Here is a 144,179-nt window from a genome sequence, read left to right as displayed (position 1 = left end):
TTGGAGAAAAAAGCTCTAATTAAAAAAGCAAACAAAAGCCTAAAGCTTGTCAAAATGAAATATTTAATTTTTCTTATTTAAAAATATTTCCTTTCATATCAACAAAATATAAGCTGGAGAATGAAGTGTCAGTTGAAACATTCCTTTTAACATTAGTTAAGCAATATACTTTGAGCCGAACTTATTTAAAAAAAAATTCACAAGAATATTTAAAAACACATGTATTTTATATCATTCATGTTGGGAATGAGCATATACTTTGAAATTTCTGCAACAATCCCAGAGTAGAAATGGCAGTTTTTTCCCGTTTACTGGAGTTGGAATAATTGCAGTTCCAAGCTCAAACTGTAGATTCAAAGCCTCCCCTGGACCCAGCTATGTTTATTGACATACTTTGCATACTAGTGCCAAGCAGTTGAGTTCGTTTTGTCTCTCGGTGCTTTTACCACGATAGACTGCAGTAATAACCAAAATAAGCAATGTCAGGAAATGTGGCTCAGATTAATTGGCTCGGGGCTTTTCAGATGTGGCTCAAATATTTTTCAGTTAAATTCTGCAGAAACGTTGTTATCTTACGATCCAGCAGGAGGTAAGTGCTGGTAAATCTCAACAATACCATCTCAGTTGCTGTTTGTGTTGGCGAACTTGGCAAAGAGGCTAGACTCCGAGGCTTGGAAGCTTGAGCTACAGTGCATAGTTCAAGACTGGATGTAAAGATACATCTCTGTGACTGTGCAGTAATGCTCCCTATCACAGGGAGGACTGAGCCACTGGAGCCTACACCTGTGCTTCAGGAATGCAAGATGGGAGCTTCTCAGAATTTTACTTTCTCTTCAGCTGAATAAGAGGTGCGCTTTCTGAGGGAAACAGCACAAAAAGAAAGGAGAAGGAACAGAGAAAGCAAGCAATCCTCAGCCCTCTTTGTGTCCTTTTCACAAGGAAACTTTTGCGTCTTAGTTCCGTCAGTCCCTTCCTTTGATTCCAATTCACTTCTCATCCTTTTCACTTCCATGTCTAATGGGGATGACCTATGTTCTTCTACTCAGCACCTATAATTTTATCTTCTTAAAGAGCTGAATATCTCATTCAAACATTGTAATTCCTCTGAATCCCAAAAGCTGACCTCAAGTTCCCACTAATAGTTATTTAGTCGCACTGATTCCTTTGTACATGTAATATACAGGTACATACACAACCACAGCTTTTGCGTAAAATTGAATTCATCCTAGAATCAGGACTGGAATAACCCTAAGAGCTTGTAATGTAGTCCGTCTTCTCTCCTAAGTCTGGATCAGCAATACAGGAGTCATTCCTGACTGATTTTTGTCTACACTATTCTTAAACCTAGGAAATTAGGGCGCCACAACATATTCCAGTTCTAATGCTAGTATTTGGTTTTCCTGCTGAGGTACATTACTACTTTTGCTTCTTACCATCATCATGGATCTGGGGAAAAATAATTTCCTTAGTAGCAGCCTTTATTTCTCTCCTATCAGAAGTCTCTTCTATGGGACAAACACAATCCCAGATACTTCAGTTTTCCCTAATGGGACTCGCTTGCTGTAATGTTATGGTGTCTATGTTCTCTCTGGTTGACTTCCTCTGAACTTATCTCCATTTAATCTACATCTTCCTTCTCTGGCAAGATTACTTTGAATTCTGTTCTTGTCCTTGAGACTATTCATAATCCTTCCCACCTTGCAATAGATTTATAGGCATTCTGTCTTCCGTCCTTCAGGTCAGTAGTGAAAGTACTGATTATTACTGATGCAGGATCGAGCCATGCAGAACCCAATCTGACCACTTTCTGATCTGGCACTGGAACACCAGTAATCGCTCTCACGGGTGGTTTTCTACCTGTTTTTGAGTTCACACTCCAATGGGTATTTTTAATATCTCACTGATGAGAGTGCTGTAAGAGATGATGTATCTTATAAAGTCAAGACTTTGATAACCACTGCCTTTCCTCTACCTACAAGACTGATTATCTCTTTCCAGAAGGATGTTAGATTTGTGAAAAGCAAATCATGTCAAATTGGTATTACCATTACTCCACTATCTTCTGGCACTTATCTGTTGCCATATTTCTTCAGCAGTAAAGTGAGGTGCGCTGGTCTATAATTTGCAGGTCTGTCCTTTTTAATACAATAGCTGCATGTGCTCGGCCCTTCTCCTTTATCATAACTTTAGACTTTGATGAGGTAGTTTATAATGTTCCATTAACTTTTTTTTTTAATGATGTTTGCATTTAAAAACAAACAAAATTCAACAGTGATGCTAGCCATTGCCAGTAATTTAATGGAAAAACTGGGGACTGGGAATCATTAAATGGGTATAGCAATAGAGACAAAAGGTCTGTTAGGAAATTTCCCAAACTGAAAATAAACATTAGGTGGGCAACACTAGCTATAATAGGGAGGCAGTGAATGGAAATGAATGAATGGAGGCAGTTATGGTTGGACTCGATGATCTCTAAGGTCTTTTCCAACCTAGAAATCTATGAAACTAATGGTACGGTGTGGCAGCATAACTTGCAGAACAAGGGAAGTGAAAATATGCTTAAAATGCCAACACATCTGAAACAAAACAAGAAGTAAATTTAACCTTTCAGTAAGTTTGTTTTTAGTTTAATCTAGTGGGTATTATTTAATAGGGCTGATTTCCAGCTAGGTTTTCCCAGACAAACCCTGTTTTCCTTCCTGGAAATCTTATACTGGTAAGGAATTTGAATGTTTTATTTTAGGATTTCTAGATGTCTTTATATCCAGCTAGGACAACACTGTGATTCAGACTACGTTCTGCAATGTCCCGGACTGAACATCCAGCATGTATGCATAGGTCTGGTGTGTCCAGTGCATCAGATCCACCATATGAGCATTGCTTCATTCATGCCCTGTATTATACCTGCTGTAGTGGGGGACACAACACATCTTTCTGCCTTGGTGCAAATCATCTAAGTAGACGAGTGGGTCTGATGCATTTTGTAAGTCAGGTGCATCTGATTTTGCTGTATATACTCACACAATATATACATTCATGCACCTGCCTGAAAAAATCCTGGTCAAAGCATCGGAGGCCTGATGCCTCCCGTCATGTGCTGCCTGGTGGCTAACTTCTGAGGGAAGGGTCCCACTTGGGTAGTCATCTATGGGCCCTGCAATAACATCCTGTATTTCCTGTCTCTTGCTCTCCCCTCTCTCCCTGCCTCCTCCTGCTTCACTCCCTCTGCTCTTTCTGGAATCCTGATCTGAACAAGCTCTGCGTGGCTTGTGGAAATGTGGCTAAGAATCAAACCCTGTGTGCTGTTGCTACAGCTTGTGTGTGTAAAACTGCTGGTGATGTTCAGAGTAGTGCAGCTGGAGTTGTGCTTTTCTGACTGCCAGCATCAAATCCTACTTCAGTGTCCTGTGAACTTCAGCAAGATGCGTCAGCATGGGCCCTACATCTTTGGCCCTTACTCTGACACTTTGATCCTTAACCTGAGAACACTTCAGATGCCTTCTGTCCTGTATGCCAGACACTGTACTTTAGGGAGCATGAGTAGAGTGATGAAGAGATACTGCTTCTAGGAAAGGGGAGGAGGGAAGAGAGAAAGGAGGATGTCTCCTCACCTGCTGCATACAGTGACACCAAGTTACCTGAAAAAAGTCTCTTCAATTGCTGTTCCTCCTGCAAGCTGGGCCCACCAGTGTACTGCAGCACTTGGGCAGCTTCAGGTGATTGTTGCTCCAATGAGGTGTTTCATGCCTGAAATTATTTCTTTGATGGAAGAAATAGCGAGCAGGACCAGGAACAGATGGCTGATAACGACATCTTAATTCTAGAGAGAATGAAAGTGGTATTTCATTATGGAGTGGTATATTTAAATTGCCTTCAGGTGTTAGTTTAAGAGAGTAGAGAAAAAAGAAAAGTTAAAAAGATTTTTAAGATTTAGTAAAAGGGATAGAGTGGTAGAAATCAGACCTAGTAATAATGCCCTACAAACCTGTCAGATTGTAGTAATGTGACAAGCGCTAGCTAAAGGGAATCATTGCCCCATGTATGGTGATGGACTTGTTTCACTTTGATGAATCAATTGGTTTGAATTATTAGAAAAATGAAATGTTTGCCCTGGTTCAGAATTTCCAAATGCCCCTTCAGGATAAAAGGACATGCATTATGTCTTTTTAATAATTTGAGAATCAATTTTACGCTATGCAAAATGTTCTCTCTTTAAAGCACTAACATAAATTTTAAAACAAATTCATAGTGCAACTGAGTTTGGTGACTAATAAGCTTCATTTAAATAATTTCTTTTCTCTTGCTAAACTTTCCTACAAACTGGACTTCTTTTAATAAACATGTAATCCTAAAGGTTTATTATGACACTTCCAATAGGCAGAATCCTGGCTGATGTAAATGTTGATATAAATTAGGATTAATCAGGCAAATTCCTCTGTGAATTTATGGTATTTGTGTATGAGAGATGGGAAAACTACAATTTCAAAGACCTGTGTGACAGAAAACTACACACTGGTTATCTTTCTTTCTGTGAAAGATGCCGTTGCAGTGTTGTTATTTTTGTTATATACGTAATTTAAGTTCTGTAAAAGATGAGTAGAGATCCACACACAAACACTTTCAATCCGTTTGTATGCATTTGAGGAAAAGCTCTCGTAGATTTCTTAAAAACACACAAATTAATATTGCTTACTTTTCAGCAGGGGTAAATTAGGGTCTTGGAGACCTTCTTAGAATGGTCTGGAGTTAAATAATATTGCATGTTTTTCATTTTACTATGATGAATGCAAAGCTATTAAACAACCTTTTAAAGAGTTGGTGTAATTATCTGTAAACAGTAATGTTACAAAAAAAGGTCAAGTTGTCCTGCCATTAGAAGTTTATGGATATAAACTGGATTTATGTTCCCATAAAATGGGCACCGACTAACTAGATTAATTCTACACAACTAAACCAACTGTAGTAATATTTAGAAACAATAAAATGATACCAATTAAAGCAATTTTATTTTTTGTGTCATATTGATTAATGGTGCACTAAAATTAACCAAAGACCTTAAAATCAGAATGGTTACAGGAAAGCATCCACATCTCAGCATTATTACCAACAAGAAGGAGCAGTTAAGGGAGATGGCCCTGCAATAGTATGAATATTTAATTAATAATTAGTCATGTAATTTCTCCTCAGGAATTATTATCCCTCAAACTGGTTTGTGAATTTAATTATTAGCAGCCTTTTTGTTTCCATGTCCCCTCATTACTGTCAGGATTGATGTAACATAAACTTCATTAAAAATTAAAGCAAGAGTCTTAATTACAAGGCTACCCTGACTGAAGTCAGAATTAGCCAAGTCAGTGATGTGCAAATGAGTGCATTATTTAAGAAACATGCTGGAAGTAGTTATGCTAATGTGGAAGGTTCACAGTAGCAGACCTTTTCACTTGCAGTTGCATATTCATTAAATGCACTATGCAAATTTAATGTAGCAGCCTTAGTAATGCGTTGTTAATTTATTCAGATTTATTGAGTAGGACTTAAAAAAAAAAGTACAAATTTAATTACTCTATCTGCTAGGATGATATTAGGAGAGATAGTGGAGGTTTAAAATGTGTTGATCTGGATTACTGCGGTTTGATGGAGGATGTAGTATCAAAGGACACAATTTTGATAACTAGGCTTGAAAGAATATTTGATTTACTTATGGAATGATCTAAGAAATCACTAAAATTGCACATGCTACTTCCCAATAGGAAAGTAAAAAAAAAAGTCTCAGTTGTATTAACTTAAGAGCTAAAGCAGTGCTGAGTCCACAGTCTAATGGATGTAATGATCCTACCGAGACCAGTAAAGGTTATGTATGGAGATCTATGGGAAGCAAACTGTCTTTGTGGAAAGTTCACCGGTTGTTACGGGTTCCTTTGCGATGCTGCTGATCATCAAGTTTAACAACAGGAATCCTGTCACTTTGTAGCATTACTGGCAGCACCAGGTAATTCGTTAGCAGTGGCTGATGTGAAGTTTAAATTTCTGTTTTTCTTTATGGTTTGAGAAAAAAACCAAAACAAAACCACTGTAAATTCACCATTGTGGAATAATTCTTAACTGGCATGTTTTTTTTTCCCCTGTGAAGGCTGTACATATGGGGAAAAAACAACATGATTGTGTTGTCGTGTTTGCTTTGAAACCTGTTCAAAATAATTTGGACTGCTATGGAGAGACAGAGGTTTCAGAAAACGAATTGCTGCAAGCGTGTCTTGCGCTTTTTCAGTCATCAGCTTCGTAGCTGGGTGTCTGTAAAAGTTGAGATGATTTGTAGACATTGGTAAGGACTGGAGCCTGGCCTGCGTAGCTAGGCAATAAGAGCGTAAAGGACCCGCTCCTTCCTGGTGTGACTAATCCTTGCACGTTCTCTCCTATGTGGGATTGTGTGCTTTGCTCACTGCTAGACCGTGTAAGCACCACCAGGCTGTACGTTAGGCTACTAGCTTGATACTTGCTAAGTGACTTCCGTTCTCTTTAAAACGTATGATCCAGCCTTCCCTGTAAGAAAACAGCAAACGATTCACATGCTTATTTCATTTTAAAGACTTTAATAAGGTTTCTCTGGTCACAAGTACCTGAGTCTTCAGATGAAGATGTCAGTCTGTGGTAGGCACAGGCATTATGAAGCCTCTGGTAAAGCTACTCTGAGTTCTTGCTCTCCTACTGCCGCCTCTTGTTCCTGCTGTGGTGAGGCTGCTATCTCCCCTGTCCTCTCAACCACATTGCAGAAATTAACTTGACTGTTCACTTTTCTTTTAAATCACTTAAAATTAACTGTTGTTTGAAATATTAACAACAAAAATATTTTTTTAATGGTGTAGCTGCAACTTACAAGCAGTCAAATGGACAAAAATGAGCCTAGAATTTTGATTTGGGTTCTTAAGTCTGCATGGATATATCTTACAAAACAAAGAAACCAAATCAATCCCCAACACCTTCCTCATATTCATACCTTCCCTGTGCTTTACTGGTATAGGTGTTTCTGCAGACAAGACCAGGGACCTTTACTTTTGGGTGAGGGAGTTATTTTCAGCCAAACCTTCTCCTGATCCAGCTAACAAATGCTCTCCTGCTGGGATGTCAGCTGGCAACCAGGTTTAACGTTGAAATCACTGGATGAGGGAGACAAGGGCCTGCTCTTTCTGTCACACTGCCATCTTCAGTGTATGCTGTAGTGCAGTCTAAGAGGACAGTGGCCACTGGCATCAGGGATGGAAACAAGTGGTTGGAGGCAGAAAGTCAGCATGGTCCTTCTGTGGTGGCTGTCCTGTCGAGAACGGAAGTGCACCTACAGCTTCTCTGCCCATGTCTTAAGCATCTTTCACTGCTAAATATTATAATTCAGACTCTGTCCACGTTTTTTTAATCCATGCTGGGATCCATCCTGTTTTTGCCAGGTGGCTTGAGGAACCTGGAAAAATCTGTCTCTTTCCCCCTGCTCTCCCTGAAAACAATTGGATCTGTCACGTATGGGTAAAAAGCTGACTGCCTAACCTGTCAGTCTTTGTTTTCCCTTCATGCAGCAAAATCCTGTCAGATAAACTCTTTTGCTATCTTAAGATTCTTACACAAAAAGAATATATAGAAAAGTTTTTGCCTCCTCAAGTCAGGCATCTTGCTTTGAACATCTAAGAGTGTCTAGCACTGCAGGTAGGTTCATCTTGTGGATCTTTGAGTTGTTGACTGTACGTATGAACACACAGCTCAGGCTTTCTTAAAGAGTTCTAAGCAAAGTTTACCTTCTTTGCTCAAACAAGGATCTACACAATATCCTGCACATTACAGGAGTGTTGTCCGAAAGGCATACACAGTGTTATAAAGCCTTTCACAGTGTGGTCTCTGTATGTCAGAAAAAAGTAAGAGGTGTGGGTGTGTTGCAGGGCCGTTCCCTGCTCCGTACAGAGATTCTCATTTCACGCACGCTTTACTGGAAACAGCTCTCCTAACAAATTCACATGCACTCTTCTTTTACCTGCTTATCCAGTCATCAGCAAAATTCTTCTGTGAAAAGCATAGGCCAGCTGATCTGAAACAGTTTGATTGCAGCAAAGTCTTAGAGCTGTGCCTTCATCGTGTGGGTGGTGAGATTAAATGAGAGACAGTGTATGCTTGGAATAGTTGAATGATTAGGCACTTACATCTGTTTAATTAAACAATGAGCTTCAACCTCTGTTTAATTAAGGACTAGCTCATTTCAGTTGTGATCACATGCTGGGAGTTATAACACTTTTGTGATTCAAATCCAAGGATATAAGAGAAATAGGTTGGTCTCCTTACAATCCTTAATAGCCAGTGGTGCCCAGCACAGAGCAAATAAATGGTTTGCAGGTGGGCAATGTAAGAATTTAGGCAGTATCAGGGAGAAGGTATGTTTAAGATTTGGGTCAATGTGAAGAATGTGAAATCATATGGATTTGGTGATAGGGGAAGAGTGTGAAATCATATGGATTTGGTGATAGGGGAAGTGAAGGCTAACAAACATCATTCATCAACTAGCAGTACGTATTTTCTAGTTTTCCCCCCTGGAAGTCTTATTGCCTCAACTTTGTCTCTTAAGTACTTTGCCCACGTTGCTAAAGGATGAGGACCTTACACTCCTCACTGTAATCCTCAGAAAACCAACCCCACTACAGAAAAGGGAAAATGCTAAGTTTTTTAAAATAAAAAGGAGGAGCTGAGAACCAGAGGCTGGAGCTTAGATTTGGAGAATCTCGCTGTATCCAATTTACCAGAATCCATGAAAGAATCTGGGACTGATCTGGTTCCCCGTGCTTTGAGGTTGCATGCCAGCTAGTGAACTTTCCTTTCTCTTTGTTATGAATTTGAGGCACACAAACTTTGTTGTAGAAGGCTGCTCAAACCAGTATTAACTAACAGGGAAAGAAGCAGCGGATACAGTCCTGCGTAATGCTCTTTCAGTCCTGAACTGTGAAAAGTAAATAAGAAATTAGTAAGAAAATATAAGAAACATAGGAAGTTTTATAAATCTGCTGAAGGGGATTCAGAAAAGCAACTCTCGTGATCAGGCTTACAGATCTGAGTATTCAATTCAGGCTGGTTGGGAATTCCAGCTTCCTTGTGACTTGTTACCTTGGCTATCCCCAAGGAAAAAGTGCAAAAAGATGATGTTTCAGTGAGTAAACATGCCTGTTTCCACATTAATGGGCATGAGCCCGTACTGGAGTATTTAAGGAAATTGGATTAACTTTCAAACAAACACAGAATTTGTTAATCTCGCGTTTATCTTACACATGTCTAAAGACCTGATGAACCCAAAAACTGATCATCTTCAGTTTTCTTTCATATGGACACCTAGGTACCATATGAACAACACCAGAATTACACCATGCTTAAGACTTACTCTATCCCATGACTGGTCAGACTGAAGAAGCCCCTAAATTGGTAAAGTAAGTCTCAACCTGGGCACTCCAGGTTTCTAGGGGCTGTTGGGTTTTCAAGCTAACGCACAAGGCAGATAGGTCATTAGAAGCCTGCGTATGCCTGTCTCTCCGCAGCCACAATATACCTTGCGCAAAGCCAGTCTGTTCCCTGTGCTGTCGGGCTTTGAGTCTTGTGGCAGTGCTTGCTACTTCTGCCCTGAAGACAAGGCAGAATTTTGGTGGATGCTGGAGGGGGCCGTACAGTCTTGTCACAAACATGACAATATTTAGGCTTGCTGTAGCAATTCTCGTAAGTTTAGATTAAACAATATTCCTGCTATCCAGTTTTGAGTGCATATACCTTTGACATTTTTATTATCAACTCTCAAATTCAAGCAAAAGGAAGTAGGAATTTAGTTTACAGAAAAATCTATACATAATTTTGATTTTCACAACTGTCTGCTAATGCACTTGAATTTTGAAATAAGTAGGTAGTTTACAAGTAGCTGGGTTTTTACTAACATAAGGTACATTTAAAAAAACATTTTCAAAATAAGCAATTTAATATGCATTGGTTTGATTTTGGTAGATTGGTATGTGTGCATGTATATATCATCAAAACAATACTTTCTGGTTCGAAAACACCGATCAGCTTGATCTCAAATGTACATTGTAAGGATTTATAAAAATAAAAACTCCAAGAGTTTTGGCAGAGAGACAGACTCATGCTTCAGTATATGTGATGACTGTAACTAATATGGTATGGTGAAGTGTTGCTCTCTGGGTTTCTTTCATATCTACCTGCCGTTTCTTCAGTCTTCCTCTGTATCTATTGATGCATGGTTTCCGCTAATAGAGTTATGTCGCTTTAATGCGGGATGATGCTTTCTAAATTTTATATTTGCTGCAGTTGTAGAAGTAGCAGTTCAGTCAATGTATATGTGTGTAATTTGTCAGACTTCATTGCAGCTATACTAGACCATCCCTATGGTTTTAAAAAGATGATGTGTTGAGAAAATTACAGTTTTTGGGTTGTGACAGGAGCACGTTATTGTACTGAACCTTAAATAAAAAAAGACTTAAAAAGTACTATAAACGCGTGTGGCTTTCTTGTTAAACAACCTTGTGTTTTAGTTTCTTCCCGAAACTTTAAAAGGGCTAGGTTAGTCTGAATCCTGGGCAGGCAGAGCAGCTGAAGCCATCCTCTGTGTGAATATCGTATCCCAGTGAATAATGTGTCTGCTTTTATGAGTTGTATTCTTTGTTGCAGATTAAATTAGTTTAATCAAGTTCATGAGTTTGGGCAGCCTCTCATCTTCCTGCCTCTCCCTGCTCTCCATCCTCCACCTAGCACATTAACTGGAGGAAAAATTTATGATCTCGTTAGTTTTGCATATTGGTTCACTTAGGACAAATTGAAGCTTAAAAATGTCACTCAACTTTGACCTGTTATGAAAGCGTTTAACCCACTGAAGACTACTCAGGTGTTTCTGAGCCATTTGACAACTCTGGTGCCTGACATCCTGTAAAAGCTACGTAAAGAATGGACTCTGCACAGACACCTCTGATCACCAGGATCGCTGCAGGTTCTAAGCTGGGCTTCTGGAGGTATTTTCTTCACTGTGCCAAGCCTCGCTCAGAGTGTGTTCAGATGTGCTTCCCTGCCAATGCAAAAATTCCACAATAGTGGGCTGGCATTTGCATGAAGTGGGGCAGCTTCTTCCTTCACTGGCTTGTGACCTGCCTGTGCCAAGGAGATTGGTTCTTGTTGTTGTTCTCTCTGTACCCTACAGTACTTTCCTCGTCTGCAATGTCAGTCCGTATTTGAATCTGACCGAGATCATCTGAATTTTTGCTGCAGGGAGTTCCAGAGCTTGACTGTATCATGTGCTACTCTTGGCAATATCTTCCTGTGCAGCAGAAGTTTGCTTTCCATCGCACAGAGGGAGAGCTCTTTCAGTACTGGGCAGCTGGAGGTGCAGCTGCCCTGGTTCATGAGCTGCCTTGTATTGTGGGAATGAAGGACATGGGATTACTATGATTCTAGATGTTTCTGTTCATTAGCAGTTTTCACGGAATGGTACGTACCTCGCCCTCTCCCTGAAAACCTCTTCCGTACTTAACTTCTGTGAGGCCTATTTGAAAAGCTAGGGTCACTCCGGGGGCGCTACAGGCAGGACTTCAGCAAACAATTTGATAACAAAGGAACAGGAATATTTATTTTCTTTAAGCCACCATATCTTCTATCTTTAAAAAAAATCAAGTATGTGCTTTGTTTAGAAAAATCTTGGTTAAAATCTTTTTGGTTAAATCTCTTGAGTCCCCTTTTCTTCACCTTGTACCAAATGGATCCTGAAGGAGGATTCCGAGAGTTTTGCTGCAGCGATCAGCTGTGTTTTCCATTTCACTGTGAGCCTTTCCCCTCCGTACTGACTTGGCGTGTGAAATCTTAACTCAAGAGAAGGCCTTGCGTAGATGGAGATTAATCTCCTGATGCAGTTCTTGACAGCACTAACGGGCCGTGATGTTCCTGGATAATGCTGCACCTCATACTTCCTGCTGCTTGAAGCAATTATTTTTCATGTAAGGTATGTTGGTTCTACACAGGATTTTTACAGGTGTCTTTGTATCTCATGGCAAAGATTTGAGGCCTGGGTCTACTTTTTCTATGTCGCCATTGTAATTCCAACATAGATTAGCTATTTTGGGGGCCCCTTCTCTGTCAGGTCTTTGGAATTTACAGTCTGTCTCCCTTGCCCTCTTTGTCACACGCTAAGGCTCTCTTGCCTTAACTGAAGATGATTTGCCATATGGTAAAGTGGGTTTGCTCTCTATTAAATGTTTTTAATTGCAGTGTGTTTACAAAGGGCTCTGTAAATACTTACATATCTGATGCTACTAGAAATTAGTTTTATACTAGGTTTTCCTGGGCCTATTCCAAATGATGCTGTTCAGAGAAGTTAAATTGCATTTGCTGCCATTCAGAGCTTAATGATGGCATGCCCAGCATGAGGCCGTATGGCGGCGTGCTTTTCACGCATCCATAAATAAGCCTTCAAAAGGATTACTTCAAATGATATAGGTGAGTAAGCTCATAGTGAGGTCTGGCAGGAATGCCTACTCTACCAGTAGCACTGGTGAAATTACTCGTATGATTTAAAGCCAGAAACTCAGCTAGTGTAATTAATGTTAAACTCTGTTGTTTGCACTAGGATTTTACATTGTGGTTTTTTTTTTTTAGTTACCCCAGTATGACTTCTGCACATAAACAGTCTGATTCTGTCAGAGCTTTTTTCAAAAGAGTGCTTACTGCTCTCCATGAAAAGTGTAATTTGAGAGAGAGAATGTTTTCGGCTCTTGGGGACACCTGAAATATAAGCATCAGACTTGCAGAAACTTTCTATAAGACCTCAGTCACTGTAATACTGAATGTTGTGTACAGCTGGTGTGTAAAAGCCTACTGATATCTTAAATGTGTTATGGATGTGAAGCGTGTGTATGCTAAGTCAACACAAAGCACTCCAGACAGGAATTGTGGCACAAAGGAGCCCCATCAGGGAAACTATGTGTTATGGTGAAGTTCAAAGAATTCTCAGCTGAGTGAAATAAGAGATGGGCCAAATTATTGTTTGGACTACATATGTGTAATTATATAGCTGTCAAAATGTTTATTAATCATGCATGTATCCTTTGAAAACCTCCTTTGAATATTCTTGGAGGAAAAATGAAAAACTCAAGTTATCCAGGGCAACCTAATCTTTGTAAGAAACCAGGAGTATTTCACTCAAATTCGTACTCAGCAGGCTAAGTTCTATTTTGGCAGCCACTTTGTTTCTGTGTTGTTCAACCCAGCTGCAGGCATTTAGTATCATCTCTTTTGCAAGTATGATCATCTGTCCGCATCAAGACATGGAAGGAAAACTCGTCCTCAGCAACATCCGAGAGTAATACCTTCATTCCCTCTTTATCTTCACTGGCCTATTTTGAAATGCAGGGAAGACCAAATCCACTGGTACGTGTTCCAGCAGATAAAAGTTCTCTTCCCCTGGCGCAGTTTGATCATTTTTGTCTGGAGGCTCTGCCCATACTATTATCCTGTATACCTGATTTCCCGAGCGTGCTGGTTTAGCTAGAGACATAGAGCTACACTGGGCCACTTGACTGAGTGACCCGTGGTTTGACTCCTTTCAGATCTTTCAGAGAGCTTTCTTCTTTTCTCTGAATTCAGCTGGCTTCCTGCTTTGCCACCTATCCTATTACATCGGTGATACCGCTTTTCTGCGTGTATCACAATGCTCAGTGCAGTGCTGAAATCGTCTGGCTGTGGTACACCGCGCAGTCAGCAAGTGCCCTTTGTGCTGGGCAGTCAAAATGGTGGGTGTACAACACGGTGAAGGAATCGACTTTGACCTTGGTTTTCTGTTTTGCCTCCTCCTCACAGTCAGTTCTATGCATTTCTTGTTATTCTTTTTCTTCTTGGAGACTTGGTGCTTGATGATCCCTAGAAGAATGTATTCAGGGAGGGGAGAGAAGGACCTCTGTCTCCTGGTGCTGAGAAATTGGAGTGTTCATAAAAGCCCGGCTCTAGTACAGCAGAAGAAGGTGGGTGCTAGATAAATCCTTAGAGAAATTACTTTGGAAAGCAGTGGAAAGAAGGAAAAGCTTAAAGTGCTTATTATTAGCGTTCTACTTTACACCTACTGTCATAAAAACAATGCACCTGTAAAATGGAAACTCCCAGTTGAATCCTTCTGATACAGTTACTACGCATTAGGGAAAAATAAGAAGAAAATTACTACAGGCCCAGGGCCCGAGATCTAACAAGGATACTTCTGTCTTCATTGAAGTTCAGTCTCTCGGGAAATGCTGTCCTTGGTTTTAGCTAGCCAGTGCTAGCCTTCAAGCTGTCCTAAGCTTCTCCATGAATGTTCTTTAGACATTGCTGACATGAAAAATACTGTGGGCCTGTTTTGTGTTTCCTGAGTCCTTCTGGGTATCTTGCCAGTCGCTGCTCTGCTCTGCAACACCAGCATGGGAAGGGCTACCATCAGGCGTATAAAAGCTCTGCTGGGAACAGGGTTCAGCCTGCTTTATTACAACTACAAGTGTTGGGAGTATGAAATAAATGGGAAAGTGTGTGTGAGGAACTTCTGCTGTTGTTTTTGGAACCGTTTTGTGTTGCTTCTTTTACAGAAGTAAACTAAATGGCACTGGATCCTCTGCAGACTGATTACAGCTATTTATTTGCAAATGGGATGTGCTTTCCTTATCTTCTTAGTCCTGGACATGGAACATAATAAAATCGGTAGTGTTTAATTTAATGAAGTCTTTGATTATTGTGTCTGTGTAGCTTGGAGAGGTCAGAGCAATGACAAATTGTTTCAAAAAGTAGTTTTAGGGTAGGATTTCATAGCTGCCATGGGTATTGGGCATAAATGGCTCAGGTAAAGGAGCCAGGGGAGGCAGGGGTACCCTGGCAGGGAAGAGACTATGAACTGCGGCACCATGGCAGCACCTTATTGAGGAAACTCAGGAGGAGGAAGTTTGGACAGAAGAATATTTGTAGCCAAATACTTTTCTGGTGTAAGTTACCTTAGCTGCAGTGGTTATGGAGAAGCTAGGAAGGCTTGTGTGATTTGAGGATGTGCATTTATATCATAAGACAATTTCTTCTCCTGGGCTTTCTGGCTGTGAAACGTTACAGCTCTAATGCACCTTGATTCTCCAGCCTCCTTTAAGTTTGAAATGTCTGTCTTTTGGGTATGGTCTTAATAGACTAGGGCTTTAGGACCAGTTTCTCTGAGAAGCGGCACTGTTCAAGAAGGGCCCTTGACACCATTCTGACTTAATGCTAGACACATCTGCCGCTACTTGGGCAAAATTGACATTGTCTAGAGAGCAAAGCAATCACCTAGTATAGCATTACAGAGCATTTACACTTGAGCCATGTTACCAGGCAGTAAATCTTGACCTTTAGGAGTTCAGAGATTAGATTTCTTTGCTACAAGCGCTCAAGATATTGTTAGGCATTTGTTGCTATTCAAAGCAGATTTCAGGGGTTACCTATGGGTTTAAATCATAGCATCAATCATTTTTGGAAAGTTCTTGTAAAGCCGAGATAGCTTCAAATAAAAACTAGGATTACTTTTACATTTATTGTTAGTAGTTGGCAAGAAGCGAAGGTGGGGAGAGGAAGGTGTTGGGGAGGCATAAGACATTGCTTTAAGTTTCAGTGTTTATTTCTATGCGAACAGTTATTTTACAGCATTTGGAGGGAAATTTATTTCTTTTCAATGCTGTGAACTGATGCACTTATTCCAAAGGAATAAGAAACCAAAAGTCAAATTCAAAATAAGACTGAAGACAGGCAGAATTTAAAAGAAACACATTTTAAAAATAGCAACACCTCAAATTATCATTGACTTGCAAATAGACACAGCGTTAATAATTTCTTAATACTGTAATACAAAGAAATACTTCCAAGTTCATGTCTTATAATTGTGTGCAAACCAAGCGCTTCAGAAGGGGAGGTCAGGAAGATGCCAAACCAAGCCAATGAGTCTCCCCTACTGTCAGGAATCCTTCCTTCCCATTACAGGATAGCACTGATGAAGAGCGCTGATGATCAAATTTAGAGCATCTAACTGGGAATCTCATTTCCTTTTTCAGTCAGATAGAAGGATCAAAACTCATAAGACGTTTTCTTCTTTCTTTCTCCCTTTTGCCCAAACCATTGGAGTGGGTCTCAAATCCATGTTTCTGTCTTTTTATCCTAAGCTTATTTTTCAAAAATAGAGTGACAGCCATGAAAGAAGTCCAGGATTTCATCCAAAGTTTTTAAAAAATATTACATTTCTGAAATTTAACTGGAAAACCTAGATACGAAATGGAAGGCTAATGACTGAAAAGTGATACAATAAGATGCTGTTATAATTATTAGCAAAAGTATGTTCTGCATCGTGCTGGAGTTAAAATGTGGTGGTAACTCAGGAAGAAAATCAGCCAGAAGTGTAAGGGATTTTAGCCCTTTGCCCAGGCCAATGTTCCAGTGCCGGAAAACATTCTGACCCTCTGGGTGTTGTATTAGAGAAGGATTGGAGCGCACTTGGAGAGTACAGGCAGGGAAACTTTTACTGAGGAAAGGAAGCAAGATTAAAGTGATTAACTACCATGAAACAGTTCATTACTGAGTCCAAGTCTCCCGGCCCCCAGGGTTTCACTTTCTTGCTTTTTTTAATCCTGTAAAATAAAATAATAGTGGTTTTTCTCTGAAGAAAGAAAGGGAAACCTTGACAAGTGAGGGTTGCTCAGAAGGAGGCAGAACCTTTTGCTTTATTGCTCTTTGAAATTTGTAATTGATATTACAAGACTTCCTGATGAAATATGCTCTTCTAGGCCTTCAGAGGCCAGAACCTCCGAAGTTATTTTGCTAACATTTCTTCCTGGGCAAGCCAGGTAATCGTCAAGTGTAAGAATGTGCTAGAACTGGCTGGGCAACCTTCAGTTGAGCAATTCCACTCCTCTGTGCAGATGATAAGCACCATCCTCACAAGTCCTGGGTCTTGCTACCAATTCTGAGATAAGTAGGCATTAAAACAGCACATGGAAGCTTAACTGGCTTTCTAGAATTGTCTAGGTTTCTTTGGACACTTTAAATATCTTGCAATGTTTCACATTTGGTCCTGCAGCCTTTGAAATCCTGGCCAGTGGAGTTGGGCCTTGGGAGGTAATAAAAAAAGCTCTCAGTGAGTTCCACAGGGGCATAAAGGGATCTTTGATGATGATGGCGAAGGTAGCTTAAGTCAACTGAGCTTTTAAATGAGTTTATCTCTACTTCTGTCTTTTACATTGGTGAAGATTTCTTGTCTAGATCTGAACTCCCTCAGTCTGTCTTCTGTACAGCTCTTCTGGCCCTGGTTCTGCATCAATCTTTATCGTGCTGTTGAGAGATTCCACTGCTCTGAGCATCTAAGCATGTCACAATCTATAGTACGTTTGCAATGAAGCAGTTAGGGCAGTGCCACTTCTGTTTTTATGGATGAGAAATTGTGTTTTGTTTTCTGTGACTGGATCCTCTAAGGTACTGGGACTTAGGCCTAAATGTCTTTTGAGCATCTGGGTTAAAATGGAAGTTAGACAGGAGTTGTGATAGAGGAAAAGAAAAAAAACAAAGCCAGGTTCCTCAAGTCTTCAGCCAGCAGCCTAGCTTGCCTTTGCGTGCTAAGTGAAATCAGATAGATTGGAGTATATTAAGAGCTATTTTAAGTAAAAGCACCAAAGGGCTTTGGTACAAAGCCTTGCGAAATGTTGATGAGCTTTGATGTACTTATGAATTCTGAAATGTTTGCTGCTTATTTTGAACAGTATACTTAACATAGGAAACATTCTTTTGATGAAAATAATGTCCAAGAAAACATAATCTAATTGTGACTGACTATGCTAAACCTCTCTATAAGTTTTTGTTTTGACTTGTTTCCCTCCCACTTCCTCCCCTCAGAAGACACACTGTTGTTCGTGCTAGCAAATGCATGGTGTGCAGTGGTTGCTATGGTAATTATTTCTTGTAATGAGTTAGTGTTATAAATGGCTAGGATTTAATGAAGAGTTCCCTCAGGAATATCTTGATCAGTTCAGATTGCCTTCTTTGGGCTATGCATCCCTGTGAGACACGCCAGGGTGCTAGGCATTCATACATTGCAGCAGAACCAGAATAGCTGTGGTGTTTCATCACTCCTGAAATCTCCCACGCTTTTTGCAAGCTAATTCTGTAGGAAACACACACAAACGATGCAGAATTTGCTAATGAATAGGGCTGGGAATCTGCATGGTTCTGCTCCCCTGTACTGTGGCGGGGATACTGGGTCTGGCTGTGTGCAAAGTACAGTACAGATTTGGAATGGCAGTAAGATTTTCAGGTTTACAAAAGCTGAAGGTATGCTGGGTTCTGTTTAAGATAGAATGATTCCCTCGGACCATACACCAGGCAAAAGCGAGCAACATCTTAATGTGGGTAATTTGCAAACCTCAAATCAGGTTTAAAATGTGTGCTTTTATGAAAATTTTGTATTTTAGATCTTTATAGAAACTCATTAGAATATGTTATAAAAGCAGGTGTCTTTCACAATTTGAATATTTAAAACCTCTTAATTTCCTTTTGAGCCCGTGAAGTTTCAGCAGTCAGTAATGTCCGAGACTTACATGAAGGCTGCCAGACAGCAACCAGGCTGCTGCCGAATGTGCTGGGAGCCAGTGCACGAGTGATTGTGACCGTTAGCGCCTGTCAAACGTGTGAATACAGGTTGCAGGAGTGGTCCTTTGAAGAGGCCACATACAAGTTCTCCTGCAGTTTTGCAGTACAGAAAATGGTCTGTTTAGCAGGGGAGATGCAATGTAGAAAATGTTATTTTTTGAAAATAGTGGATGTGAGAACTGGGGGGTGGGTGGGAAGTAATACGGGGTTTAATGTGTCAAATACAGATACGTCTCTACTATATTTTCCTCCGGGCAGTCTCTCTAAAGGTGCTTTGTAAGCCAAGATCGGTCCATACCTAAACAAAATATCCAAACAGCTGCTTCTCTCTGAAGACAAGACACACTAATTATTAGAGGTGTGACCTGAACTAAATCAAAATTTCACTAGCTATTGATTTTTGTGGTTGGGATTTTTTCTGATCAGGAGTTGAGTCCAAACATACAAGCTGCAGGAGAAGTGATGTGTTGTGAGGTATGAAGCAATGAATAATTTCAGTACAGGTTACGAAACTGCACTCCAAACTTTCAGAGCAACCACACTGTAGGGGGAAAAAAAACCTGTAGTGTGTGTGGGATGTTCAATATATTGTATGTTAATTTGCTCCAAATAAAAATATCTAGGTCATATTTAATACCCTTTTTTTTTGTGATTCCACCTGCCAAATTTAATACTTGAGCTGGTTAATTAGGAAAAGTTTTTTTTTTTCTAGACTTAAAAACCTTTTCAGAAGTGATTTATTTTATACTAGATTGTTTTAAAATTGACTTTGTCTGAACAGAGACATTGCTTCTCAAGTATTTCAAAGAGACTCCATCAGAATAGCTCAAATTCTTCGCCTGTCTCTCATTCAGCTAATCTCTGTGCTGTTCCCCCTTTACCAGATGTACCAAGGGTTCTTTTGTCGAGAGCATTGTTTTTCAGACTGCGCTAATGCATCTTTAATCATTCTTCTTCCTCTTTCTTATGCATTTGCTGTATAGTTCTAGGTGGAATTGCCTCTTCAGATTTTTTTCTGTCTTGCAGTGCCATATTCAGACTCAAATTGTTGTGCTCAGTAGTGCCATTGTCACATTATAACAAGGAAGATGCTTCATCATGTGTCGTAAAATGAGTTGAAATCTTCAGTAAGGAGCTGAGGGATCATGTTGGAGAAAAACATTCATTTTTATGCACCAAGCCATTACACTGGAAAAGGACACATTAAAGCTGTCAAAGTATTTTCCACCTGCGATACCAGTATACTATGTTAACAAATTGTGGTGCATGAGGTTTTCAGTACTCTGGCTTATCAAGGTGTAAGACGTGGATGTTTTTAAGTGAGGAGTTTGCTTCTGGATTATGAGTTTGGCAGTAACTAATAGAGAATTTTGGTTTCAAAATATTAGTAAATTAGATAATATTATTTGTTTAGTCTAATTAATTCAGTCAAATCAGGAACTGCCTCTTGTACTGTTGCTGCTATGTAATTATGATCTTATATTTTTCTACATGTTCAAGTAATTCCATAAAAGGCAGCAAAGTAGTACAGATTGTCTCATTGTTGATCGGCAGCTGAATATTTTTGCTTACATGCTGGTCAGAAAAAAGGAGGGATTTAAGTTGAAAGATGGTGAGGGAAACATGTATCCAGCGACAGAAAGACTGTATCGATATACGAAAAGAAAAAAGGTACCTAAGTTCAGCAAGCTGAAAGTTGAATTACAAAAGTGTGACAGTTTGAGTAAAAAAAAGCCCCATTAAATTTGCGAAAATATCTGCTTAAATCATCTTCCTGTGCTTGTTAGTGCAAACAGTTTTGAAATATTAACGCCATTGCAACATATCTCTGTGTCACGGTAAGAACTAGCGTGGGTAGGAAAGTAGAATATCTGCTGTTCAAACCATTTCTGCGGTATCGTGAGCGTTTGGTTATGAGTTTGCTGTATGAGCAAAGAGATCATGGTGTTTGCTTACAGTCATCTTGTTCCAGTGCTCTGCGGCTGTCAGGGGTTGCCAGTTGCCTTTAACTGTGAGTGACTGGGATCAACTTCCAAAGTAAATACCTGGTTTAGGTCAGTGTCATTATCTTTTTGGAGTCTTATCCTTTCAAGGTTTTGAGAGCCTTTTTTGAGCCAAAAGAAAAGAGTCAAAACCCTCATTTTTACTCATTTGAAAATTCACCTCATTCCAATAATGCCTTTTGCCATGTTAGGAGAACAAACCTGGTTAGAATAGCGGTGCGTTCTAAAAGGAAGCTGAAACCTTTGCTTTCACCTATTTTGTACTCCTAGGTTTTTGTTTTGTAGGGGGAAAACTTTTAGTTTCATAAATCTCTTGGACTTCTTTTAATTTTGAGGGATAAAAGCCACTGTTAAGCTATGGAATAGCATGTAGCATAGTTCATGGCTTGCCATACTACCTGCTGCTTCAGCCCTTCTTGGAGAGACAGTGGCTTGTCCTTCAGAAGTGAAAGGACTTCCTGCAAGGGGCAGAAGAAAGTTTTTGTGGAAGTTGTTGGACAGTAGTTATCTCTTCAGTTCCCTGAGTTTTACCAGCCTTCAGCATAAGTAAACATGGTTGGTGTAGCCTGTCAGTAGCACAGTAACATTCACAGGGAGGAGGGGGCAGATGCTCTGTTATGGAGACTGTCCACAGCAAAACCCACAGATGGTCTCCTTCCCACAAATGCTATTTAGTAAGCTGCTGCTCTTTCTCACCAGGTATCAGAGAGCACTTCAGCTCTTTTCTAGGCAATTTCTAGGTATTTTTCTAGGTGTGTGGTGTGTTTTTTGTTTTCTTTTTTCTGGGTTATTTTTCTTAAAATCTTTTGCCTGATGATTTTTGGCTTTCCTTATCTGTCAAAATGGGGCCATTTGGATTACAGATCCTCCTGTGCCTTGCTTGGGATTCTAGTTTGCGTTATAGGCTTAAACCAATTGGACTGGAATTTTGAATCCTAAGCAGGAAGCTGAAGATTGTTCTTGTATTTAAAACCTCAAATTTTTCTCATCCGTCCGTTTTGGTGAACTCCAGTTGAAATGAAGTAAGACTCTACAATGAAAAGCTGAGCCAAGAAGAGAGTTCTGGAAAGAAAAAGTAAAATTTCACTTAAGTGCTAAAGGTAATATTCCGAGGCATGTATTGATGCTGAAGGATGCAGAGTGCTTCTAAGGAGCAGCACTGTAGACAAGGAACATGTTGTCACTACGCTCAAGAAATGAGGAATATCTACTTTTTGAAGTTGTTGTTAGATATTCAGGCAATATTGCTGCAGTATTTTCTGTGTATCTAAATCAAGTGATTGCAGGTAGCATCTGATGAGTGGTGTCCTGCTCCTGCATGTTATTGGTCCTCTCAACAGGCTGTGGGATTATAACTTTTATATTAGGACTTTTATACATGTCAAATAATTTCTTCAATTAGGAGAAAAAAGCTGTAAATATTTTTCATGTACCAACTTGATCTCATGTTCTTTTCTGCTGTCGTAATAATTTAGTGGTTAGTAAAGCATTTCTATGAAATCTCATAATTTTAAACCTATAGCACAAAGAATGTTATTTAGCGGGTTGAATATTACAGTCTTCATTTGAGATCTTGTGTAGTAATCTAGAATGAGTTTTTTAATTATTTTTTTCTCTCTTTAGGATTGGCTTCTTTTATTCAAAAGGAAACCCTAAGCAGAATTTCATATGTTTATTTAGTAAACTAAGGAAAATGTGTTTCTGTATACACACTTCACAGATTTTAATGCATAGACTAATATCTTCAGTTGACTTATATGCTTTTTTTGTATCTGGCTCATTCTCTGTTGATACGTGGCTTGACATTCTTCTGCATGATGCATAAGGAGCTGTGACCATGCTGTTGCAGAATTGATGTAATAACAACTCAGTCACTCAGTTCACTCAGTCAGTGAAGAATTTTAATTTGAAAACTGGGGTATTTCCAGCTGAGCTACAATGCTGAAGTGCTTCAGCACAAAGCAGTCGGGACCTACTGTTGATTACAGAGCAGAGAACTGACTGTTTCTCTGTTTGAGACATCCTACAGATTAGCATCTTACACTTGCGTCCATCTTCCTGGTGTTCCACAGGACTCACTTTATCCTTGTCCTTGTATTATGCAAGGAAGATGTTACCTTTTCTTCCATAAACAGGTGCCCCCACTTTGGTTTACCCTTACGTTTGAGATGTCCTCCATAGTAAGTTACTCATTGTTAAACAAAGCTTTTTTGCTAAGTGTGCTACTACCTGATTAATACTCTGACAAAATAAGAATAAGGTAACATCCACAGAAGGACCAAGTTAAAGAATCCTGAGGACACCAACCAAGTCTTTGATAGCTGAAGAATACAAAAGGGACAATTTCTGAGGTGAGGTACAAAGAAAATGCAGGCTTTTTACTGGGAGATGGGATTCCAGAAAATCATCCCAGCTGATCAATAAAAACTGCAAGCAAGGAACAGGGAGTAAGGCACTGGAACTGAAAGCTTCTCATGTCTGTAGTTGTGAGATCGGAAAAGAGAAAGCAGGTTTCCTGGCAAGGAATAAATAGGCCTTTCCTTTGCGCATCTCAGGATACTTCTTCAGGGGCAGATAAGCAGAAAGTGGACCAGAATAAGGACAACAATTAAAGGAAAAGATCAAGGGTCCCTAGGAACACTCTAGGCACTAGTAGATTGGAGAGAATTTCCTGAGGAAAGTATCAGATATTGATGGCAGTGGCCAAAATTCACTTCAGTTTGATCAGTTAACAGATGAAGGCAGCAGTGAGAAGAACATGTTTAGTGTTAGGGGAAGAATAGCCAGAGGATCAAATGGCAGTGAATCTGTACTGTAGAAAGCAAGCAGAAAAAGAAGAGGAATTCCTGTGGTGTTGTCAGAATGTGAGCTGGAATATGGGGAGAGCAGAGATCACTTTTTAGATCACGTCCTGAAGAGACATATGTGGTGATATAAGTGTACTATTAATTGCCTAAATATAGTATCAAGAATCCCACCCGTACACGCTTCCAGGCAAAACACTTCTCCATTTCATGGAGAGCAGAACTAGGGCCTAGAATCTATTTGCTACTTTTCTCTTTCCCATATGTGTGCTTTCTATAGGAGACATGTCAGAAGACATCGATCAGCCAGCAAAGAATCCTGCTTGATAGCAAACGAGACCATAAATAATGCCCTTCACCAAAGCACAGACAGTTCTCACACTGATGAGAACGAAACAATACAGAAGCATTAATTGCCTCTTTAGGAGTACAAAACCACTCTGCTGCTTAGAGCAGTGCAGCTCTTTAGGATCTTTAGCTGCTAATGACCACTGGATTCTGAGGGGCTACAGTTGTCTTCCCAATTATTTAAGAACCTGAAGCAGTCTCTGAGTGGTGAGTATTAAAAAGGAAAATCAAAGCAATGTGCTATATCGTGCATTAAAATGATTGGTTTATGGTACTGTGTTTTTATGTAATTTAACATTTAGAAAACTAAAGACAGTTAAATGAATAAAAATAATCTGTTTTCTCCTATTTGCAAGTAAAAATATTTTTATTATTATTTTGAGCAAATCTTTAAGGAGATTTCTCTCAGAAATGAGGAATATATTATTCCTTTATTTCTCTTTATGAAATATAAATTTTAAAAAGCTTGGCCTGCTGAGGAGAACAGCAGTGCTGAAGGACCTGTGCTGCTGTTTGTACAGACACATGAATGGAAATTCGTGCCGAGCAGAACCACTATTGCTGCTGCCTTTCCTTCGTTGACTGTTGGCTGTGTGCTGATCGAATAATAGCTGGTTGTTGAGCAGCTTCCCTGCCTGGGCCGTGGGCACTCGTGCCCCCAGCAGTTACGCTCTGGAAAAGAGGCTCGTGGCCTTCAACTGACTGGCTTGTTTGTACCCAAGCAAAGGCAGGTGCACCTCCAGTGATACTTAATATCTCTAATAAACACAAAAGACCACAGCAAATTGAGAGGAACCTTTGGAAGCAGAGTTGATTTCAGGGCTTGATGGGGTTGTTCATGGCCTTGTCTCTAGAGTTGGAGACTCCGCAGTCCTTCTCTGGCATAGAGAGCGGGGGAGGGGAGAGAGATGGTTCCTTGTTCCACGGCAATGAGGTGAGGGAAGAGGATCCTCTTTTGCTGTGTGTTTTCATGGTTGATCTGTGAATTTTCCTACAGTATGAGTCTGATAATTGGGGAAACTCTTGTCCTGTTCCTCCTACATGAGCACTCATTTCAGAGTCTGATTCAATGTTGTGTCCCCCAGAATTTAAGAACTTGGAAAAGGAAAATATTATAAAACCCACCAACTCATCTGAACTGCTGCAAATTGGAAATTAGTAGCTGAGACAAATGGACAGTCTCCACACTAAAGCATAACTGTATACTTTCACCCTGGCTGAAGGCTGAGAAACATTTGCTCGGTATTTGCCTGGGTGGTTAGAGGTGTAAAGCACTTAATGAAGACTTAGCTGGTAGTATAAAGGAGAAGTAGTACAAGCTCTTCATCAGGCCAAGAAAACAACTCAGGCTGGTTTTAGCATGTGGTCCCAAGAAGGTACTGGATAGGAATTTTTGTCTGAAAGAGTTTTAAGTTACAAAGAAAAGGCACTGTCTTGGCACCTTGTGCTTATAGAACTGAACTTGCCACATTTTGTGCCGTAGCAGAGCTGCACCAAAATGCTTGATTCCAGCACATATTTGCTGTCTATTCATCATGAGTATTTGTGGTTTGCAGCCACCAGTGATTTAGGAAGAAAAAAGTCAAAACTCATTAGTTAGACATTTGGTTCATATTTATAGGGGTAAAGGTGATTCCAGCTTGAGAAAAGGGCGGTTTGGGAATGGGGTACCATAAAAATACTCATCCAGAAAGATATTGAACACTGAGATGTTGCTGCATGTAGTAAGGTTGAATGAAGTCTGTAATGTTTGACTGTAAAACGAATTGCTGAGGATTTGGTTTTAACCACTTGGCCAGACTGTTCCACTGCAGTGCAGATTTATATAGCATGGGAGTTCATCTCTCTGTAAGAACGGAGAAGCGGGAACAGCAACTCACCTGCTTTGTGAAACATCAGCTAGAATACAAGTGGCCAGCGTTGCACCTGAAGGAGTGCTGGTAATCACCCCACATCCAAATGAGTAATTAGCTGAAATAATTACCAGCCTTGAGATGAATTCGCACACCTTTTTGCCTGTGACAGTATCAAGGATAACAGGTGCTGAGAGTGCCTTGAAGGGACAGAGATTAAAGATTATTTCATTATCTGGATTCCTTTAGGCAGAGAAGTCTTGCGTTTTATCCTGTCATGCACGGTAAGGCCTAAGCAGCACCTCATTCTCCTCATGCTTTGGCAGTTCTGAAGCTGAGCTTTTGACAGAGAGTGAATATTGTTTAATCTGGGAGAATGGTCTGTCCTTGAGAATTCAGTAAACTGCCTCTGTGTCTCTGCACGGTCTGATTCCTGCACAGAGGCCCAAGGAAAACTGCAAGTAAGGATGCCGAAGAGACACTGAGCAAGCCTTCCTTTTGCCGAGGTTTAGATAAATTAGGAAAGAAAGTATTTGAGCAGTTACTTCACTTGAAGACTTGCTGATAAAATGTTGTGTATGTTTCAAACTCATTGTTTCAGTATTTGCAAAGTAGCACAGAAAGGAGTGCTGAAAGTGTTCTGACACTTCCTCTTGAATGTTTTCGGTTTTGTTTTGTTTGTTATACCCAGACGCCGGGCCATGTCAGGGCGAATATCCATATGGTGTGTGCTCTAGAAAACGGCAACTTTCGCTTCCTTACTGGAAGGCTGTGTCAGAAACAGCAAACTTCCTGACGCAGAATAGCCCCTTCTCAGCAAGACGTTCTGCTATTCCAAATACTCTGCAACTATTATAATGATTTTCAAACTTCTTTTCCATTTCACAGCAGTGACTTGCAGGAATAATGTCTCAAAACTGTCACTAGAGTTTGGTATATTCTCACAGTGTGCACCTGTATCATAGCCATGATAAATCTGCACAAGTTAGTGTTTGAATCCCAGGAAGATGTGATAGAACACGGGAGAGATGGATGGGTGGAACCGATGGAAACTGGCCGTTGCAATAGTTCATCTGCGTAAACATTTTCCATTTAAGGCTTTATTTTGTCCCCTATGTATTTTCTCTTCTAACTCTGTTATAATTTGAAGGAGATTTTTGCCCAGCCGGTGCGTGTTTGATGAATTATCTTTCTTCGATCTGCTCTCATTTTATTTCTCAACAAGATGCCAGTATTTGCCCATTTGGTGTTACACATTTTTCTGATTTGTGATCCTTCACTTTTGTTTTCCACTAATCTGTTTGTTGCTGCAATTTTTTTTTCATTTTCTATTCTGTATTTCTCAACTACGATTTATGATTCACCAGAATTGAAGCAAGTTAGAAATAAGGCCTGTCTTGAGCCCCAGCTGGCATCTAATTATTCTTAATGGCAGTCCTTAACATCTTGTGGTTCAAAGGCCCATAAGTAGTTCTAGGTGTCTTATGACTTTACTGCTGTTCATGGAGCAAGGTACGTTATAGCGCTATACAGTGTGCTGTGCGTAATAGATCTGCTTGTAAGAAGAACATACTTGATGCTGATGGTGCAGCTGTGCAGCACTAAAACACGTGGATCTTTGTTACTGTAAACTGCCCTCCCTGAAGTTAATCAGTATTGTTTCAGGAGCTTTCTGGAAGAAACTATGGAAAGAAGTTCTTTTCAACAGTGAAGTTATAGATTCAACTTGGCCACAACCGAGGGTTTTTGCTTAAGAATACTGTACAAATTTATGGTGCACTTCGCTGCAGTATATTGGTTCTGTAAATGGTCCGTCTTCCTCCTGACTGCTCCACTTTGGACCAGCGTTTCCACATGAAGAAATACTCTCTTTATGTTTGTTGGGTTTCAGTTTTGAGATCTGTCTGTGCTTCTTCTTTGACAATTTATGCAAAACCCTTGCATGTTTGAGCACAGTTTTTTAAGCTAGCAGCTAGCCCCTTTCTTTCATTTGACATTCACCTGCAACTGCCTTTATCTTCAAGAATGGTCATGTCCTCAGGTATGGACTGACAGCAAATAGAAAGAGCTACATAAGCCCAGTTACAGATGCAAAATCGGACTAAAGATTGCATTGAGAGGTTTTCCAGTGAGACAAAACATTTCTGCTTTCTGCCAAGGTGGAATCAGAAGACAGGGAAGATTATTCAGACAGTTGTGAGCAGGTTAAGTTTGAAGAAAGTTCAGGCTGGCACCTCTTTTTCATTGAGAGCAGCTTCCTTATGTCTAATTGTGTTCCGTCTGCATTTCATCTAGTGCTGCAGCCATAGTTTTGAAGATGCTCTTTTCTTTTTCCCTCCATTTGGTTACTTAAGAGAACCCCTAGATAATTAATTCAGACAATAAATATTCATCGTTAATTTATATTTTCAGTATGGATATGTAGTACACTTGCTGAGAAAAGCTAGCTACAATAAATAAATAAATAAATAAAGCTAAGTATAAACTGAGCATTCAGAACTCCTGGATTTTGCCAGGGAGTGACTTAAGTGCAAATCGATGGTTTGAAATTCCAGTACCCACAGGTCTTCATAAGCTGGTGTTCTCAGTAGTCTCCATGTTCAAGGAACTAGGCTGTAATGAAAATCTTTTGATATTCAGGAAAAAAACTGAAAAATTCACAACACTTCAGCTGAAAAGATCAAAGTCTTGTTTGAATAAATGTTATTGCATTTTGCCTTTCAGGGACTGAACTTATCTGTCTTCCCAGAGATGATTCCTCCACTTCTCATGGGACTCTCCCTTCGTGTTTGTGGTTTGTGCTTCTAGAACATGAACCTTTTTACTCTAACGCTGTGGTCTGGTGGCTGTTAATGGCATGTTAAAGGAAGGACAGGTTGTGCAACCATTTTTTGCAAACATTATGAACAGTCCCAGTGACGTTCAATGAGTTGCTTGTTCAATAGTTTGTAAGTTTTAACTGCTGTTTATAGTCCTAGAATTATGCTGTCTTAATGTCAATGTGACAGAAAAAAAAAACCCAAACCTTTATAGCATACCTTTCCTGAATAACTGGGAAAGTGGAGTCACCTGTGGAACTCTACCATTATTAAGGAAAACAGAGGGAAAGACACTATATTTGAAATAAATTATGGTAAGATCTCATGCTGCTTATTTACAGAGGCTCCTATGAGAAAATGGAGATACTTAATGTGTAGGTGGGATGAATCTGGAGAACATTGAATGTCTGTAATGCAGTTTATAAGTCAAAACAGTTTAATACTGCTGGAGAAGTTAGAGATACTTCCCAAAAAGGTAGAGAAGACCTTCCCATAAGAGCTGGGTACTTCAGAGTATTCAGCACAGTGCAATTGTTATGTCTATATGCCCTGAAGGAAAGTGGAAATGTTTTTCCGTTCTATCTGTAGAAGGCAGTTATATGTAACTCAATCTCGAATCTTAGGGATCTCCCCAAGTTCCTTTTCTGAAGGATTTGTACACCCATAAAACAGATGGGAGATACTGAGGTCCAGAGACAGACAGTCAAGGGGAAGCAGAATAACGGCAACTATGTTAAAACCCATTATTTGTGTTCAGTGCTGACAAAGAGCAAGCTGAGACGTCCCTGTCCCTGCAGGCTCCAGCACGGAACTCGCTCCTCCGCCTGCCAAGACGTTTCCAGCAGACAGGGTGTTACCAGGGAGCTCCATTGCTGGTTGTACTGCGTTTCAAATCTAACACCTGCTTGGTAATCCATTTCAAAACCACACAATGTAGATATCTTTTAAGAAGGAAATTGGGCATGCAAAGAATTAAGGTAGTGCATTGATGAGACTGAAGCTATTTTGAATACGAACAAACACCCTTAGGCTTTTGGGATTTTAGTACAGAATTTTGAAAAAACATCAAAGGGGGAAAAGTAAATACTGGTTTTGCAGTTATTGACACTTCAAATTCCGTTTAACAACAAAAATATCAATTGGATGTTTCACACAGTGTGATTTCCTTAGCTAGATAATCATTTGCTCTTGAATGCAGAATCAGACTTTTTGCATTGAATTGTAGAAAATTTTGGAAAGTTGGTCTCATCTCAGTAGCAGCTAGCTCTAGTTCCCAAATGCATGCCTTTACTGTTCCTCATCTTAAACCTTCAGGTACACAAGAAATGCATGACCTAGGAACTCAAGATATTGCAATTATTAGTTGGTCAATCGACTTGTGCTTAGAGTGCCATATTCTTTTTGTGAAGTTTTTATACTTCTCCAAGTTTGTAATAGTCTGATGCAAGAAGTGAAGTTTTAGCCACCTGCGATTTATGTGTTTACCCTTTAAAAATAATCAGATTTTTAAAAATGGTAAATATTATCAGCTATTTCTCATCCTGATCACTAATAAAAGATTTGATGTATCTACTAACAGAATTTGTCAAGGTTAATGATGTAGGGGTTTTTACAGGTTTTCAATGAAGAAAGCATTTTCCCTAGGTAAGCCTTAGGGAAACCCACATTAGTGAATTTACCTAATGTCATTTTCCTTCTATTGAAGGAAATGAATTCTTCCACTAAAGGACATTGGCTGATTTTTTCCATGCATTAGAAAATGTATTATACAGACAGATGGTATTCTGTCTAATACTGTGTGTAGAACGTTAATATAACAGGATCACAAAGATGGGCTTTCATACCACTGCAGTACATCTAGAGGATTTACCAGCTCAGTAAGGAAACCACATGAAGTTATTTTTTTTACTACCTTACTCAAATATTTTGATTTCATTTGATGTCTAGTAGTAATGATGCCACGCAAAGTATAAAGACTTAACTATAATATTTCAAAATTCGTGATTACTATTTTTTTCTTATGTTCTTCAAGGTGGATTTCAACTTTAAGCTAGTTCAGTCCTAGGGGCTAGGGAATTAAAGGAAGGAAAGAAAAGCTGGAACCCATCAGGGTTGCCCCTTCTCCATCCCTCTGGGCTGGAACAACAGGAGGAAAAGGAAGAGGAAGAACTGCCTGCCCTGCTTAGGATAGATGCTGCAGCAGTGCCCAGGAGAGTGGGGCTCCTTGGAGCAGAGCTTTGCAGGCACTTCAGGAAACAGCATGATTTGAACAGCTACTTTGACAAAACAGATCAAATGGCATAGAGCATAGTCATGACTGCGATATTTGTGGTACGCTAAAACCATGTCTACAAAAAGTACCCATACATACATACACCCTTGTTGCAGTGCAGAGGTGTATGGTTATCCGATGAAAAAGCTCCGAAACAATAGGCAGTCGAAAAGAGAGTAAGCTTTTTAAAACCATGAGTTTCTCCTCTATCAACGCTGGACATCTTGCTATAAAAATAAGATTGCAACAAACAAATCAAAGAAGATTCCAGCAATATCCTGAAGTCCCAGGATAGTAATGGAACATCTGTCTGTTTGTAAATGCTTTATTGACCTGGGACCAGTTATAAAAAACTATTCAAGCTTGATAATGTTCCAGAAACCAGAACATTTTGTAGTTTTGTAGCTTATGCTGGAAGATAAGTGTGACAGGAGATAGACACAAGTTGTGAACTGCAGTGGCTTAGTTCAATGTCTCCAGTATGGTCCTAATTAAAGTAGTCTTCTAGTCATCCAAAGATTGTCTAGCCAAGCAGAGATTCTGTCTACACATAATCTGACCTGTAAAATGTACGAGTCAAAAAGGTAAAGAGAGTCTCTTCAGTGATCCTAGAGAAGAAACTAAAAAGCTGTTGGGAGGGACATGTCCCCTTCTCTCCTTTGTTAGCTGATCTGATTAGCAGTAGTAGATTTCAGTTCTAAACCTAACGCAAAACAAGACTAAGCTGTTCAAAAATGAAAATTCCCATCTCGTAAGGGATTCTAGTTCTTGTGCATCTGTCTCCTAAATGGAACAAAAAGACTAAGTACGTATTAGCAATAAGTAGAGTACTGAGCAATGGCTAGAAATCTTTGGTTTGCAAAGTGGAAAATATTTTCTGTTTCAAGATGCTTTTGGTTTACTTTCCCATGTAAAGGTCACCTCAACTTATAAAAAAAGCAAACCACCTGACACATTAATTTTAGTAATTTCTGTCTTTTTTTCTTTCTTTTCTTTTTTAAAGGACTAATTCTTTGTCATTTTGTCTCCCTTTGTACCACCCAAGTGACTCTCCATACACAAATCATGTCCTTCAGCATCTAGAGCTCAGCACCCGGATAAACAATGACATTGCTGGGCAATTCCATTTGTGTCGGAGGCCTGTTACAATTTTAACTATTGTTTCTGATGAGGTTTGGAGAAGCGAACCCCCAAAGATTTCCAAAACTTTGTGATGTAGTTTGGGAAATACCTTAAGCGACTGACACTACCAAAAAAAGTTGTTCTGTGAACTGCTGCTTCTGATTGGTTTTTGTCCCTCATGTGCTTGTGCAGTCACGCAGTAAAACAGATCAAGAATCAGCCAGGTCCTTGCTGCTCGTTAACTTCTGTTCAGACATCTTTCTGGTGAACTGAAATGCTATATATTTCATTCTTGATCCCCACACCTGTCTGGATGCCAGTGCCAGCAAGTGTCATCTGTGGAGCTGGGATCTGAACCCTCCCGAAGACTGGGGAGTGAGGCTTAGATGCACATGAGCTTTTGCATGTATGAAGGTGGGAGATGAGGGAAATTATTCTGAATTTATACGGCATTTTTGCATAAGGAATGAGTTGAAGAAAGTATGTATTGCGTACTGGAACTCATGATTCAGTCTTAAAGGGTGACTCAGGCCCAGGATCCTGGGAGGGCCACTACAGTAATTATCTACATGAACACCCTGACCTCGTCAGCGTGCTTGTTTGATCTGTCTTTTTACGTACATTTTGTAATACCGTTATTAGTTTTGTAATAGAGTACTATTATTTTTTGATAAAGTACTCCTTTTTATTACACAAAGGGCCTATGGAAAAGCTAAGCATAGTTGGTGTAAATACTTTTAAATAAAATAAAATCTAGGAAATAGTTTAAGTTATGCAAAGCTTGGACTTTTTAAAGAGAGGTACGAGCCTTTTGATCAATAGGAAATGTGTTAGGAAATTCTGATTAATTATTAATCTATTGAAAAAGGAGCTAGAAATATTAATATTTTATATCACAGAGATATATTTATATAAAATAATGTTGTCGTCGGTTAGTTAGCTGGTTAGAGTACATCTTCAAACAATCTACAGAAACAAGTGAATCCTCCTTTATCTCAAATATAATTAGCCATTTAAATGTCTTGGGTCAATTTATTAACACTTTATTCATCGGGGTGTAACTTTTATTAGGCTTTATTGCTATCAGAAATTATACCCTACACAAATACAATAGAGATTTAAATGTTCTGTAGAATGAGCCAATGCTTCCTGACTTTATTGCACAGTATTGTAATGAACCTTGACCAGCTGTAGATTTGATAAGTGTAAAATATTACTGCTTGCTGCTAATTTTGTTCCTTTTTAATGACTGATAATCCATGTCGATTTAGTGTGATAGTCACAATCCAATACTGTTTTCCTGCTATAAATGTGATTGTAACAGGAGCTATTAAGTGTGTCCGCATAATAAAATTAGTCAGGGAAGCTCTGTATATTGTTTCCAGGTCTTTGGATTTTCATTATAGTAGTGGAACTTGTTAGACTGTAAAGCTTGATGGTTGCCAGCTCAGACAAGCTCTTTTCTACTTCTCTGCCAAGCCAAGGGGTAATGATGCTGCACTAAGAAGTCTGTTCTCACTGTTCTGGAAAATTCATCATATATAAACATAGAGTATCACTTTGGGGAGAGGGCAAAAGGTGTCACAGGGGAAGAAAGAGAGAAAACTCATCGGGGCAACAAAGTATTACAACTGCCTGAGAGTTGTTTAAATAGACAGACCTGGCAGCTGAAAGTTTACGTTGGGAAAAAGTAGTCATGACATCTCGGTAATCCTGCAACACTGATAAATCAAACGTTCGTATTCGTCAGGATGCCAAAGCATATGAAAGGATCCTAGCGAGGAAACCGAGGCAGCAGCCTCTCCTTTCCTCTCTTGCTCTGTCCAGCAGCATACTCCACCTTTAGATAATGAACTGTTGCGTCAGAGTAGTTCTGAGAAACACACACCTCCTCATAGACTTGCTTTTGGTCCTGTTTGATCTTGCCTAACCTGAAGGCTTCTGTTTCAATTTCAGTTCTCAGGCCTCTAGGTTTGAAGTAGAGATATTTTTGTAAGAGTGGATGAAATCCCAACTGTGAGAATAATCAAAAAGCTGTTTCTGTGGCTTACTATACTTTTCTGGAGGTGGTTTGGTTTTTTTTTTAAGTGAATAGTTAGATGAATCTCTACTGATATCTTGGCAGAATAGTAACTGAAAACTGTACCCGTATCTGGGTAGTATCTCAAAAGAAACTATCCTGCAGTAAAGCAGATATTTAAAGCCTGAGTTTCTCTAACTTAACTTATCAAAAAGGTAATGGGGAATTCTGTCACTGACGCCAGTGTAGGCAAGATTTTGCCCACGGTAATTTCGGTTGGGGGAAGCCACTGCTCCGCTGGTGAGAACTTTGCTGTGCTTTCTTTAACTGTCCAGGTGGACTGAGCTGTACTGACCAGTAGGGTAGGACAAGAGCTGCTCTCACACATACACTGACATTATTGGCTGAACACAGGCTTCTATTTCATTAGTAGTTTACAGGAGGCAGTTTTATAACTTTTCACTGACAAAATAACAGTTCATAGCTTTCAATGCAAGGTAGGAATAAATCTAAAGATTAATAACCCTCTGTATTATTTATTTCCAATATTTCCTCCAACATTTGAAAAAGCTCCCCAAGGAAAAAAAAAAAACGCGGAAAGCAAACTGATAAGTATGTGCAGAGATAACTATCTTAGCCTAAGGTTTACTGTGCCATCTTTGCCTGTTGATGGCTGTGTGGTAGGAGCTGTGAGGCCCTTCTGACTTTGATTTTATGCTTACAGGGATCTTTAAATGTCATCACCCAGTCTCTGCGTTATTCAGTCCTGCGATATTAGGAAGCGTTCAGATGCTCTTCCCATATGCCGGCAATTTCTATGAAGGCTTTCAATGCATAGTGTAACAACAAAACAGTGGTGTAAAATAAATTTACTGTCAGCCTTTCTGCAAGGATCTTGAAGCTGCCATTATGGCTGATATATACTCCTTTGTGGAGGACTTCTGCGAGTATTTCTAGGATTCAAAGGGTTTTCTGCTTTGCTGGCTCAACCTTCTACCCAGCATTATGTGAATCAGGTTCTGTGCAATAGTTTTGGGGAGTGCTGGCTGGTACAGGGCTGCTTCGTGCCAGTGGACAAAAGGCTGAGAAACTAGTTGACATGTAATAAGTATCTGAAGTCTGGCCAACATCAGTGGGAGGTTAAGAGGGTAGTCAGTGCACCTGCAAATTAGTGCACATATCCATAATTGGGGCTATTTCATTGGTATTCCTAGGGGCCTTAGTGGGAGAAGTCCAGTAACTGGCTCCTGCATGCCTCTAGAGCAAAATGTCTTTTGGGTGGGGAGAAGACATTCCCTCTGCTCAGACATAAAGAAAAGGGGCCTATTCACTACTCCAATTTATAATTCAAGTTATTGGAGTAAGTGCCTAGTGCCCCATTCAATTCTTTGCCAGATGAATATGTCCCATATAGATTTAACTCTAGTCTTTTGCTTGAGCTCAGCAAGACCACTAATACAAAGGTATTCCTTGCAAATAAACACTGGACAGATACAAAGAAACACTGTGCAAAACCTAAGCCACGCAATGAGCTTCAGAAAGACGAGATCCACAGATGTGCTGACTGAAGTTTAAGAGGCAACTTAACAGATGTACAAAGCTGTAGATCAGAGGGGATATAAAACAGTTAAACTTGCTTAAAGGCACAATGTGTCACAATCTAACGATTACATGCATCCTAAGCCCGACAGAAGAGGGAACATACGCTCAGCTATGTGCTCCTGGCTGTAGGCATGCCAAGAAGATTATAAAAATGCCATGCTGTGATATGTTGCCCTCCTGCCTGAAAGGCTACCATTAAGCTGCTTATTTACTGCACCTATTCAGGCAGCAGTGCGGTTCAGAGTGCTACCTGTCTCCTTGTTGGATAAATTAGTTGTGGATATCACAGGATTATTGCTGCCTATTGTTCAGTCTGGTGAAGGTGGGAAGAGATGAAAGACACTGATCTGACCTTGTAATGTTTTGTGTAAAATAAGAGATGCTTTTTCTTCATAGTGAGTGCCATAGTTGATCTTGGTAGGACTGATTGTGTTAGCAAGTTTGGAGCTAAATTAAAAAGACTAACATACTAACGAAGGCAAAAATTTTATCTCATTCATATATATTTATATATAAAGAGAGAAAAATGGAGGGGGGAAAGATACAGAGATGTGGAGGAAAGTGCATGTCACTAGAGCTCTGTACTCTCCTTCTGGCTTTGTAAATCAGCGCTGTTTGAAACGAAATCTTCAAGAGAACACATAGGAAAACTTAGTCACCCCCTCAACTCAAAATGTTTTTTTATATAAATTGTTTTGCCCTCATATTTTTATGATATATGGAGCTGTGAACTTTAAATTACTGATAACAGAAATTGACAAGTACAGCATTAAAAAATAAACCATGCAGCCCTACAGGCTTAATTATGAAGTGAGCAGGAAGATAGACAGAGAAAATCCTGTTTCAAAATTTTACCTCACATAATATAAATAAAAGATTATGTCTTCCACTGGTAGCATGTAGATCAAAAGGATAATATAAAATGACTACCCTGGTATTTATTTTGCCTTTATTATGTGTATAGATAAACTATACATTTCTCATTTTCTTATGTCTTTTAGCTATACACAATTAAAGACACTTAGATATAGATATAATTATGGATGCATAGCCATAAATGAATATCCATAATTATTTTTACATTTTAATATAATCTTTAGAAAGACATGCTTTTTCATTGTCAAAATGTAAATATAGAAACATTTTTTTAAAGTATTCTATTAAAAAATAAGGCGAGTTGAAGATAAATTAGGCAAATACAAGAAGTAATTATAGATTGGAATTTATTTTAGAAATTGTAATTCTTTGATTTGTATCTGTGGCTGGTAATACGACTCCACAGTCGGGCTGTTAATTCCCTAAAATAACTGCTGTACATCATACCTGTTTCGTGTGGACTGAAATGATGACACACCTGTGAAATCAGCTCGTATCGCTTTTTAGCTGCTCCAGATAGAAGGCTTCCAAGCACTACTATGTACCTCTAATGTAGTTCAGGAATTTATAAAATCTGCTTATTTCATGACATAGGTGACAGCCCAGAAAGCGTCACCAGTATTGCCAATCTGGATAGCGTATAAATACATCTCTGGAATTCAGAATATTGGACTGCAGTAGCACAGCTGTGTCCTGAGACATTAAGGTTTTTGTTAGCTTTTTTGGAAACTATGACTTCAAGGAGGTCATTTGGCTTAAATAAAAAGGAAAAAGTAATGAAGAAGGCAGCATATGCACTTATGCTAACTCTCATGGAAGGACCTAAATCACTGCAGCTGCAATTAATGGTAATCACTGGCAAATCTGCCTTAAATGTGTAATTAATCCTAAGCGTGTAAGTAGTCTGACTGAGGTAAAAGGAACTGCTCAGACACTCACGTACTCACACGCACAAAATTAGTCAGGCACTTGGCTTCTCCAGTAGGGCTGGATGGAAATGCAAAACTCTTCTGCTAAATCGCCGTGGGCTCAGGAGAATCGTGCAGTTTAATTATCTTCAGCCAGGGTTAAAGAGGGATGGAAATATCCTTTTGTGCCAGAGAAATTCATCCAGATGTCATTTGTAACGGCAGGAAGGACCAACTCCAGGGAACAAGCATAGGTGAGGTTTTGTTGTGTGGCAGTTCCTTGTGAAGCCAAACTACTTAGGATATTAATGCAATCCCACGGTAATCAGCCCAGGATGAGGTTGAGATTGTTCATTCAAGTTTAGAGATGTCTTTCTGTTTCAAAATGTGGGGGGAAAAATTACCTAGGTCACATAAATGAGAGTAGGAATCATTTGGGGAGGCTTCAAGTACTGCAGTACTGACAGGCAAGATTTAAGTAGACTTCTCATTTTTCATGTGTACCAACCTCCTGTAACATCAACTGGCTGCACATCCCCAAAACAAGGCGGTGGTGAAAAGGTGGGGAAAATCTCCAAGCTCTATAGACTAGAACAAAGTTAGAACTGGATCCTATGAAAAATTCAGGATAATAGGTAAGCGGAAGGATTAAGAAGTGTGGCTAGAAGTTTCACAGTACTGAGTAACAAAGTTGCTTTATCCCAAACCTGTTAATAAATTGGAGGAGCACAGACAGATGCCAACACTCTGCTCGTTTTAACTGACATAGAAAAAGGCTTTCAGAAAGAAGGATATAGTTGTTAAGAACTTCAGGAGTGAGATGGGGGGCGGGGGAGGAAATATTGGTCAGATATTAAATTAATTGGAATTCGGTGTGGGTTTGGTGTGTGATAATCCTGCAAAAATTTGTGCCTAATTCTACCAGCACTAACATGGCTAATTAAAACATAAATGTATTGCTTTGTCACTGTATTGGACAGTTCAGCCTGGAGAATATTTTTGTGTTAATTATAACACTGTAATAGCCTTTATCTTCTATATAAATCTGTTCCGTATCTTTGATGTAAAAATATAAGTGCGTGCTGATCTTCAGGTAAATCAGTGGTTACTGCTTCAGAAAGCATGTTATTCTGGTTGAACAGTCAGTAGTGCTGATAAAGGACTAAACCACTGCAATGTAATGCACACTTGAAAAATAAGCAAAAATTGCTGTGATACTGAGCTGAAGAATATTTACAGAATCAGCTTCCTTTGAAGGGAAGCTCTCTATGAGGCTTTGCTCTACAGAACAGCTTTCTCCAAAACATGGCATAATTCGGTGAGTTAATGTATATACAGCATTTTTTACTTCATTTCTTTTTATCTGCATATTTTCAGAGGATGAGTTCATGTAACCTCAACAAAAGACATTCAGGATATTTAGATTGTACAGAATCCTGAGTATAATTGCAGTTGTTCAAGAAAGCTTTATTTTATCCTGCTTTGTGTTAACCAGGATTTGGTGTTCAGCCCTGGGCCATAAATACTTTTTTGATTGTTTGGAACATTGAGAAAGCAAGTATTTTTGTTCAGAAATTTTGCAAAGCTTGCCAAGTTTTATGGTTCCTCCCACAATGCCCAACAGATGGCAAACGGTGCCTGGGAGTGATTGGGTAACCAACACCTCGTGCAGATCTAGTCCGAAAATCCAGAAAAGTATATATAGATATGAGGAAAATACCTGGCTTTCACATCTGTCCAGTACCTAAACAATCAGATGAAGCAGTCTCATTTTTAAGTGACTCTTTGCTTATTTATCCAGTCAATATAAATCTGGTCTGCCAAGGTACTTTGAGAGCTTTGTGTTTCTGCAGATGGCAGACCTGGGTGCGCTGTTACTCAGAGCAGTGCAGCACAGTGTTACATGACCAGAAAGAAAAACGGTGATGTGAGGTCAGCTCGGCTCCAGCCTAGTGATGCTTTGTCAATGTTGTATTGGCAATGCGGTTACTCTAAGAAATAAGGACATTATGTAGCTGTTAGGAGCTGGAAAATAGATTGTTTACCATGTTACATGCCATCAATCAGTTTAGTGAGTAAACTTGAGCTCTGGCTGACTCGCATAATTTCTCTCAAAAGCCCCAAGTGTCACTGTTGCTCAATATTTATTTAGATTAAATTAATAGCAAATTAAAACTATTAGGGGTTTTATGTGAAAGAATTTAGAACATTTTAAAAACTGTTTTAAAACTCACATTGTTTTAATTCTAAATGTAGTAATTAAATTGACATGATGATTAAAAGAATGTCTGTATAGAAAAGTTGGTGCAGGAAAGCCATACCCAATGCATGTGTATAGCATTTTGAATTTAATTCGAATCGGAGACTAGTAAAATAATTTAATGACTTCTTTAGTAAGGTATTTGGCAGTAATAATGCAACAGAAGAAATCTAGTTTATAAAGGTTAGCTTCTTTGAAATATTTATCTGTTTGCAAAGCATCTGCAGACAAAATGTATTTTGTGCTTTATCTTATTCAGCATTCTACAATGCTAGAACAAGTCTTTTACATTCTCAATGTTTGCTTTGCTATGTAAATTCGAAGCTGTTGCCTTCCAAGTCCTCTGGACAATTAAAGGGATATAAGCATCCCCACTCTCCAATAAGACTCTTTTCTGATCAGCTGTGTAGCATAAATATTGAAGCGGAGAGACTTGAAGTCCAGCCTAAAAGAACGCGCTACTATCTTAGGACTTACAAAACATCCTTTGAAAGCTCACTGTGTTGAATGACCTTAGTTAAGTGTTGTCTTCCGTTCAGACAACTGAATAATTGCATCATGTATCAAATGTTTGCATTGAAAACCAGAATATTTTAAGATGGGACCAAGTGTCAGGTTGATGCATCCCAAGAAGGAAAAATGAGGCTTATAGGAGAGAAGCACAACTGTGAAGATGGTCCTTCCTTTCTGCAAACCCTGGTTTTCCTGCAATGAGCCATTTTAATTTTTTTTTGATTCTAAAAGGTTTGGTCATGGTCATTGGCTAATTCAAGGTCTAGTGAAGTTGATCAAGTGACTCCACCTGGAAAATAAAACCAATAAAAAGAGAAAAAGAAAAAAAAAGACAAAAATTTGAAAAATGGTTATCTTTGTGAAGAACTTCTGTAATGGATTACTAAATAAAAACAATAGTAGGAGGTGGGGAGATGTTCTAGCAGCATTCCGGTACTTAAAGGGGGCCTACAGAAAAGCCGGAGAGGGACTTGTTACAAAGGTGTGTAACAATGGCTTTAAACTGAAAGAGGGCAGATTTAGATTAGATATAAGGAAGAAATTCTTCACTTGTCGAGTGGTGAAGCGCTGGAACAGGTTGACCAGAGAAGCTGTGGATTCCCCATCCCTGGAAGTGTTCAAGGCCAGGTTGGATGAGGCTTTGAGCAACCTGATCTAGCGAAAGATTTCCCTGCCCATGGCAGGGAGGTTGAAACTAGATGATCTTTGAGGTCCCTTCCAACTCAAACTATTCTAAGATTCTACATACCTTGTCTTCAATTAAGTCAGGATATTTTATCCCTAAGTTGTCTAGTTTTGCACACTTCCACATTACTGTTCTTTCAACTAGATGTGAGCACAGGTACCTGAGGTAGCTTTACAAACGTCTCCAAATATTAAGGGAGGTCTCCTCTTGCATAGTTGAGTGCATTCTGAAACATTTGGTATCCTGTGTGTTGTGCTGCTGACTTTGCATACAACTTTGTAGGCAAGTTGGTGTACCAGAAGCAAGCAAACCTCTACAAGTTAGAGCTTGGAACTGAGGTTTTGTGCATGTCCAGCATGCTGGGTGGAAACTAGAGCCTTATGTGTTTCCATACAGTGCAGCTGCCTCCTGAACCAGATAGCTTCAAGTTGTCCAGGTGTGCTTAGATGAACTACAGGCATATTTCTGAACTGCAGGGTCGATGTTCCCCTGAGGAGAAGGAGGTCACCAAGAGAAGGGGGTGATGGCTTTTGTTAAGGAATTGTCTACTGTGTTAGAGCATGGGAAAAGTAACTGGCTGTGAAGGTTGTTAAAAATCAAGAGGTTTTCATCACTTCTGCTCCTCAAAAGTATTAATCCAGTCAATGTGAATGAAAAATTCCTCCGAGACTGCAATTGCCACAAGCTCTCCCTCAGTCTTCTCAGAATACTGAGGTGGTTGGATTCTCTCACCAGCTTGGCAGGTTCCCTGACAGTGGTGTGGTTTGGTTTGTTTCCTCAGGGAAGTCTGTTTACCATTATTCTTTCCAGTCCTCAGTTATATTCAGTTTCACACTGACAAATGCTCACCTTGTGCAGACACTTTCACAACTCTGAAGGAACTATATACATGCTAAGGGCAGTGCACCGTCCTTCCTGAGGGAGCAAATTCAGGTCACTTTATGCTTCATGTGCTTTGCATATAAGTGTAAATATCTAAAGAATATTGTCTTACTTGGTCTTTGTTTTAACGAACCTCTGAATCTGTGATGTTATTGCCAGTGAAATGCTTGTGTGCACATCCTGCCTTTATGTGGGTCTGTCTTTTAACATCAATCATCCCTTCTTCCCCGCCTAACTTCGGTACAATGGTACCATTAGGACCTCAGTGTAGTATAAATATAACTTAAAATAGAGATGTCTTATTTAGTAGACAGACTATTTTGTACTCTATAAATACCAAGGAAAGGGATATTGGGGTGAATGACCAGATTTTGGACTACTGAAAGGGCTGGTACGTGGACCTGCCTGCAGATTGAGCAGTTACTCTCAGAAAGATTCCCTGGAGCTGTCAGGGAAGCAAGTATGGAATGGGAGAGGCTGCAGGACACCCAAGCAAATCAGAACTGAAGAGGTGGGAATAAAAGCAAAGAGAGATGAAGATCATCTTTACACATATTGGATTTAGAAGTTGGATTTGCCATGCTGATCAGTTAGCGTTCTTCCTCTATCAGATCAATCACTCTTCATTTTCAGGTGTGATCATGTGGTAAAACACAAAGAAAGCATGACCTGTTTTTGCATAAAGCTCCACAGCTTGAATTTTCGTTGAGGATTTAATGGAAGTTGGTCAAACGGAGACAGAAATGAACTCATGAAATACAGAGGTTGCTCTTCTGAGTTTTTACTCAGGGGAATGAAAGGAATTGAAAATTTGCTGTCACAGTCAGGGAAGCTTTTCTGAGTAAGCCCTTGTGGGTCAGGGATCTGAATATCCAGGCGTCTTTGGGGCTGGTACATTTGATTGTCATATTCCCAGTTTACAACATTGGCCAGTGTAGCCTTTCTCTTCATTTTAATTCTCGTGTGGCAAGTCATGATCTGTCCTTTAAAGTCTACCTAGCCTAATCCCTCTTTGTGATCAGACAGCGGGCACCCAGATATTCTTTTAGGTGCCTGTGTGGGTGGGCAACAACTGTCTGCTGTGAGCTCAGTGTCTATTCAGAAGGGTTCTTCAAACTACTTGAACTGGAAGTGGATATGAAAACTACCTTTTCAATGGCGAGCCAAGTGTTCCCATGCTCTAAAGCTAGCCACACTTCCCTAAACACGTCCCTAATTGGTATTCAATTTTAAAAAATGTCTTTCATTAAAAATATAATTTGACGAAGTGGGTAATTGACTTGCATTTGATTAAGGCAGATTCTATTGGATTAACATGATTAATAGACAAAATTATAATCAAACAGAAAGCAGTACAAAAGGTGACTTAAGTCATGGGTCATATTAAGATACTAAATTTAAAAAAGATTGATATGGTAGGAATATTCATTTCATAGTAGATATCATGCTGTTCCCTTACAGACAATGATGTAATTCAAATGAATTGTGTAGTCAGAGTCAGTGCTTGTTACAAAGGCCTTTGAAGTTGATGAGAGTTGTTATGCCAGAGAAGTGTGTTTATGATAAAACTTTAAACCTACAATGTAAATATTCACTGCTCCCAGATCAATAGCAGCAAAATGCTGTGTTGCTATTAGAAGAACTAGTTCTAACTCCAGAGGGGGGAAAATAGCTAACGGTCTTACAATCAAAAAACCATAGCCAAAGAACAGCTGTCTTCTAAGAATTCTTGTTACACAGCACTGGAATATAATGTAGCGTTTCATTGTGCATATCTATTAGGAAGATAACTTAAAATTCAGTATGGAATTTGACCCACCGACACATAGGACACCACATTGACTTAGAAAAGCTTATTCAGAATAAAATAAAAATTCCAGTATTAAAACTCTAGTTTTCCTTTTAAGAGAACAAGTGAAGATCATAGACAGCAACCCCATCTTAAGGTAACTGTAAAGACAGAGATAAACCATTAAAGCTGTACTGTCCCAAACTGGATGAATTGTCAGCTTTAATGTATGTATCTGGCTTGTACTTTACTTTGAAACAGAGAGATTAATTAATTAACGTTTGTCCAGCAGCTAGAGTACTCCTTTGCTGAAGTTAAATTTTCCTTCATGGCAACCATGGCAAATGCATTTTATTGGCTCTTTTTTAGGGATGACAAGCCATTAGAGTGGTCCATGTGTGGTGGATAAAAGTAATCATGACTTGAAATGCATGAAGTGGCCCACTGGATGGATTATATAGGCAACTAGTTACGTTCTGATAATGGAATCTGATCTAAAGATAATATTTTCCGTCAACTCCTGTTGTGTTTCAAAAGGATAGAAGCAGTGGAAATAACTAAACCTACAGTTATCTAACCTTTCTAGATCAGCAGCTTGTCAGTAATCAGATCAAATTAATTAGTAATTAGATCAGCGCTTTGTCTGCTAGCGAAGTTAAAGTTCTTTGAAACAAAAAATTGACTACCAAATTGAAGATACTGGTGAAACGTGAATTCTCACTACGGCATACCAGACTACTGACTGTTTCAAATTTAATTTGCAATAGACATGCTTTTATTGAGATATCTGAAAGATAAGAAGAAATAGATTAATTAAAGACTTTATTATAAGCACTTGATCTCAGGAAGATGTAAAATGTTTAAGACGTCTTCAGCATTATCTCATGATTCACTAAAACAGAATATAAGCCAGGCAAAATATGTTGAGCTTCTCAACAAGTTCAAAGTATTCTGGGAGTTATGAGATCTAGTTGCCTATGGAACCTATCCAGGGAACCACTTTGTGGTTAAAATCGTGATTATTTTAGACTAGTCAAGTGGGGAATGATGATGCCAAAGCAATGTGGAAAACGTATAGGTTGGGAGGTAGCTTTCCATTGATTGGTTTACAGTAGCCCAAATACACAGATGAACTAGAATCTGTTTGTTGCCTAAAGGAGAAATTCTTGTACTCTAAGTTCTCGTGCTCTAATAAAAAGGAGTACAAAAAGACTGCCAAATAGTTTCCTGAAGGTTCCTGTAGGTGCCAAATGATTTGCTAGTGAAATATGGCTGTATTTAACATCCTGCAGATTGTTCCACAAGGGAAAAAAGAGTTATTGTACCAGTGACACAACATACCAGAAAATCTGTAGTAGGTTGGAAGTGATCGTTATAACTCCACAGAGATTACTTGGTCTAATGGCACAGGTCCCACTGCAAGATTTTTTTTTCTTCTTATTAAAGATTCAACTCAAATGCTGTTCTGAGAAGAAATGGGCTTGCTTATTTTTCTTAATTGAGGCTAAAGTAATTCCTGCCATTTAGTGACTGCTGCCTCTAATAATAGACTGGATTTATAAATTTAGAAAAGTGACATTACAGAAATGGCATAAACAGCACTCCATTCCTTCAGAATAGCTTCTGCTGACAAGAGAGCCTACTTTTCAGCGTACTGAAATTTAGAGTTTAAAAGATCCACCAAAAGGAGAATGGTTACTATTGTTTGGGTCATTCTTGTTCAGCTTTAGACAGTGTGGCTCAGTCGTATGTATAATATTTGCCTATTAGAAGAAAAAAAAAAAAATCTCATTTCACTTCCAAGCTTACTTGAAACCTCTTGAACTGCTGGCGCATGATATTGGTATTTTAGTGCCAAAGGTAATAAATTCTGTGGTTCTTATGACATGTTTGGGAATAGCTTTAGCACTGGAGACGAAAGGGCTGAGCTGGACTCTTGTCTCTGTACTATGATGATCAGTTAATAAAACTGAAGAAATTAAAAAAACTCAGCGGATCTGTTTTTCAGTCAGTTCACTATTATTTTCTGGATACCCTGAATCTCAGTATGTGTTACCTCGGTGAGCCAGTCTTCACTGATGAAGCAGAGCACTTGTCAAGGCAAAGGCTGAATTAAAAGCTGTGCACAAATCCAGTTTGCTTAATGCAAATTGATATAAAACATAAGAAAGAAGAGTATGCTGTTTTCAATGTCGTCTAACCTAGGCAGGACACTTTCCATGACTTGGAAAATCCAAGTTGATTTGGAACCACTCGGTTAGTTTACTGCAGAAACAGCGTTCTATCATCAGTGAGCTTAGCAATGCCAGACTAGGAATCACTCTATCTAGATTTTCTATTTTATTGAAGAATAAAATCATGTTTAGATGGATGGATGAATTTGGAACGCTGTTGCTTCGTCTTTATCTCTAATTGAGATACTACCATGGATTGTGAGGCTCTGGAGTATAATGATTTGTCAGCACAGGACACAGGGTGGACCAATTTAATAGTTGCTGGAGGGGTTTGGATTCCAACAGCCTTTGATGAAATCTTTTTTAGGTCAGTAACATTTAGAGATATAGGAAAAAAAAATCAAGTAATTGGAAAGAAACCAGATGGTTTGTGGCTAATTTGGAAAAGTACAGATTACATTGTTGTGCAGCATCTTATTCATTACATGAAAAGCTCTTAAGATTTGTTAAGGAACAGATTAATATTGATACCGTGTTATGATTCACACTGTTTAGTGTGCAAATATCCGCCATACTTTGTTTTTTCTGCGCATGCTCAGTGTTGTCGCCGAAACCACTGTATCAGGAATTACCACAGTGAGTCAGTAGATGACAGCCTTGTATGTACATTTCACATGTGTGTTTTCCACTGCAGAAAAACATTTGCATGTCTGTAAAATGTGAATTCGAATATTACAGAAGTAGCCAAATTCATGCATATCGTGGAAATACCATGGGTAAGTGAAGTTTCATCAACATAAGCTGATCTCTCTGCATTCCCTACCATTTTTTCAGAGCATCTATCTTTATTTGCACAGGCTCCTATTCATTATAATTATATCTATTAAATATCTGTTCATTTTAAAGTTTAATTTCTGTTATTCTGAGTGAATATAGATACACTAGTTAAGAATTGAGCTGTGTGTTTACTTTAAGGTGAAGTATTTACCCATCTCTAACTGGGTAAATATTATTTTATTCATGTTTATTACAGTAGTGCCCACAGGTTCTGAATGAAATTGCTGAACATTTCATAGATACTGCAAGGGACAACTTTCGTCTCACACAATTTGTTGCAAAAATAAGCAAGACAGGCAAGAGATAAGAGTGCACACAGACTGGGAAGCGACTTAGAGTGACTTCATAAGGGAGAGGTAGCACTATGTCTGCTGACTAAGCCGTGAGGTCATGCTGTCTTACACAAGAAAGGGCTACATGTCCCAACAGTCTTAAACGTCATAAACCACAATATATATTTAATACATGGATATATTTTATATTGATATGCTGATGTATATCTATGTATGATTTTGCAGATATTTCAAGATGTCATTGCAAATTGTTACTAGTACATTGCAACTAGTATAGGGGATTTTTTGGCTCCAATTAGCTTACTTAGTGTTCTTAAGGCCTTAACCTCTGTTATGGGATGAAGAGATTTAAACTTCACAGCATCTTGCTGTCACTTGCTGGCATACTTGAGAATATTGTCTGAGTTTTTTGGAGAATCCTTTCCATTTGGCAGAGACATTTGGATACGCTTGTTAGGCACTGAACACTACAAAATAGATGGTCAGCTCTGGAGGGGATCCTTCAACAAGGGAATAGCTGTAGGAAAACACTGCCAAACAAGCAACATTTTGCTGAGAGGTTTTCAGAATAACATTCTTGACTTAGAGCCCATTATCTAACAGATGTGTATTGATTTAATAAGCCTCCCTACTGTTTCACTGTAAGCACTTAGTTCTCTCATCTTCAGTGGAGTACGTGAAGCAGGAATTTATTAATAAAAGTCTCTCATTCCAGCAAAACATGTTGGTGCCCATATTTGCCAAGTTTAAGTATTTCAAAGCTAATTAAAGGTTCAGTTCATGATTGGGATGCTGCAGGCAAGTCGCTCAGTGGGGTATAGTGCCTGATATATAGACATAGATATCCTTTTGCTTGACCAAAGAATGACACTGCAAACTATTTAGTCTACTCTATTTTTTCTCCAGTGTACCCCAAACTAATCTTACAAAATGATATGTCTTTCTATGGCTACAGAAGTAAGGAAATGGCATTTTGCTACTGTCAAGCTGTTATTCCAATTTCGTTCTCTAGGTGATGTATTTACTAACTGCATTGGACTCTGCGCATCCTTTACATTATTTTTAATATCACGGTTTCATTTGCCATCTAACAGTAATGCTCTGGTGAAAACAGAAGTATGAACTAGTGAGGCAAATCCCTCTGCATTCACAGAATAAATGACAGGACAGAATGACATCAGCGCGTGAACATCAAGTCTCTGTCTTTCCTGGGCTTTAGTTGTGCTTTCTGTGACGCTGAGGCTGGTTGTAGGCTCTGCCTAGATTGACATAAAAACTCAGATACAGCTGATAGCGAGGCTGAATATAGTCAGTCCACAACCCAAGGCATCCACTAGACCAGAACTGCAACAGATGTGACAACTGCTTATCCCTGCTCTGCCTCTGAAGGTGGTTCCCTTGGAAAGAAGGCCATAGCCCAGTCAGTTTCCCTGCCCTTCTCCCGTTTTTGCTTTTTGCTAGAGCAAGAAACAATAAACAGGAGAGATGAAAATAGCTGGGATTTGGCACAAAATCTGTTGTGAGTATGCATAAGTGTGGAAGGAATAGCAAGAGCCAGCTCTGCTGCAGCTGCAAAGTTCTTCCAGGTTTAGCAGATACTGCTGTGTTGGAATGCAGGTGTGAGGAATGGAGCTGGGGATGGCAAGTCACGCTCAGCACAGTCCGGCTTTCTCAACAGTTCACAACCTCTGTTGTATGCAGAGAGAGTTGTCTTCTGTCCTACGTGCCCCCATATGCACACTTAAACCGAAGGTTGTTGCAATAAGATGTGACCTTGTATACTGTGAGTGTAGCCATTAAGATACTCAGATTTTAAAAGCTATGTAAGTTATGAGTTAAGCTCTGCATTTATTCTAATACTTTGCATGTCGATTCATTGCTATCAAGAAGCTCAAATGAAAAAAACTATTGGTAGTGTGTTGAAAGGCAACCAATAACCTTACACTATAGTTTTGGGGTGCTGAGCTTCCAAGTATTTTAGAAGAGTCTGCAAGCAGGAAAATTCCCAATTGTTTCTGTTTCCTCAGCCTCTTGAGAAGGAGTATTCTTGATGTTTCCACATGCACAGCACCAGAGAGAGACATGGAAAAGTGACAAGTCACTTTTGAAAAATCACAGCCTTCAAATGTTACATTTCTTACAGCCGCCTCAGTTAAAAACACTCTCTTTGCATCTCCGTATTTCGTATTTCTGTAGTGCATATGTTGTAAAGTTCTGTAAGTCCAACTCAGGAAGCATCCTAAACTATCTTTTTTTAAGGTAAGAGATGCTTATGTGAGGAGTTCAGCAAGTGTTTTGAACACAGGACCTCTTCTTTCATAATCTATTACTATTTTCTGCAAAGTTTCAAGTAATTTGCTTTTCCAAATCAAGCTATAAAGCTTTTAACTGTAAAATTGATCTCCTCATAAAGTACATGTGTTCTAATGTTGTAATTACCTGAGGCCTGATCTTCCAGCCCTTGACAGCATAAGTAATCTTTATTCGTCTGTCTAATCTTACTGATCGAATATAGGAGGAGTCAAGTGACTCCAGCCTATCTGTTAGGTCTCTATTCAACTTTCCTAAATCACAATTTGTTTTCACATGGATAAGTGACTTAAGTGAAGGGTTAACAGTGTTCTGTCTCTCTTAATTTGAGATTTGGAAGACAATTATAATTCAAAATGCTTCTTCTGGTTGAGACTCCTTAGGAAAGACATATACTAGCCTAGAGCTAGAAGTCCAACTTTGCTTTTAAATGCAAATATTTTAACAAGTATAACACACAGAAGCATGAACTATCAATTATTCCTACTAGGCATATGTAAAACATCTTGTTTATCACAAAGAGACCAAATTAGACTAAAAATGTAAAATAAAAATTTGTAATTGAAATGTTGCCTGTTCTCCTTTGAAACTGCCCATTGTTCTTATCAGAAGTAACCTTCAGGTTGTCTTGATGCATCTGAATGGATCTTTCAATAAGAAAAGATGGGAGCCCCAGTATTGCCAGTCTGTGGCATTTGTCATGCAATGACATTGGTAATGCCATGTGACTTCTTGAGAACGGTGTTAGAACAGGGCATTATTTACAGCACTAGCCTGTCAGAGAAGAGTGAAGACTTTGCTTCCCCATACTTTCATTCTCTAAAAGTCTTCCTGGTACACACAGAATGACAGCAGGAAAAGTTCACATCAGGCAGGCTGGATTTCCCAGCTTACCGATAAACACAAGAATATAGCCAAAAGCCCGTGGAAATTTTGAACATGTTAACTTCAGTAGATTTTTTGAAACCAGCTTTAACTGCATTAGACTGAAGGCAGATCAACTGCAAGTTGCAACAGATGTTGGTTTTAATTTCCAGAATAGTATTGTCTCAGCCTATATCAAGTCAAATTCTGCTGTTTATCTCCATCCCTCAGAAGACTTTGTTCTGAGACAGTAATACCTTGGGGTGTTTTGGTTGGTTGGTTTGTTTTTCCAGGCTACTACTACTTATCTTTCAGAGCTACAGCTGGATTGAGTCCTCAAGGTGATTTTGTTGCATCATTTTGTAGACATGGTAGCTGCTTTACCAAGATTTTCTCATTCTCAAATGTAGTTGGTATTTTTTGGCCAGGAAGTCATTGTCTTACTCATCCTCAGCATGTCTTCAGGTATTACACATGTGCATCTACGCTTGCAGGATTCACATGAATGTTAGCTGTGTGTATAGCACAGCCCTGTGACTCCTGCTTAGAAAACAGAGCCTGCTGATAGTTATCTCTGGAAACTTTCGGTGAAGTTAATGTTACCTCACAGCAGCCTGTCTGTTATTCTGAGCTCTTTTGTAACTGCGAGTCTCCAATCCCTGATGTAGTGGACTGTTCTGTTTTGTCCTCTCTTGGTTTTGGTACAAGTTGTTGTACATTGGTCTCACTGGTATGGATTGAGTGCAGAGCTCTCTACAGTCTCTGTGTCTGACACCACCGAGGTTTTGTATATCACCCCAACCCTCTTGATTTGCTCGAGTTGTTTATAGATGTCTATGACATCATTTGCATTTTAACCTTGGAATTTATGGTGGTTCATAATTTAATCTATTTGATGTTGACAAGATTGATAGAGATTGCTGTTTAATACCTATTTTACAAAAAAATATGTCCAAGTCCTATTGTTAAAAGATCTGTTGTCTACATTGCTTCACAGAGTTTCATATTTCTGCCCTCTTACTGATGGCTTCTACGCTTTTTAAAGTTCTGAGTTTTTAGGTGTCAGAACACATGCTTTTTTTTTTCCTCCAGGCTTCTTGGAATGAAAGGAAACCTACCTATACACAAGATTGGTCTGTAAAAGTTAGAAAATCTTATTTTTTTTAAACATATGCTCCCTCTGCCATCACCTATTTCTACTTTCGCTAACACCATACAGTTAAGGACACCTGACTTAGCTGCAGACTCTTTCACTTCAACTCATTAGGTGCATGACAGCCACAATAATATTTACTTCTGTTAAAATAATAGGTCCTCTAATAGGTGGTGTTATATTGATGGTGTTGTTATATATTTATCAGACACCATATATATATATATATAGTTAGCACTTGGTAGAAGTCCAACAGTGGAAGTCAAACCAAACCCTCTGTGTCACTCAGCCTTCAAAAGGACATAAAATAGCCTTCACATCTCTGTATCTCTACCCAGAGTCTCTCTTTTTCGTTGGGTTTCTTGCATTAGAGAGGAAGGAGCGTACCTGAAGCAGTCAGTTGCTTCTTGTCTTTGTGTTGTTTGATGTGTGACGAGCTTGGTTATCAGACTTAAGGGTGCTATTGAATATGGCTTCATTTGCTACAAAAAGTGTGATCTACGAGGCAGCAAACATGCCCTCTACTTACTTCATCTATGGCTAGAGTTTAAAAGCTGCTGTCAGAGTATACAATGGAACTGTTGTTTGCAAATAAAGCAAATTAAAATAAACATCTTTTATCATAAGAAAGCAATTAGTGTTGATTCGCAGCTTCACTTGGTTTTTCTTTCCTGACCTTGACTATATTGTGATGGTTTTGCGCTTCCTCGGACAGTTTCTACTTGCATCTGCATCGATTAAACCTTGATCTCATTTATTATCTCAGGAAATGGTCTCAAGGTCACAGGGCTGGAAATTTAATTATGGTGGCAGTATATTAAGTGGCACATTTAAAGATGCTGAATCGTAGTAATTAATTTTTTGGATGGTGGTCTCTAGGGAACAGGTTTTCTCTACACTGGGTGTTTAGACATCCATCATGGCCATTCAGCTTGGCAGCTGTCTTTTAGCTTTAAACTGCATCATTATTCATCTTTTACGACTGACTTTAAAAACACTAGACAACTATGTCTTTTTTTTTATTGTAATATATGTCAGATGCTTGTATTAAGCTATACTTCACCTTTGCTATAAAACATTAGCAGAGGTTGCTAGTAGCTACCTGGGCTGGCCTCTAAATTGAGACAACAATTACCCTTCGCTGACATCTAGTGTCAAAACATGAGATATAGCTGCGGTGCTGAATCCATTGGCCTGGAAATCCTGCACTTCCCCAGTGATTCAGGCTCACCCAAGAAGCTGCAGCACTGGACATAATTAGTGGACACGAGGGATTAACTTGGCAGTCGGTGTTGACTTTGTAGCAGCACTAGGTTATTGAATGAAATGCAGCACTGCCAAGGTCTTAAAAAGCTTGTAATGTTTAATGAAGGAATGGTCATTAAACTTGCTGGATCAAATATTAGGCAAGATGGAACTGAGAGGTATTTAAAAAAGAGGCCTGAAAATATGAACTAAATCACATATATTCATTTAAACTGCTGGCTGAAGCCCAGCATATTTCAAAATTGTTCATTGCTGGTTTAAGATAGACGGTATAAGCTGGAAAGGAGAACAGTAAGCAGGTTTTAGCTTTCTGCATAACTTCACAGAAAGTTTTTTCTACTGTAGAAGTATTTTTCTGAAATGAAACACTTTAAAGTTCACACATTCTGCTGGGATTGCAAAAAAATGTCCTCTAGGGAGTGTGAGGGTATTGGAGTTCTCATAATGAACAATATCCACAGATTTTAACTGTGGTCTTTCCTGCTCTTCGTCAAGCTGGATCTTTGAAATCAAGACTAAAATACTGAATAGCGGGGTTTCAGAATATTGTTATAAGAGTTGATCTTCACACTAGTATATTAGTAATACTATTTTTACAGGCTGAGATGAAGAAACTATCTTAAAGCTGTTGGGACAGTCAGAGAATGGAATTAAATTCTAGGCACAGAATATTGCATGTAGCATTCCTCCTGCACCTTGTCACCTCTTGATCTTTTTAGATATAGTAGTTCTCCAGCAGTGAAAGTCTTTGTGCTTGCAGTATTTGAGCTTCTCTTAAATTCTTGTCATGAGCCCATCTAGTTCTTTATGGTATTTGGCCTTTCTGTAACAGTAGTGTTACCTCCTTCCACAGAGATCAGTTAGATCTTTACGTACTGTGTGTTTTGTGATTAGAATTATGTGATTGTGGTTGTGATGCTTAAATGCTGTTCCTGTGCAGTGGAACTGATGAAGAGTAGTTTTCCCAGGTGTACATGCCTTTTGAGAGCATCTTACTTCACTGAGCTAACTCTGGCAGCACGGTATGCTGTGGCTTAGAAAGTAGCAACCCGTGGTCCATGTTAATTCAGAGGTTTTAGAGGCAGTATTAGTAAATGCTGAGCATGTCAATCCTCCACCCATGGTCTGTGTTCCCATAGTCTGAAAAGTAAAATAGCAAGTGGAACAGCAAGCATATCATGAGAGAAGTAGAAGAGGGACCTCTGAAGTCAGATATACAAACGCCTATAGCATTTCTTAGCTTTACTTTGGTTTGATTGCACACTTGCTGGTGCAAAGGACATCTCCCAGAAGTGTCAAACAATGTAGCTGTTCTCAAGCCTGGAGTGTGAAAACAACAGATAATTTTGACTACGGCAACTAAGTTGCATACGAGCCTACTTAGAGATGGAAATGAATGATTGCACAGTGGCTTCTTACAGAGTTGCATGTAGATCTTTGGAACTGTCTAAATTTCATCTGATTTAAGATGTACTAGAAAGGAAAACAAAACAGAGAAACAGGCTGGCCTTCCTCATGAGTTAAGGAACGTTTAGGGCATCCGTGCTGGTGAATGGCGATAGTTCAGGTCCCTCTTATGTCTCTCCTTGCTTCCTAAAGATGCTTTTCTACCCAGTAGGCTTCTTGTGTGTCCCTTGTGGTCTAGATCTGGTGGCTTCTCTGCATGTAGCCTGTAAGATATATTTTCTAGAACAAGGGAATGATGTTTAACTTGGCACATATGACACCAGAAAGGCTTAGAAGCAAGTGAAGTGGGAAGAGGACCTATGTTTAGCCAACAGTCACTTCTAACGTGACATTATTTGCTAGTACAGTGTTCAGTCTGGCCAGCTGTTTTCCATCTAGCTGTGGTTGACAACTCCTTTGTAATTTCCTCTAAAAACAGGCTATATGCCTGTAAATGAGCTCTCTCCTATTTTGAAATATTGCAATAGAACATAAAAATGGGAATAACGTATCCTGATCACTCCTGTGTATTGTCACGGTTATTTTCTAAGTGCCCTAGTCTACCCATATGCTATTAAAATTGGACAAATTGCATGTGTATATGGTTGTACATTTAGCCAGGCAAAGCAGAGCAAATCAGGGCTAGCTACAGCTGCAAGAACAGGATAGTCAAAATGGTTAATTTTTTTTCCCATGAGTTTCTGAAGAAGTCCCGTTGTTCACAATCCACTGGATTTGGTGAAGAAACAAATGTATCACAAGATAAGAAATAAGGTGGAACTGCAGTATTTAATGAAGGATTATCCCTGGAGTGTAGGAAGTACCAAAAAAATGAAAAAGGATCTATGGATATTCTTTTTGTCAAGCTTATGTTTTCTCACTTCTTGTACCCCATTTTGATGAAGAATATTTAGACGTTTTGTTTTCTCCATGCTATTGATGGATTGAAAAATGATTTGAATATATCTGCACATAAATATTGCCATCGGTATGTATGTACATGAGTATTCACAATAGAATGGGGCCTAGCCATACAGAAACTTTAAATTTTGGAACATGCGTAAGAGAGAAAATCAGTATAGCTGAGGTTACCTCTGTTGGAAGAGTGATGAATGTATAATAAATAATCAATAGGTTAAAATAAGTTTATGCAAATGATTAGGTGAGCAGCTGTGCACAATAAATGGAGGAACAGAAGAAAAAATCATTAATGATAGTTTCAGAGGAAGCTAATGGTACCAAATTAAGTATTCATCATGAACTGCTTCTTCAGCTGTAGTCATGATATACATTTTATTCATATTACTTTACCGTTGGATTAAGTCGCTGGCACTGTTGTTGAAACCAAAATAACAAATGTTCCTGCGATTTATGTGGAATGATGTACTATTTGAATGGAAGAATTTGTCTGTTTCGTGTCTTTTTATGTCAACAAGCTCAACAAAACCACTTATTTTTCATGTCTGGATGCTATTTTATCTAAAATGCTGCAGTAGAAGGGCAGCAGTGATAGAAAATGATTGCACTTTACCTCCTTTTGTAACACACTTGTATATGTTTGGTCAATCAGAATTTCTCCTACTGAAAGGTTGGATTTATAAAACCGAGCATGTGAGGTTTGGATCCCAGCTGTGCATCATCAGAACCTTCAATGATACATCAGGATTTCCCCCCTACTTTTGAACCATTATTATTAGCATTAAACACCATGTCACTCTTGTATTGACTTCTTGCAAATGTAAAACCTTGTTTGAGTAAAAATTTCCTTAAAACATGATTTAAAATCGAGTTACTCAGAATACTTGCTTTTCTTTTTTCTAGTTCTGAATGCCACAGTTTTAGCCCATATCAGTGTGAGTTTCTTTCATGAGAGGTATGCAATAATTGGATTTCTACATATTAGAACTATCTTTCAACACTGTTTCAGTGCATACTCACATGACGGATATCCTCATAACCATCCACCCTGAACTACACTCAACTTTCCTAAATGAGATTTTATTGGAACTGATTATGATTAGATAAATGGGTGACTTCACTAATGTATAATACACTTTTCAATTATAGAGTATGTATGATAATTTACATTTCTTGTTTGATAGTATGATATTTATGTGACATATTCTGGATGAGATCTGCTGCTGTTTATATAATGGCCTCACTTTTCTCTTAAATTAAATTTGCTTTCAAGTTCTTTCAATATATTTAAATTTTTCTGATAAACAAAGACATTACAAATACACCTTAATTTACCCTTCAGTGGAACGAAACCTATTGGTACCAAATTTGTTGCCTACGGAGACAAATTCTGTCATCAGATTAACAGATGAACATAATGTAGATTGGAATAGGAGTTGTCCCCAGTTGTGAGTGCAGAATCAAGCAGCCATTATCAAATTGACAGCTGAGAGACTGTTAAAGAAAAATGGAATTTGACAAAGAAACAGTGTTTCTTCTTTCTTGCAGTAAATCTGATTTATGCCTCCTGGGTTATCAGTTTTCTTTACATATAGAGATTTTGAAGGATGCATTGGTAATTTTGAGATATACAAGAATTAGAGCTTCTTCCCTGGCAAAGGACCTCTGGGCAGGGGAAGAAAGAAAAGTATTTCATGTACTTTTTTTTTTTTTTCTTGCTAATAAACTATACAACTTTTAATCTGGTGTCAACACCCAGAGAGACAGTATTCAGTGAGAAAAGAGAAACTGTCTATAGATAGATCAATAGAATGTGTCACTAAATAGCTTTTAAATATTATATTTTTTTAAAAAGAAAAAGCTAAAATGAAAATTGCGGGCCACATTTGTAAGCTCTCAAAATCAAGAATTTTAAAAACTATCATGTTACAGAATTTAATTTCAAAGAGGGTAACATATAAGAGGAATATATTTTTCTAATTTAAGATAAACTCTCTGAATGCCTTCAGAAGATCATCAAGATTTCATGAAAGAAAACAACTTGGCATGTAATATAGTGTAAGGAAGTTCAAGATAGACGTCGATTGTGTTGGAAACCCATGAGTGCTCCATTGCAGTCTTCCCAAAAGGGTTTAAAGAAAAAAAACAAAACCCCAGATAGGCCATGCAGTTGTGGTAAAGTGTCCCCTTGGCGTTCCGTTGCTCAGAATTGGTTTCTTTTGGAAGTGGCTGTCTTTGGAAGTGGTAGTTTTTCCAGCCATGCACTATTTACATAGCCTACATGTGAAAATACTGATACTGCCCATCTCTGTGTGTATTTTTGTATATATATATTGTGTATCTATATTTACACGCACACAACGTTCTAAACTGGCGGAAATTCCAACATCTCTACGACAACATGTACGATAAATTTATACTTAGTCAATATGGAACTGACATATGATACTTTGATATTTGGCTTTTAATTCTTTAAAAGCTTTTTTAAAAATACACCTGGCTGCAAAGAACTGAGAACTCAAAGCTGTGTTTTTAAGAAACTTTGAAGACTGTGACAACAGGTTTTTTCCCCTCCCTTCCCTTAATGGCAAATAACAAAGGGAATGGGTAATATGTCCACTTTGCATTCCAAATTTTCAATTGTTTTAGATATTCTTCTGCTTTAATCGTTACTGGCACAACTCCCCTGGACTTAGAGAAGGAATGAAGCCAGCTCCGGGGTTAACTGAACAGTAGCGTTTTGAATATGGACACTGAAATTTGTAAGATCAAGAGTTTGTTAAGAAAACATAATTGTGTGTGCTTTTTGCTTTCACAAAATGTTTCATAAAATGATCACTTTATTCCAGTTAATATTCTTGTTGTGCAGAGATTGCTGCCATGGGTCTGTAACTTGTAAAACTATGGGAGCTGATGAGCAACTTGCATGGCCTTTGCCAAGTTACTGAGTTACATTAATAGTTGTTTGCAGCCTACTGTTTTATTAGGACAGTATTTTCTAAGCTATTGACAGATATATTAATGATATTGGCTGATGAATAAACTAGGAGTTTTAGGCTGAAGTTAGGAGTTATTTTTTTTAGAGGAAATTATTTTTTTTTTTCACAATAAGAAGTTTATTAGCCCACAGGACAAGGGATTACGGTTTTAAACTAAAAGAGGGCAGATTCAGACTCTAGATATAAGGAAGGAATTTTTTACAATGAGGGTGGTGAAACACTGGAGCAGGTTACCCATGATGTAGTAGATGGCCCATCCCTGGAAACATTCAATGTCAGGTTGGACGGGGCTCCGAACAACCTGATCTAGTTGAAGATGTGTCTGATCGTTGCAGGGAGGTTGAACTAGATGACTTTTAAAGGTCTCTTCCAGCCCAATCTATTCTATAATTCTAAGTCACCATAATTAATTTGAACAAAGATAGTCATGTCATGCTTTTTGTGAAAGAGGAGAATTAAGATAAATACTTGGAGATTTCTATTTGTTTAACTGGCACAGCTCTTTAAGGAGAGGCATCCTCCTCCTTCCCTTTCTTAAAGCTCACAGAAGTGTGAGGGAAAGACACAGAGCCAAAGAAGCGTCCTTGTCTTAAAACTGCTGAAACGTGCTCAAGCTATGCAGTCGGCAATCCCTGAGGTTTTTTGTTGTGTTGCATTTGGACTGGGAAATGGGAGTCTACAAAATGCTAAGCTGAGGGGAAGCTATGCTGTGAAACGCTGTTGTGGAGTCAGTCTGCATCAGAATTCTGGTGGCTGTTTGCACGGCTTTCTGCGGCCCGGCGACAGGTTCTGCACCTTCTAGTTTCTATAGCAGGGGGAGGGCAAAGGCATGAACGAGAGACTGTGTCAACAGGGCTTTTAAGGAAGATGCAGTGTCTGTGGAGAAATGCCATGCAGCACATATCAGCGAGTGGGGAAAAAACTCAACTGGTAGCAATCTGGAGATCATGCTATTATGTCTGCAAGTCCCTTACTTTAAGGTCAAAGATCGTCTTACAGGAGCAAGGAGCTCCAAGCTCCTCTGATATGACAGGTGGATGCTGCTCTTCAGAGGAAAAAAAGGAGGGGAAACAATCTAGACTGTGGTTTGAGAAGCTCTGAAGAAAGCTTACAGAGAAGGCTGAATCTCAGCTTTGTTCTCTTGCCATAAAGAAAATGAAATTGCAGAAAGGATATAATTTTGGACTTCAGTGAGTAAGCACAGAACCTCCGCATATGTAGGCTGGAAAAGATGCAGTTTCATGCATGCTGCAATTTTTACAGTTAGAAATGGTAGTTCAGAGGAGTGAAAGTATTTTCACTGTTGATGGTGTTTGGAAGTATGAAACTGAATAACCTGACCAAGGTTACTATGAATTGTAAGTTCTTTGTAACGACACCGTGCACCATAATTACACTGTGCACCGTACTACAATGAAACACATAGTTTATTCTGTATTAAGAAATAAGGTATTGTTAAAATACAGCAAAATATCAAATGCATAGAGAACAAAAAGGAGGTTTGGGCATCAATGTTCATTTCCTTGTAACGTTGAACAGCAGTGCTCCAGAACGTGGATGGGTCCTCATGTCCAGGGCTTTTCCTAGAGGCTTTAATAGGCTTATGGTTTCTGTCTGAACAGTGATTTGGATTCATACTGTCATAGGAAAATGCAGGCCGGAATGGCTCTCTGGAGGTCTGTAGTCCAGTCTTGCAATCAAAGTGGGGTCAGCTGTGAGATCAGACCAGGTTACTCAGTGCTTTATCCAGCTTGTGTCTTGAAAACATCTAAGGAATTTCCTGAGTCTTCTTTTCCCACCCTTTCACGTTTGTATTATTGTTCCACTTTTCTCAAACTTCAGAAGTTTTATTTGTAGGTATTAGAAATTCTCAATGTTGACCAGTGCAAGCTGAAGGAAGCGAGTCAAGGCACTTGCTGTGTGGGGTAACCATAGATGTGCATGCTCTTGCACTCCAGATTTGTGACCTGAATCTGACTTCTCTCTCTAAACCAGTTCACTTGCCTTTCAGTGCAAAGTACTGAAAAAGCAGGTAATCTGATTATGAAAAATCAACTGCTGTGTAAAAGTAGACTATACACTTAAACCTATATGAGGCAAAGCAGCTATATGAGTCTTCATAACCATAATTCTCTTCCTCCTTTAACAGGACACCACCTGCTATTTAAGTCACTCACTATTCTGATTATTTTAGACAAATATCAGTGTGCACTTTACTTGTGTCTCAGTAACGAGGAGTATGTTTGTTCCAAAATCACCCTACTACAGCTAAATGTGAAAGCATGTATATTTGATTTATATTGAGCTTGGAGTTTCTTGTACTGAAATAAACCAGGAATACTCCCAAGAAGTCAATACTTACATAAACAATAAAGCTGATGCAAGTAAGAGGAATGCTGAGTCCACAGAATGCAATATTAACAGCATATTAGTACACACATTGGCCGAGATGCATAGGTAGTTGTGCGTGCTGTAAATAATTCTCTGGGTGTCAAAACAGTAGTGCACAAGATAATTGAACACTTTGCAGGCAAAATGGCATGACCTATTTTATTTTTTAAAAAAATCGTCATTCATTCATGAATCAGTGGATAGCAGATTTTAACAATCTGTTAAAGCAGTTGGGCAAAATCATTCTGACTGGGAGATTACTGATGACCTCTGTTCCTATTGTCCTCATCTAAATTGGTGTTCGTGTGCGTATATACATGTATGACGCCTTTATTATCCCTTTAGATTTACTTTCAGAAATTTCAAAGCGTGGTTGCTTTGCCCCATTGACTTTAATTTTGTTCTTGTGCTTCTTCACAAAAATAACTTATTTTCTAGCCTATCTTTAACTCCGTAATGACTTCCCAAGGAGTAGTCAAAAAGAAATCTGCTTCAAATTAAAATTCTTGAATTCGGGTATGATCATGCAAACAACCAGGCGGAATTTATTTAACCTGCAGTCAGCTGCTTAACCAAGTTGAAATTATTGATAGCCCATCAGCAATGATCAAGATGGAGAGACTAAATGAAAAGGTGCCTTTTCTTTTTCTTCTCCAGTCCCTCCCTCGCATTTATTTATTTTTTTTTTTAAATAAGATAACCATTGAGCTGGTAACAAGACTTGAAATGTCGTGTCAGCTCAGCTAGCATGGTCAAGGAGCTCAGCTGTAGAAGGGAAATAAAACTGTTAAGTTATGGCTGCCCTCCAATCAGTCACAGGGGTAATGATGTTTGGCTTTAGTCAGGTTATATGTCAGTAAATATACATCTCTCAGACAGCCTTTAAGACAGCCTTAAGCTCATGCTTATTGTTTTATATAGATAGGGGTCGGATGCTGATATATGGTGGTCATAGGCCACTGAAATAAATTTCACAACATTCAGCAGGTAAAGTTAATCTCAATAGAACAGAGTGTGACTGCACTTTTGATAGAATATTCATTCCATCAACAGTGATGGGGCATTTTTTCTCTGTTAGGTTTTGTGCAAATCACTCAAATGCAGATGATTTTTTTTGCCTGCCCTGATTCTAAATTTATCACTACCTGAAGTGGCCAATTATATTCAGTCTTCAGTGCAGAGCCTTGGCAAGTTCAAAATTCAAAACTCCAGCTTATAAACACCACTGGGAGCTATATTCTGTTCACCTGCCCTGCTCACAGGAACATATGAATCAAATTCGAAGGTAAGGAGACCTCAGAATTCCAAGTTCTGCTAAGTACTGGGAAATCCAAATGTCATCTCTTTCATGTGTTGAGTGATAGCATGAGTTCTGTCTCAGGAGCAAAGGACTCAGACAAGACCACACCAGAACAGACATTCTAGACTTAGAGCACTATGAATTGAAAACTTTCTTTAAAAATCTTACTGTAGACTTAGACAAATATTTTTACCATATTTTTCAGATAATAAAATTAAAATTTCCACTTAAGTTTACTGCTAAGGAATTTGTATCCATTTGCAAATAATGAATCATGCCTGCCATTGCTGTAGATTGACATTAGTCATTAAACCACGCTAAGTCTCTCAATAGCATTTGAGAGGTGCACCACTCAACTTTTTCAGTAACGTGCATTAGGTTGTTATAAAAAGCAGAAAGTCCCATTATGCCAGCTTCTGCTCTTGCTAGTGTCCAGTACTACCATTCCACAGAGTAAGAAAATGCACAAATACAGCCTATGTGCTTTTTCTGTAACATCAATACAATTAGACTAGAATTTGACAAAGCCATATGTGCTATTTATTCCGTAAGTAAAACTTGCTTGAGTCTTAGTGTATAATGATCATTTTTAATTTAGCAAAAATGTGGCTGTAAGTCTAGGGTTAAACTAAAGCACCAAGCTGCCCTATGGTGTAGCAGCCTTTAATCTAGAATAACAAAACTGTTTTAGTTTAATTTAGTAGGATGTATCAGAGCAATGGCTTAATCCTAAAGTTTTGTTTTGTGTTTGAATTGTCAAATATTAATTGAATTCAGGGAGAATTTGTCTGGATAAAGACTAAGAGTGGAAAAACAACAGGTGATGTCCAGGATTGCAGGCAGAAATTGCTTGTAAATTTATTGTATGTCAAACTTTCAGTGTTAAGCTTTGGTGACATTATTTTGCTGGAGGTTTTTTTAAGTTATTGTAGTCTACAGAATAGCAGAATAACTTTTTTCTAAATCTTTAGTCTGTGTACTAATTTGAAAAAAACTTGAGATTTCTGGTTATTACTAAATTTTTAAGTGCTTATTTGATCAAAAAAACAAAGTAACACAAGGAACAATTACCTCGTTCTCAGCTGAGCTCTGCTGAAAGCACATTGCCTTCAAACATGCAAGCCTAGCCATTAGGTGGTATCTACACTAGCAAACCCTGAGCTGATACAGTTCGTACTCACAAACTCAGAACTGAGACAGGAAGGGAGGAATCCTGGGTCCAAGCCTGCAGACGGAGGAAGAAGGCGGCACTTACTTAGCTGAGAATTAATATGCAGCTCAAAGGAAAAGAAATGGCAACAGCAGCAAAGAACAAGATTTGTTTTGTATTTTAGAAAATGCCTCCAGTGTAGACCCACCTGAACTGGAGAAATAACTTGCTTAGTCCACAAGTGTAACCCTTACTTCAGCTACTGAAAGCTGGTCCGTAAGACATTTCCTCAGGCTAATTATAAAGCCTAGTGTTAGGCATCACCTAACGCTTCGTTTTTTACTTTTAGTGTTAACAAAGGTCGTGTGTATGTGCAAATCACTCATGTGTATGTGCTCCATTTTATTCACAAATAAGTACTTTTGATAACAGCAATATGGCTATGAACCAGGTATTCCTGTTGTGTTGTGTTTGATTAGCATACAAAATTGAATGGATTAAATGACTTAGTCTGACTCCAGCTACCCCCTTTTTCAAAAAAATCTACTTTCAGTATTGTATCATAAACCAGATAAAACAGGGACTAAAGGAGGATGGGAGGGTCCTTATTCTCTGCTGCTTTCCACTTACAGGCTGCTCTCTCTTCCAGCAGAGCCCCTTAAATAGCAAATAGCACCTTTGAGTGTGAAGGACTTTGGTTCCTGAATTAATATCTTCAGGAATCCTGAGTTTCTTCAGTAATCCTGAATCTCTTCAGGAACTGAGTACAATTTGTATTTTCATATTTGCTGAAAGACACTCAGACAATAAATTCCTATAGGAAACTTAAAGAATACAGCCAATGAACCCAGCTTTAGCCATCTCATCAGAATTTCTTATGGGAAGGCAATCCTGGAGTACAGGAGGTTTACTCAGGTAGAGTTATCTGATAAACCTAATGACATCTAGAGCACTTGAAGAACTTCTGGGACTATGCAGATACCCTTATCCTAAAACATAATGAAAACATGCACTCCACCATCAGATCCAGAACATCAAATGTTTACCTTCCTCAGTAGCTTGGATTTTTGTGAGCATCCCAATCTGAATAGAAGCTTCATACCAGTATTGACCTGCGGGTCAGAAGAGAGACTATCATGTGGCTGCAGATAATATTACAGATATTATGGATCTACTACTCCTGGCTGGTGTCTGTCTTTTAAATCTCCCTTGAGAACAAACTGAACTGTTGGAGAATATTTTTAAATGTGCTTCATACTTTCAAATTTTGTGGACTTGCTAGTCATGAACCATCATCTGGTATCCCTACTTCCTGGCTGCCCATAAGCATCTGCATCTGGACCACTGGCTCTTCAAAGGGAGACAACTAGAGTATATAGATGATACCAGTTTGTAAAACCAAGACTGCTGGATTTGCTTCATATTTCAGGGTATGGGAAACATGCAAACAAAAACAACTTACCTGGTCTACAGCCAATTAGTTTTTAACAAAATATGCTACAGATGATTTAATCTATATTCTATAGCATTTTCATTTTTAAGTTTTAGAATTAACCTCAGAAACTGTAATGTTCAGAGTACAGCTGTTATGTTTGCTAAATGCTGATCCAGGTCCTAAGAGAAAATGATGATGATACCAATACAAACATAACAGATTTTACCTTTTAAATCTACCAAGAGAATTTTTATGAGACTCTGAAATGTTGAAGAAGGTTTTTTTTATCTTCGATGGTATTAACTAGTCTATATTCGCTACAAAAAGATTATTTTTTTTTCCCGATAGCTAATTTTCATTCAAAGAAGATGCTATAATATTCTGGGCTTGTATAGCACAGCTTTTCTAAGATGTCTCATGTAGTGAATGATGTTTCATGAGCTTTTTGATGCAAATGTCATCAGCTGAAAAATTCCAACTATTGCCAGGAATCCCATAGTTAAATGAAATCCTTTACATGTGAAAACTGAGTAAGAAATGAGAGTTTGTGTTTGTCCGGAGCATAAATAGGCATGAGATTATTCAAATACTTTCCATATGATCATCATATGTTAACTTTCACCTGGAAAGGCCGTTTCAGGAAAGCACTTAGACAGGTATTTTAGCTATCGACTTCTGTAAGCATGTGATTAAAAGCTTTCCTCAAGAGGGACCCTAATTATCGTTCTTATGGCTTGAATAAGGTTGGCTATGTCTGCACACCTACTTAACTTCGGGAACAAAGATTCAGCTTTTTAAATTAACATATGAAAGGTTTGTATTTTCCTCATTTCATATATGAAGTACCTTCCTTCAGAGAAGCAGAAACATTTTTAACTATTTTTTGAACAGTTTGAAAAGGACTTCTGTTTTTTAACTCCTCCTCCCTTCCTTGTCAAGTTTAAAAAGCACGAAGTTACAGGTCTCTGAATTTTCTATTACAGATTTTACTATCGGCCAATTCTGACTGTTCTTCTGTTTAATATTTGATCAGTGTCTGGGAATGCCTTCGTCTGAAGGGAACGTGTGATCAGTAATGACTTTGATATCAATTCTTTGTCTTGCTGAAAGTTGGGTCTCTTTTAGCAACGCTTTTAAGGCTGTGAAATTGCTTCTGTGTTTTGCGGTAGTGTACCTTGTATTGAGTTGCAAAAGCTTTAAGTCCATGCATGGCATCCCTAATGTCAATGTTTCCTTATCTTTTTTTTTTTTTACCTTTTCCTAATTACATGTATACTATTATCCAATATTACAAGGAGTTCTCCTAAAAGCTCACCTTTCCAGGTGATTTTTTTTCCCCTATTTTTTCTATTTAAAAAAAAAAAAAAGGATTAAACCAATTCTGATATAAAAAGCCAGTCTTATTGAGGGCATGCGCCCAGCTTAAAAAAAAAACAAACCCAAACAAAAAAAAGCTTCTGCTGCTTTATAATTATTTAATGAAAAATAAAAAAAGTTCCCTTGATGTGGATAGGGATAAGTATGAAATTTTTTACACTGATACAGCTTATTCTTCTGAAGGAAATACAAGTCTCTTATCTTTAAAAGCACCTTTTAAAGCACTGTACCTTCATGGATGCCAAAATTTTTGCTGGCATGATAATATAGCAAAAAAAATAAGTCACACCCTTTTCTGCAACTACATTGTTGTAACTGTTCAGTATTGATTATTACTTCTGTGCAGTTACGGATTCTTCATTGCAACATGATGATCTGTAGAAAACCATGAAAATAAATATTTGCTTTGTTTCTTACAGATTATTTTTGAAGAAGAAAACAAAAACTTTTCCAGCTGTTTTTCTTGAAGTATAATCTGTTCCAAAACAAAGATGTCTTCAAGCACTACTAAATAGGTAATTGTTTAACATTTCATAATAGCCTACCTAAGAACTACACTGATGTCCAGAAAATGATAGGCAAATAGTCAAGTAGTAAATTTCTAAGTTTACATAAAGGATCTGGTAGTATAGGTTCAAACCTATGCAAAAATTACTGTTATTATTCAGCATTTTCTGAGGCTGGTAAATGAGATGTTAGCAATATCTGTGTACTGGGTTTTGGATTAAGCTTTTTCTACTTAGGTTATATCTTCACTGAACAGATTTTCAACCCTTGTAAGTAAAGTATCTTTTTCTTATTTTTCTTACTGGTGCTTAACAACCTACAGCTTATTCCCGTATTAGGAAAAAATATAAAAATGTCAGGGGAAAAAAAATCAGGAAAAGTACTTCATGAATGCATATCCAGAATTCAGATACTCTTTAAAATGTTGATGTGGGTTTTTGTGTTCGTGCAACAAAAGCAGGCTTTGTGCCAAGTTTGAAAGGTACTCTGGGAGGAATGGAACTTAGTTAAGTCTTTGTAGTGTATACTTCTAAATACTGAGCAGAAAGCAATTTATTAGCTACTTAACATAGAAGTTAATCAAATCACAGTTGGCTAGAGCCAGGACAGATATGCCAAACAATCTTTTGCCAACCTGTCCATTTCAAACGCAGCTAACTGATGTACAAAGTTATCTTATGACCATGAAGATGTTAGGCTCCAGCATTAAAAGGAGATGTTTTCATGGGTTCCTACACAAGTCCAATGTGACTGTTTTAATATAAAGTATTCACTGCAATCAATGCTTTTGTCCAGTTACTGCTGAAGAATTATACAATGAAGATTAGTTGATGATTCTTCTCAGTAAGCACTTCCTGGGCTGTCTTTGCAAGGCAAAAGACTGCAAGAGACAAGTGTGTTACAAGAAGCAATTTCTGATTTTGCTTTTAATGTCTAGTGGTCCTGTGGTGATTGGCACAGATTTGGATTTGAAAAAACACTACTTAAAGATTTCAAATTAAAAAGATCTCATGGAGCAATGAAAAACACATCTAGAGATAAACTGCAGCCTTTAATCACACGGGCATCATTGTGCACACAAGTGATCTTTTGGAATTTAGTGGGATACTCTTATGAATAAAGGTTTCTGGAACTGACCTCTATTTTTCTTGCGCTTGGTTGCTGAAACATAGAGGTATTTTTATTAATTAAGATAAATTATTCTGATATTTTCCACAGGCAAAATTTCTGAAGGCAACTATAACATTATTTTCTGAGATATTTGTCTTGCCTCATAGAAGGTGTTTCATCACTGTCATAAAAGCTCCCTGTGTAGTTCTTAATGAAGCCTCACAAACATTTAAATCCCCTACTGGAGGGGAAGTTGATTTAATTGGGAGTCAACATATTTTTTAAACCTCACTATTAAAAAAAAATAATCCACAACTCTTTTTTTAAAATCAACTCTGGACCTGAGTATGATTAACAGGAAAATCTCTCTACAGCACTACAAGGAATAATTAAGCTGTAAATTTAGTCTGTGTTTGCCAAATGGAAAACAATATTTTTTTACCACAGGCTCCCCCCACCCCAACTTTATCCATCTAGATAAACATAATTAAGTAATGGATGATGCTTTGTTAGCATTTTATTACATGTGTTTGCAAGGGCATTAAGAATAATCATAAAATGCACAACAAATATTATAGGTATTGAGGTTTTCAGCAGTGGAAAACGTGACTTTTTCAAATCTGGGTTGGAAACATGTATTCCTTCAAATTAACTGTTCCTCTATGCAGAACAGCAATTGAGATACTGGTGTCTTAGTTGATTTACATACAGTAATTGCTAGTTCCTATTAAGCACCGAGTGGTCACCTGCTCAATAATATTAATAGATGAGTAATTCCAGATAGGAGTTATTCACAAATAGTAGGAAACACTAAAGTCACTTTAGATTTTAGCAATGAAATTAGATTGTCCTTCTGTTTAGGAACCTGTTTGCTGCTTTGCTGTTCAAAGAAAATGACCCAGGGAAGCTGCCAAAATTTGCAGTATTTTGTATGTGTATATTATGTAAACGTACATATATGTATATATTTGTACAATGGTAAAAGTTTCAAGCAGACAGAGATGGAAATATTTAATTTTTTCTGCACTTTGACTAAGTCACATGATCAAAACGTCTCTACTAAAGTGACTCATTTATCTGGCTGGGAAATAATTATGTTCATATTTTGCTGGCGAATCTTTAAAGCAGATTGGATTCTCCGCATACAGGACCTACAGGAATAATCCATATTTATGGCTAATGCAGTTCAAAGGAAAAATCTAAGCTGGCACTTGTAAAATTCCTTGCAGCTGAACATCCCCCCAGATCCATTTAGCAGCTTGGTTCACTAGCATATGGCTCATCTGTATCTTAATCAACGCGCAGCTGGCAAATCAGAAAGCAGTATTACAGGCAGAAGATGCCTTGCCAGCCTGTAGCAAAGGGAAGCCATAGACTTTACGGAAAACGAAGACTGGAAACGCTCAGCCATAGCACAATTGACGTAACCTGTATGGGCTTCACAACAACATCACATGTAAATTCACTTGATTCAGCAAGGTTCTCACAGCCAGTGAGATTAAAGCACAGCAACGGCCCTCCGCTTCCAACCGGATTACTCAATTCAGTATTACATGGAGTTGAGACCTTTATGTAGGACTTCTTTGGGTCCTATTTACCAAACAGATGTCCCCGATTATTAGTAGGCAACAGCAGTAAAAACCCCTCAGTTTTACAACACACATTCTGACTCACCTGGCTCTTTTGCTTTCTCCTAGGTTTGGTAAAAACACTCCAAGACAGACAACCCTGGAGATTTGAGTACAACTTTTGGTACATGCTGGAAAAAAATACAGGAATTCCATATTCTGCTTCAATGACAGTGTGGAAGGATTGTTTTAGGAACAAGTTCCTCAATTTTAGAGACTGAGTTCTGTATCTGACTTCTGAAAATAACAAGATACTTTTTTTTGGTCTTTTTTTTTTGGTTATAGTGATACTTAAAAATTTCCTAGTTTTTTGTTGTTGTAGTGATACTTAAGAATGTCCTGATTTAAAAAAAAAAAAAAAACAAACACAAAAAAACCCCAACCCAGCCCTCACAGTGCCTTTCCTTTCTTTTAAGGAATTCTTCATTCTGTATATATGTAGTGTAATTTTCTAGAAAATGAAGAAAACTAGCAAGAGAAATAAACTTTTACCTCTATTTAGTTCTTCAGGTTTTAAGGAGCATGTTGAGAGATAAGAGGGTCTCTATGCTCTTGCTGAAGGTACGAACATGTGAAATATGATGGAAATAAGCATTAATATCATGCCATACAAGGGTAACAAATGCAGATCTTTGAAAATGCTTTAAAAGATAAGTATTATTTCTGTTATGCCAAGACACTTGCTCAATTGAACAGGCGCAAAACCACCACTACTGGAATTTCAAGTGAAACCTCAATTTACTCCTAGAAGTCAGTGATTGATTCAGTCTCATCTGTGGCCAAATGGCCTGAATTCTGCTCCTGTTGTGTTTCTGTTGACTCCTCTGAGAAGAGATTGGAGTGCAAGAAGCTATAATTAAGGAAGAAGGAAGTGCAAATGGCCCTACAGGATGACTCTGAATTTAGGACATTATTGTGGAGTATTTCTGCGCAGTGTTGATGATAAATGTTGACTCGCATGAAGCAAAATAGTAGTAACTCAATCTAATGGATGTAATGAGTCTCTTTAACGTGGTGTGTGTGTTTGTAACAAACACTGTTACTTGTTTATTACTGTGATACTTCTAAAGTTAATTATCATTATTAGCTTGAACAGTACTTCATCCTGAAAAGGTGTGTAGAAGTGTGCATCAATCTTAAGCCTGAAGGTATTGATGCAAAGATTCTGAAGTTCAGAAGTTCTGATTCTCTTTCACAGAAAGATAAAATTTCACAGATTTTAAATGACTTCAACTAATAGGATGAAGACAGCAATTCATGATGTCACTCAGTTCTGGGCTGTCCTTTCATAACGCAGTATCACTTAGCTTCCCCTCCCCTTAAATGGGTATTACCTTGTCGTGGTTTAACCCCAGCCAGCAACTAAGCACCACATAGCTGCTCTCTCACTTCCCCCTGCTGAGATGGAGGAGAGAACTGGAAAGGCACAAGTGAGAAAATTTGTGGGTTGAGATAAAGACAGTTTAACAGGCAAAGCAAAAGCTGCGCACACAAGCAAAGCAAAACAAGGAATTCCTTCACCACTTCCCATCAGCAGGCAGGTGTTCAGTCATCTCCAGGAAAGCAGGGCTCCATCATGCATAATGGTGACTTGGGAAGACAAATGCCGCCACTCTGCATGTCCCCCCTCTTCCTCCTTCTTCCCCCAGGTTTATATGCTGGTGTGGAATATCCCTTTGGTCAGTTGGGGTCAGCTGTCCCAGCTGTGTCCCCTCCCAAATTCTAGTGCACCCCCAGCCTACTTGCTGCTGGGGTGGGGTGAGAAGCAGAAGAGGCCTTGACTCTGTGTAAGCACTGCTCAGCAATAACAAAAACATCCCTGTGTTATCAACACTGTTTCCAGCACAAATCCAAAACACAGCCACATAGTAGCTACTGTGAATAAATTATCCCAGCCAAAACCAGCACATACCTTTATTTGTTGCATGAAACGCTTAAAACAATGCAAATCTCACAGAGACTCTCCAAATCAAAGCTATCAAAGCCAAGTTCATGGTTCTTGCTGAAGATAGATGAGATTTGATTCTGGTAAAGTTTCATTTTCAATTCATTTAAACCCATCTCTCCAAGCAAAAATTCTATTGGCGCAATTTATAAAGGACAAAACCTAAAAGAAACATTCATTCGGAGTACGTGTGTTCATTTAACGTATCTCTTTAAAGGTCTTCATAATGATAGTGTCTAAACTCCAACAATAGTAGCAGTCGATTCTGAAGGTGCTTGTTTAACATCTTGTTTAACATTAAGGTGCTTAACATCTTTGTTGGTGACATGGACAGTGGGATCAAGTGCACCCTCAGCAAGTTTGCAGATGACACCAAGCTGTGTGGTGTTGTGGACACGCTGGAGGGAAGGGATGCCATCCAGAGGGACCTTGACAGGCTGGAGAGGTGGGCCTGTGAGAACAAGGCCAAGTGCAAGGTCCTGCACATGGGTCGGGGCAATCCCAAGCACAAGTCCAGGCTGGGCAGAGAATGGATTGAGAGCAGCCCTGAGGAGAAGGACTTGGGAGTGCTGGTGGATGAGAAGCTCAACATGAGCTGGCAATGTGCACTGGCAGCCCAGAAAGCCAACCGTATCCTGGGCTGCATCAAAAGAAGTGTGGCCAGCAGGTCGAGGGAGGTGATTCTGCCCCTCTACTCAGCTCTCATGAGACCCCACCTGGAATACTGTGTTCAGCTCTGGGGTCCCCAACACAAGAAGGACATGGAGCTACTGGAGTGGGTCCAGAGGAGGCCACGAAGATGATCCGAGGGCTGGAGCTCCTCTCCTATGAAGACAGGCTGAGAGAGTTGGGGCTGTTCAGCCTGGAGAAGAGAAGGCTCCGGGGTGATCTTCTAGCAGCCTTCCAGTACCTAAAGGGGGCCTACAGGAAAGCTGGAGAGGGACATTTTACAAGGGCAGGTAGTGATAGGACAAGGGGCACTGGATTTAAACTGAAAGAGGGCAGATTTAGATTAGATCTAAGGAAGAAATTTTCACTCTGAGAGTGGTGACGTACTGGAACAGGTTGCTCAGAGAAGTTGTGAGTGCCCCATCCCTGGAAGTGTTCAAGGCCAGGTTGGATGAGGCTTTGAGCAACCTGATGTAGTGGAAGGTGTTCCCTGCCCATGGCAGGGAGGTTGGAACTAGATGATCTTTGAGGTCCCTTCCAACCCTAACCATTCTATGATTCTATGATTGTCTCTGATTTGCGTAAACATTCAGATGATATTTTCAATTTTTGTCCTTTTGAAATGTTCATGTGGTAGAATAAAGGCTATAAATCGTTCTTGTGAGCCAAAATATCATTTGCTACTGTTAGAAGGCAAGTTAACAGTATTACAACTTTGGTGAAATTTGAATGCATCCCGCGTTCAATTTTTTTAATAAGAACTGTAAATAACAGACCATTTTGGAATATAATAAACGATCCCTTCTAAAGTCTAATGATAGCTTACTTTAGTTATAGCCATTCTTCTATCACAATAGACAGCTTTAAAAGTCATTCTTGCAGCATAGACATAATTTTAAAGAGCTGGAATAAAGTTTTGGAACAAGTCCATTCATTTGATTTATTTGAGTATGAAAAGTGCTAGGAATATCTTGATGACCTAAATCTCATCTTACACAGGAAGCTGCCTTATCTTTTGGGATTTCAGTCTGCACATAATATTCTCTTCACAGGTATTTCATATTCTAGAGATTTCCTTTCTACTCACGGTATTGCTTAACCTCATTGATCAAACCTCATCAATCAGATGCTAAAAATTTATAAAGTAGGTTTAAAAATAGTAAGATTTAAAAAACTAATTAAGTCTATATTAAAAATTTTCCTCTGAATCTGAAGTCTCTGCAGAATCACATTTTCCAGATTTTTAATGGAACCCTGAAGAGTAGTATTTATTTTTTTTAAATTAAGTAAAGCACCAACTCCTGCTTACTCACACCACTTTGGAAATTGCAAATTTAAAAACACAGCAAGATTTAGGATATAATTGAGAGGTCAAAATAATGCAGCCACATTATTAGCACTAACTGCGGCATTACAGTGTTCTTTACCTATATGTAAGCAGATAACTATTTTCAAGCAAACTAAGCTTCAACTGTTCTGAAAAAAATAGATACGAATTAAAATCAAGTCCTCTTTAGAGAAATACATGCATCTTTCTGCCTCTGATGGCGCTGTCATGTCGTATTCGGCCCAAGACATAGAAAGCAGATGGATAAAAAAATATCACACACATTAATGTTGTTCGTCGTGAAAAGAAATGACCTTCAGTTTGAAAGCACAAATATCTGGCTTGGAAGAAAAAAACAAATGCTCTTTTATTATAATGTTTTGCCTGTTTGTTGGTCCTGCTCTTACTGTAATTATAACACTGTCCCATCACCACAATATGTGAGTGTTATATAGAGACTACAGACAAGTGAAATTCCTCCAGTTAATGTTGTATCTAAGAAAAAAAAAAAGAAAATTACTATTCTGAGTAGGCATTTTTTTCCTTCAAATTTTACTATATGATTAGATTTATTCTTGAAGAGAAAGGCATGACATTCTTGCTTCCCAGCCTCATGCTACAGGCTAACCATCAACTGGCACAGCCTATATCATCCTTTTTGCACCAGTATATTTTTTTACAAAGTTTAACTTTCCATGGTAGTTGAAAAGATGAAAAGGTATTTGTGGAATAAAGAGCAACAAAAGCTAGCCAACTCTGCACAGCATAATGGGATTTTAATGTATTCTTCTTGTCAGCATAGTGTATTTCTGTGATAATTTTATGTGACAGCGTAATTAAACTGGAAAACAATTCCATTTCCTATGTATTTTATCTATTTATCATCATTTATTTCTTTACTTTCTTGCTCTGCTACAAATATTATTGTAAGGAGAGTTAAATAAGTTAAACCAATGCAATTACTTTTACAGATTGAAATTAACTTCATATATCAATTTATACTGGTTTGTATATAGCACCTACTATTTGCCCTGTACAAATAAATGCATTTGTTGCAGTATATTTATAGTGTCACTGTGGTTTCCATGTTTGCACTCCTTTTGACTAATGTTCTATGTGTTAAAACTTGACATTTTAACAGTATTTCAAACAATTTCATTCATTATCAAATAACCATTTATTACATTGTGGCAATTTCGAACCATTTACTGGACCCTCTAGACATTGCTAAACAATGATTTATCAAGGAGTGTGCAAATTTTAGTGCTTATCACAGCAAATACCAAAAGTAACATTAAATAGTGACTTGACAACAGCTCTGACTAAATTATTTTCCTTTTTTAATCTTGATGAGTCATATTTAGTAATAGCAGTTTGTAAATGCACTGGAAATTGAGGGCAATATTCTAGATTGCTCCATTGTAGCAGGCTCTTTCTGGTTTGCTCAATTCTTTTGCGTGCTTGGGGGATAAATTGAAGACTGTGGGACGCAACAGACATGTCTCTTACTGCCTTTTTATCTTCTTATGGTGCCTACGATGCCTCAACATTGTCACGTGTGACTGCTTTTCACATTCTATTTGACCATGAATCTAACAAAATCCACCTCTAGCCAAATCTGTATTTATTTTTGCTTACCCAGAGTGAATAGCAGGGATGCAAAGGATTTTCACTTCTGTTTGCAGGAAAAATCTCCTCTTCCCAGTGTTCTAGCCAAAAAATAGGACTGATTTAATTTCATATGTGACCATCTAGATGCAAACGGCTGTGCTTGTATCTCCATTTCTTATCTCACCTATTCTGTTGGACCCGAGATCCACAGTATGTCTGTGAGAGAACAGACTGATACCCACAATGATAATGAAGTCCCTGGAAGCATTTAGGTGCAAATTTTACAAGGCAACGGTGTTTGAGGGAGACATCCCCATTCTTAGAGATCTCATTAATCAATGCAGAGTTCACACATTCTGCTCAACATTACGTAAATTGAAAGGCTTAAATATTACAGAGGATATTCAGAGAAGGAGTTTCAATGACTTGGGAGAATTCCTCATTTCTGAGGTTCATAGCTGAACAAATATCATTAACACTGACTTTAAATGATCCCTAAATCAATAGTTTGGTATCATTGATTTCTACTACAGTAACATTAAGTAGCTCCAGATAAAGCCAAGGTCTTGCTGTGCAAAACCAACAGCTAAACATCATCCTTGCTCAGAAGAATTTATAGTCTACACAGTTTGTTTATGAATTGAAGTAATAAGGAACCACACCTTAGATTGTGATCTTCCTTGGCCAAGGTCATGAAAAGAGCAGAACTGAACATTACACACAGATTCTCTATATGTTAGGCTCAATTTCAAAGGCATCCAAAAGGTTTTGATTCATTGTCTCCAATTCAGGAGTGGTTATCAGGACCACTTGTTCTGTTACTGCTTCCGTGGTAGAGCCAGCAAAGAGAGCTTGAACTCGTTAACCTAATAATGTAGTAATTTAGTTTAAATTGTCACAGCTTTCAGCTTGTGCTGGGGAGACAGGCTGTGAACTGTAGTAGGAAAGAAGCAGACAATGTTTTGTTCTGCAGCCTGTGTCATAGTGTGGCATTCTCTGCCAGAAAGGTGCAGCTAGGCCTGGTAACTTCAACAGCCGGGGCAGGAGCAGCCAAGATGCATCATAAATCGAGGCTCTTACATGTGTGGAAAGGTAAAATCTTGTTTGCTTGCTGAAGGTCTCACTATCCCCAGTTTTCAAGGATTTTGGTTCTTGGATTTTACCTCTGTGTTTAATCCTAGGATCTCAAAGTTTATGTGTTTACTTGTCATGACAGTAGCTAATGTTTGGAGTTTGGGTTTTTTTTCTGGTGTTTGGTTTCTTTGGGTTTCTTGTTTGGTTGGTTTTTTGTTCACCAGCTCTGATAGTATTCTGTGAGAATTTTGCTGGACTGGTAGGATATGACCAAGACCAAAGTAGGTTTACAGACCACATAAGGAAAGCTCATCCAAAACCGGTAACAATAAATAATTAATTTTACCCCAGCAGAACTGCTTACCTGTGTTCTCAAACTTCCAAGATAACTTTTAGAAATTTTCATCTATTCCTGACTCACAGTAATTCTTAACACGCTACTACTGGAAAAAAAACCTCTTACTGAGGTCAGGTAGGCCAGATAAGGTGAGCTCTTTTCTGGCTTAAGGACATATTATACAAAACATTAAACCCAATGAGGGTGTCTCTCAAAATCAAAGAGACTCCATCTCTGCTGTTACCTACCTTCCATTATGGGTTAATTTGACACTAATTGCAAAAATGATTTAATTTAGCTAATCTTCAAAAAATACTGTTTGAAAATTAGAATTAATGGCTAGGATAAAATCTAAGTATTCTAACTGAATAAAAGCTTAGAGATGAAGGGTCGGGGACTGACAGAGAATGCTTAGATGAGAATTACCTCCAAAAATTGCATTTAATACATAAAGCAACAGAGAACCAAAAATGAATTTAAAGAAGAATATGACAGGAACTAGTGGAGGAAAAGTCAAAGAAATTATGTTACAATGGGATGGAAAAAAATAATATGAAGCATTTTAGCTCTAAAAAGGACTTTGGGACTATATTTTTGTTAGACCTAAAAAAAAAAAAAACACAATAAATTACACAGTTTAAAAAGTTCTATCCAACTAGCAGAACCTAGAAAATCAAGTATTTATCAACTATGTATTGGACAAACTGGAGAACGTGACTGCTGAAAGTGGCCAGCCTCTCCATATCAGGTTTGTAGTTCAGAAGTTTAATTTGCACCAGCAAACTGATCACAGCTTTGTGATGTTCTTCCAAGTCCCTATTTCTGATGAAGCCACTGCGTGACACGATAGACTCTTATCTGTGCCAGATGGTACAACTCCCTGATGAATCACACGCCAGCTGTGCACAGCCGGAACACAACATGCTCCAACCGCGCTGCTCTCCTCTCACTGTGCACCCAGCACAGCACGGCTGTGTTGGCACTCGGGCTCGTGAGCATTCAAAGCCGCAGAACGCGTGTGTTGGAGGCGCTCTGTATAGCAGATGTATGAAAGATGACAGCTTCCAGAGCTACACGCTTTGGGCTCTTCCTACCAGTTCCTTCCTTTGCCAAACTTAACACGGGAAAGGAATGCGAAGACAGCCTCCTTTGCCTGCTGTGCCTGTTTTGTCCAGGAGGCTGGAAGGGTGATGTTCTCCAGCATACAAAGAGTTTCCCTTATCCTTATGTTAGCATTAAAGGGTGCCATTTCAACAACATCACCCCAGTGCCACCAGACTTGCTCTGATATACAGTGCAGTGGGAAACCTAGCTGCCCCACCACAGCGCCGATGCCTGCTTCCCTTGTGCTTGTACCTAATGTAATTAGCAATGTGTACAGCTTGCAAGGGAGAATAAGGCTGATTCTAACACATGGTTAATTACAGTATTATAGTTAGCTATTTGCTAGGCTGACTCAGGGGAGTAGTAATAGGATATGGAGTCTTGCACCTTAAGTTCAGCTGTTCTTACCCCCAAATTCCCAGGTAGTGATCAGTAATTTCTCATTAACCCTGCTACAAGATGAATCTGACTCCACTTAGGCATGTGGATGAGTTTTGAGCACATGTCTGTCAACAAGGAGCGTCAGTGTCTCTGATAATTAAATTTCAAAGTGGAGAACCCTGCTGCTGTGAGTGAATAGCAGAAGTTGATGCCTCCCTGTGGCATCATTTTAACTCCTTTTTTATTGTTGCTGGGTTTTTTTTCTTGTTTTCTCCAGACTCAAAAAGCTATCATAAGCTATCACAATATCAGCAGATACAGATTTAGATTTTGAAGACTACAAATTGACTGTTGTCCTTAGGTTCCCCTGCAAGACAAACAACTAATAGTAATACAACCATAAAAGCTGGAAAAACATAGTTCAAAAAAAATACCCAAGCCAACACCTACATTATAATGAATCTGCAAGAGTCCCCTCATTTCATGATCCTACCTGCACTGCCAAGAAAGTAAAGAATCATCGGTTCTTGACATCATTCTCTTGCCAAAGGGCAATTACCTCTTCTGTATGCATTGCCTTAATCATGTCAAGTTGTGTCCCATAAATTTGCATATCTCCCAAGGAAGCACAGTGCATTGCCAGCAGCCTGATAGGTCAGATCAAAACAATTTCCTAATGTATGTTTACATCAGGTTTGGCTCCTGAGCTGCTTTTGCTCTAGTTGTTCCACAAAACAGAGCAAATTCCCTCTCTCCAAACTGTGTGTTGCACCAGGGATGGGTGGCAGAACGAGCAGAATATGTATGGGTACGTTGTCCTTTCCAGAGCTGGACAATGCTTTCTAGATTAATGAACTGCCAGGCAGCTACACAAATGAAACCACATGCTAGATATAAACACAGTCCTCTGAGATGGGCTTGTTGTCACAGGGAGAGAGAGAGAGAGGGAGGGAGTGAACACGCATATGTGTGATGGGGGTGTAATGAATGCCAGCTCCCCTCCCAACTCTCTGGATACGTGAGGATGACAAACTCTCTGAGGAACAATTCCTTTGACTGGCTCACTGAGGAAAGAAAACTTGTCACGCTGCCAAGAATAAAACTGCTTCTGGGCTTAGTTTTGAATTTTATAAAGTGAATAAGTGAAAAACGTATACACATTCACTTCAGACCCAAGTCATGAATAATTGAAAGAATATATAATTGTACCCAGTTTTCCCCTCAAGCTCAACCAGCAAAGATATCTTCTGTCCATGTAGCTTCATGTTTTTTTCAGAAACTGTAAGAAGTGAGCTGAACTAAGTATCACTGAATTCGTACTGCATGCAAGAATGAAAAACAGCCTGACCACCAGAACACACAGAAACGCAAATTGAGAACTCAACAGTTTCATGTGAAGGAAGTTGCAGATTTTTTGATTATGCACAAATATTTTCCTGGTGTGATTCACCCACACTTGATATTGTATTCTGACCACAATATGATGAAAATATATATTATTAACACAGCATTACGGTAGATATTAAGCTGATACTGCAAATGGCAAAGATCAGATGTTTTCTATAAGGCACAGTAAGATAAGAATGTTTACCATGTCAAAAAATAGCTATGCAGAAAATAACCTCAGAAAACAGCAGTTATCTGTACCTATGTGTAACTGTCTCCTTTTTCTGAGATAAACACACTTGCTAGTATAAATTGGGAACTGTAAGTCAATAGCATACAGACACACATTTGTTTGCAATTCTGCTGGTGCACTGGAATTGTCTCATGGTTTTTATCTGGAAAAGGCAGGTGCAAGAGATCTCCTATTACTTTTATATTTCCACATTATTCCCACAGTTAATGGGTCCCACAGTTTTCAACTGATGTGAAATTTAGGATTAATATCTATTTTTCTTGAGGGCATAGTAGTTAGCAAATATGGTATTAGCAGCAATGTATTTAGTACCTTTCACCTGCAGATACAGAAATCTTATTTAAATCCTAATGAAGAACATCAATAACTTCTGTAAACAAGATAATCATTGTATCCTCCTGCCCCACGACCAATGCAGACATGAGGACTCAAGGACAGCAAGTTGGCTCTATCTTTTTCTCATACCAGTATGGCTGTTTATACCCAACAAACCATGATGCTCTCTGATAGGAAAAATATATTAAAAAAACCCTTAAAACCATACACACAGAGGATGAATAGATTTTCTTTCGTATGTAGGTAGTAGCTATGTCTTTGAAATGGCAAAGGTCTGAGGTTTGGTTTGACTGTTATGAAAAGATGTGCATTCTTTATGTTTTTGTACTTCTCTAGCTGAATTCCAAACACAAGATCTCGACTTAGACCTTGATTTCTTTTCAAAAGCGAGGTATTTGTTCAGAGGTGGAAAAAGGCAAAACATCAGGGACGAGTTCTAGGAGACGTGAAGTGCAAGTCTACTTAAGAACAACTAGTCTGCTAGAGCATCATGGGTCATACCTGAAGTAGCTCAGGGAGGTGTGGGAGAAAGTGCACAGGGACATAGAAGGACTGTGGTGAGGGTCACTGTCTGCTCAATAATTTACCCCCGGATACGCAAAGAGGATGCAACTGTGAAACGCAGCTACTGCATAGCGTGACGATTGATGACAATACAATGGCTTTAAAGAGGTGACTATGTACCAAATAGAAATATCACAAGTGAGACAAAATATTATGGACTACCTGCTTCCTGTCCACACATCTTAAAGCTACTACTCTATAATGTGTTGCTCTCACCATTTTCTGAGACACCACAGGTGTCTAAAACAGGAGCCAAATTATGTGCAGGGACTACAAAAGCAGAGGTAAACTACAGCTCAAAGCCTTTATCATCAAGAAAGGGCAAAATAAAGTTGGAAGAAAACCAGTATCTGTGCTTTCTGTATAGGGAAAATGGCAAGGAAGAATTCTATACAAATGCAGTCTCTACATACAACCCCACAGAGACAGACTTTCAAATGAATGTTTTAAAATTCCAACATTTCTGAGCTGTTGCTTGAAACACTTGAAAGGGGGACATTTTTAATCTAGTTTGTGGAGTTTTTTTTAGATTACTAGAAAATATTTATCTAATAAGTAAAATAGGAAAAGACCATGAAAAAGGTGAATGTTTTGGTATGCTGTTGCTTTTGATGACTGTTTTCTATTTGAAGGTTACTTGTGGATTATTTCAGACCCGAAATAGTGTAACAGTTGATTTTTCCCATGTATAGGACAAAATTCATGCGGCAGAACATTATTCCTTCAAGCTTGTTCTCTTGGTAAAGCTTTCATGTGAGAATCTGCTTATATTTGCAATTGTCTGATGTTTAAAAATAGAATTATTCAACATTCCCTAGTAGCTGGCTCTGACCCCTTGTTTGCTTGTTTTCTAGGTTACATGTGAACGCTCGATAGATTTCCAGCTATATTGTGCCACCACGTGTAGGAGATGGGAAACTGCACAATTTCGCTGACCATCATGGCACGAGTTGGGCGTTGATGTCCTGCAGGTGACGTTTGTGCATTTCAAAGACAGTTTGAGTTTATCAAAAACTGAAGCACGTTCAGAAAAGCATAAAACTATTCAATTTTTTCTTAAAACATTAATTTGCCGGAAAACTTTCAACCTTTTGACTTAATAAATCATGGTGGCCGTTTATTTGCTCTGTTGAAAGACCAGCAAGATTATCTATTGGGTAATAAAACGATTCTCTACAGCATTATTTAATCTCATTTTCTACTTTATCTAAACCAGAATAGAACAGTACTGATTCAAAATCTGTATTCTGACACTTTGCAAACTGAAGTTTGCTGGTAAAATAAGGGGTGTTCAGGCACCAAACTAAAAGATAAGTTTGATCCATGTTAACTGAGCAGCTCATAAAAGAGAACTTCTCTTTTCGGTAATGCAATGTGCCTCTCTAGGAATCACACACACCCTTAATCTTTAAAGCTCAGTTAGACCCAGCTCATTATGGAATAATTCCAGCTGTTCACAGATACTCCTAATCAGCAGGCTGAGATCTCTTGCCATTCAGTCTTCAATACTTACGCAAGACCTTACAAACTGATCACAAAAGTCACATAATCTGATCATCACTACTAAAAGGCGGGTTGCTACAGGCATACGAAGCTCCAAAGTAGGTACACCGGTAAAAATACGTTTGGTGTGCAGCTGGGAGCAGATAGAAAAATATAATGTCCTTGGTCATCTTCTGTTGCATTTTTACTTCCACAAACAAAAAGCAGTGACACAACAAAGGTGGCAGGATACAATATTTGTTCTTTTTGCTGTTTCCCCTCGATGTTTTGCTGAATTTCTCCTACCAGTAGTTACACACTCTTTCTTTATACTTAAGCTAGCTCTTGCTTTACATTTGTAACTATTATCTGATAAACTTACATTACAATAATGTCTACAGGCCTCGGGCTGTTTGCTCTGCATGATGCTAATTCTTTATAAATATATTTTCATGCTCTAATTCATTTACCTTAATAATTGCTTTTTCCTTGTTATTCATAGATTTTATCTTTGCTGGTTGGGGGTGCTTGTGCTTTCTATTCTTCTTTAGTGGTATTTTTCTTTCTCATTTTCATGCATTCATTTCGTCCTCTCCTAGATCACTTTTTAATGCCTTCCACGCTGCTTCTCCACATCTGTCACATTTATTCCAAGTTCCTTCGGTACCCTACAATAAAACAAACTTTGTTGCTACTGTTGCATCGTTTACCTTCGGGCAACAAATTAGCTGTGCATGATTAACTGTGACCAAGTTAGTAGCTGTCTGTACATTGTAACAAAGTGTTAGTCGCAAGTTCTAAACCTTAGCCAAAACCTTCCTCCTGCCTTGATCGCCTCCTCCTCCTAACATTGACTACCGTGACCACATTCTTGGCTATGTGAAAAATATGAAAATGAGATTTATTTAACTTTCTGTGCTTCTGTTGTGCATACATAGTATCGCTACATTATGTCATGAAGGGCTGTATTTTGGATGCCACGTTATACAGCCGAAGACGTAATTCGAAATGATGTGTGGATTCAGTTTTTTTGCTCAGTAACTCTGCTGCCGCTGCCTCGCTGTTACGCAATGCTGATATGATCCGTTCTCCTTCTCCTCACGGAGAAGGTTCCACTCGTGTTTCTGACACTCACCTCACGCTTTCCTGAGAACCTGAAGCATCAGGCGCAGCCCGCCAGCCCGGTACACTGAGCTCAGCGTGTGGCCTTTGCATTTTCCATTCCGCGCCCCGCTCACCGCAGCGCAGCACGCGACCCCCCGGTTCCCGTCCCTGCGACAGGCGGCTGTCCCGGCCGGCCGGGCAGGCCGAGGGAGCTGCCGGTGCGCAGCGGCAGCAGCGGCGCCGGTAATTACCTCCAGCTCACGGCTGCCCGGGCCGGGGAGCTCATCCTCCCCAGCTCCCGGGAGGCGGGGACGAGAGGCCACCCACCATCCCCGCCTGCGCCTCAGAGCGCAGCGAACGCCGCCGCGCGCCGCGCGCCGCGCGCCGCCCGCCCCGCCCCGCCCCGCCCGCCCGCCCGCCCGCCCGCCCGCGAGGAGACTGCGCATGCGCCGACGGCCCGGCGGGCGGTGGCAGCGGCACTCTTTTACGCATGTGCGTCAGTGCGCCAACCCCTCGCGGAGCGGGGCTGTCACGTGCGTCCGGGCGCGTATGCGCTTCCGGGCGAGCCGGGGCGCGCGGCGGAGCGGAAGGTTTCCACAGCGGCGGCGCGGGTGGGGCCGCGGCCCGTCCCCTTCCCCTCCGCTTCCCCTCCGCCCCCCTCCCCTTCCCGTCCCGTCTGCCGCCAGGTACGGTCGCGGGCGGGGCGGTAATGGCGAGCCGGGAGCCTTCAGCCGCGGCCCGGCCGCGCTGTGCGGGCGCAGGGCGGGGCCGCGGCCCGGCCGCCCGCCCGCCGGTGCGCGGGGGGCGATGGGGGCCCTGCCGGGGCCCGGCTTCCTGCGCCTCGGCCGCGAGAGCCGCTGCCGGGCCGCGCCGGGGACGGCCGCTGCCCCAGCCGGCGCTGCCCCGCGGGGAGCGGAGCGAGCTCGTTGTGCGGCCCCGCTCTGCCGAGCTCGGTGCGGCTTCTGGTCGGCGCCGGGAGCGGCGGGGGAAGGGCCGAGCACGAAAACGCTGAACTAGAAGGTCCCGTCCCCCGCCCCGGTCGGGTGTTCACGCCACCGCCGCACAACCTTCAGCCTTGTTTTCGCCGACGGGGGGCGCGGGGGGGGGTTGGCTTACGAGCGCTTCCCTGTCCCCGTGCCCCCTTCTCTGGTGCGGCTGGATAACGGTGGGGCACGGCCGGGGAACCGCTTCGTCCTATGCAGGTTTAGAAAATGCCTGGTGCACAGAGACGCTAGCGGTGCTTTCTAGTGCCTTTTGGTTTAGTTCCTCCTTATTTCTCGCTACTAATGTAGGGCACTAAGTAGCAATTAATTGTTTCTGGTTAACTTGTATGCATATTTAAATCTTGCAATGTCATATTGCTTGTATTTAGGCAGGATATAAATTCTTTTTGACTGTTGTCTAACAAGTTAGAATTTACCTCTAAAAGAACCTCAGTGACTCAGAAGTGCAGGATCTTCTGTTGCTCTGGATGTGGGGCTTAAAGAATTATCCTCAGCGATGAAAGCAAGAGTGTTTTCAAAAGTTTTCTCTTTTAGCTGGCTGATTTATCCATGCTTTGATGCTGAAAGAAGGGAGTAATAGGAGATGAAGAATTGGCTATTATTATTAAAATCTTTGCATGACTTCATTGTGTAAAAGTGCAAGTGGTAAAGTTTGGATGTCTGTCTTCAGATCTAGGAAATGTTTCCTGGGATCATGGCTAGTGTGGCCAAAAAAGCCCATGGGATTATAAAAACGTTTAGAAATTGTAGTGAGCTGCACCACATGGATATGCGTACCAGAAAATATATCTCTTCCTTACTTTTGGCTTACTGTAAAATCAAGGATGGAAAATACTCTTAGAGGCACCTCTTTAGTGCCTGGAATCTGAAATTCACTTAACTATGCTCAGTTAATGTTCCTGTTGAAACGGTGAAGATGAAATGTAGAAAAAAGGAGGCTAACCTCTTTTGAAATTGATTTCAACTTCCTGAGACTGAAGCAGCATGCTCCTCTTCGCCGATGGGGTACACAGTTCAGTAGTGTGCTCATCATTGTCATTGTCTTGCAAAATTAACTTGGTATTTTTTCAATTTCACATGCTGAGGTGCTGATCAAGGACTGAATATAGGCGTTTGTACTGGATAGGCAGACATGACCATATGGAGCACGGCACACATTTCCAACCATCCGGTTGTCATTTCTTCAATTCTTTCTGGGCTGCCATGTTGCCACAAGACTTGCTTTTCTAGGCCCAGATTAATGCACGCTGGCAAAAATGGGAAGCTAAAAGGTCCTTGCGGTCTCAGTACCAACTCCAAGCATCAGTGCGCTATCAACATTCTTCCCATAACAAATCCCGTACTAAATCCAAAACACAGAGCTCTTCTAGCTGCTGAAAAGAAAAACTAACTCTGTCCTAGTCAAAACCAGGACACCATATAAATGCTTAACTCCTGTTTATTTGTGTATTCTTCTGAGAACTCAAGGGTGAAAACCTAAAAGATAATTTCTGCAAGGGGTCTTTGACTTCATGAAAGAAACAGTCTCGTGCATTCTAGTGCCTTTTTTCTTTTTAAATATCTGGGACAGATTAGCGTGTCTGTTTAGCTGTAAACTAAGTTTTTAAAAATGGCAATTTATAATAGGCTTCTTACACTGTCGTATTTAGTATTCTAGGATCTACCAACAAAGCCAGCTCGGTATTAATGAGAGAACTCTGAAAAGTATCTCTTCTTCCAGGAAAAAGGATGAGGACACTGATGTTTGACTTCTGCTGCAAGCAGTAATACTCTTCAGATGCAAACTTAAGTAGGTTTAACCTGGTGTTCCGGAAATGGAAATCCGTTCATTAGCTGTAGTGGAAGAGGTAGTGGGTTTTAGTGGTGTGTTTCCTTTTGATACTTTTTTTTCGTTTTGTAATATTGTAACTTGCCTGTTGAGATACTTAAAAGTATAAAAGGCATTGTTATGCACCAAAATCCAGTGGTGCCAGTAAGAGAACGGAACCACATGGCAATTCTGCATCCAGATGTTCTTTGATGTGTTGAAGTTTGGCCTTTAAATCAGACTTGACTTACCTCGACTGCTTAGGGCACCTTGACTTCTCATACTTCATCTCAGTGTCCTGAAACAAATGCATAAAGAACTATGCACGTATTCACTGTTGCTGCTGATCAAAATATGATTTTATCTCCGAGCAAATATTTACAGTTCATTGTTGCAAGCACTCAGCAGGTTAGTGTCCAGGAGAAACTGTATGCTGAGAATATCAGCACCGTAATGAAAGATGGGTATGTTTCGTGAGGAAAGCCATATGATTCGAGCAGCAAGAAACTGCTCCTAACAGCGTATTTTCAAAAAGGACAAATAGAAAGAGGGCAAGTGGGAGGACAATTGCTGGGGACAACTCCTTGGAGATTGTGTGCACAGGCACATACTGCCAGCAGCTGAGTGGTGCAAGGGCTGAACAATTCAAAGAAGGAGAGTCTGACCCTTGAGAGGAAATAGCTTGCTACCTTCTAGAAATTTTATTTCAATTTCCTGGGTGAGGGAAGCAGGGAAATGTCAGTAAAATAAGTTTAAGTTTGGGTCGTTAGTGTTAAATTTATCTCTGATACTGCAGTTTTACAAAAAAGTAGTTGTTTAATTTTTTTTTTTTATCAGCTTATCTAGTGTTGCTTTGAGCGTTGCAGAACGTTTTAAAATCTGTCTGTGGTTATAATCAGGTCATGAAAAGAAAAATTGAGATTTGTTGTGAAAGATGATGATCCTACAGAACAGTAAATGTAATGTTTCTTTTTTAGCCACGTAAAAAATAGATTGTGTCTCTGGCTGAATTAGCAGTATGATTGCATTGAGACTTTGTACTTACTTGTGTTCTGTATTAATTGCTTATTTGCGTTTAAAAATACTCAGTTTCCTCTTTTGATTGGTGTTAATTTTTTTAACATCTTCATTGATAAGTTTGCCTTTTCCTTTTCCTGCCAATCTTTAGAGCCAACGCAGTCAAGAACTTCAACTGGCTTGGACTTGTAGGTCAGCAAAATGGTTTATTATGTTCCATTGTTGGGGATTCCTTGTTGCTGGTGATGGGTAAACCTGAAAAAACACAACTTCACTTCCATATCACAGGGTGAGTTCTCTGAAAACACCTTCAGAAATAGTTATCTTTAAAGTGTTTGTTTTGTTGTGGTTTTTTTTTTTTAAGAAGTGATTTCTATTTTAGATCTGCCCATCTGATGTTGTTTTTTTTCTCAAAATATACACTTATTCATTATCTCCTATAGAATCTAGAGAGCTGTCAGGTTTCTTACAGTTTGGAGTGAGCTGGTGTAACCCTAAATGATAGCTCAGGTTGCACAGGGCCTTGATTTGAATTGAGAGGCTTTATGCTGCAGGGCATTGGACTGCAGGAGATCCCTTCCAAGCTAAATTACTGTACGATAAACCATTCCATAAGCAGTTTTGTATGAGAAAAATAAAATGGAAACAAAACATAATATTTTCTCTGTTTTGTTTTGGTTCCATCCCCCCACCCCCCAGCATAATACCTCAACTTAGTGATAAGTGAAAGGCTGTGTTGCAAGCATGGGAATTACAGTAGTATTGAACTAGCATCTTCTGTTATCTTCTTGCAGCTCCTCTTTAGCCCACTGTCCTGAAGACAAGAGGTTCTGGCTGATCAGGAGTCTCTATTAGCAATTCAAGTTGGCTGGAGAATGGAAGGTGTTGAGTTTAAGGAAGAATGGCAAGATGAAGATTTTCCAAGGTTTTTAATTTTTTTTTTTTTTTAAGTAATTCAAATCAAATGCGTAACATCCAGAATAAACTACCTCGTTATCTTCCTGGTGAACTAACTCTCAATAATAATTTTGAAGTGCTTTCCAGTAATATAGTGGACTTGAAAAGGTTTTGTGGCATGTTTCTTCATGGTCTGGGAAGGGATCACTTCATGTTCATGTGTAAGTTAAGTAGTACAGGAATGCCACTGTTCAAGCTTCCAGTGTTACTAAAGTGAAAATTTGTAAGTTTGGCTTTGTTTTCTGTGGTCATCTTTTGCAGCTGCATTGTTTGCATATTATTACCAGTGTCTGAAGAACCAAATATTTCATTAAGCAACATTTCTGAGCCAAATTTTTAATGGTTAAGACTGCTAGTGATGCTTGGGCCTGTGAAGAAACTAAACCAGCTGACTTCAGAGGCATTTTGTAATAACATGACTAAACTACTTCTCTCATGTATTTAATGTGACGTTTTCTCAAGGAAGAATATGACAAGTTTTCTTAAGGATGACACATGTTAATAGCAACCAGTATTTTGGCATTTGTCACATAGACAGATGGTCGCTTGAATGCTGTGAAGGAATTTGCTGCTTTCCTAGTTTCTTTGCTGAAAGCTTGAACTTAGGCTATAAGTAAATATAGTTCAGTACTATCCCACAGTGGTGTTTTTTAGTAGTGCCTACGTCTAAATGTTTGGTGTTTAGCTGGCTATTTAAAAAACAAAAAGTTTTGTAACATTAATTTCTACTTTGTGCACCAGGCCCCTGCCAGAGGATGATCCTGTTGAGTCAGATATATTGGCTGCAGCTGGGACAGAAAGTGAAGCTGGTAAGAACCTTCCGCACCAGTCGAGCTGACTGCTTCCTACTTAGATGGCTGTTTTGAAGCTCTGTTTTGGTTTAGGGTGTATTTTTGGTTTGGGTTTTTTTTTGGAGTCAAGCTTGAGGAAACAGCATTCTAAATGATGTTTTTGTACGTGAAGTGTTAAACGTCTTGTCTAGAAAGAAAAGGGTTTCGGAATAAAATATTCATCCACCCTGAGAACAGAGGTATCCAGGTAATACTGGACAAAAATGGATCCTGACCTGTCTTAAAATCTTGGTTCATTATTTGGCTTCTATGCATCAGTTAAGGCTTACCTTAGTTTCGCTCCAAATTTCAGACGCTTGTGGCCTTTTAAGGACGTTGCCTGTCCACATGGTCAGAGGGGAAATAATACAGATGGGGTTTTTTTACATTTTAAAATTTTTTTGATCTTGTCTGTCTGCTGTAGTTGTGGCATTTTCAGTGCTGGATCAGTCATTTATTTTATTCTTTGCTTTCAACTGCTGTCTAAGTCACACAAGTATTTGCCTTGTGTCTCAAAACATGCTGTGTATTCACTTAGTAGTTTCTTTAATTTTCTGTCCTCACTGTTGTCTGTCAGCCTTCTTTCTTTTGCAGCTTGTATATTATTTTTATTTCATCAAAGATGGTTATGATGTTACCAATACCTAACAGCAAGGGCTAGGGATGTGAATCTGTAGCATTATTTGCAAGACTTATTTAGTATAAAATCTAGAACAACTCATGGTACACTTTGATAGAACTAGCAAGGGTAATATTTGCTTAGGTGGTGGCAGCACTTCAGGTTTTTCTTCTGTAGGGAGTATGGTGGTCTACCAATGTCATCATAGCCTGTATGCAGTGGGGTAAACTTAGTCTTGAAGACTTGAGAACTTTGACCTCCAAGTGCTGCTCTTTCCACCCTGTGTTTAGTTCTTATTCCAAAGATACATCATTTAAGTTACGGGCGTTAACTTACAATGTGTTCTGAGGAAGCAATGTGCTCTTCTGTCTTGTTAATACACTTACCTAAACTTGCTTTAGCTTTGAAAAGAAATAATTTTCTTTTTTAAATTCAGAAGTTAATGGAACCAAAGTGAGGAAGAAACTAATGGCTCCAGATATTAGCTTAACTTTGGATCACAGTGAGGAATCTGTTTTGTCTGATGACTTGGATGAGAGTGGAGAAATTGATTTGGACGGTTTAGATACTCCTTCAGAAAATAGCAATGAGTTTGAATGGGAAGGTAAGTGTTTTGTTACTTTTGTCCGATGCCCTAAAATATTTCTACTTTTTATGTGCAGGTCAGCAGTTTTTTAGGTGGGAAATAACTGACTCAATATTACACGAGGAAAAATATAAAAGGAGTGAATAGATTAGAAATCGGAAATAGGCACAATTAATGTTTTAAAGACTAGTAATAAGGCAACGTAATGGCTGTAACTCCACATAAACTTAGGTGAATGTCACTAAACACCTGTAAGACTCCAAGCTATGGAAAATCTTCTCCATTGCAGTATGTTTTTAAGAACCAACCATGGGGAAAAAAAAACAATCAGAAGTGTTTTACATGTATTATAGATTATTTTTAAATGAAAGTGAACCATATAATGGGAGATAGATTATAGATTAGCTAGTCAGAAATCCATGAATTGCAAGACTTTCTATTTAAGGAGGATTGATTGGTATTTTTAAAAATACTGAGTAACACTTGTTCTCATATCTTACTGTGGTGAGAATGGCAAAAGGTCAGTAGCCAGAGAGTTCGCATGCTTTCTGGATTGACTGGAAGTGGTAAAGAGCTTCTGTTTTGTGTCAAGGAATTCTGAAATGACTTGATAGGAAGTTAACTTGGCTATAGCCACACTAGTAATGATCTTAATTTTAAGAAATGAATAGACGCTTCATCTTACTCTTATAGGCAAAACCTGGAGAGTCTAACAACTTTTATTGAGGTAAAAAGGTTCTATGTAGGAGTTGAAGCACAAGTTTTAAACTTGCAGTTTAATTATCTTTTAAGACCCTTTTATGTATGCCAAGAACTGTAAACTTCATGACTTAAGAATGTCTTTAAGTAAACATGTAAATGCAATTATTATTTTTTTAATTCTGGAGATAAAATAATTTTAATTCCTGAGTAAACAGGAAGATCTCTACTGTACCATATGAAACACTACCTGTTCTTCATTCCTAGACAGATAGCTTATAAAGGGAGAAAGAAACAATGTTTTAGAATAAGGGTTTTTTTTAATAGCTAATTAAATATTGCAGGTGAAGTCTTCATAACAGAGACTGTGGGTTTACCTGTGTAAAAGGATTTTCATCATTTTAGAGAAGAAGAATTGGTATTTAGGGTTGGTTTTGCAATGATGCAAAGGAAATGTTCCGGATGCTTGTGCCTTGTTTTTAAAAGTGGCTGAAAAGGGTTTCTGTCTTTTCTTCCTTTAATGCTGCTGCCTTCATTTTCCTGGAAGGATAGTTTCAATTAACAGCTTTGTCTTGGGAACAGACAACTAACTTGCAGTAGGTTTTTTCTCGCTTTGGGTAAGGTCTATGCAACAAAGTCAAGAATCATAACTTAATTGGAGCAAATTGTTTTACAGATTGCTGTCAGCATAAATTGCATATATATTGATTGCACACATGTGAATTAGATTTAATTTCTAATAGATTTGCCTGCATGTCTGCTTGCAAGGTACTGTCAATGTTTTAAATCACGCTTTTATGTAAATCTGTGATCAAGCAACCTGTGTAATTATCACTGGAGTTAACCACTTTGTCTGTTTTGGTGAGATTCACCAAGGTCCGAGTTCTGAAAGCCTACAGTTGAATAGGCTTCCTACATGAATGGAAATTTGTCATGTACTTTAACACAGAAAATTACAGTCAATGGATAACTGCCCACATAGTGTATTTTGATAAAATACATGGCACCAATGAGATCTGACTTTGCAGTGACTGAAGGAACTAAGTCAGCTGATATGTCTGACTGGCTAAAGAATATTAAATAGATTGAATAGCAAAGTGGTTAACCTGTGTTGTAATTGATTGTTGCTATACATAGTATTCCTAATGGATCTTGAACATGTTTTAACTTTGGCAGATGATCTTCCAAAGCCAAAAACTACTGATGTAATTAGGAAAGGATCACTTACTGAATACACTGCGGCAGAGGAGAAAGACGATGGTCGACGCTGGCGAATGTTTAGGATTGGAGAACAGGACCATAGGGTGGACATGAAGGCGATTGAACCATATAAAAAAGTTATCAGTCATGGTGGTAAGGATTAGTGGTGGGCTGAGGGGCACTGTTGAGAAACTACTTCTTTAAGCTGAGTTGAGGTGGCACAGGAAGAGCTTTGGGCATAAAGGCTCACTTGTTGCATTATTATGGCATATTATTGATTTAATGTTTTTTCCCTATTAAACTTAAAGTCTCAAAATGCACAGATGTTTAAATGAAGCTACTAACATGCACAGATGCAATAAGATATACTTAACTGTTTGACAGTGTCAGTGCTTCCAGCATAATTTTTAGGTTTCAAGAGTGTTGAGAGCATTAACTGTAGATATGCTAAGGTCTAAATCAGTTTAATGACTGTTAAATTTTCCCAACAGGCTGTGGAGTTTAGGTTGGAAGAAAAGTTGAATATATAAAATGTCATTAAATATACTGACATTCTATACTGAGATGTTGATTGTAGGTACAGCATTTGATTTATATCAACTTCAACTATTTCTTTAGAAGTAGACAAAATTGAAAAAGAAATCTTGAGGTTTTCTGTAACTATATGAATCGGTCCATATAGAATAGATGTTTGTAAGTCTCTTTAAGATTTATTTTTTTATTTTAATATTTCATAATATTTTAATATAATACATTATAATATATTAATTAATATAATATATTAATTATATATAATATAATATATTTTTACATAAGATATATAAAATATTTAAAATATTTATTTAAGATTCATTTAATAATTAAAAGCTTACTGAATGTGCTTGACTTTGTGTAAATGTAGTTAATATATAGTCACCTTTGTCACTACTGATGCTTTTTTCTTTGTTTTTAGGTTATTATGGTGATGGGTTAAATGCAATTGTTGTATTGCTGTTTGCTTTATGCCTGAAAGTAGCCAGCCTAACTACAGATACCTAATGGACAATCTATTTAAGTAAGTCATTATCTGCCTCTGAATACCGTCTTAATTTCACATTCTGAAACTTGGTATTTTAATGTAAGGGTGATTGCTTCTCTCTCTTTTTTTAATGAAGCTTTTTATATTTCAGATGAGGGAAAGGTAACAAATAAAAAAGCATCTACTTCCAGGGGAAGGAAAAAAATTGCCAATTCTATACCTTTAAAATGTATTTAGCACTACTAGGAGTTACTTTAATATCCACAGATCTTCACTTGAAAGTTGGTTTTTTTTGCTTGTCTCTGCAGGTATGTAATTGGCACTTTAGAGCTGTTAGTAGCAGAGAACTATATGATAGTTTACCTGAATGGTGCAACAACACGGAGAAAAATGCCAAGTTTAGGCTGGCTTAGGAAATGTTATCAGCAAATTGATAGAAGGTAAGAAGCTCTGCAGTGTTTTCTTACGATATTCACATGCTCAGTGATACACATTTTTAGGAAAAACTGCTGTTTAATGTGGTGTTTGGTACATACTGGTTAAGATTTAATTAAGCAAATTGCCTGATGTATCGAAAACCTCTTTTTAAGGTAGACAGTGGGGAATAATGCTACAGGCATGCCTGGGTTTTTTTTTTGTTAATTTGTTTTTCAGTGCTTTTTTAGTGAAAATAGTAGGGTTAGAATACTGAATACTGTTACCACATAGAATGTCATTAAAACTTCATGTATTAATATGATAAGGTAGTAAGGGGGGTCCTTTGTGAACCACTTCATCATTAGTTGTGTAAAAAGATTCAAAGAAACTTCTCTTTGGAGTGTTATTTCCTTGTCATTGTTGTGAAACTGATACTACATTTTAAATTTTGACTATACAGTTGTATACTATTTTATTTTCTTCTGGCAGATGGTAATTTCTGATAATGGAATGTCAACATACTAGATTTATGTGACAGTTCTTGCAAAAAAGATACTTTTTATATATTTAAAAAAAAACCTTCTTGTCATGCTGCCTTTTTGTTCCAGTAGTTATGTGTGCTGTTTGAATCTTTCAGGTTAAGGAAAAATCTGAAATCATTAATCATAGTTCATCCTTCTTGGTTCATCAGAACACTTCTTGCCATCACAAAACCTTTTATTAGGTAATACTCTGGAAGGTATTTCTTTTTTTTTTTTTTGAATCCTAAGAACTGCTTACTTTAAACTTCAAAAACTGTTTTAATATTGATCTACTGAAATATTTTTAAGTTGTAACTGTACCCTGCATTTGTTCTTCCACAGCTCAAAATTCAGCCAAAAAATTAGGTATGTCTTTACCCTGGCAGAACTAGCTGAACTCATCCCCATGGAATATGTTGGCATCCCAGAATGCATAAAACAGTACGTTTTATTATTCAAACATGTTCTATGCTGATCATGTTTTAGAACCAGTATGTATTGTATTCAGTGATTGGTTTGAGTGTAACACTTTGCATTTAATAAAATTTAATTTAACTCATATCATTGCTATCTCTAGGAGGAGTATCCATGTTCGACTACATTGCTAACTACAGTTTCGTATGCAGGAGCTTGGATAGTTGAAATGTTAATGTATAGGGATTTTCATGGATATTGCCTTAAGTAATTACCAAGTTATGATGTGTGAATTAGTCTTCTAGAGACAAGGCCTCATTCCAGTTGTTCTACCCCTTAGTGTACTAAACTGGCTTCTGAGCAAGAAATTCTAGGCATGTTGATACTGAAGTTATTTACAATATCTTCAGTGCTCATGCTAAAATGTGGAACAAGTGAAGTGGCGAAACACCACTAGGATTAGGATTTCATTTAAAAGAGGTGTGGTGGAAAAATCCTAAATCCCTACCCATAACAGTTTTAAAACTACTTTGGTGAAGGCAGCATCAATGTCCTTGGTTTTCTCCTCTTCCTTCCCTCCAAATATAAATATCCCTTTTAATGTCAGCACAACTCTACTCTTGAATATGATTATGATAATTTTGTCAATAGCATTTGTGGGTGCACTAATAGAGTAGAAACCACAAACTTGGATCTTAAAAAAGCCAGATGAAAGTACTAAAAATTCTGATGACAAATTGATCAGCCCATTAGAGGGTATAACATCCAAAACCTGTAGAGTATGGATCACGATAGGTCATCACAACTGGGAACTCCATATGGAAAGATGGCATAGTCTCACTATGTGGACAGCAGGACGCATCCGTGTTGGAAAAATCCACAAATTCCACTTGCTCCCCGCCCACTGCAAATAGCTGGTTATTGCAGTAAACATTCAGCTGGTATCAGTTGCACAATTTAACTTTTTATAAAATAGAGAAAATGCAATTTTCTTGGGGTGGGGAGGAAAGGCATGACTATGCTGAAGCAGCCTTGTGCTGTCTTTGGAATATTTTTTAACTGGGGCTTTTGAAGCATGTGTTATGAATATTCAGACTGTTCAGGTCTTGAAAGATTCCATTCTGTATTGATGAACCTTTAACTGTTCTGCAAAGGCTGGACTTGGTTGGCTTACGGAGTTGATTCAGACTTCTGTGGAGGATTGTATCTGTCTTCAAACTGTTACAAATACAGACATTAAATTATAGCGATTGATGTTAATACTGTGCAAGAAGTTGTATTGAATTCATATGTTATGTCATACTATCTAAATCTTAATGCTTCTTGTTTAATGATTATAAATGTTGGAAGTACAATATATTTTTTTAACTGTATCAGTTTCAAAACTTCCTATGCTTCTACAAACTGTATTGACACTAATAGCAGTTTGCAGCTTCTGTTGAATTTGGCCTTCGTATGTTATATTTACTGAAATCAGACTTTTCCTCACCAAGGTATGAAGAAGAAAAGTTTAGAAAGAAACAGAAAAGGTATATTCATATTTTGATTAGGGTTGCATCTAGATAAGACTGTTTGCACTGCAACTAACTCCTGGTTGATTGGCTTGCATAAAGGAATAAGCATTTGTAAATATAAACATGCACTAGTGACTAAGTTTTTATGCATGAAAGTAACTATACTGCCTGCAAGTACAGTATATCATCTAAAAGAACTCTCCCTGTATGTTCAAACAGATATTTGTGAATAGTTTCTATTACTTTATTGCATGAGAAGCTCACTCTTAAGGGGATACATGGATTCTCAACTGAATCTTCGAAGAGGCAAAAGTAATACTTCTGTATGAGTTGATTAAATCAAGTTTCACTGTTTCTAACAAGAAGCGATGTCTGAAGGAAGAGCTGTTTTTAAGTGCTAAGCTGTAGCTATGCATCAGCAGAGATGCAACTCTGAAAAGTTCTAATATTGAATCTTATTTTGTATTTTTGGTATTCATTACCTTTTTAGTTATTAACTTCACAGATGCAATCTAAATTAGTATTTTTAGTGCTGTTTGTATTTGCAGTGCCTATGTTCCTTTCTAATAAACATTTGGATTTTCAGTCTCTTGCTAACCAAGCTATTCCAGCAGCTGATGAGTATTTTTGAATGGATACGTTATTTTTTTCACTCTATCACTAACAAATGTACTGAAAGGTTTTGCTACTAACTTTGCCTTTTTTTAGTTACTCTTTGTGTGTGTGCATAACTATTGAGGGAGGTTTATTGTCTAAATTGGGTAATGAACATAGAGCAGAATACTGAGAGATGAAAATAAAAGGAACGTAAATTCTTTCTGAAAGCTAGCAGGTAAAGCTATTGACAAGTGTTGAACATTTCCTAGGAATTATTCCAATTAAGCAATAATCTTGCAGTGAAGTACTAAGCTTGTCAAATTTAAGAAACCCTTTCAGTACATATTGAACAACAGTTCTGCTCGATTTTTGTTCTTCCCTAGTGGGCATAATTTAGCTCAATTCTATTGCAAGTCCATTGTATTCAGGATTCAAACCTGAGACATTCAGACAGTAATGTAAAAAGTTTTAAAAATCTCCAGTCCAACAAGCACTTTTTAGTGTCCCTGCTGATACCATCAATTCTACTACTCTTGCTTTTGTAAGTAGTAATATGTCTCTAAGTGAAACTTATGTGTAGAGGAGAGATCGACCACACACACTGTTTGATACTGAGACTTTAATCAGGTTGAAAGCAGTTGTAGGCATTATTATAATAGGGAGAAAGGAGAGGTGTTGAAGGTTAGTTACAAAATTTGTTGAGGATGGCAATAGGAATTCTGTGGCTATGTGTATGAGTCACTTTGGAAGCTAGAATATGATATAATTCTATGGATTTATATTGTCAGCTGTATGTTTATGCATAGCTTGTTTGCATTAGCATACCATATTTTCTTACACTTTTTGTGATTAGTCCCATAAGTTATGTCAAAACATACTTTCCTAAGATCCTGCAGTGAGGACAGGGATGAGTTGCAGCTGCGTACTGTGCAGGTGAAAGGGTATTCGACTAGGACTGTTACTTCTAGACAACACTGCTCCAGATCTATTGCATCCTTATGTACTAGGTTCAGTTCTTACAGCTGCAAAAAACCCACAACCAACCTTGTCTCCTCTTTTTATGGGTTCATGGCCTAGAAGAGCTGTCATTGTTTTTATTATTTGAAAACTAGCTGGTTATAGTTTGAGAGACTGGACAGGTAGGTTAGACAATTAGGTTGTTAGAAGACAAACTTGGTCTTAGCCTGTCTTGCTTGGAACTGCTGTTGGTTTTAAAATTCATTTACATCCATGCACAGCTTCTTTTCCAGAAGATACAGTTAAGACTGTAGCTTGTTCTTAGTGTAAAGAAGAAAAGTACATCTTGTGCAGGACTGTCAACAATCCACTGGTTTCTACAAAGCAGCATTTTGTTTGCTACTCCCAAGACAACTTAAACAACAGCAGCAACAAAACCAAACAAACCCTAAACCACAAATGACCAAAAAAAAAAAAAAAACCCCAAACGTTTTAGCAGTGCAATTGTGAATTTTTCCTGGTAATGGTAAGAGTCTTGGAACTTAATAGAAAAAGTATAGCAGTTAAGGAGCCACTAAACTTTTGTTGATTCAACTAGTGCTGTTACCTTCTTGGCTTAATTACTATAACTAAAAGTAATTCTGTGCTTATTCTGCAGTGTATGAATTCATCAAAGCAGTGCTTGGCGGTATTGTCATGTTACCTGTAAACTCATTCCTGCTTGCATTCATTAATAAAAGCACAAAACCTTCTTTTCTTTTGTAGTCAAACTTCACTTGTGCTTTTCAAATCCTTCCTTTCAACTGCTATAGTTATTTAAATGACTTCTTAACAATTTAATTAATTTCTAGGGGGCCGTAGGAAAATATTTTTTTAAAAAAAGCATTGTTGTGACTGCATTCAATAAAAATCTTAACTTAAGATTTATTTACTAAAACCTTTTCCATGTAAAAAGTTTTGTATTTTTCTTGTTAAGATTACTAGTTTTAATATTGAGCTATCAAACTAAACTACTTCGTAACATAGTTTTAATTTTACTTCTTTCTTTGCTAAGCAGAGTTGACCAAGAGCTGAATGGAAAACAAGAGCAGAGAAGTGAACAGTAAGTTTGGAGTCCAAACAAGACTGAAGAATATGCAGATGGAATTACGCTATTTTTGCTCCACTTACAATGCATTCTTTGTGTGTGTATATATTATCTAACCTGTTGCAAAAGGTGCTTAGTTTCTCTCGACTAGCACACGGTGGACTGCTTACTGCTGTATTGGTTTGTCTTGACTTTAATAGCTGTGTTTATGTAATCATTTTATACTGCTAAATGTCAAAGAACCCTCTGTTTTTGGAGGATGTTCTTGCAATTGTTTATCTAAATGATGCATGTTCTTCAGTAAAATATTTATATACCTAAATGTTAAAGGAAAGAGATAATATATATTTTTATGACTGAGCAATATATTGTTTGTGTACCTGCTGAAAGAATTCATTTGCAGGTGGACAAGGCCATAAGTTACTTGTTATTGTATAAATCTATTTTGCTGTAAATGGTCAAGTGCATTTCTTCGTTGTCATAAGAACCTTAGTTTGTTTGGATATTAACAATCACATAATGTAGTCTTTCACAAGTATGGAGATCTTTATTTTTGTTCACATACCTAATACAAGCAGTACTCATTTACCTCACTAGAGTGAGCTTGAGCTTTCGTGCCTTTTAGTCTGTTTTTTTCAGAATGCAGAACTGCAGTTCTGTGAACTTCAGTTTGTTGGCCAAAAGGTTTAAGCCGAAGCCACAATAGAAGCTGAACTGTTTGAGAGACTACTAAGATATTGGACCTTTCTCAATTTAAGTTGTGAATTTAGATTCTGCTTTAGTAAATCAAGGCTATCTCAGCTACCAGTAAGAAATTAGTTCGTTGCAGTTCTTCCTGGATGAGTATTGGTTGTCACCAGTAGGAATTCTGGTCATACACAGTAGAGCTTGGAAGCTACATAGATATTCTAGCTGTAATATTGTTTGCAGAGGTATGGGGAGTCTTGTTACCTGTGTCATCCTTGTAGATGAAACATCCAGTTCTAAAGCTCTTAGTTTGGCATATAACAGTCCTAATTTCACCTAACACAAAAAAAAGGTGATTTAAAGCTTTTTGTTTGTTTGTTTGTTCTTCTCCCTGCAATGGTAGTAAACTTAGGTGTGAAAGAGGTGTTCTTGGACTCATAACTAGTGTTAATAGGTTTATCAGGGCAACAATAATGCACTGGTTGATATGCTGTAAAAGTTTGTAACATCTGTTGATAATCGTTGCTGTTTCCCTGTGAGGACAGCTGCATGCAAATAAATCCATTCAGGAGTTGAGCAATATAATACGGTAGCAAATACGTTAAGTCTTCACTTTGGGTTTCTATTGTGCTCACAATTTTTCTTAATGCCAAAAATATCAGTCTCAATTATATTAAAAACTAGTGTTACACAGTTCTCTTATTTATTAAAAAGATAAAGTTGCGTTCAACAAGATGACTACCTGACACTGGTAAATAGCAGTCAGAGAGTTCCATGGTCAACACTTAATACCAATTAACACTTAATCTACTGTCTCTAATGATACATGTATAGACTCTGAGAGCATCTTCATGTCAGATGAGGGCAAATTGCCCATATCTGTGGGAGTTTTAAGTCTGCAATTCAGAGACTTTCATCTCAAGATCTAGGTACTTTTGTTACATCAGGTTCTGTATCACAGTTTCAAGGAGATTAATATGCAGGATATTCTCTTTCAACAGGCAATGCTATTTCAAGTTGCCTTGCATCCATTTCATCAGGTTCGGATCTTGCTCTGAAAGCACAACACAAATGCAAACAGTTTCTTTGGGGCCGTCTAATCTCCTGCTTCAGTTTTGGTATTGACCCAGATTAATGTAAAGTTCCAGTCAGTAAATTGAACACTTGCAGCCTGTTTTCTTCTGATGCATTCACAGGGCAGTGTGTGAACATGGAAACCTGTAAGCCTTCCTGATTTTTACTGATTCTGTGTGAGTCCTAATACTAAGCATTCTGATCATCTCATTTCAAATTTTTCCTCATTTAAAAAGTATTATTCTTAGTAAAATCATGTTCCTAGTGGGAGGATTGTAGTTACAGATATGCTGTTGCTTCCGATGTGTATAGTGCAGTATAGAGTAGCCAGTCCTCTGTATAGGCCATATTATCGAATGATGGGATTGTTACTGTTGTCTTTCCTGGTGGCTGAGTGATTCTACAGTTTCATGCTGCAGCAGTACTTTTTCTTTTGGAAACGTGTATGTGCTTTCTTAACGGTTTATTTCTCTAGTATAAGTTCTTGTGAAGGAGTATACAGCACAACTATCCTTGTCCCTAAAGATACGCAGCTTGAGGAACAGGTGTACTAAAGAATTATTCTCTTCTGACCTTTTGCAACTCATCATTTAATGGTGAGGTAGATGTTTACAAAAAGCGAAGAGGTCCCAAAGTTATCTTGAACACAAATGGGTAACTTTTTGTCAAACTTATATTTTTAAATCTATAAAGTAATTTAATATATTTTAGTGTTTAAAAACATGAAAAGTTAGAATGTCATACTTTAATAAAAGTTATTTCAAAACCTGAATCATTTTGGGATAAGATACAGTATTGCAGGGAATTCACCTTTCAATGGCACTTCCTTCTAAAAGTAAAACTCACGTTGCTAGAACACCGTTTGAGCCCTGTCAAGAAAAGATAATGTCATGAGTCACTAACTTACCTTTGATTTGGCAGTCTCATTAGTTTGTGTATATATATATGTATGTGATAATAACTCATTAGTTATCTTTTGTTGTTACTGTGCGCAACTGAAGTAGAGATGTTTGGGCCTCTGTGTTTGGATGTGACATTTTGTACATCTACAACAGGGAAAGTGTTCAGAAGTGGCAAAGGTGTTTTGGAGAAGGTGTCATTAAAAACTGATGTGAGCAGACTCTAGATTGCTTGAAGGTTTTTGAAATTCTGTGTAGTACGGCAAAGCCTTGTTCTGTTGGAAAGTAGTGGAGAGCGATGTATAAGGACTTAGTGCTGAAGCAGATCGAAGTCTTTGAGGTTCTGGAATGTTAAAATGGAGAATTTTTAGTTCCAAAAAGCTTAGAACTAGTTAGAATAATATGTAACCTTGCTCATAACAATGCAGTTTAGCATTTTTTTCCTTTATTTTCAGTGAAGAGTAGTACTTCTTGCTGTGAGGAACTTTGTACTGAGAAACAGTAATTCCGAATTGCACGCAATTTGGTATATAACCTATATTTGTTAGCATGTTTCAGCAAGTTTGTTGCATCACGTACTTTAATGCTCTAATGACAGCTCAGAACCTTTCAACAGTTAATTTGTGTCAGACTTTGATTAAATTACATGGTGTTGGTAATGGAATTGTTTATGAAATGACTTCGAAGTGTGTCATAAGGAGAAGAGGGTTGCATTCGTGCCTAGTCATGTGTCAGCTTCACTGTGTCATCTACTGAAATGTCTATATTAACAGAAAATAATGGAACTAAATTGTGAATGGGCACTTTCTAAACTAAATCTGTTACAAAGAAGTAAGTTTCTTGGTGAAAGCGCTATTTTTTCTAGTGTCAGATTTTTGTCTGTGTATCCTACAGATTTCTACGGTGTTTATTATGTAAAAAGGTGGCTTAAATGCATCTTTTATGAAAGCTGTTGTTTTTTGGAGATGATTTGAATTCTCAAGTCATTCCAGTCTCCCTCAGAAAGTCTCATACGAGGAACAAAGGGGAGAGAGATAACAGCTTGTGTGCTTTTTGTAACTGCAGAAGTCTTACAAAGCTTTCAGTGAAAATTCTTACTCAATCCTTGTGGATGCAGGTCATTCTCTAGAGGATTTGTTTCACCGACTGGTTGTCGGAGAGGCTTGAACTAAGGGCTTTAATTATACTTTTAAGGATACCTAGTTTAGGCAGAGTAGTACTCTGAAATACAAGGAATATTTAAATATTCATGTTCTGAAAGACAGATTTTGCAGCTAGCTTCAGAATTGTAAGTTGAACTACATTGGTTCCCTTATCACATCTTGTTCCCTGTATTGAGCTAACAGGAAAAAAGGGCATTTGTGAAGTGAAGAGAGGGTGCAGTTGTGTTAGTGTTTCATCATTCCCATCAAGCATGACTGAGATCAGTGAAATGAAAACTATTCTTTGCTTAACTAGATCTTTTCTCAGTTTTGCAATTTGTACTGCCCAGTTTACTCTCATTTAAGCATACTGATGTTTAAATATACTGATTTTTTTTTGTATTGAAAATGATCTGAGAAGCTACTGGAGTGTTTCAGAAAGTCAAGTCCTTATCTTACCATGCTCCTTACTCTAGCTTGCTCAGCTGCTAGTTAATATTTATGACATGGAATTCCAGATTAGTAATTAAAAAAAAAAAAAAATCAAGGAAGACATGCTTATTTTCCCAGTGGCTCTTTCTGCAGTGTTTCTTACTCAGTCATCTCAACAAAGCCTTTTTATTAAAAGCCCAACTAGTAGGGTGCTCTACTAGTTGAATGGTAGGTAGAAGGGTTAAGACATTGTCTATTAGTATCAGTAAACTTCAATATGTGTGATACGGGAAACGTGCAGTGTTTAACAAAAGCTGCAGTAGTCATGCCAAAATTTAAGTTGTGAATCGTATATAACTAGCTTAAATTGACTATTAATATTCTTCACAGATATGACTATTTTCCTTTGCTCCTTTAATATAAACCTATGTAAGTACAAGACTCTTCACCTACCTCTATGATCCTTTCTTTTTGAAAGAGCTTGTGTTTTCTGTTTGTTCCAAGGTGTCATGGAGTAATGTGATAAACACAGTTCTGAATGTGCTAGCTGTTAATATTTACAGGAAACTTTTTAATTAGGAAAAATAAATAAATCCTATATGCAATAAATATCTTTGGAAAAGGTCTGAATGTTTTATTTTGGCGCTTAGGAATGTATAGATAGTATGAGACCCTTTTGTGATTGTGCACACCACCAGCTCCCTGTTAAAACCATGAAACTTAAATTTGGTTCCCAAAGCATTGTAGGTGCCAGTCGACTAGTCGCAGTGAAATTTAACAATTATTTTGAAGATAGTTTTGGAGTTGAATATTTCAAAGGCTTTTGGCAGTTAGTACAGGTTGGAGTATAGTGTTAGAGGAGAACGGGTTAAGCTTAGCTTAAGGAGGGCATGGATTTCAGTTCTTTAAATAGGTAAACAGACCCGGAAATACAGACGTTTTCGCTGGTCGTTATTGTAGAATTTCAAAAAGTCAACACTGACTCGGTGTTTTACGGATGCAGAGGGAGCTGCGCCGGGAAAGCCGTGCGCCTCGACGGGCGGCCGCCGCCGCTTCCCCGGCGCCTCCCTCGCCCCGGGGGCAGGCGGCTCCGCACCGGGGGCGGCTGCCCGGTTCCAGCTCCGGGGGGCGGGCGGAGGCGCGGCCCAGCTCCCGCCTTTGCCGTTCCGCTTCCGGGCCACGGGCGGCCGAGGAGGGGCCGCTGCCTCTTCCGAGCGCTCGCAGCGGGTGAGGCTGGGGCTGGAGGGGGTTTTTCTGAGCGGGAGCCCCGGGCTGGGGTCGGCGCTGCCTGCGCGGCTTGCCCCTTCGTGCGGGGCCGGCCACCGGTCCGCTGCGGGCCGGGGCTGCAGCTGCCCGCGGCGGCGGCGCGGCCGCCGGCACCTTCCCGGGTTCGCTGCGGGGCCGGGGCGCGGTGGGGCCCGGCCCGCGCTGGGAGGCGGCGCGGGCGGCTCGCGACGGCGCTCAGTCCCCAGCGCTTGCCTGAAATTCCTGTCGCGGCTTCCCTAAGCGCGCTCCCGGCGCCGCGGCGGGACGGGGATGGGATGGGAAGGCTACGGGGCGATGAACAAAGACGGCCCCATCCCGGCGCGTCCCCTCCGTGCCTGTCGGTGTCGGCCCGGTGTTCCTCCCGGTCGTTAATGCTTTGCGCTCTTGAGCGCTCGTAGTTGCCGGTCAGTGCTTGCGCAGTGAGTTTTGGAATTCTGTTTGTTCTTGCTGTGCGTCGTACATTAAGGGCTCTGTTGTGGTTTTTAGTTAGTTTGTTTGTGTTTTGGTTTTTTTTTTTGTTGTTGTTGGTTTTGTGTTTTTTTTGGTTTTTTTTAAATGAGAGTGAGGCTCTAACAGGCGTCCAGAGCTGTGGATGATCAGGAAGGTGTCCAGCCCATCTCATCATGGCGTATCAGTTGTACAGAAACACCACGCTGGGGAACAGTCTTCAGGAGAGTCTGGATGAGCTCATACAGGTGCGTGTGGGGTTTAGGGTCTGGGCAATAAGCTTATAAAGACAGAGGTTAGTTTTTAAAACGGCTTTGTGGTTGCTGTGTCAGGGTACTTGTGGCCAACTGGTATTCCGTTCACAAGGAAAACCTTTTTCTTAATGCTCTAGACGAAGAAAGATGTTTTATGTAAGTGGCTAATCCTCTGTTGCGTGGCCCAGTAAATGAACAGCCAGATTGATCTGGAACATTGTAATCAATTTCCTGCTCATCTGGTTGTTTCCAATGAGCATTTATCAGAAGAAATCTTTGTGTAGCACAAAAAAAATCACGTTAGCACATCGTTTCTTCTCTTAGAGTTAAAATGCAAAACAGAAGTAAATACATAAAACTTCTGTAAATTGTTCTTCTAGAAATCCGCTTCACATTAACTGTTTTGAAGTTTTTAATTCATACTGCATTTTTGAGTTTACTTTGAAACAACTCAATTTTTTTTTTTTTTAAAACTACTTTAGTCACAGCAAATCACGCCTCAGCTGGCTCTTCAGGTGCTACTTCAGTTTGATAAAGCTATAAATTCGGCACTGGCACAACGAGTTAGGAACAGAGTCAATTTCAGGGTAAGAGAAGTATATATATTTATATATATAAAGTGTATATACTGTACATGAGGTACAGCAAATAAGCGTTGATGCAGAGTGTAGTTAAAAGCTGTGTGCTGTAAGCGAAAACTTAAGAGAGTTCATTTTGACTTTGAAATAATGACTGTTTCCATGTATATTCTGTATGCAATTGTTGTTTTGTTAATCATCTTATTCTGTCAGGGATTTTTTTAGGGAATGCAAAAATCAGAAACAGATTTGGTGGGCAGATGACCACAGGGGAAGGGGGAAATTCTTTGATGGGTAGTGGTGCCATTTTCAGAGTCTTGCAGATGAGGAGGAAAACTTTTCCTTCTCTTAGTTATACCTAGCAGAAATGAGATGAAGCCACGTTTTCAGCCGCATCTATAATGAGATAGAGAGAGAGACTAAGAGTTGTAGATTTACTCTTACACAAGTCACTGGATCACTTTGTAGCTATTTTCTCTAGGAAACATAGGAAAATAAGTCTGGGGTTTTCCCAGTCAGCCACCCTACTGAATGCCAGATAGCCAGCAAATTGTTAAACATCACCTTGAATGTAATTTTGAGAAAGAAAAAACACCAAAACAACCAGTTGTCCTGTTAACTTATGTCCTAATACTTGCTCTGCAGTCTATGCAGAACACATTAATGAAGCGAGCTCTTAAGATTTTAGATTTTTAAACAATACAGATATGTTAAAAAGAGCGTAACTTCTTTTCTCTAACACACTTAACTTGCTTTGTGTATGTAACAGTATAGAAAACTATACAGAATGTGTTTAGTGGATAAATGAAAAAAAATGTTACTTAGAGCTTAAGTTCAAGAGTATCAGCTTAAAATATGTGAAGATGAAACCCAAAAGTTTGACATACCACATCTTCAGTAATACATCAAAAATGAGGGATACCCCTTTATGTCACATAGGTCAGTTTTGTCATAATTTTTATTTAAACTATTGTTTTATTTAAATAATTGCAGAATTCTCATCTTGTTATGATCACTGCTGTAACTGGATTTTTCTTGTGGCCCATGTTTTAAGAAAACTTTTCTGATACTGATGCTTTGCACACATTAGAAAGGTTATAAAACTTTTTAGCATATTTGTGAAGTTTCCCCTTGGATAGATATAACATCACTACGTGGTCTTGAAAATTTCAGCCACTGGAGGGCATTTAAACTAGAGTTTTCCTCAGAATTGCTTGCTTGTCGAGTTTGTGTGCATTCAGGTTCACAGTTGGCTTTGTGGGAAGCCTTAGTTCTAGAAGATATGTGGTTCAGTAGATAGTAAACATCATATTTTCTGTTACTGTTGGGGTGCATCCTATAGAAAATGTCTCTTGTCTTTTTAAAGGGGTCTCTGAATACATACAGGTTCTGTGACAACGTATGGACATTTGTACTGAATGATGTTGAATTTAGGGAGGTCACTGAACTTGTGAAAGTGGATAAAGTGAAAATTGTGGCATGTGATGGAAAAAGTAAGTATGGAATAAGTTACATAATAAGCTGAGACACAAGACTTGATCATTTATAGAAAGCTTCGACCAAATGTTTAATTAAAGCTAGATTGATTATACTGTTCAGACAAAAGCAGGGCTCTGCACTCCCTTTTACATAAGACGAGAAATTAAACAAAAGCAAGCTAAATGATTCCCTAACTTATAAACACTGAAATAGGAATGTGTTAAGACACTGCTTTACACCTGTTGTTGGGAAGCACATACTACTAGAGCGATTAGAAAGTCGGAAGTAATCTTAATTGAATTTCTGTGTGGTGATTTTTCTGGTACTAAACCTGTTTGTTAGAACAGCACCATGTTTTATTGAATTCAAGGACTGCTTCATCAGTCTGAGCAAACTGTCTAAGCATTTGTTTGCTGGATTTGATCGTAGGGGACCCAAGCACATGAAAAACTTGTGGTAGCATTTGCAAATAATATTATAAGATTTATATATTGCTGAACAGGCCCCACTGTATGTATAGTGCTTATGGGAGTTTATGCTCCATATCTGCTTGACTGGATTACATTTGTTAATGTTCCTTGAAATTCTTTGCTAGAAAAAGTCATTTAATGACTTCTGTGGCAAATTGGTTTATAACTTTTAAAACCATCAATGTGGCAGAATGTTGCTAAAGATGTGTGAAATAGTGCCTCTTGTTTCATACCCGGGGATTGTCACTAAAAGGAAGAACTGAGGATGGAAAAGGCTTTGTTTAAAAATACCCTAGACCTCTGAAGCAGGTTCTTCATGGCTTCCTGATCCTGGCATGGTTACAGTGGTCGCTTCAACTTGTAGTTCTGAAGAGTTGACAGAATACATTGTTTGCTCAACTCCTGGTATTAGCCAAGCATATAATCTTATTCTGTTTTGGGTTTGGTTTTTTTTTTTTTTTGTATGCTTGCTATATCTAGTAGAGGAAACCTTACTTTCCAAGTATTAATCTTTTTCACTGTTGATAAAGTATGCAAATAAGATTTAAAGAACTGGGTGAATTAAAGTCGCTATTAACGGCCTTTTTTTTCCCACAAGAAGTTGACTTGCTAAAGGAACATAGTAAACACTGACTTGTTTTTGTCCATATCCAAGTTATGTATTTTTTCCATAGCTCTAAGAGCAAGAAGGCAGTAATGCTAGGAATACCAGAAATTGCACTGGTGTTAATAGGTGATCCTGACAAAAGTTTAGAACAGAGAATTGCTCTCAGTTGTTTTGTGAAGATCATGCTCATTTTTGCGTCTGTTTCAAAATGCATAATAAACTATAGCCCACACTCCATAGGAGCTTACGCTACTGGCTGTGCAAACCGCTTTCTCATTAGTAGATCCTGTGATTTAGCCATGTGTTTGTGTCACACCACAAGTTAAAGCAAAGCTGCTTGTATTTTCAGTGCCTTAATAGCAAATGATGTGTGTGCACAACCTTGAAGTGTTGTGGAGGCGCTTTTCAATGTTGCTAGCTGAAGTGAAACAGCACAAGCAGTTCTTGTATCACGTTGAGAGGAGTGGAGGGAATTGAGTAGGTACAGAACATGTTGTAAAATGCTTGGGGAAGGTATTATACAATGGTATTGGTTCTCTTTAATTTAACCTCAACTGTAGTTGGGGATATTACTCACACTTTCTTTTTTCTTTCCTAGACACTGGTTCCAATACTGCAGAATGAATAGAACTGTGGTTTGTCTGCAATATTTTCTGTTAATATGCAGCACTTTCTGGAGAGAAGCATGGAAGGGGACTGTGTTCATACTTAATTCTTGTGATGCAGATGTGAGTTAATCCATACTAGAAAGAATCACAGAATGATAGCAGAAGAAATACCTGTAGCATTTCTTCAGTTCACCTTTTAGGGCATGAATACAATGTTACTTTTTTTTTTTTTAAATCACAACAGATACTGTTGCCTTTTTGTTCAAAATAATTTCTGTAATAAACTTGTATTTAAAAGCTTGTGAATGAGTGATCATTCGAAAACTTTGTTTTTAAACAATCATAATGTAATATATTCTCCCAATATTGTTTAAGTGTGTTTAGAGCAATGTTGCAAATGCTAAAGTCTTTCAGTTGCAGGGTTCTGAGTATGGTTGCACTGATCAGCATTCCAAGAAATGGCTGTTTCAGAATGATGGAGGAGGACACAACAAAGCTTAGCAGTTTATGCTGGCCAGTACATTTATTCGTTTGTTACTGCACCTTTCTATCTGTAAATTTGTCCATTTGGGACGCTCTGCTAGTAATACACTAACCCAAGTATTAAAGTTATTGCACAGCTAATCGAATTGAAATAATGAAACTGAGTCTCGTAAGATTGCACTACATTCTCAACAAATGTTAGGGCTGCTTGTTTTAATATTTTTATAATTGTTTTTGTATTTTTGTGGAATAGATTTCATTGGACGCCTGGCCAACAGGATTTCAGTGAAAGTGAGCTGTGAATTTTGAGATATCAAATGGATAACTTTGTTGGTTTTAGACCTACACTTTCTACTAAATAACTCCAATCAAGAAACCTTTAAAATAGTTTCTTCACTAGAAGTATGAATATACTTTACTGCAGCTCATTTGTCTGACAACAGCAGTGACTCTTCCAGTGTGGTGACAGGCATGCCAGCTGCCTCAGTAGTGTCAAATTCATTTATTTTTGACAGTAGGCTACTTACAGACCATTAAAAACTGGAAACTGCAGAAGAAAAGTCAGGAGATAACTGTTTTCAGATCAATCTGAATCTTTAGTTTGTGCCAAAATGAGCATAATTTACATGTTGAAACCTTTTTCTACATGTCAGTGGCCCTTTCTATTAATTAAAATAATCAAGCTTTAGTATCTCTTCTTATACCTTTCTAGACTGATATGTTCTCTAAATCCTACTTTTGGACATCAAAGGATATATATATTTGGAGTTTGGTTAACTTCTGCCTCCTGCACTTCAAGTGAGAAAGGAGTTCACAAGCTTGCTAGACTGTTCCAAGTATTATGTTTACCATTAGTTTTTTTGTTTTGTATCTATGCTAAATGTCCTTGGCTGCAAACTGCAGATTGGTTAAGTAACCATTTTTGAAACCAGAAGAACAGACTATTGCTCTCAATTGAACAGCACAGAAGTATCTGTTGAGGTCATTACCTTAAAGGATGCAGATGTCTATCTGTATTGTCATTTTCTCTTTTTCTACATCAGATTCTATCTTATAGGTTTAAACATTTTTGTTCCCTAATAATCATGTGGTAAACTGAATTTCAGCCCTTACAAGTATAAAAGTTTGCTGTTCCTACCTCCTCTCTTTGCAGTCTCTTCCTGTCTCTGGACAGAGACTTCTCAGTCTCCAGTTCTCTGTAGCCTTTGGACTCTCTCCTAGAGTAAATAATTATATATTTGATTTTGTTCCAATTAAGAGTGCATTAGTGTATCTACTATAGCATTTTTCCATTAAAACCACACAAATTAAAAGCACAATTGTACTGATGATGTGAGGTTATTAGTAGAATGGATTTATGTTTTACATTCATTGATACTCCTGTATCAGACTTCTCTTGTAGTTCAACAGTTGTATACTTCTACTATAGTACTCTCAGCCTTAGTGCTACCTTAACTCTTAATTGAAAGGAAAAGAAATATTTAACTGAAAAAGAAAATAATGTAATGAATATATATACTAAGAAAAACTACAAATGAATAATTTTGTTGACAAAGATGTCTGTAACTTCGTAATCACTGGAATTCAAATCAATGTGAGCAGGAACCAGAATTATGTTCGTAATTCAGGACAACTTCACTGACTTGTTTTAAAAGAGAAGTAATGGTCCCATTGAAGCTTTAGACTTGGTCCTTTGGAAGGAGAAGGTGACGGGGTACTCCCTGTGCTGATGCATAGCAGTATTACTTAGAATTGTATACTCTCCTTATCCGGTGGTTCCTATTCGGCATGATAACAGATTTGAATATTGCCTTGCCTTGCAAGGAAGCCTTTGAAAAGGAAATGCACATTCTGAATTGAATTTAAATGCTCTGTACCTGAGTCTTACTGTACTGAAAAAAAGTGCAAATACTTAAGTGACATCGATATTCTTGATTAGCTTGTTGTTTAGCCTGAGTTAAGTGAGCGGCAAAAAGTGACATAGGTGGAAAAGATATTAAATGTTACGGATGCTTCTGAACCGGTCTAAGATTTTTCCTTTTGCTGATAATAATGTAGTCTTAAACGAGATGCACAACAGACTTTAAGAATTTCTGGTAACATAGGCTAGCTCTGTTTGGTTATGGCAAATGCATCGAGCTGATGTTCTGCCAACCACTTGTTTTCCACTCTCATGGAGGAATCCTTCTTGTTTTCTGTGTACTTTGTATTTAATTTACAAAATAAATATTTTGTTACAAGGTTGACTACTTATTGTTCCTAAAATTAGCTTACATATGAATCTTCCATCTCCTTCACGACAGTGCAGTGTTAGCTAAAGCAGGTATCTGATATATTTGCATCTGTGGGATGTTTCGAGGACATGGAATTCAAATCTGGATGCATACAGACATACTGAGTTTACCTAGGTACACAAAGAATACTTGAACTTTTGTGTCCAATGCTATTCTTTGCTCTTGTGGCCCTTTTGTTTTGAAAGCCAAAGGGCAGGCTGTGCATATGCAACAGAGAAGCATATGGCAGCCTTGTTCCTTGCACAATTACGTATGGTGCAGAAGCTCCAGGTACCACTTGTTCAGTGAATATACAGCTGAAAACTGTGGAAGTTAGTGTTGGTTTTGTGTATGTGAAGAAACAACATGAATAAATGTTGCTTCTAAAGTAAACCTCACACAAGTCTGCTGTTCCAACTTTATCTGTTTTTTTTTTTCTGAATTTGTTTGGAAATATCCTCTGTTCCTAGCTTACTTCTAGTTTCTCTTTCTGTTGTTTTTTCTAAACTATCATTTTTTTCTTAAACTCCTCATGCAGAATAAGGTATTTACCCTGTTAACCCTGAGATCTCTTTAGAAAACAGCTCTTGAGGCATACTGAAGTGTAAATAATTCTTGGGAATAACCTTTTGGTGTCTAGAATGCTCCAGTGATGTCTCAGGGAGTATCTGCCTATGGGATGAAGATTGCTGCCTGCTCAGTGCAAAAGAGGAGCTTGCCTGTACTTCTGGAGGAATGAATTCCTGCAAACCTCACAGCTGTCAACACAAGCTCTGACACTAACTTGGCAGTACACATTCTTTTTGGCTCTAACCATGTTTCTGGATGGTGTTTGTCCAGACCCCAGATCTGCTACTTCTGTGGAGGACTGTTCACCGAAGGAGAGGGGAGCAAAGAGAAGGTAAGGGCATCTGGTGCCAATATTCTTCTGCTTTTTATTGCTTTCCTCTCCATAACTTCTTGCTACTTGCTATTTTTTATGTTTGAATTTCAACTATCCCTCCATGTTCATAAGATTTACTGTGCTTTGTGGTCTGGAAGAGTTGTTGAACTTAGCACTTAAAAGCGTTAACTGCACTTTTTGTTATACTAAGCTATTTTAATATCCAGCAGAAGACAAACCATCTCACTTGCTACAGCATCAGCATACTTGCTGCTGCCTATTTTGTTCCTCCTTGCCTGCAGTGTTATGGACCAATTCTTTTATTTGTTTTTGTTTTTGTTTTTTTTATTTTCTTCAGAAAGGTCACAGTTGCTTCCACCTATCAGTAGTAGAGACAAAGTAAAAGATACTTTTGCACCTTGACTTTGACCTGGAATGGATGTTTCTATTTAGAAAGTAAATTAACTTAAAAGAAAGTGAAGGAAAGGAAAGAATAAACACCAATACAGAAGTGCAGTGAGTGACTGCCTGTGTTTAAATACGGCTTCCAAGAAAAAGAACATTGTGAATTCCGTAAGTGCACAAAACAGGCAGTAATCTGAGGTAAACTGTTTGCTCAGTCAGGGATGTCAATACCTGATAAATGTTATCAGAGAGACACAAATTAAAGGAAGGTGCAGAGCAGGAAGAACTTCTGATGGATTCCCAGAAGACAAGTTTAATCAGGATCATTATGTACTTTTACGCAATGACTGGGTACAATGAGGTAGATGAGTTACACAAAGCACACATACTTGCTTTCAAAGATCTCAGCAGCTTAGAAGGTGGTATTTCCATGAAGGTACCAGTGACTTGATTTTGCTTTTCTGTACTCCAAAAGTTCTTGGAGGGGCCGTGTGTGTGTGTGTGGAGGGAGACAGGGAAGAAAAGTAGGAGCATGGTAAAAAGCATTTTAACTGTAATAAGACTGTACTGGGAGATGTGGACTTTTCCTTCACTGTAACTTAAAAGGCAATCTTTGTTAGGAAAATAGCTTTGCTCGAAGATAAATTTAATGTATAAATTAGCCATTATGGCTTACTAGGTAGTAAGTCACAGATATATGAATATTTTGGTTTTCACCTTGTGCTAAAAGGAGCCTGCACCCTCCAAGGAAGTGGAAAATAGTTCACTGAGAGTCTAGTTAATGTTTCATGGTCACTGCTGTTGCACTCAGGAGAAAAAGGACACCCTAGCCCTGTTCACTGAATCAATTTTACTCATGACTGCAAATCCTTTACTGATATGTTGTTCCTATAGGTCATGTTTGCTTCCAGTTTGTTCAGAATTTATTACCTTGTTTCCCCTGAATTTATCTCAGTTGACCTATCTCTTTATTATAGGACATTTCAGAGATGATCATATAAAGTATGAAAGAAATGCAAAGCAAGAAGGAAATAGACCCTCCCAACCAGAGTTAAGAAGAGCTGTTCATGTACCTGCTGTGTAAATGTGTATTATGCTAGCTTCAGCTCACACTACGTGCTCTTGTAAAAATAAAGTGAAAACTACTTGAAAATAAATATAAACTAAAGCCAAGTGAGTTTTAAAAAAATCTGTTCTTCAATTTCAGAATTATAGTTTCACTTCCCTCCTGTGCATAGCTTGAAAGGTAAATGGCAATTTGCAATGGATTTCCTCCTTAAACAACTGGTGGTTTATTTAAGTTCAAGTTGTTAGTTAACGATTGTAGACAGAAGTGTCAGAAGTAGATTTTCATCCTCTCACTAGACAAAGTTAACACTAGTATTGCTGATTTGACTGTAGTTCCAATTTGGATAGCCCAAAATTTTACTGATTAAGTTCATTTGGGGTTAACCTAGTTTTTGGAGGTGAGCTATAGTCTGATATGCCAGTGCTACTTTGGGCTGAAGCTCATCGTACCCTATTTGAAGTTTATTCTTTTTTCAGGTCTGCAACTAACCTTGACAAGTTACATCCTTTCTTTGTGCCCTGTTGCCAGTTTTCTAGGATGTTAGCTATCTTATTTCTAAGATACTTCAAGATCTCTGGAATACAAAGTTCTATATTAGAGTTGAATGATTTTTTTTTTTATTGTAATTTGTAATGGCAAGGAACATAAATCTTTTTTTTTTTTCTTTTCTGTATCACTGCCTTGACATGTGACTGCACTCATAAATCTGACATTTCTAATGTCTTTGGAAGAGGAAATGGTTCAATGTTCCTTTGTAAGAATCTTTTTGTCTTAATTCACCTTCCAAATATGGAGTAGTCTTGTTCTTTGTGAAGAAATTAAGTCACTACTAAAAGGAGAGGGTGAGTGGAAAATAAATTTGCACAAGATATGCCTTTGTTTTGGAACCAAATCATCTGAGATAAATTGTGAGTAATAACACAAATGGAATCTGAAAATTTTCTTTGATTCAAGAGAATTGGATGTGGAAGTTTACAAGTTGTTTATATCTCCAGATAGTAATGCCAGAACATTTGTTTCATACAAATCAGTGATCTCTTTGAATGGAGAAGGCTGTGTAGGCTATGTTGTTAAGTTACTGCTGCTTCTCTTAGTGTGTTGTCAAGCTGGTTTTTTGGTATGCTGTTTTCACTGGAGGCCTTCATGTGCTATGAATAAGCTCTTTCAAATGCGGATAAATGCTAGATGATCTGTCTCCAGGTCTACCAGGAAAAGCATAGATGCAACAAGTAACAGTAAAGAAAGAGAACTTAGACTTGCTAACTTACCATGGAACAGATCTGAAGTGGTGCTTTTTTTCCCTCAGATCTAGATACTTGTCTCTGTTTCTCCATCCATAACATTTTTGTCAGGGCAAATTATCTGTCAATAATAGATGAAACACTGTTATAAAATAGTGTGTACAAGCAATACTTCATATTTCTGAGAGAAGAAACAGCTGAAGAAGTTAAACATATTTACAGTGAAGGGGATGAAAATTACTGTTAACAAATCTGTAAGTAACCTGTAAGTATATAATCTTTCTTTACAGGTACATTTGCACAGTATATAATAGAGAGGTCCTTCTTTGAACAATCTTCCCCTATTTCAGGCTGGGGCTTCTTCCACTCCCCAACACCTTTTCACTTTTTATAGGTGCTCAGAAGGTTCTTTGAGAAATAAATTATTTAGATCTTCATATAGACATCCAGAAACACACTGACCCTGCTCTGCCTCATTTAGTCAGGAAACTTGAATGTATCGCAGTTCCCCAATGAGCCACTGGAGTGGTTTACCATTTTGGGCTAATATGTATTACTTCCAAGTAAACGAAGGAGCTCTGACAAGCAAAATCAGATTAGGCAGCAGTGGTTAGATGCAGTCTTCTATGTTGGGAGACTTGAGTTCTTGCCCTGAGTCAGCAAAGAAGTTTTGCTTGTTGTAAAATAATGTACTAGACATAGAGACATTCACTATTTAATGTTGAGTTTGCTGCTAAAACCATTTTTAAATTTTCTGTATTACTATCAGATTAGCATAAAGCTTTAATCTCTTATTGTAGCAAATGTCTGTTTACGTAAGTTGGAAAGAGCTTCCCAGTGAGACCAGCAATCCTATTACCTTATTTTGTCTTTTTGAATAAACAAATGCCCACTGATATGTCAGGTTTTTGTGTTTGAGAGCTTTTCTTGCCAGTAGTTGGGGGTTTTTGCCTATAATGTTTGCTGTGAAATCACCACGTCATTTTAAAAATCAGCATTTTATAACCAAGTTCATTAAAAAAAATGTAACAAATTGCAATGACACACTTTTCAAATCAGTTATTTCATCTTCTCAATCCTATTTAAATCAATGTTTTAAAAGATCTGTGGGATTGCGGTCATAACTTAACTTCATGTAAATGTAGCCTGGTGCTATGAAATTGCTTCAGATGTTCTTTGGTAAAATGCTAATTCTCCACCAGGCACCTCGAATTTATAAAGGTGAGAGTGTTTACTGACAAAAAAAAAAAAAAAGAAGAATTTTTGGTAGCACAAGACAACTGAATTAATTCATTAGCATTATAGGTAGTGAAAAGCTGTTGGATCTATGGAAAGTGGCTGGCTCTAATGCGAGAAAGGTGGGAAAATACATGTGGGTGAAATACATTTCACAAATGTTTGTTTCAGCTCCTAGAAAATGAAGAAAACGACTCGTTGGATGATTGTTTTGTTCATCTAAAAGGCCAGATACGCTACGGATATGGCAATTATATTACCGAGAGCACTCCTCACAAAAATCTCTTTCTGGGAGGATGGAAACGAGAGAGGAAGGTTTAGAAAAATGTAGGTTTGCACACCATTAACTACATAAGCACCCCTCTCCTGCTGTTACAGATGGAGAAGTGGGCGCAGAAGGGTTAGTTGGTTTAATGGTTGTGCTCCTAGGCAGAACTTCCTCAGAGGACTACAGGATACAGAATACCAAAGAGCCATCTGTTTTAGTATATTTTTATTTATGGACAGAAATTAGACTTTAAAGTGATACAAAGCAGCAGCCAGATGTTATGCTGAGCAGTGCAGCAGGTGCCAGGAGTGGGTGGCCTGGCAGGTGCTTTGTAGAAAAGCAAATTAATTATTTCAGCTCTGCTCGTAGCAGGACGTGGAGTCACCGCGGTCCATGGCCTCGCCCTGCCCCTCTACAACAAGCAGCCCTGGGGCCACCTTTGCGAACAGACTGCAGAAGGACACCAGAACAATTCGCTACCTCCTCGCCTTTGGGCCGGTCGGAGAGAGAGCGGCCCGCACGGAGTCTCTGAGGAGAAGCCCGCGGGGCCCCGGGGCGCAGCAGCGGGCAGGAGAACAGCGTAGGGGGCACCGAGCCCTCTCGTCCTTCAACGCCGGGCATCCCCTCCGCTAAGCCTCGCCCAGGCGACCCCCGGGGCGCCCGCCCCTTGCCCGCCCCAGCGGGCGGGACCGCCGCTTCGAACGCTGGTTACCTCGCGCCACCGCTTCCCCTCAGGCGGCCGCTTCCCCTCAGCGGGCCGCCCACCCCGCGGAGAGATCCCTCCGCCAGCGCGGGTAACGCGCCGGCTCTCGTCTCCCCTCACGCCGTCGGTCTCCCGCCCCTCCCGCTGTCCCTGAGGCGCTGCCGGCCGGACTCGCCTACGGAAGGAGGCAGGTGCTGGCGGGCGTCTCCGCGGGCTCCCCTCAGAGTCCCCGGCCGTAGAGGGCCATGTGGCGCAGGTGCTCCTCCAGGCACTGGATGGCGGCATCGTCCACTCGGGGGTCGAACTTGTTGGCCAAGAGGTGGTGCTGCTGGAGCATCCAGGGCACGTCGCCCACCCCGTAGATGCAGACGGAGCGCTGGTGCCGGCCGGTGCAGGGTGGGTATGGCGCGCCCTTGCTGGTGTCGCCCTCCATGTACTGCCACTTGACCAGGCGGGGCAGGGCGTTCATGTCTGAGAGCTGGAACTTGTCACTCTGGGGCATGGCGCCCGGCACGCCGGGCATGCGGTTGAGGGTGGCCCAGACGTGCTCGTCAGGGCTGTAAGTGTCCTTGGCCCACTCAAGGAACTGCTGCGCCGTGGGGTTCTCGAAGATGTGCTGCACGAAGGCCCGTGTGACCACGATGTATGCGCTGCCCGTGAACATGGGGGAGTTGTGGGGTGGCGGCAGCTTCTCTGTGGCTGTCCGGGAGATGAACTTCCCCACTTTGTGGTGGTACCGCCAGCGCTCCTGCTTGAGGGCCGAGGGCTTCTCTGACTCCATGCTGTTCTGCCCCTGCAGCACCTTCAGGGCACGGATGATCTCCGCGTTGGTCTTGATGGGGAAATCTGTGCCGCATGTGTTGATAACGTAGCGCCATGGCGTGGGGCTCTGCAGCAGGTCCTGCATGCAGTTGAGGTCAGCCTGCAGCCGGGACCAGGAGGCATAGACCACATTTTCCAGGCGGCTTGCCACAAAGACGTTGGGGAAGCAGGCCACGATGGCCCGCACGGCCTCCTGGAAGGCAGCCGGGGACTTGCTGTCAATGTGGACGCAGTAGACGTTCTGGGGAGTGTAGAGGGACCGCAGGAGCCGCTCGAACATCTCGATTTTGTTGTGGACGACCATGGAGTAGGCGATGGGGAACTCTGCCTCCTCCTGGCTCAGCGGGAACTCGATGAACCGCCGGGTCTCCTTGAAGTTGCTGCAGTCCTTCGTCATGTTCAGGTACTCACCGGGCGTCAAGGAAACTCTTTTGTTGGCAACCTCCAGGTTGCTGAGCCGGGCCTCCTGGATGGCCTTCTCGTCGCCGCGGACGACCCCCGAGCAGTTGATCCTCATGCCGGGGGAGAGCTCCAGCGCCGCGTAGAGGCGCTGGCGGCAGCGGGGGTGGGCGGCGGGGCAGGGCCGCGTGGCGGAGCGGAGCGCCACGGCGGCGGCCAGCAGCAGGGAGCCGAGCAGCGCCGCGCCGCGCCGCCGCGCCTGCGGGGGGCTCCGCTGGCACAGCCGCATCCCCCGCGGCGGCGGCGGCGGCGGCGGCATGGCCGGCTGCCTCGCGCGCCGCTCCGCCACGTGCGGCCGGCCCGCCCGCCCCGCCGCGCCCCGCCGGGTCCGGCCCGGCCTCTCGGGTGGGCTTCGGCGAGAGCGCTGGGGCCGGTGCTGCGCCAAGAGCAAGCTGACAGCCTGGGTGCCTGCTTCCTGGGTGGCGGTGAAATAGTGTCGGGGCGATCGCAGCGTAACCGCAGGTGAATAAAAAGAAGTCTCCTCCCTCCCCGTGGCGTGGCCGCGTTTGGTGTTATCAACGCCGGAGGCGGTTGTATACCGTGTACGTCTGTTTAAAAGAAGTTGCTTTATCTTATCCCTGTCCAGCATGTAACGCAAGGAAAATTCCCGTAAAACGCAACCCCGTTTAAACACACTTGAAAAAAAAAAAAAACAAAAAAACTTTCCTAAGTGACTTTGGGATCCAGCCTGCTTTTCCAGTGTTCACATCGTTCCAACTTAGAGGTCAAGGAAGTGACAGCAATAGTGCTGTAGTCTAGAAGCCCAGCTGCAGCAAGCTTTCTGCTGGCCTGTGGCATTTTGAGCTTTAGTGAAGGATTGTTGCAGAAGATGTTGGACAACTGGGCAAAGTGGAATCTCTGCTCGTACAGTGGAAGCAGAGGGTGAAGACAGAGGCCATGGTTTATAAGTAATAATAATAAGAATAATTAATAAAGTGTCTGCTTAAAGGAAGGAGTGAGAGAATATTGGTGGAGTGTGTCAGGACCTCCTGTATGAATGTACAGGCACATCCTGGCTAAATATCACTTACTATAAAATAGGGGATGACTGTGAGGGACTAAAAGATGCCTTGTGCCGTGCTGAATGAAATAATGTCCCCTAGGTTTTGCAGTCATCCTGAGTCACTTTGCGGTTTGAATCAAACACAGTATTTGATACCATGTTTGTAAAGAAGGGCCAGTTTCAACAGTTTCAATGATAAGTCAAAACTGCATTTTCTAAGGTACAAACAAAGGTGTATTTATTTTCTTTATTTTTTCTCTCTTCAGGTGTAGCAAGGAGCCACACTCACAGAACCTGCAGCTGGACTGAGGACACCTGGTGTAATTCTACACAGGTTTTAGAAGACAGCAGCAGTTTGAAAACTGAGGTTATTTATTGAATTATTAACTTTACCCAGTTCAGTAAATAATTGTTTTAGACATCTGTGATCCAGAAATTCTAATGGGCATTATGAATGGCAACGATGTGATACATACAGTATTTTCCTTCTGCGCAGCTGTCAGTTTGCCTGTGCTAAGTACCAAAGTGAATGTGCTTGGGAGAAACATGAGGAAAAAAGGCTCGGGGAACGTAAACAAGATGCTAAATGTGCCACCTGCTTTCTCAATGCAAGGAAGACATTTGTCCCATTTATATGTGTACTTTGGTCTTGAAATTTGTTTCTAAGCTGTGTTCAATTTGCACTAGAGAGTTTGTTCACCTGGGCAATGTCAAAACATCTCGGGAAAGGTACTTTCCAAGAAACTCTTGGAATAGGGTGATAATAATTCCTCTCAATGCATCTTCTGCACTTCCAAGTAGCTCTTTCCCTCCAGGTCACCTCTGCTAGACTGCATCCTTGCAGCATTGTATGGAGGGATGGCAAGTTCTTGTAGCCTTGGGATTTTCTTTTTCTGAAGCCATGTCTTTGTATTGATCCTCTACTCTGATTTCAGTACGCATGTACCCTCTTTCATACAGCCACTGCTTGTGGACTAGGAAAGAAGAGACACACGTATTGTAGAGCTATACATATTGTGTAGCATTGTAAACAGTCGTTTTCTACTTTACAGTTCTAGCTGCTCTATATGTGTTGTGCCTTGTAACGGTGTGGTGGAAGAAATCCTCAAATTCTTAATCCCACAGGAAATGCTGAAAACTTGTTGACTCCACGAGAGCTCTTAAATGAGCTATAGTTGTTTCCAGTTATGTGCATCTTTGAGTAATTTTTCAAAAATTATGGTGATGTGATTCAGAAATGCAATGGTATTTTTCCCAAAGGTGTTTTTCAGGAGTTTGAAAAGAAACTGTAACTTTTTAATCACATTTTTACCATCCATAATTCTTTGTTAGGAGTTAGCAATTGCTAAGTCTAACCTGAGTCTTGAAAAATGTGTTTTCAGTGTTCCCAGTTATACTCTTAAAGCCAACAGTGTACTCGGTCTCTGAGCAATGCCAAAAGCTAAAAAAACCATCAAACCCCACACGCCAAAACAGCGTGTGAAATGCCAGCAAGTTGCTGCTGTATTTCGCTTTATGCTGGCCAATGGCTGAGGTCACATGCATGGACAGGTAAAGGGTAGGTTGTAGGAGTAATACGCTGCTTGAAAATGCTGTCATACACATTGATGAATATCAGCCACATGGAAAATTATTTTTGGAAAAGTTATCTTTGTTGATAACTTTATCTGACAGTAAATGTTTTTTCAAGGAAAGCCCACTACTGCGTAAGGAAATAAATGATTTTGGATTAATTTGTCAGCATTCTGTAAATTGTCGCAGGTTCGTCAATATGAAACTTATTTGGAAAAAGTTTGTCACTTGGCATTAACACCTTGAACTTGTTCAGTGCAAGAAACTTGAAACTTCTGAAGGTTTCTACGGTTAGCAGCATGACCATAGGACCACACATCATCTACTCTGTGGTACGTAGCTCTGCATATATAGGCTCTTCTCTCAAATTAAAAAAAGCACGGCAAAACCCAAGTAGTCTGAAGTGCTTATGCCTCTACTGACCGCAATATCTTCCTCGCCTACTTTCAGGGTGAATTTTTAAAACTCTCTCTTCTGGAAAGTATGAAACATAATGTCCAGCTAAACACTTAGCTGAAAATCTGAAAAACCTCCATATTAGTTAATGGTTGTTCACTAAGTTGATCATACTGTATATGCTGACCAACCCTCTCTGAATGATTTCTTTTGTTATTTGGCATGCTGATTTTTCCTGTTCTTTGGTATTATTCTTTATGTATTGTCTTAAGAGCAAGTGGTAATCCGCGTGGTGAATGCAAGTGATCGTTTGCTTTATTCTCTGCTCAGCAGGTCTGCTGCATAACCACAGCCGATGGACTATGGTTATGATTGTAAACTTTACAATTTCTGGGAAACTTGTTATCTAAAGTGTCTGATATGAATAGTATGTGTTACAGACAATATATACACAACTAAAAACTTCATGAAAATGGATTTGTGTCCTTAGTGACGATTTAGATAAATAATTGATATTTCAGTTGTGTAACAGAATCCAGATGCTAAATCTCACCGTACAGAAAGTTGGTTGGTTTTTTTTTCTGTTGCATATTCGTGATGAAATAACTTAATCCGTAGACACTTGGAAATCGCATTAAATAACACATAATTAACAGTGTACTCTCTGCAAAGCTGTTTTTTTTTTCCACGAGCAAAATGTTAGTCTACACAAAATAATATTTTGTTGGTGAAGTCCAAGGCTTGAGAACTTGTTATCATACTAAATAGGAATTAAAACCTGTTAATATTGATATTCCTATGTGTAACTGTAACTTCCAAAATACTTCACTTTAAACTGTAGGTTCAGGTCGTTGGCTTTGACTTTGTTTAATGATGATATGTGTTTCAGTGAATACAAAAGTGACTCTGTTTAAAAGTGAATGTAAAACAACTGTCCCATGGTAAGGATACTATAGTACAAGCCCTGTTTACAGGGTAACCAGCAGCCACCTGATTACTTCCGTAAAGAGATTAATAGCCTGGAGATATGACAGTAGATGTAAGAGGAGGATGATTTAATCATGTTTAGATAACAATCTCACAGAACACTATCTGTGAGAACTTAATGTAAGATTCTTGTCGTATGCTTTTTGCAGAAACCTACTACAGGCCGCAACCCTCTGAAGTTGTTTGTATTTGAAATGGCGACGGAATGGCATAGAGAGGAGTTCAGGTGTTTGGCAGTGATGGCCGTGGCTTAAACATCACTGTGTTGTCATAAGACACACTGGTGTTTCTCTTCATTTCCAGAATTCCAGTGTTGATATCAAAGAATGAAGAGTTCTTCGTCAGTGTCAAGACTCTCAGTTACAACAATTTTGGTGAGTCTAGGTGGCACATCTCTCTAGTGTGTTGTTGTAGCTGCTTCCATTTTAATAAGCAATATCAAGTTCCTGCTTTTTTAGCTTTCCTGTTAAGAGACAAAAGGAATTCTTACGAGGTGACCTGTTACCTACTTGCCTAATTGCACAATTTTTAGGTTGTGGTTCAGATAAATGCATTGAAGAGTGAAGAAGAAACATGTATTCTGCTTGCTTCTTCAAGGGAAAAATTAAATACTACGTGATTGTTTGCTGATGGTGCCACACCTGGAGGAGCACCTGGTAGAAATGTAGATTGTGATGATGAGACTCCTAGTCTCAGTGGGTTCACCTGTACACAGTTAGCTTGTAGGAGGAAAGGGGCCCTGGGAAAGCAGCATTAAGAAAGAGGGACAAACAGAACTCACTTGGAGGAAATCAGTCTGAAATCATGCTCACTAATACGGGTAAGGAAGGGATTTATATATACATATATATAGATATACTGTCAGCTTCTTTAGCGTGACTTTGAAGAAATATATGGATGTAGCAAGTAATCAAATAGACATCTGAGACCAGGCTCGTACATGCTACAAAAAAATATTGTGTGTTTTATTCCATTGCTTGAGTAAGCTGAGGATTTTGGTTACAGACCAGCCTGTAGGGATTTTGATGGACTTCACCTCTAACTATAATACCGTTTTTAAACTATCAGGGCGTTGCTGTCTTTATCATTTTTCTGCTTTTGTATTTTACATCCTCCCAGTTTTCAGAAGAGAGCCTTATTTCCTGCTGGTTTGTTTGGAGGCATAGTGTGCATTGTGATGTGGTTTCTCCTATGTTGGCTAACTGCTTTGTAGGCATTACTAACTCAGAGCTGACATTTGTGTTCTCCAGGATGTGTCAACAGGAGGAATTTTATATTCACAGCACAATGACTCTTATTTAACCTTTGTGTCTGATAGTTCTTTGGTTTTTATGTGTCATCTAGATGGTGAAGAGTTAAATAGAAGGAAGTAAATGCATGAGGCATAACTGTAATCAGAAAGCAATGCACTTTCCTTTGCAAACTGTTCCGGTGTAGGTCCTCTCCGCAGGCTAAAGTCCTTCAGGATAAAACTGCTTCACTGTGGGTCATCCACAAGCAGCAGTTTATGTCAGAAAACCTGCTTCTGTGTGGGCTTCTCTTCACTGGGTGCACATTTCTTCAGGGCACCCCCCTCCCTCCCCTCCCCCTGCTTCTTTACTGCTTTTGGTTTCTGCAAGATTGTTTCTCACACTTTTTCCACCCTGCCTACTGCTGAGCAGTATTTTGGTTTTGTTTTTTTCCATAAACTTTTTCTGAAACATATTTTCACCAAGGTGCTACCAGCTTCACTGATTGGCTCAGCTTTTGATGTCTGGCATGAGTAGCTTCTGATCTCTTGTCACAGAGGCCCCCTCTGCCTCCTTACCGAGTCGTTGCCACATTAACCCAGTAGCTAAACCTCTGTTCCTCTTACATGGATCGCAGGGAGGTAGTGTGCAGAGATGAGTGATAAGGGTATGACTTAAATAAGGAAAACATTGTATATGATTTTTTTCTTGCTTTTGTTTTTCTCGTATTCCCTCTCCCACCCTTAGCTGGCTATGTATTTGCATAGAGAAGCTGATGGCTCTAGTCTTCTTGGTGTCCACCAGTATATTTACAGCTATAGCATGACTTATGATATAGTTAACAAGTCAAAGACATGCAGATGATTATCCAGGTTTACAGATAACAGGTAACCTAAAACCATGGAGAATCCGCTTGCTGGTTCTTTCCAGAGTGATATAGATTAGTTATGTGAGAAATACCTACCAGCCTGAGGCCTGTAAAATTATTTTGCAAGCATGCACCCAAAAATACTGAGGACTGGCTCTGATCTTCCTGTAACTTTTGGTTATGTAATAAAGTATCATTAAATAAAATTAGTGATACTCTCACTGACTGCTTTGTAAGTGAAACTGTTCCCAAATATACTGTGTACATATTTTGCTGTTAAGTACACACCTTGTGTTAAAATATAGTATTCTGTTGTGAAGAGCTGTGTTCCACTTCTTTCATGTGTGTTCACATGGGAAATTTTCTTATTTGTGTCAAGTAGAAATGGATATTTTCAAAAACAACAGGGTTTTTTTAATCAATATGTCCTTTGAACTATGTTGACGTAGTTTGAAGGATGGTATTGTGATACTTTGATACTTATCTACAAAATCACAGAATCTTATTTGACTTATAAAAGATTTATAGTTTTAAAATTACTGACAAACATTTTGAAAACAGTATGATAACCTTCCCATTATATATCTTCAGAGACCAAAAGTTCAGTACTCTTTTTGTATAGAGTGTTTGGCACATTATGCTTTCCTGTGAGTAATGAGGAGGGAAGTGAACAAGAAAGTCTTGAGGTTTTAAAATAAGCATAATAAACTTTATGCAAATATTTTATTACTTGTGCTCATTTTAAAACTTTAACATGATGAACATGGTCTTATGCAGGTTTCGCTTTTCCAAATTCAACACTGTATAATTACAGACTTTAGCTTCAGTTTTCGTTTGAATTAATCATGTGGCTTAGTCCTGTACTCTGTAACACATTGACCTGTATCTTTAGAAGCTACTAACACAGCGTCCACATTAGCATAATTTTGGTTGTTTGATGACTAGTTAGAGATTAAGTCAATCTTTGAGGAAACTGTCAGATTTGGTTTTAGAGTTCTACTTCATTGCTGATTTGTGACAAATGGTTTGAAAGCGCTATATGCAATACCTCTGGGTCTGCCACTACATGGATGTGATTCAGAAAGAACAATAGAAGGCAGCCTACAGTAAGGGAAAAATCAAAACACAATCTTTTTTGTAGCATGCATACCAGATCTGATTTTGTAACTGAGATTTGCTTGATGCTAGTCACCTTACAGTTGCAGGCTCATTGCTCTACTGGACCCCTGTGGAAATCTCACTGGAGACGAGAAGGATTTCTGCTTTTATCCAAGGCAAAATAGCTGGACTGTGTGAAGTAACAGTGAGTATGGCTTTGAAGAAAGCTTAAGCAGATAGCCATAATTGACACTTAGTCAGCAGGATGTTATTGTTACCTGATGTTTTACACAAAAGCTGAACTCTGCTGATAAGGTGTAATGAGTTTCCTAAATCATATTTTGTATAATACAGCAAAACAGAGGGATAAGCCTTTACTCACCTTATGCAGATTGCTGAAGAGACAGGCAATTAAGTGGGATGATGCTGGTAAAGGTGTTTTAAAAATTTCCTTTAAACCGCTCTTAAAATTGGCACTGTTTATGACCGTGATGCCCAATTCTGGAAAATGGATTGTGTTCTAGGGGAAAAAAATAACCTGATTTTTCTTGAAGGATGTAACACAAAGAAAACACAGTGATACTGGGGATAATAAATACATTAGCTCATGCCTCATTGTTTCTGAAAAAGAATTGCTTCATACAGCATGGGAAATATAAACAAAACAGCAAACAAAACTCTTCTAGATAGACAATAGAGGAGTTCAGAGCCATAGGAATAAAGAACCAAAAAGAATGAAATTAATTTTGTACGTTTCTCACAATGGACAACCCATCATAACTAACCTATTGAAGAGACTATTTCTTAACAGATAAAGGGCTTCCTGAAATAGACAGAAGCGTTACTGAAAGAGTTTTTATCTGAACAAAAAATAACTTTAAAAGCATGTTAGCTTTCTCTCTTGCCTTGTTGGCAACAGTCTAAATAGTATTCTGAACTTCAGGTGTTTCTGTTCTGTGGTAGAACTCTATTAATTTATCAATATTCTGTGCAATTTGCTTTGGTCATAAATAAAGAGTCTGCCATCACGATATCTATGCACAGAGTGAAGGCTAACCTATGGATTGTGTCTAAAGCTTCTGTGTAATGTAATATTTCTTTCATGTCACCGTGGCTGCCCAGAAACGCATCTGAGTATGTTTAGAGCTACAGTTAATCTGATTGCCTTTGAATGTGCTGCACCTGGATAAGAATACTTCGGGCAGGGAGTTTATCCAATTGCTGAATAGGTGTGTCCTGGGTTTAGTAAATCCAGTAGATTTTCCTTTACTGCCTGTAGGATTCATGCAGAGCATTTCTTACCTTCACACTCATGAAATGCGATGTAAGCAAAGCCACAAGAGGAATCACCAGGGGAAAGGTGATTGTTACTCTAGAACTGTTGTTGTGGGCTGTTCAGTTCCATCTGAGGTTCCTACAGTGTGCTGTCCTTGTTTGGCTGCTTTTCTGCAAAGAAACCCAAGTATTTCATAGTAGTTTGAGTGCCTCTGCCTCCTCCGCAGGACTTGCTGCCATGCTGCCACACAGTGACAGTCAAACATGAAATTGCTTTGTAGGAGGGGAAAAAAGCAGTTGTAGGGGAGTGTTGTGCTACTTTTTCCTTATCTCAGGTTATCTATTTGCTTCCTCTTTTCTGCCCTGTAAAAATCTCCTATACTCATGACATTTTTGCTTCCTTTCATGCAAAGCTAGAAGAAATATTAGCTGCGCTTTTTTCACGTCGGATAAAATCCTAAAGATTTTTACTGATTATTATTTCATTCCTTCCACATTCATAGCATGTCTCCATGGTGTCTGTCTGTCCGTGGACATTGTTCCACACTGCTGTGAAGTAACTCCAGAGAAAAAGATAGCAATAGCATAAGAGAAATTTGCTGTACAGTAGGTAAGCAATTGAGGTCTAGAACCACTAGGATATTTGAGCATACCACTTGAAAATAGTGAGAAGTGCCTGAATACATGGACCTGGATTGTGGAACGGTTCTGTACAAGTAGTGCTAATGAGACAGACAGCGATTTCGTGTTTCTTCTAGCATCTATTATTATGTGCTGGTGTGTCCTGCCCCTACATAAGAGGCCTAAGGTGAAACTGTTTTCTGAGGAGCACTTAACTGTTGAAAGACTGAAATGTTGATGGCTGCTGACTGAAGGCTGGGTTTGTCAGTGCTTTGAGGTGAGCGTGACTGAGCACATCCTTCTGTGAACAAAGTAGTTGATGGTAGTACTAGATATCAGTATTTCCTGACTCATAAATCAAAGAATAGCATATGTATTTTTACTTAGTAAGGTTATTTAAAAAAAAAAAAAACAACCAAAGAACAAACAACTTCTAACATTCTAACTTTTGTTTTCTACTTACAAGAAAACACCCTTCTTTATGATTTTGGCACTTGATTTAGGTCAATAGTTAGCCCTGCAGGAGTACCAAACTGTAGGCCTATGGGAAGCACCTTAATTGCAAATTCAAGGGTGAGGAGCAGAGTAGTAGTTCATTCTTTAAAAGATATGACACTGACATGCCCCTGTCTCCATGTTATCTTCAGTTGTAAACTTAAGTGAAGTCTCTTTTGTTTTTCTCTTCAGCAGTGATGGTTGTTAGAGTCCAAAAGCAGTGACAATAAATCTGAACTGAGGTACATGGACCTAAGAACTCTTTTTTGTTGAAGACAGCTAGAGAGGGGAGAGGAAGAACAGATAAGTTGGTTTGCATTTTACTTCAAACACAGATCATTTCAGTAGTTTATACCTGAACCTCTTGGTTCTACCTTGCTCAGACATTAGTTAGCTAAAAAAGTGTAGTGTCTTAACTCTTCTTGTTAGAATAGTCCATGTACCTGAATGAGAGAGAATTTAAGTGATTAGCCATTTCTGCTGGTTTTTAGATGGCTCTAATATTGTCTAATGTCAGCAATAAACAGTATTTCCAGGTCATTTCACCCACCTATTTAAAACAGTTGTGCTGTTGTCATGAGAAGCAATTAAATCACTTTTATTTCTGGACTGCGTCACAGCAACTGAAAGTCATAGATCCAAAGTCTTTAAGGTTACGGAATAAAAATACATATTCTGATAGGTATTTGCATCTCTAGTTATTAGGCAGCTTGCAGAAGAGTGAGATGGTACTGTAATATTTTCAATTAAAAATCAATTCATATGAGTTAACTGAATTAGCTTCTAAGGCCATTTTCTTAGTCACAACTGAGAGGAAATTTTGCAGGTTGTTTCAGAGAAGAGCTGCTGGAATTGTCACTGAAACCATATTCCCCCTCCTTCTTCCTTCGTCAAGATTCCTGAGTTATATATGTAAAAAAGCTTAGGTGAGAAAGATTTTCCATACCTAAGCACATAAAAGATGAGAATGTTTGACAAATGTGTGTCTGACTAATCATAGAGCAATTCTTGGGCAATAAAGCCTGAGTTCAGCCAAGGTGAACCAACTGTTCCTTGCCCCACCTTCCACAGTTAGACTTACAAAAAAAACCCAACACACCAACAAAAATACCACGACACTTTGCAAGGGTATATTTTAGCAAACAATGGATTACATACTGGAACAATGTGTTCTTTAAGAGTATGAATGTTCCTTTACTTCAGGAAGGTTATGGTTTATGATCTTAGAAACTACTTGAAAATAATGCAGGTAAAAGGGCTACAGTGTTCTGCATTTAAAATTGTGAGATCGTAGCACCGAGGTGTAAACACTGACAGATGCTGTGGCGTGATGCCCTCCACCATGCTGCTGCAGGACAGAATTGCTAAAATACTGATAGCATTGTCCGTCTGCTGCTGGCACACAGTATTAGCCAGTATTGCTAAAGCTAATGGACAAGAGGAAATGGAGGGTGTCTGTAGTCAGTAGTTTGATGGCTCGTTGTTTGGTTTTTTTAAGTACACCTTTATTGTTTCTTGTAAGGGTGCTAGTGTAGTTGAAACCTGAAGTCTGACTAGTGATACTCACATGATTTTAGTGCTGAGACTTGACAGGCATATTTGTACTTACTAGCAGGAATATTTAGCACATAGCAGAAAATTGAATCAGTAAACGTGGCGTTTGTGATTGTGCTCATTTGACTAAAAATACACATCAGAGACTAAACTCTCCTCACCAAAGAGGAGGAAAAACCTGTCTTTCGCACACAGGAGGATATGAACTATGGCTCTTCTTGAACTTCTAGTCTGTCAGTAACAGCCGCAGGCATGAAGTTTTTCATTAGATATTAGTGACTCTTGTATTTTGAAGGAACAAGTAAGTATAGCATATCAAGAATATAGCACTGGAATTCAGGGACTGCAGCATATTTTCCTACCTAATTTTTTTTTTTTAGTTGGTTGGTTTGAGTTTGGTGTTTTTTTGGGTTTTTCTGAAGGGATGGAGGTGCCTCCATAGACATAGAGACAAGAGAACCCCCTAGCTACTGGTAAATCACAATTACAGAGTTGCCCCAGATTTCCTAGTCGAAGGAGAAATCTGTGTGCTTAGTATTTGGTGAGGCTTTTGATTCGATGGGTATGTAGGTGAGGTGTAGAGTAGGGCTGGATGACACACAGCCATGTATGTTATCTGTCATTGAGAATCAAAACACTGGTTTTAGGTGGGTAGTCTCGTTGGACTTTGTGCATCAATCTGGTGATTCTACTCAAACTCTCTGGGCCTGAACACTATTTCTGGTGTAGTCAGAATTGTAAGCTTCAATATTCTTGTTATGTATGTTCAGAAATTAAGATGTGGAGAGGCATTAATTAGAGAAGAGGCATGAGAGGAAGGCAGCAGTGTTGCATGTGGAGAGATGAGCAGGTAACTATTATCTATTACCTCCATAACAGGTGTGGTGAGCTGCATGCTGGGTTAGAAAAATGGGTTAGTTTTCAAAATGAGGTACTAAAATAACCTGTGACAAATATTAAATAGTCAGGAATCTATAGAGAAGTTTTTGTTTTCAGATCCCCCAAGAAAGTACACTTGAAGCATGTCATACTTGTTAACAAGTGATTTCTGTGTATTTCTAAGTCATCTTAGCATTGTTTGCCTTTCCTATCAGCTTCAAGATCCACGAAAATTTGGCAGCGTTCCAATGCTGGTGGATGTCTCTGCAACACTCAACACTCAGTAAATGGGCTATGTAGTAGGACTAAATTAGACAAAGACTCATTTGAAGTAGATGTAGCATTTCCAGCTTGCTAGCTGTATCATCAAAAGCTTCTGTCTGCAGCTGAGTTAGGGGATCTGGCAAATCCAGTATATATTGCGGGATCTGGCGAATCCAATATATATTGCAGGATCTGCCTCTAATGCTGTTCCACTGTCAACTTGCATTTCTAACTAAATGGAAGTTAATTTACAGCTCAGGGAACTGGCTACGTTCCCTCGACTAGCTCTGTTCTTCAATTGTAGGTGAAGAGTTCAACTGTAGTTGAAATTCTTCTATTGTTCCCAGCAGATGATTCAAATAATGGGTGTGAGACATTCTGCCAGTTGCTAATTCTGAACTTCAAATAAATAATTTTTATATTGTGTACATATAAATATACTTAACATAAAGATAAAATGTCTCTTCTGAGCAGTGTTAGATGTGATAGTTGATAATGTCACACTCTTTTATGGTGAAAAAGCTGTATGTGTCTTATTAGTTAATATAAATGTAATCTAGTTATTTCCTACATTCCTTTGTAGCCTGTAAGGGTTTTCCAATATGCTGTTGAGTAGCACCAGTACAAAAGAATTATGAGAGCGTTCTTTCATCCATAGTCAACAAATCCTGTTCTCTCTCTCACTGATTATTTGAACTAGACACTGCCTCTGACGCTGAAGTTATGTATAGCACATTGCCTGTTAACTTTTGTGTTCGCAGTGTGTATCATTCAGTATTGTCCCTCAGCTAGGTAGGACTTTATTTTTTGTATATGCGTACTCCTGTCTGTACAATTTTCTATCCTACTGAAAATCAGGACTCTAGATTCCTTTTAGTGTGGGGTAATTTCTGAGTTTGAGTTAGTTCTGGAAACAAAAGGAAAAGGAAGTTGTTTTCTTTAAGGGGAAAAAAATAAATGATCTCTGACTAAAATACTCATCAAGACCAGTACTGCTGGTTAGAAAGGAAGAAAAACTTTATGTCAAAACTCTTCTCAAACATTGCAGGTTTTAGGTGAATTTATTTTCAGCACTGTTTTTGAATCAAATCACAAAGTAATCTGACTAAATTTATCTTTCGAAGTTTAAAAATATTGTTGGCTGTGTACATGTGATTCAGGCAAAACCAGGTGTATTTTCTCTTGTAGATTTAAATTAATTCTGTGAAATGAGTAGACGAAGTTAATTAGGTTTTGTCACCTTGTAGAATTATAAATTACTACAGATCAAGTTTTGTGTTTTTAAAATACGTGAATACGATGTTCTTGGGCAAGTGCCTGCTTAGTAATGCAAGAATAACTTCATGTCTCTTTTTTCTCTAAAGAACACCATGGCTTTTAGCCTAGCACTCCTCTGGACGAAATACACCCACTCACCTGTTGGTTCAAGGAAGTGGTAGATCTGCGGGTTCCGTGTTCTCTTGTCTGTGCTAGCAGTGGAAAGGATGACTGTAATAATGGCAGTTGTACCAGAAAAGGAGTCAAAATTTCAACTTGGTGAAGAAGCCAGTCAGCAGCTGCAGACTATATTCTTCGTATATTTGCTTATCTGTATCACATCATTTCAGTAACCTAGAAATCAGTTACATAAGCCTTTTTTTTTGAGGGGAGGCACAGGGACGACAGACTATGTTTTGTCTGCATTCCACATGCTTTCTTTCATAAGTATTTAACTGAACTCCAGAAAGGAATACACCATAAATCTTTTCTTTCATATGAGCTTATCAGTTCATGCCCATACTTAGAAAATCTCTCTTTTAAACTTATTAGAATAACTAAAATGAAGTTATTTTTTAGACAGATTACACTTTCCTTCAGTTTTTTTTCCATCTTTTCTTATACTTTGTGGTGCTTTTCATTAGGAAATATAAACTTTTAGATTAGAAAGAAAAAAAAAGTTATGTATATGGGAGAGATAAGGGAAGCCTTTCAGTTGCCTCTTGATGTCTATTTAGATAGCAGTTGCAAGTCCACATTTTTGACCCATAAAACATAAGCGTGCACATACACTGGGCTAAAGTCTGAACTTCTAACAGTCTAAAAGTTGTATATTTTTCAGTTAAAAGAGAAAATGCTTTTCAGATTTCTTTTTATAGCTATGTTGTCTGACCTTGCTCTATCCTAAGGAATGACATAAATTTTTGTCATGCCATCTTTCAATTAAGTATCAGATTTCGCAGAATACTTATCTGGAAGCTAGTATGTTGAGAAAAGTCGAAACTTGAGTACAATCTGTACATATATTTTGGTATTCTTCCAGTGCTACTTCTCTGTCTAACAATAAAGAGATAAGGTAAGCAAAAAGAAAAGAGAGTATTTCTGCCTCAGAGAAGACAAGGATGTTCACAGTGCTAGCCTGGGGCTTTGGAGAGTAAGATTCAATGTAATGTTTAGTAGCAGGCTTTGCCATGGTGGAAAGCAATGTCATTTAATTTTTTGATACTTCATTTTTATGCTCCTTTTGTGGAACTGATCTTCCATGTCTCACAGGGCTTTTCTGAAGTTAAATATTTTCCACTATGTAATCTCTTTTACAGTACGAGGTGCCGTGTGAGTACCTAAGCCTTAATCTTAAAGATAATCTTCCTCATTTAGATTGGCATTTTGGCTCAGGAATATCCTTGGGTGCCTGGAGGGATCAGGTCTGCAAATGTAAGAGATCAGCTGAAAAGTGCGCAGTACTATCTTCCCTGACTAGGGCCTACGAAATTAATCCGAACACTACATATACAATATGGACTTTCCAATTCTCTCCCTCTCCTTCAGAACCCCTTGTAGTCTCTATTATGACCCCTCTTTGTTCTTTCCAGTCTTATGCAAATCAGACTCCCATAGAAATTGCATTTCTCATCTGGAGTTTCCTTGTTTGCTTTTGTGACAGCTGCTTACCGGCCAGCAGACTTCTCAGGAATGACTTATATAAAATGAAGTTGACAACTGTTTTTCCTACTGTCCTCTAGGATGGGGGGGATCCAGCAAAAGCACAAGTGCCACAGTGTCTGATGCCCATTTGTTCCACAGTGCCGTGTGTAATTCCTTGTGGGTTGACCTGGGTGCAGGTCATGAAACGCTTTCTCATACAGCTTCTCTTAGGTTGCAAGACTGGGTCGCACCTGGGTCCCTGATGCCATCCAGAATGGCTGTAAGTGTTGTCCTGCCTTCGGTGGGGCAATTAAGCTAAAATTCTGTCAGTTGGAGGCTGATCTTGAAAGCAACAGTCTGATCTCAAGAGAGAGCTGTCAGCAGTCATGCTCATGGAGCAACAAAGATGGACTTTCCCACAGCAGATGTAGGGGTTAGCCGAGGCTGGGATTCAGAGTGGTCTGGAGTCCCCTGTTTCTTGTTTTTCTTCAGCTGGCCGCCCACTCTGTGTAGGAAGAAACAGGGGAGGAGGCCAAATTCGCAACCAAGTAGCAGGAGCTTTGTTAGGAAAGGACAGGGGAGTAAGTAGAACAAGAGTCTCATCCAGTTTAGATGTTAAGAGTATCTACCATCTCACAAATGACAGATCTTGCTGAAATGGCTTCATCTCAGAGGAAGCAAGTGTACTGAGGTAGAGAGGTGCCCTATCAGTGCTTTGGGATGCAGGTATTGAAGGTGGTGCTTCATTAACCATAGTGAGTACTTACATTTATGTGAACTTAAGTTTAGACTTGGCTTGGCAAAGTCCCTGTTTCAGCAAAACATTGTAAACACAATTTTTCCAGCATGGAAGTATGTGAGTAGATCAGCTCACCTTCTAGTATTTAAGGAAGTGGCATAATAGTCATTTCAGGATAAACTACCTCTCAGTACAGGAGTTGGCCAACAGCTATTCCGATGTGACACAGGCCATTCTTTATATAATAGTAGTGACACAGATCACTTACTATGCTGGTAAAGGCTTTGTAGCATAGATGTGCCCTCAATATTTATTTGTATTGTTTTCTGGACATCCTTAAATGAAAAGGAGATTCTCTTCTACTTCCTATTGGAATAGTGCCAGCTAAAAGAGGCTACATCACTGTTTCTGAACTTTATACAGTGAAGTTACGTAGTAACTGTATAGCTGCATTACTCCATTGTATGAAGAATTTATATTGCGTATGAAAAAGGAATTGACTGTAACTGAAATATTATTACTAATATATTACCCCCCATGAGTAATCAAGTTGCTGTGTTATTGTTGGACTTTAATTCTATCTCTTTGCAGCTGTATTCATGTCTGTTGTTTATATTGTTGACATATTTATTATACCATTCTGTTTAGTGCAGTGCAGGGGATGAATCCTGTGATACCTTTCTGAGGTGGCGAGTTCCAATTCTCTTTGACAATCTGGCGAAGAGTTACGGACTTGATGGTTGATTATTTTAAGTTTTTTTTAAAGCTGGGTAAATGTGTTCAGAGCAGTAGAAGGCTTAACAGCTAAATGTGTCTTGTATATCCAATAAATGTTCTTTCCTGTAGTGAAAGCCACAAGCTTGAATCTCGTCCATCCCATGTGACCACCCTGATGATACTTCCACCAAAGTTTTAGCTTAGCTTAGGAGAGGTCCTGTTGTCTCCTGGGGGAATTTTATCGCATGATGCATCCAGCATGGGAAGAGCCTTCTCGGTTATCTTGGTTTTCAGGTCTTAAGTGTATTAGGCATAGTCTCCTGTTTTCTAATCTAGTCGTCTTCCTCCCAGTTGCATGTGCTGTAGGGAATTTCTCATAGTTCCTGTAGCAGTTCCTGGTCTACTTCCTAGGTGTGTGTTATTCAGCATTTTTTTTTTTCCCCTGATGTTCTTGTGGAGGGTAGCTATGACTGGGTGGAGGTTTCTTCCCTGTGAAATGAAGGTGTGTGCTTTCTGTGTGTTATCTCACATACCTGATTAAATAGTCTGTTTGACGTCTACTAGCTGATACAAAATTTACCTTGTCTACATGACTTACTCCTTATGTTACCTGCCCAACGCTTTCCTTTCCCTTTAAATGCACATTACGCCTAACTTTCGTTATAATCTGTTTACTGGTGATCATAAAACGTGTGTTTTGGAATAACATACAGTTTAGGCTTCTAGTTCTGCTGGTTGTGGACAAAAAGTAAGCTCAGAACTTCCTATCCTGTACATCTAGAACTAAAGAAGACATTTTATTTCATTTATCAGTTTAGTTTAATTTGTAATAAATAGTTCCTGGTGCTCTTGGGAAATGTTTAAACAGAATTACTAAAATAAAAATCTCAGCCATACTTGACCACCAGGATAGGCATAACTAACCATTTTAGTTGCATAGTAATACATTTGACCCACCAGGCTTTTTTCAAAATTCAGAACTTCAAGAGATGAAATAGTAGGCTCTAAAATAAGAGGTAAAGGCAGAGTAGAAGCATTTTCTGAATAACTAGGTCTAATCCCCTTCAGTAGTAGGTAAGAGACTCCTGAAAGTCATCATAACTTGTTTTAAAACTAATCAAAATGCATCTGTTTTAGAGTACTGCAGGCCAAGGGAAAGTGAATGCCAGAGTGAAGTGCCTCTCATAAATATTCCAAAATACTTCACAGTTCTAGAATATGGCATACTTTTTAAATGTATTTGTCCTTTCAGCATCTATCTGAGGTTTCAAGTACTAACAAACAGCTCCATAATTTTTACTTCCAGATGAGAACTGAAGTGCAGTGAAGTTGAGACTTTCTTTTGGGTTCGCTGAGTTAGTCTGTCCAGCGGAAGAGGAAGCTGTATTTGTGTTTTTCAAGTCCAAGAATAGTGTTCTGGATACCCTGATCTGCAGTGGTCGGTCATATCCCTCCTCCTGTAGCTCTCATTCAGAGAGCCATAGGGAATCATAGTGATTTTGTTACTGTTCAGTTTTCCCTCAGATGAGCAGCTGTTGTTCCCTCCTGTTTAAAAGAAACGCCGAAGAAGGAGGTGAATTATTATGTCTAGGAGAACGCTGTTTTTGACTGCTATTTTGAGAAATATAAATTACAGAAGATAACTTCACTTCCCAATTGTGTGTTGTTGCCTGCTGTTACTAAGTGCACCTTTAAAGTCCGAGAAGGAAAGAGGCAGGGGGAAGTGCTGTAGATTTGTCAATTATTTAAGCTGTTGCACCATCTAGTGGTAGCTTTTTAAAAAAGCTACTCAATCGTGAGATAAAAGCAGATTAACTTTCTCTTTCAAATTCCAACTGCATGTATAACTAAAAGCAAGTAGCTATGTTAAGGTGAATGTAAAAACATCATGTTTCCCCTAAGGAAGCCTGATGTTATATTCCTTCTTAACATGTGTTTACACCTTTCTTGCAGGTAACATAATTCCTAGTTTTATCACCTCACACGAGATGCTCTTAGTTGCAGAAGAATTAGCTTTTCAGAGAAGAAAAAGAAAATTATTTTGTTGTAAACAAAAAATAGTTTGTACACAAAATAACTTTCGTTTTTAGTTCAAAAGGTCAAATGTTCTTTTAAAAGTCACATTTTTAAAGAGAAGCTGGATTAGCATTCTGAAGAGTAAGAATATCCACTGCATAAAAAGAGCAGTGAAAGTGTCATTGCATATTTTTTTCCATGTAAAACTGCTGATGTGCCTTACATCTGCTCTGAAGAGTTTCCAGTGGACAGTCAACTATGAAGAGTCAAAGCATTATCTAGCTCCTGCCATTCCAAGGAGTCAACTTAGAAATCATAAGATTTTTTTTTTAAACAACACCCACCCTGAATTTCTTGTATTCTTTCTAGTTTTTCAGCCTGTAGGCTGCACTGTTTTCACACTTTCAAGCTTTCATCAGAATGCAGGGAAATGGAAATTTTTTCTTTTAAAATTAATGCTAAGACTCTCAGGCGTGATTCCAGCAGCAGACACTCTAAGAAAAGCACTAAAAATAGTGAGAGTCATGATAAAATTGTGAGAGCAGGAAGTGTTGCCTCTGAGAGGAGTGGGGAGGAATCTCAATTTGTATGCATTCATTAACTTGGCTTCTGAAGTTAAGCTGCTTTTTCTAGGATGCTGCTTCTTTCATTGCTGAAAGAATGATAAAAACTGTTCAAAAACCAGCTCCTGGCTGAATGCTCTGAGGTAGTTTATAACCATTACAATAACTTTCTATTTACAATTCATTATTACAGATCTAACATGTAATTCAGATTATAAATAATTTTCTGAATGGCTTGTTTTTGCAGGTAGGTGGAAGCTGTTTGCCTGCTTAATTTTTTGGATAAAATGTTATGATCCTAATTTCTGATTAGTGGTAATGATCTGGAGCACATTGGAAAGATACCTGCGTGCTAGGCACAATGATATAGTTGAAATTAATGATGGTGCTACTTGATCTCCATTGTAATACCTGTGGCTTAAAAAGATGCTATAATAATACCTCTGCATAGAGAATACTGGCTTTATATCCAGCAAGAAGGTTCTACTTACATGCAGCCATCTGTGCTGTACTGTTTTCATTATCATTAAGGTATAAAAGCTTTATGATCACTGCCAGCAGTAATGCAAATAAAACACAGTTACATTTTGCTCTGATGAAAAGGGCATGGGAGTGCTCATAATTCTACAAAAAGACATGAAAGAAGATATGGAAACAAACTTGACCAGCAACTTGGTTTGGGGATTTGTTCCACCCCAGGGTCCACCCCAGGGTCCTTAAGTGTGTAAGGCTACGGACTAAGCCAAGTCCTTTTTACTTGTGAAATGGAATGTTTTCATATGACACCTTCCACCTCAGGTTAACAGGTAGCGTACGTGAATCAAACAGTTGTACCTTAAAAAGGAAGTACTCTTAAAAGTGGAAATGGCTGTTCCAAAGGTTATGATACTGGGTACTGAAACAAAAACATCTAGTCTGTTTTGCCATTAGTGTCAGATGTTTAGCAACCACAGAAAGAAACTTTTCCTGTGGTATGCGTAGAAACTTCTGCTCCAGATCAAAACCAAGCTTGTTGCAACAGCAAAAAAAATCTCAGAATTTAAGTTTTTGAAGAGGGACTTGTGTGCTGTTTGTAAGAAAATAAGTAAGTTTCCTTACTATATACATTTGTTTTTAACAAAGAAAGCATATTTAACTTCGTCCAATGTGATACATGACCTTTCATGTTCTTATTTTAGTGTATTACATTTGAAAGATGATTCTCATTGATATTTTTATTGTCTGTTTTTTAGTCAATTAAACTTGTTACAGTTTCTCTTTTGTGCCCTCATTTTGCTCAGTACTTCCATATTCCCGTTGCCCCAGTGATGATTGTACATAAAATGCTATCATTTGACTTAAAGTTCACTGAGATTCTGACACTGAACTATGATGAGGCCATTATGTAAGTAGTGGGATTTTCCCATTTGTCGTATTTTAATCTTTTCTAGCAACTGATCTGACTTCGCTAGAGCTTGTAGTGCAGCAGCACGTTAGTGGTAAGGTTTTCAAGGAAACTTAAGCCTTTTCCTGCAGGTCCATCCTTGTGTTAGTACACTAAGAAATTCTGAAGTAAGTAATAATCACAGTCCTTTCTGCATGTCAGGATTAGTTTTGTGGAAATGCTCTGAACTGATGGGTTACAGTAGTTGTTTCTCTACGTGTACATGAGTGAAATACAAGCAAGCTCAAAATGAAATCGAACCAATTGCTTTTAAGATCTCAAAGTAATCCACAATTACAGTGTCAAAATTATATTCAGCGTTCTTGATTTATGATTAATTTCTAAGTCAGCTGATGAAATATGGTCCATGATTACCTTTTCATTCTCTTTTGGTACTAATCTGGAATTTCAAATGTTATTTTTATGAGTGCTTAAGCAGATGAAAATTATCTTGTAGATTGGAAAACTTCTAGCTGTGGCAGTTTTAAAGCAATTCTTGAAAATAAGCCAGTGCCTCTCTCCTACTGTGGTGTCCATTTTTCAGTAAAGTTCAACTCCTATTATAAGTAATGACATGTATCGTAAATATCTTTACAGTCCTGCTATTTGCATTTCTTTGGATGAACTGGAATACTCTATTTCTTTATTTTCATAGCTTTTTTTTTTATTCCATACTAGCTGTTTAAATAACATTGACTAAATATGTTAGCTGGCTAGTGGTGTTCATGTTCCTGAAATAGTGTGACAATCTATTTTCAATAGACTCCTAGCTACATAAATGGTTTGATGTAGTAGCCAAAATTGTGCATTCACTTTCCCAGGGATTTCGGGGGAGAGACCAAAGGACCTAGGAACGCAAATACTCCTGAAATTAACTGAGAATTAGATAGCAAGATTCAGTTTTTATTAATTCTCAGGAATTCATGCAGCTCTGACAGTAAAACTATGTGATTAAGTGGAGGAATGAAACAAACTAATATTTAATATAACCATGGTTTTGCTTCTGGAAATGGCCAATATTACATATAGTTTTCTTGCCCTTTATATCTGCCGTTTTCAGAGTCAAATGTGTGCTTCTACTAATGATGGCAATGCCATAGCAATACCATCTGTTTATTCAAATGATGTTTCCTCATTAAGTGAAACGTGGTAGTTAAATATAGCTTGGTGGTTATCTGACATTTTCAGAGTTGTTTTTCGTTGCGACATATTAAAAACAAAACTGGAATTTGACTGTTGGAAGCTAATTATATTGTGAATAATCTTTTGGCAAACCAAAAAAACCAATTTTCTGTCAAGAAATGCTGCTCTTATCTCTCAGGTTCACTGATGACTTGGTTACTGTAGGTGGCTGTATGATACAGATCATTGAGTTAAGGACTGAGACTAGAAAGTATACTATATTTGTAAATGTCAAAGTGCCTAGAGCAGCTAGCTTTGGTTTGCTTTTGGAAAACACATACCATACGCTAGTATATCATGTACTTAGTTTTCCCCTCTCACGTTTATTTGGATGAATGAGAAGAGAACTAAGTTCATGTTACAACTTGCATGTTTGTAGGTGTAAGTCCAAGAATGTCAGTATCAACTAGCACAGAATAAATTTTTAGATCCCACCATCTCTTAAGCTGTAACTGTGCATAGTAGTTGATTTAGCACTACTAGTCCTGAAAGAAGTACCATGATTTCTAGGAACTTTCTAGTTTGTGGTTTTTTTTTTATTATTTTTCTTTTTCAAAGACAACTAGATGTTTTGGAGGCCTGCCTGCGTTCTGGAGTTCATATGGCTGTGTTCAAGTATTCAAACCCAATTGAAGTCATAGGGAGCTGTAGATGTTTAATGGAAAAGTATAACAGAAATATCTTTCATCTGTCCAAGTTGAGTTCCAGTCTCTACCAAAATACATCATGAGATAACCTGGTGTGACCCTTCAATGACTAATGAAAAAACAAACTGGTATGGTTATCTTAAATAACATAAATGACAGAACAGCCTTTATCATGGCCAGATGTAAGAGCAGTCATTCTGTTTGAGCAGAAGAGTAAAAAACCACAATATCAAGCGCTCAGGTCTTAGATTTGAATGTCTTTTTTGGTTCTGTTTAATGCACAGCTTAAAACAAGAATTTTTCAAATTCTAATTTCTGCAGACTTCAGCATTGTTGGGAAGGAAGAAAAGAGAAAAGAGGAAAGAGGGTGCTTCCTTCTTAAATGTTACTACTCTGTGGCAAGCAGAGACATGAGAGTTGTTCATGTCTCTATTCCTTTTGTTTAAGCTCCAGAGAAACTGTAAATCGTTAAAGCCTGCTATCACACCAGCACAAATGCTGCTAATGACAGCCAGTGTGGGCTTTTCCTGCTTGTCCTACTTAGTCTAAGGTATATGAGAGAAGGCAAAGGAACAGGCTGTATGAAACTGTAAAACTTCAGGTCCTCAACATGAAAGGAAAGGAGCTTAAAATGAAATGAGACATGAGTCATCAAACTGACATGCACCACTGGATTTAGCAGTTGGTATTGGTAGGGTTTTCTGTAGGAAAACCTGTGATATTTTTGGCTACTACTGTCAATAGCTGTCAGAAGAGTTGGACTGAGCAAAATGAGATAAAGAAAGAAGACTGCAATACAGAAGAGAAGATTAAAAAAGCAACATATCTGCTTAATTAATTGCAGCCTACTTACATATTCATTAACTGTTGTTATGAGTCAATCTTTCTTTGCTTCAGATTGCCATTTTGAAGGTATAAAATACAGAACAAAGCAACTGTTCTCTAGCTGCTTCCTAATACTGGTTTACATTTTGTATCGTATTTTTTTTTTGCCTCTGATTTAAATAGTATAATACGATTTTAAGTGCTTAAGGAAAAGTTCTTATGGGAGAAATATGAGTGGTATTTATACAAGATGATTATGTGCTATAGTTGAGAATTATGCAGTCGTGATGAGATGGACTTTCTGATCATGATTTTAAGTAAGCAGCTATCCATTCATTAACAACTCTTAGAAAATATTAGAAGTAAAATTGTGTATGTGCATGTGTGGGAGAAATAAGACTGGAAAAAATTCTGTAAACTTTCTTTTTAATTGAGAAATGCCACTTTAATTTTTTTTCCCACTAAACATTGAAATAGTTTATTCTAAAACTTCTGTTCATTTTTTGCTGTTTCAGCCTACTTAAAAAAAAAAACTTTAAAAAGGTCTATCATGGATTATGTCAGATTGAGTTAGATTTCAGATAGCACTTTAGCCTGTCCTTGCAAATTGTAACACAAGCTTTTCACATGAAATAAGGAAAATACCATTTAAGTAACTTCCTTTGGGTAAAGATCTCTCTTCCATCTTCTTCAAATGCAATTGCTCTAGCCAGGTTTTTGTTGTTCTCTTGCAAATCATGCTTGAGAAGCTAGCATAGTGTCCAATAAAAGTCTATATTGTAAATTCCTTAAAGCTTTTTTTTTTTTTTAGGATAAAATACAATTATTTTATGCTTTAAAGGGGAAAAAAAAAAAAGAGATAAATATCTGGGTAACAGAGGTTCCCCTTTTTCCAAGGAAGGCAGATCAACTCTTCATTGTACTTTACTGTGCATGTGAAGCAGGCAGAACAAGTTTATTGAAATATCCACAAAAGTGGAGGCCTGAAGAAAAACTTTTGTCTGGGAAGGGTGTTTGGGGCCTCAAGTGTAGCACATTTAGCATCTGTCAGGATCCTCAGTCAGTTCATACCAACGCTGCTTGTAGTCTTTTTGTTCTACAAAATGCAGCAATCATGATCCTTCATTGCAAAAATAGTCACAAGCCATGTACCTTTTAAAATATTTCTCTTCAATCCCGGTGGCTTTTTGGTTTCTTATGTGCTAGTAATAGTTCCATCGTAGTGTTTTCAGCTGAACCATAGTTAGAGATGACACAGGACTCTCCCTCCCCCCGCAGATGAACATGCAATTATTGGCTTGTTGCGGAACAGCATGTGCCTGAAGCAATCCAAACTGGCAGAACACCTTTCTGCTCTTCTTTCTTCTGCTTGATGGAAGTCCTTGATCCTGATATAGAGTTGTAGTTCTGCTCACTCATTCTCAAGGCTCTAGTGGCTGCCCCTGGTGAGCATGAAAAGTCCTGGACATTGTTACATACTGAACAAAAATCAACTTCTGCCTATGTGAACTTCCCTCTCAGTTCGTTAAATCCCTTTTGTTCCTTTCCTCAACTGCAGTGTTGTTGGCTTCCTAACTACTGTTTTTGATGTAAGGATGTTTGCATATGGTACTGAAAATGTAGAGTAGATATGATATGATGGTCTCTATCTAGTTGTCTGCGTATGAATAACTTTCTTCCTAAACTTTCCTCTCGCAGGGTGATGCCTTCTTTGTAGTATCCTGTGCAAGGTACCAGCAGCTTAATAAGACTGGTGGGAAACGTATTTCAAGCTAGAATAATGGATATGCTAGGGCGCATTACTGAACAGAAATGATTGAATGGAGACTTAGAGTAATCTGTATTATTTCTTTTACTTTTAACTCTTGTCTAGATGTACACAAAAGTAAATTTAAAATAAACCAAAGAATGATACAAACTCTTAGGCAGAGAAAAAAAAAATCAGACATGCTGGAAAACAGTGGATTAACATAGTAAAATAAACTAATAAGAGCTAATGTTCTTCTGACTAGCTTCAGGTGGCTGAAACTTAGCCAACTTAATGCTGAAAGAAAGAATACAATTGAAGTAGATGAAATAGGGGAGGCAGATGATAAATGGAGGAGTCTGTTGGGGTTTTTTTTGTGTCTTCTTGGTGTAGAAGCAGATAGAACTCTCCTCTTTATGGCCCAGTACAGTTTTCTTCCATTGCACTGCCCTACAAAATAGCCTCTCTTCCTTTCAGAAATACATATTTGTTATGGTCCTGGTCAGGGCAGTTCTTACAGTGAGGCCCTCCCCAGTCAGAGCTTTACCACTGGTCACTTCAGTAAAGTCTTTCTTAATTGCTTCCCTTTTCACTAAGCACTGACAAGACTGGTGGCAATCAGCACAAACGCAGAACTGCAACCCATGAAGAGGAGTGCCTTGTGTTTGTCTGTGGAATTGCCACTGGCGAAAAAAAAAACTTTAGAGTTGATACTGGAATTGGGCTCTGAAAAGAGAGACAACTGAGAGGAGCAATACTGTACTAGAGTACTCATGTGCATTACAGAATAGGTTGTTATGGTTGTCAGGTGCTTTGCATTGTAAAACAACTCCCCATTTCTTTGACATGACACACTTTGGGCTGAAACATTCCATTTTTCTGAGGTGCTTCACAGCGGTTCCTGGAAAACTTTAGCGAAAAATAGTATGAAGATTGTTCCTTCAAATCTATCCATACAGGCCTTAAGGAGGCCTACAAGGCAGTATTACTTAATCACAGAATTGAGAGTTAACAATTTTGTCATCATTCAATGGATGACAGCTGATGTTGTTCTGGACAGTCTACTTTTGTCTTCTTAATGGGTATGTAACTGTAAACATTATCTCGCTCTGCTCACTATTCACTCTGCAGGCAGTGGTACTCCAGAGCCTGGACAGCTCTTCCCTGCAGTGACTCTTCTGGCAGCGATGTGCCTTAGAAGGGCAGCATGCTGCCTTGCCCAGCCTGGCTCCAGCACGTGCGTGAGGCTGCTCATCCTGCTGCATTTTTTTTTCACTGAGGCCAGCAAAACAACTTGGCATGTATCTAGGCTTTGACTGAGAATGGGATTGAGGTGAAAGATTGCCCTTTTTCTCAAATACACAGAAATCATAGAAACAGGTTTCTTTTTTTCTGTACTGGAAAGCAAACTTTTATTCATCAATGTCATTGCCTCATGAAATGCATGGTATTTCTAGAAAATCTGCTGGAAGCCTATGAAATACTGTGATAATCTGCAGGTCTGAAAAGGTTGGGTTGGAGTTGCAGTGGTGGAGGGTCAGGGAAAGCGCTTGACAATACCAAGTTCAGTTTGTTTGCAAAGACCCAACCAACAAAGCTCAGGGCTGTTCAGGTCAAGAGACCTGGGAGTCCTCCCCTTCAGAGGGGTGAAAAGAAAAACGTAAACAACAGAAAACTATCTTCTAGGAAAAGTAGGGAGTTCTGCTATTGCTGATGAGGTAAGTGGAAATAAATAAGTTACTGTCTGAAGACTTGCCATTGTTGTGTAATATCTTAATGAAGAGTTGAAGAGACAATAAAGTTCTACTTGTCCAAAGCAGAGCTCCCAGTATGCATCTGATTTTTTTTTTTTATTTTCTAGTTGTAAATTTAAAAAAAATTTGAGTGAGAGGAAAAAAAAGTCTAATGCTTCAATATGAGTTCCAGGCAGTTCAATTCATTTGTCTTCTCCTAAGCATGTATTTATTCTAGAATGTTTACATGGGTTTTC

The 144,179-nt window shown here is 38.9% G+C and overlaps 3 protein-coding genes across 3 annotated transcripts; 2 read left to right on the top strand and 1 right to left on the bottom strand.

Moving 5' to 3' along the window:
• The first annotated feature begins 82,830 nt into the window (after window positions 1-82,830).
• Window positions 82,831-98,675, top strand: BNIP2 (BCL2 interacting protein 2). Its single transcript, XM_086619976.1, is given in 13 exon segments — window positions 82,831-82,845; window positions 86,139-86,276; window positions 86,782-86,912; window positions 87,686-87,753; window positions 88,830-88,997; window positions 90,855-91,031; window positions 91,831-91,863; window positions 91,866-91,932; window positions 92,205-92,336; window positions 92,951-93,037; window positions 93,177-93,275; window positions 94,742-94,777; window positions 97,374-98,675. Coding segments are annotated over 11 exon segments (966 nt in total). The 5' UTR covers window positions 82,831-82,845; window positions 86,139-86,276; window positions 86,782-86,862; the 3' UTR covers window positions 97,423-98,675.
• A 4,160-nt stretch (window positions 98,676-102,835) lies between these two features.
• GTF2A2 (general transcription factor IIA subunit 2) lies at window positions 102,836-107,623 on the top strand. Its single transcript, XM_086620342.1, has 5 exons — window positions 102,836-102,864; window positions 103,464-103,598; window positions 104,087-104,191; window positions 105,549-105,675; window positions 107,337-107,623. Exons 2-5 carry the CDS (start codon window positions 103,527-103,529, stop codon window positions 107,360-107,362), a joined length of 330 nt encoding a protein of 109 aa, XP_086476468.1. The 5' UTR covers window positions 102,836-102,864; window positions 103,464-103,526; the 3' UTR covers window positions 107,363-107,623.
• Window positions 107,624-116,127: 8,504 nt separating this feature from the next.
• Window positions 116,128-117,627, bottom strand: GCNT3 (glucosaminyl (N-acetyl) transferase 3, mucin type). Its single transcript, XM_086620339.1, has 2 exons — window positions 117,512-117,627; window positions 116,128-117,457 (listed from the first exon to the last, which is right to left on the bottom strand). Exon 2 carries the CDS (start codon window positions 117,445-117,447, stop codon window positions 116,128-116,130), a length of 1,320 nt encoding a protein of 439 aa, XP_086476465.1. The 5' UTR covers window positions 117,448-117,457; window positions 117,512-117,627.
• Between the last annotated feature and the right edge of the window lie 26,552 nt (window positions 117,628-144,179).

This window comes from Tauraco erythrolophus, chromosome 14 (assembly GCF_009769465.1).
Source record: "Tauraco erythrolophus isolate bTauEry1 chromosome 14, bTauEry1.pri, whole genome shotgun sequence".
Lineage (NCBI taxonomy): Eukaryota > Metazoa > Chordata > Aves > Musophagiformes > Musophagidae > Tauraco > Tauraco erythrolophus.
This window is presented reverse-complemented; position numbering and strand designations above follow the sequence as displayed.

What these genes read in the sequence shown, in the direction of transcription:
- GTF2A2 (XM_086620342.1), top strand. Translation starts at nt 103,527, where the DNA reads ATGGCGTATCAGTTGTACAGAAACACCACGCTGGGGAACAGTCTTCAG. An exon ending in GGAACAGAGTCAATTTCAGG is followed by an intron (nt 104,192 to 105,548) that starts GTAAGAGAAGTA and finishes GTCTTTTTAAAG; the next exon opens with GGGTCTCTGAATACATACAG. An exon ending in TGTGGCATGTGATGGAAAAA is followed by an intron (nt 105,676 to 107,336) that starts GTAAGTATGGAA and finishes TTTCTTTCCTAG; the next exon opens with ACACTGGTTCCAATACTGCA.
- GCNT3 (XM_086620339.1), bottom strand. Translation starts at nt 117,447, where the DNA reads ATGCCGCCGCCGCCGCCGCCGCCGCGGGGGATGCGGCTGTGCCAGCGG.